At 33.2% G+C, this 114492-nt stretch overlaps 4 protein-coding genes and 1 pseudogene across 5 annotated transcripts; 4 read left to right on the plus strand and 1 right to left on the minus strand.

Moving 5' to 3' along the window:
- The first annotated feature begins 5380 nt into the window (after positions 1-5380).
- Positions 5381-58797, plus strand: LOC149484890 (very long chain fatty acid elongase 7-like). 2 transcript variants are annotated; one of them, XM_089701218.1, is made up of 7 exons: positions 5381-5538; positions 29416-29481; positions 53790-53980; positions 55283-55363; positions 56939-57101; positions 57694-57830; positions 58431-58797. In XM_089701218.1, exons 1-7 carry the CDS (start codon positions 5532-5534, stop codon positions 58740-58742), a joined length of 957 nt encoding a protein of 318 aa, XP_089557344.1. In that variant the 5' UTR covers positions 5381-5531; the 3' UTR covers positions 58743-58797. The 2 variants fall into 2 exon arrangements, with proteins under 2 accessions (XP_089557344.1, XP_089557345.1); XM_089701219.1 differs by lacking the exon at positions 5381-5538 and adding an exon at positions 28509-28603.
- Positions 35121-35667, plus strand: LOC149484891 (uncharacterized; annotated as a pseudogene).
- A 4572-nt stretch (positions 58798-63369) lies between the features above and the next one.
- On the minus strand, positions 63370-70992 carry LOC149484892 (very long chain fatty acid elongase 7-like). Its single transcript, XM_089701224.1, has 6 exons — positions 70932-70992; positions 68677-68867; positions 66265-66402; positions 65689-65794; positions 64672-64808; positions 63370-63835 (listed from the first exon to the last, which is right to left on the minus strand). Exons 1-6 carry the CDS (start codon positions 70990-70992, stop codon positions 63584-63586), a joined length of 885 nt encoding a protein of 294 aa, XP_089557350.1. The 3' UTR covers positions 63370-63583.
- A 9878-nt stretch (positions 70993-80870) lies between these two features.
- On the plus strand, positions 80871-90381 carry LOC149484893 (very long chain fatty acid elongase AAEL008004-like). Its single transcript, XM_089700419.1, has 6 exons — positions 80871-81014; positions 86414-86604; positions 87015-87095; positions 87530-87692; positions 88512-88648; positions 90130-90381. The coding sequence occupies exons 1-6, from the start codon at positions 80966-80968 to the stop codon at positions 90346-90348; spliced, it is 840 nt and encodes a 279-aa protein (XP_089556545.1). The 5' UTR covers positions 80871-80965; the 3' UTR covers positions 90349-90381.
- Positions 90382-96676: 6295 nt separating this feature from the next.
- Positions 96677-105550, plus strand: LOC149484894 (very long chain fatty acid elongase 7-like). Its single transcript, XM_089701221.1, has 7 exons — positions 96677-96766; positions 97026-97088; positions 98444-98634; positions 101056-101193; positions 102291-102396; positions 103226-103362; positions 105176-105550. Exons 2-7 carry the CDS (start codon positions 97028-97030, stop codon positions 105437-105439), a joined length of 897 nt encoding a protein of 298 aa, XP_089557347.1. The 5' UTR covers positions 96677-96766; positions 97026-97027; the 3' UTR covers positions 105440-105550.
- The last annotated feature ends 8942 nt before the right edge of the window (positions 105551-114492 follow it).

Genomic DNA, 114492 nt, shown 5'->3' on the forward strand with positions numbered 1-114492 from the left:
GCGCTCGGCACACACGCTCTTTATGTCGGCAAAAATCATCACCAGACATCGTCTGGTGTATTACCTGATGATATGCGGTATAACCGCTCATGAACAATTGCTGAGACATAAGGTCGTTTGCAGACCTTACCTACATCTCTACAATTGATTGCAGTAAAAGTATGGGATAAGGAAAAGATTCACGGGGGAATTAAAGGAAAAGACTGGGAAGGATACGAGCCTCCGCCTTCACCAATCATCGTACGAAACATTCTGTAGCTTACATGCTACCATTTCATACCGATCTTCTGTGTGAGTGAGGTAGGCACTGGTGTGTGTGCTCGACTCTCAAGGTTATGCTAGTTTGTTATAATGCGCGAATAGCCGAAGACCTGCAAAATACACCAAATTACTGAAATTAGAACATTAATTGTAGATTTTGAACGAGTCAACGAGTAGCTAATATTACTATGAATGATAATATTTCTTTCTTAAATGTTCAAAGATTTCGTCCAAGGATTGATTAATCTTGACTAGAAATAGCCTATTTCTGAATACCTACAATATGAGAGTAAGATGTTATTATTTAAGAACGCAATAAATTGATTGTATTAGCATTCAGTATTGACAAAATAATTTATTATTTTTATTATGTAATGCATAAGATTTGTTAATTTGCGTTTTAGAACGAAATTGTTAAGTGTTTTTTGCATATATATATATATATATATATTTAGGATATATATATATATATATATATATATATATATATATCTGTGGTATTTGGTACGTACCACTTAAGTGCAAAATGGTGATTTTTGGGTATGAGCGTTTGAAAGTTTTCACGGTTGCTACCCTGTTGCTACAGATCGGAATAAACACTTGAGTAAAACAAATTTATGATATTTAAATGTCTATTATGTTCAAGTTTTGAACACTTACAAAAAAAATAAAAAAAATGTTCTAGTTCAAGAGTAATTGTTACTTAACATGTTTGTACCAAAAGAAAAAATGTGAAAATGATGTGAAAATGTCTAAAACGTGTGTACTTAAGTGGATTAGAGCATATTTATTTGTACTCTTAATTAGTATTTATTCCTATTTTTACCTAAATGGAAAGGATTTTTCTTTTTTTTTTCGACGGAGACATAAACAGACATTAAAAAACAAATATTATGGGGAAACGTCTTCCATACAAATAGATTTAACCATATATAAAAACAAAAACGAATAGGAGTGTGATTTGCCACAAATAAGTACTCATAAAAAAGCCAGGAAATATTGTGATTTTCGTGCAATATGCAATTCTCTGATACTCTCTCTACAAAGTAAAGTGTGTGTGTGGTTCAGAAGTCACGGTAGTTCGCTTGCCTGCCGTGCTAGATGGTGCAGGATCGATCATCGATCCCATCAACCGACATGTACCAATGTGTCTTTTTCGGATGCATAAGTAGATTCTCTAATAACCAGAGATACATCTTCTATAACACGAAAACATCATCATTTCTAATAACAGGAAAACATCGTGATGGCAACCGGGATTTTGGTCTGAAATCACCAACCAGCAGTGAGCAAGCGTGGTGATTACTGCTCATGTCTTCTCCTTGTGAGAAGATGTCTTTACCCTGCAAATAGTTACGAGCTGGATCCAGTCAAATAAAATTTGTTTGTAAAACGTACCACTACAACATTCATTCATAGTCGTCATCACTGTCACTGAAAGTCATAAGATTGTTTCTAGTCGGACCATGAGACAATGATTTGAAATAATCATCATAAATTGGATCACTTATTGGCAGGAGATCTAATATATCTTTGAATTTCAGAGCATCGATATTGATAGGCTCATTAGAGGCCAATGGCAAAGCCACTTCGGAGAATTCTATCTTTTCTCAGTTCTCTTAAACCAGAAATACAGAAACTCTTCATTTTCACTCAAAGAGTGTTTAAAATCTACGTCATTAGACTTTTCATACATCAACCAGAAAATACAGTTCTAACCAAATGTAGTTTTGTCTGTTGCAGTATTTCTTTTGATAAAATGAGTAGTAGTCAATAGTTTCGAAAATGGAAAGAAGTCAGATTCATTAATTAATTTTACATCATGGCGATTGCTGGTCATTTTCATTTATCTCGGGGAACGGAGATGGTGCTGTTTCTTTTTTGAATGAATCTTTCAAGATATTATACCGTTTTTGACCTGGAAAACACTGAATATAAAATAAGCTACTCTACTTCTTCTGCCAAACAGTTAATAAAATGCCATAAGCATGATGCGATTTCATCCGCACCTCTTTGAGCTATTCCTTCATACATAACATAATGGAATGTTCGTCTAGTAGTAACTTTGCGGATTTTCAAATTAAAAGTCCAAAGTTTCTTTTATAAAAGGCTACAGATGCAGTTAAATTTGGAATCTGTAAACAAACAGCTTTTATCTTTTAGTTTCATAGTGAAATGTTGCCTTATGCTCCGATTTTTCTAAATCTATTCTAATCTGACATGAAAGAATGAATTTGAAGAGACAAAGAATCAAACCTTGTGCATGTAGGTATCGTTATTTGGCTTTTTAAACGTTTACCAATCTTTAAATTGATTTAAAGATTGGTAAACGTTTCTGAACACACTAAGTCTAAGAGATCTTGCATCACATGCATGTTTCTTTATAGATAATAGGCTTGAGACCTAATGTCTGAAGATTTAAATTATGTGCCAAATAACGTTATATTTAAGTAAGGGAGAACTCAGAGAAGACCTGTTAAGTTCACAAATAATTTTATTTGATTTGGTACAAATAAGTTAAGTGACGATAATTATTATTCAAGTTTGGTCTAATTATGTTAAGTGCTCTTACGTTGTAAATGGCCGTTCGTTGATTGAGTATTCGTTTTACAAGTCTATGTTAACTTATATTAATATATTTGTATCAAATAAAAATATTTTTTTTTGTACTTAAGTGGTTTTGATACAACCTATTTAAGGTATTTCTACTATCAATAGGCTTATGTGACATAGACCAAACGAAAGAGGACGTTTTTATCAGTATAGATGGCCAAAAAACAAAAAATGGCCATTTTTGCACTTACGAGGTATATACCAAACACCACAGATATATATCCTGCATTAAAACTGGCTCTAAGCTTCCTGTTTAAACAAGATATAAAATAAATTATTAATCTATACAAACCAGGAAAAATCTTAAATAATAGTTGCGACGTAAAAGAAAGACATACAAACTAATATACTTTCGCATTTATATTAATACTAGCTTACCGCCCACGGCTTCGCCCGCTTTGTCTCAAACCTAATAAATTATACACCAAAACCTTCCTATTGAATCACTCTATGTATTAAAAAAAAACCGCATCAAAATCTGTTCCGTAGTTTTAAAGACTTAAGCATACAAAGGGACATAGGGACAGAAAAAGCGACTTTGTTTTATACTATGTAGTGATTACTAGCTTTCCGCACACATACACAAGATATAGGGATATAGGGAGAGAGAAAGCGACTTTGTTTTAAAGTTTTAGGTTGTGGTGACTAGCTGTGCCGCGCGGTTTCACCTGCGGACGAACCCACAATATGATGTACTTTTAGTCATGACGTGTTATTCTAATGTATAGCCTACATTCCTTTAAAGTTTCATCTAATTCCGTCCAGTACTTTCGTGAAAGTGTAATAAACACACATACATCCATCCACAAAAATTGTTGCATATGTAATAAAATTTGTAGGATTAAAAAGGATAATACCCAAAAAAGCCGAGAGTCATATTTCTTTAATAGTAATATTATAAAAGTATTGATTGTCAAAGTTCACTGACCCGTTGGCTTTTATGAAATGTTTATTAACGACCGTGCACTTTATACCGAATTATAAGTTCAGAGGAATTTCCGTTTCCGTAATGAATCTTGAACTATATGAATTGATGTATAATTGAAATATCATCCTACTTCCTACAAGCTTACTAAGTATGTGAACTTTGTTGGCATCTTTGTCACTCGTTTACGCAAAAACCGCTGAAAATTCTTGAACGAAAATATTAATAAACATTGAATTTATGCTTCTGAAAAAATTTACATTATCATTTCAAAGCAAATAGCCCTTGGATTATGAACGATTATAAAAAATATTTAAGTGAATACACATTTTTACGGAAAGATGATTCTTTTTAGACAAGAAATCAAAAAGCAAAAGGCAATATGACTTTATTGTAAACTTATTCTATGCAATTGTGGTTTTATACAGATTAATAATTAATCTAAATGTAGTTTTATATATTATTGTACAAGTAAATGAGGAATTTAATATCTGTTTTCTTTTTTAATAACTGTCTTAATAGTAAAACCACAGACTAATAATAATATACTACCTATACAAGTAAAACTGTATTATTTTTAACGGATTCTCCTGGTACAAAGTACTCTTGTTCCTGCCTTCGACTCCTCTCCTGCAATAAAATAAGTATTACAGTCAATTTTATTAAATTTCATTAAAAGCATCTCAAAGTTAGTTGTTTTGAAATAACCATAGAGTTAGTGAGTTAGAAAATGCAGTTATCAATGCGTATTTGTGCATAGTGTTTTATATAGATAGAGAGATTGACCGCTGCTCTAAATTCGATCAGGACTCCACTATTTATTTTAAGGTAGTAAGTAGTAATTAATAGGAAATGACTTTTAGGAAAATTAAAGGACCACTTTAACAGTTAACTATTTTATTAATTGGTTACAAAATTATAAGTTTTCAAGTTATATTTTTGATTGATCTATTCGCTTTCTTAGAATTTTACGCCTTACGAATATTTGAACTCAGTGCGTATGTAAATGTCAATCTAGTTACCCTTTTTGCCATCTTGCCACCTTTCTCAAAGATCGAAAACACATCTTTAACACCCGTATCTTGGTGTGGTATATGTATATTACTAGCGGTCCCGGAAAACGTAGTTCTGCCGTACTCTTGTCACTTAGGTGTTTGAAAAATAGATGTTGCGTACTGATTGTGCATAGTTTGTATCGTGGATGCTTGCGTCTTCGTTCTCGAATATACTACACGACTCATACAGTTGACAAAAGTGCTAAAAATTTAATAAGTCCAGAAGAAGAGGTTTGCGAGGCGACAGCCTAAATAGCCGATTCTCAGATCTACACAATAGGCATACAAAATTTCATGAGAATCGGTGCAGCCATTTCGGAGGAGTATGTTAACTAACATTATGACACGAGGGTTTTATACATTTAGAAATAGGTCAGGTGTAAACTTTGCTAACTTTTGGATACGCTCTCCAAAAGTTAATTCAATTTTATTCTCCCGGAACAAAAGTACAGATTGGCTCCTCCCAAATCTTCACACAATCAATTGATTACACTATCGATTAACAATTACGACACGAGTGACGTATCCATGACATACGTATGAATTGTCAGCTTATTATTATACGTTCGTGCGCGCAGGTTGCATTAAGATATCGAGCGCGCGCGCAGCCCCACGGAGGCTCTTGTCGTTCTTACTTTGTGTCGCAGTGAAGTCAGTGTTTTCATTTGGATTATAAGATGAATGGTGAGTTGAGAGTATCCATAATGAATATAAAATCGAATGAGTTTAGGGATTCAAGAGATTTAAAAAGAAAATAAACGAAGTTACGTGTACATTGATAATAAATTTTATTACTATTTGCATAATAAAAAATGTACACAAGGAGTTACGAACGTGTTGTTTTTATCTAGTATGGAAACAATAAAAAGAACAAATCAAATCAATCAAAATAAAAAATCATTTATTGAACAATTTGTGGGTTAGGTACAAACATGTCACATTTGGACCCCAAACTAGGACAGCCTGTATTTTGGGGTCCTTCCTAAATGACACAATAATAACAGAACTATAGCATAATAATATTAACTTAAATAATGATTTAGGTAATTTACATAAGGAAAGGTTTAAGTTCTGAAATGCAAAGGATTTTTGCATTGCATTTTAGCTACTTTAACTTTAATAATTAAATTATTTATTAACTATGACGTACAATAAAGAAAAATACTATTTAGATTACAAAAAATATTTTCAAATAACTGGTAAAATTAAAAAAAAAAATTGCATTGAATCTAATGCCGTAATGATTGCGTTCTTTTTGTTAACCGATTGTTCCAAAAACGTTTTTTTTTTTAATTTTATTGACATTAAGCTATTATCATTGCATATAACCAATTATAATTTAACCCTTATTCAAACGCGAGCCTGTGGAGGAGCTAACAAAAAAGTAAGATACGTTCCTGGGTAATTTTGGGTCGTAGATTTCAAAAATACACACAAAAAAGGGGTTAGTGGGGGGGAAGTACCCTTTTTTCGGTGGGAAGTATATATCCCGTCATCTGTTCTCTCTTGTAAAAAGTTTGGAAAGGTGGGAACTATAGCTCCCAGTGTCCACTCCAGACATCAATATTTTAAAACACTAGTTAGTTGCCCTGACTCCACTTGTGAATTTAATGTTATCGTAAAAAATTATAAAGATCAAGTTTTTTAATAAAAGAGGTGAAAGTACTCTTCAATGCAAGTTTCTTTTACTGAGGGAAGAATTCGGGAATTGAAAAATGAATGACTTCAACATAAAAATGGCATTTTTCTAAAACAAAATTAAAACAATTGGTAAATACTAATGTATTGAGTTAAGATGTCTAATTATCTAATCAGGAAATAACGAATAACAATAAATAAGTTGCTTATACCAACTAAAAAAGATTTTTTAGACACACAGATTTTATATATAGAATTTCCGAATGTCCTGTGCAGTGACGAACACTGGGATGATATCTTCCCACTTAAAGACTTAATTTCAATCGACTCTACCAAGGTATAAACGAAAGATTCTGGGCATATTTTTACGTTTCACGCAACCGTAATATAGTCTAGTTTACATAGCTAGAACTCAAATCTACTTATCTAATTTTTTTTGAGCACTACACCAAAAACTAAAAAATAACGGTCGTTTTCGGCTGCAAAATCACGTCACCTGACTTTGACGTGTGTTTACCATGACATGTAATAATTCTCTGAAAAGTGTTTCCATGAAAAAAAGTTCTCTAAAATGTTAAGATTACGTAGATAAATATTACACTGCATTAGGTTTAAGCACATAAAAATAAAACACGATTTACTTCAATCTGAGACGTGGGAAGCATAGCTCCCAGCGTTTTAATAAGGGTTAAAAGTGTGTTGCATGTAATTATTTTTTTATTATTAGAAGGAGTTTAAATTATTGACCTTATCGAGAAAACTTTATTAAATTATTTTTCCTGCTGTTTTATTTATCACGGACTGACCTAATTATTATTTAAATAATGGTTTATAATATAATAAGTAAAAAATGCTACATTATGCATGAAATTAATCAAGAAAAATAATCTTATTTTAATTTTATGTTGACATCCAAGTACGAACTTAAAAGATGCACGATACTTTTTCTTATTTTTTTAATGTTGACTTATTTTAAGTTAATTCTCTATTTCATTTGATGTATTATTTATAGTTTTAGTAACTATATATTTACTTAAATGCTTATATCGAAAAAACCATGTAATATTTCCCTGTACATTTTACAATATTTATTTATTTTATTTATTTATTTATGTAAAATACAAGGAACACTCATAATATTATAGGTAATATTTCAGGGACTTCTATATTATTAAGATCCAGGGTAGATAATAATATTAAAAAATAATTGGTAGTTTTACGAAGTATCTTCTTTATTATACGGAACCTATAATATACACATTTATATTAAAAAAAAAAAAACATACATATGTGAGAGAAAAATTTAATAAAAGTTTTTTTATTGAATAAAATTCAGCTTGAACATTATGTCGGTTAATACAATTAAAGAAACTGCAAAAAATACAATAATTACTTAAAATGTACGGTTAATGTAAAATATAATAAAGATTAAACATGATTTTATGGAAAAATGTGTTTTATGGAAAAAACTAACAAAGATAATATTATGTTTCGGTTTCTTTAAATTTATCTTTTTGTTTACAATGCTTTTTTTCATCGTTTTTTTACGATGCACGTAAAAATCGTAAAAAATGGTTGCTATATCTATACCAATATTATAAAGCTGAAGAGTTTGTTTGTTTGTTTGAACGCGCTAATCTCAGGAACTAATGGTCCGATTTGAAAAATTCTTTCGGTGTTAGATAGCCCATTTATCGAGGAAGGTTATTATAGGCTATATATTATCATCACGCTAAGACCAACAGGACCGGAGCCACGCGGGTGAAACCGCGGAGCGCAGCTAGTTTATGATATAATTAAAAACCATCATAAAAACAATTATATCAAATACTCTAGTTTTTTTTTTGTAATTCTTAGAGGTGAATATGCTTCTGAATAAAAAATCGTAGCTTCATTCTTTTTTATTTCAATTTTGTTTATGCATATTCATTTAAAATATAAAGTTATAATAAAACGAACTTTGTTCATTGTAATGTGGAAAGATTTAATTATATGTAAGCGAATAAAACTTACTAAAAATACAAATTATGAAAACTGTCTTAATTTTAATAACTGACCGGTTGACTGACCGGTTGGCTTGGTTGGTAGTAGCCCTGCCTTCAAAGCCAGAGGTCGTGGGTTCGATTCCCACCCGGGGCAAATATTTGTGTGATGAACATAGATGTTTGCTCTATGTCTGGGTGTTAATTATCTATATAAGTATTTAATTAAAATTATATATAGGTATGTTTATCAGCCATCTGGTTACCATAACACAAGCGAAAGCTTAGTATAGGATCAGACCGTGCCGTGTGTGATAATTGTCCTGAAATATTTATTTATTTATTTATTAAACTAGCGGTCCGCCCCGGCTTCGCCCGTGGTACTTATTTATGTTTTCTCTACATCCTGGTACTTCAAGGAATATAATAAAAAAAGAATTATCGAAATCGGTCCACCCGTTCTCGAGTTATGCGCTTACCAACACATTTTGCGATTCATTTTTATATATAAGAAGATAAGCGATATTAGTCCTTGCTGTCTCGGGCTAGTTAATAATTACCAAAAAAGTATGGCAACTGTAAGTACTACGTAATAAGCAATGTGTACGTGTGTTTTAAGATTTTTATAACTTTTGTCATAATATTATATTAGATATTAAATGTAAATTTAAAACATAACATTTGTATTAAGCGACTATATTATAATGAGATAAAACTACACTGTCTGGTCATGATGTTAAAAATGGCTTGTTATTAAAAACTAAAGTAAGTATACAGTACATTAACACGAACGAATCCGTGAAAAGATTCAACATTATTAATAAAACTTATATACAATGCAGTTTTAAAGATTTAAAAAACATAGAGAGAGCGGGAAGAGACTTTGTCTTATACTATGTAATGATATTATAATCTATACATATAATAAATCTGTAGAAGGGTCAATTCTGTACATTGAAATATTGAAAAATAAATAGCAGGGGGTGTTACTGGATCGATACCAAACCCAAATATGTGATTAAAAAAATTTTTTTCTGTCTGTCTGTCTGTATGTTCAGGCATCACGTAAAAACTAACGGTACGATTTCGATGAAACTTGGTATAATTATACCTTATTATTATGGACATAAAATGGGATACTTTTTATCCTGGAAAAATACGAATAAAAAAAATAAATCTTAATTTTTCAGTTTTATAGACCGACATCCGCGAGGACGGAGTTGCGGGCGGAAGCTAGTATAATAATATTATGAAGGATGGCAGCTATCTATACTAATATTATAAAGCTGAAGAGTTTGTTTGTTTGAACGCGCTTATCTCAGTAGGTCTGGTCCGATTTGAAAAATCCTTTCGGAGTTAGATAGCCCATTTACCGAGGAGGCTAAAGGTATATAAATATATCATCACGCTAAGACCAACAGGAGCGGAGCAATGCGGGTAAAACCGCAGGGCATAGCTAGTATGTAATATTTATGACAATTTTAAGATATTTATAGATTCCTGTGCGTTAATTATTTGATGATTAATTGAAAGTATTTATGTTCATATAAATTAATATAAATTGGATAAACCGTTGCAGATCATTAATTTTCATTAGTACTTATTATTTCCTTGTATTTTAATGATTTGATATGAATAATTAAATGCATTAACATTATTAAATATAAATTCCTTAATAATTTATATTTAGAACTGTTCTCTTTCATATACCTACAATATTGTGTTTGTAATACATACATAGTAGGTAATGTAAAATGTTATCAAGCTAGGTTATAATGGATTTCTTCTTCAGAAACATTAAAATATTATATTTCATATAAAATTACCAGTCATTTAATACTTTTCTATCCTCACGTATTAATTTATTTCTTCCCAGAGATGCTACTACTGTTTTTTAATTATCTAGGTACAATTATCTAGATAAATATAAAAAAGTATAGCTACTTTCAAAAGTTACTTAATAAAATTAAGGTTAATAATAATAAACTCTTAAAAAAATGTGTGCGTGTACTAGTGTACACGTAAGAAGTGAAACTTCTTTATAACCTTATTTTTCAAAAAATAATTTACTTTAAGCAACTTTACAGAAAAACGTCGAATCACGCGTGGTAGGGATAAGAAAATGGCGCGTAACGGAAAAATGTCACGCGTAACGAAAAAATGTTACACTAAATTGTTTCCAACTCCGATAAAGAAGTTTCACTTCAAAAATCGTGTCCTATAAAGCGTATCGGTAAACATATCTTTAAGTAATTCAAGCCCTATCTCCGATTTCGGCTTAAGCCATAGTTCATACCGCTCGTTCAGACCGCCTCCTTGGTACAGTGGTTGACGCGTGAGCGTAGAACCGAGGGTCTTGGGTTCGATTCCCGGTGGAGACGAATAAAAAAAAATGTCTCGGTCTGGTAGGACATAGAAGGCTGGTCACCTACTTGTCCCTAAAGAAAATCGATCAGTGAAACAGATGTATGCATAATGCATCTGCCCCTTACCCCACTACAGGGATACGGGACTTCACACATAGTTCATAAGATTATTTACACTTTCCTTTACAATTCACATAAGTAAGACACGGTCAGTGTATTAGGGTTAGTTGAAGGTAATTCAGGGCTAGAGAACAGGTCAATGGATATAATGTACTGGATAGAGCACATGCGATTGTGTGTCGGGTTGAGCGAAAACAATAGGTACACTTAAATTGTCGCAGTTCTTTCTGACTTTATAAGGTTTTAATATGGATGTTTAAAAAGATTTAAATATATAATATAATAATGTATAATATATACGATGTTAAAATATATAACATGCAGACGGCGATTAATAATTGATAAATTATAATTTCATATTTTATTCTATGTTGAAATCTTATTTATCTTCAGTCTAATTTACTATCTCACCTAGATGATTACTTGCATTATAACTAAACAAAACAATAAAAAACTAAAAAAAACGTTATTAATATGAAATCCAACTAAATCCAATAATAATCAAATTATCGTAGAGCATGACACGATTTATTTAATAAAAATATTTTACTTGCTCCTTCTAGTTCATTTCGTGATCTTTGACGATCAGCTGTCGTTAGGACAACTGACAAGTAGGTAAGTAGGCTTTCATGCTTCATAACCATTGTACCTTTACTGGAAACGATAGAAAAGGAATATCTGTTAGAAAGGCTTTCGCTTGTTATGCTTATTTGTATGAATTACTTACCTATACAATTTACTAGCTTTCCGCCCGCGGCTTCGCCCGCGTTTGCAAAGGAAAACCCGCATAGTTCCCGTTCCCGTGGGATTTCCGGGATAAAACCTAGCCTATGTTACTCGTGGATAATGTAGCTTTCGAATGGTGAAAGAATTTTTAAAATCGGTCCAGTAGTTTATGAGCCTATTCATTACAATCAAACAAACAAACAAAGTTTTCCTCTTTATAATATTAGTGTAGATGTAGATACATAATATACAGGGTGACTGGTAATTCGACGTGATCCTTCAAAGGGGTTATACTAGAGGTCATTTGCAACAAATTAAGTCCAGCTAACCAGGGGTCAAAAGTGGATGGTTATTGAGCTATGATCCTTTCCTTTTTGAGGTGATGCGAGTTTTGGGCAAGTTTTTTTTTAAAACTAATCGCTCATTCTTCGGCTTTCAAAAAAACATCAATTCAATGTTAACAGTGTAGTAGTTTTTTTATTATAATTAATTGTTTTTGGTAAAAAGGCAGAAAATTTTCATATCAAATTCCGTCATAGCTCAATAACCATCCATTTTTGAGCCCTGGCTAACTGGACTTAATTTGTTGCAAATGAACTCTAGTATAACCCCTTTGAAGGATCACGTCGAATTACCAGTCACCCTGTATAATAAATTCTCGTGTCACAACGATATTTACCATACTCCTCCGAAACTACTGGATAGATAGATTCTCATGAAATTTTGTCTGTCTATTGGGTAGATTTGAGAATCGGCCAACATCTATTTTTTCATTTCTCATAAAATGTAATGTTAGGAAAATTAATTTTAACGAAATTATTTGTAGTTTAAAGTAATATTATCCTTATTTAACTGAATACCTAAAAGTGGTCAATTACGTGATTGTTTTTATTCTGTTACTTTACATTACTTTGTATGTGTGTGAGAGATTGTATGTATGTGTAGCTATACGCCTGGATGAATGTTGTTGCAATATTGTAATTAAATATAATATTATAATGTAGGTAAGTATCACGTACACTAACATGGGTAATATGCAAGGAATTTTTATCACAAATTGTGTGCAAATAAATTTAAGTATTTCCATTTGAAAACTTAAAAATCACCCAGTTGTATAAAAATTCTTTATTTTTTTAACAAAAAAAATGTTGTGTGGTTTTATGAAACCACGGTAAAAGTGAAACTGTTCGAACGGTTCCGAACACTGCTTTGTGTAGCGCATGTCGCGTGTCGGTCGGCTGCCGAGTAGGTATACCTACTCGGCAGCCGCGATACACGCGACATGCGCTACACAGACCAAAAAGTTTGAGACGATGTAATAAAAGTTTCACTTTAAAAACTAAATACCACCCTCAAATTGTCAAAACTTAACCAATTTTAAATATGAATAGGTCAGGTCAGGCTTTCAAATAAAAAAAGAATCATCAAAATCGATTCACCCAGTCAAAAGTGCTGAGGTAACAGAGCAACAAAAACATAAAAAGCGCGTGTGTGACGAACACACGTGTACAAGTGAAACTTCTTTTGCAAGATTCAAGGATACCAAAAACGTCGCCTCACTCCATGACCTGACGGGATTGCCATGACGCGACCTTCATTCGACTGTTTTTTACTTTAGAAAAACAGTCGAATTAAGAACCTCCTCCTTTTTTTAAGTCGGTTAACAGTGATGTTTATAAACAAGGAAGAAAAATGTTAAAATATGCATATTATATACTACGCAGTGAATTATCTTTACTTGCAATAATACCGGTATTTATTATATCATAGTCATACGGAAGATGGTTTGACTATGTTTATATAATACGGTTGATCGGATGTGAAGAACCTTTATTTTTCCACTACCTATTATAATTGTCCTAGCTATGACGCATTTAAAATCTAGACTAGTATTATGTTGCTATTGTTTACATCTCGTTTGATTTTTCTTACAAATAGTAGGTACTAGCTTTCCGCCCGCGGCTTCGCCCGCGTTTTCAAAGAAAAACCCGTTCCCGTAGGATTTCCGGGATAAAACCTATCCTATGTCCTTTCTCGGGTATCAAAATATCTCTATACCAAATTTCATGCAAATTGGTTCAGTAGTTAAGGCGTGATTGAATAACAGACAGACAGACAGAGTTACTTTCGCATTTAAAATATTAGTATGGATAAATAATAAATATTTCAGGACAATTTTCACGCACACACCACGATCTGATCCCATACTAAGCTTTCGCTTGTCAATATAACATAATATGTAACTTATAACTACATAACATAAACCATTTCGCATCGATAAGGAAAAATCCTTTAAAAAAATCAAGTGTGTCCATAACAATACTCATATAAATATTGCATTCAATTAAAAGCACTGTATTCTATAAAATAAGAAAGAAGCCTTGAGATGTAGTGTTTCGTAAAAATATGACCTAGAACTTTGCCGATGAAATTGTCGTAAGTTTTTTAATAGTTATTCAGATATATGCGTGATTCATATTGCGTAAAGTCTCATCTGCTGACTATTGCTTGTATATTTACTACTATAATATATAGCTGTACCTCGCGGTTTTACCCGCATTGCTCCGCTCCTATTTGTCTTAGTTTGATGATATATTATAGCCTATAGCCTCACCGAAATAATTTTTCAAATCGGATCAGTAGTTCCTGAGATTAGCGCGTTCAAACAAACAAACTCTTCAGCTTTTTATTATTAGTATAGATGTACCTAGGTGTTTTTTTACATGCTTTTATTAGCTATACTTACCTGTATGTTTGTGTATAACCGACTCTCCTAGACTCGATTTTGACCTTTTTAAATAGACAGATTTAATTCAAACTTTGTACAATTATTATCAACTAGATTTCCGCCCGCGGCTTCGCCCGCGTTTGCAAAGGAAAACCCGCATAGTTCCCGTTCCCGTGGGATTTCCGGGATAAAAACTATCCTATGTGTTAATCCAAGTTACCCTCTATATGTGTGCTAAATTTCATTGTAATCGGTTCAGTAGTTTTTACGTGAAAGAGTAACAAACATCCATACATCCATACATCCATACATCCTTACAAACTTTCGCCTTTATAATAGTATTAAGAAGATTAAGATATTAAGATTAAGATTAAGATGATCTGTGACAATACAATAATTTCGTAAATTGGTTCGCTTAAACCAGTTGCAAAAAAAAGAACAAGCAGGTTTTTTTAGCCTAAGTATCTATATAATATTTTAGTACCTTTCATCTTATTCGTCCATTTATTTAAAACTGAAAGTGATATGCAAATTTATTCACACCGGTTTAAAAAAAATCTGTAGATATTAATCATCTGCTATTTTATTAGGAAGTAGATACAAAAAATGCAAGTTAATTTATTGAGGTATTAAGTATAGATGAAAGGATAATTGTTTAATTTAATAAATCATTGCTTTTGTGGTTTGTTACTTATTGAATTAAATACGCTAAAGTATGATAATTTTTATTGATTTTTTATTTAGATTATTATTTGATGATTTTATTTGTTTTTTGGGATTTTATTCTTCTCGTGGACAATTTATCAAGTTTAAGATGTCGGAATGCTTACACTAAATACACATAATTATACAGGAACATAAATAACTTAAACTTAAAAATAACAACAAATAATTTTGCATGACTTCACCTTTAGTCATATAGGTACGGCATTTCATTCATTTCATCATTTACTTGAATATAAACAAAAACATACGATAATGAAAAAAAAAACAAGAAATGTTTCATTTCGCTCAAAATGCCCAAACTCTTTAAATGTTAAATGGTACCAAGGACTATTGATAAGTGGACCAAGGTGTTCACCACTTGGTTTCGTAAAAATTAAATTGCGTAAATATTTACATGAAGTTATTAAAATAAACACAGATAGCAAATAATTAAAGTTTTATCCATAACTAGCTGTGCTCCGCGGTTTTACCCGCATTGCTCTGTTTTTGTAGCGTGATGATATATTGCCTATAGCCACACTATACTCGATAAATGGGCTATCTAACACCGAAAGAAGTTTCAAATCGGACAAGTAGTTCCTGAGATTAGCGCGTTCAAACAAACAAACAAACTCTTCAGCTTTATAATATTAAGTATAGATGTTTTGCGTAAGTTACATAGCCTCTATGAGCCTGCGTATTTTATACGCGTGAGACTTTGAAAACTATATTTTTTTTGGTAATGTTATCTTTTGGTATTTGGTACGTTTTGTTCTTTTTAATTTGAGACTGAGATATTATCATTAATTATTTAAAGCTAGTTTAAAAAATTTCAAGACAATGAAATTTTTTGTGTTGATATCATTCTCATGATGAGATAAGATATTATTTTCTAGCATTGTTGGAAGCTACAGCTAATATTAATCTATACTAATATTATAAAGAGGAAAGGTTTGTTATTATGTATGTATGATTTTCACGCATAAACTACTGGACCGATTTCAAAAATTCTTTCACCATTAGAAAGCTGCATCTTCACTGAGCAACATAGGCTATATTGCATTTAAAAAAAAATTAGAGATCCTTACCAAAAATGAAACAATGAAACCCAAGGTGTAAAAAATTCCTTATTAAAAATTCTGTTATCGCGTGCGCTGCGGAATCTATTCCTTGAAGTACGAGGATGGTTCTTATGAAAAAAAAGTAAACATGTAGGTACCACGGGCGAAGCCGGGGCGGATCGCTAGTATAATATAATATACAGGTTATAGCTAATAACCAACGTATGTAATTTGTATCTAGGATTGAGATAGTTCTAACTTCTATCGAGGCTTAAATAATTATGTACAAATCTGTTCAGTTATTTAGAAGTTCTCGATCTATACTTGGTTATATTTATCATATAAGTTTATAGTATGATATTAAATTTTTATGGAACGTTTTACAACGTTGGTCACGTTCCTTTAAAGTGTAGAGCCATCATGTACATACGTTTAAGTATGTTTCAGTAAATGGATTGAAATCTATTTCATGGAAGGATTGTCTTTTCGGAAAAGCCCATGCCTTACTAATTGATATATCTATACTAATACATATTATAAAGCTGAAGAGTTTGTTTGTTTTTTGAACGCGCTAATCTCGGGAACTACTGGTCCGATTTGAATAATTCTTTCGGTATTAGATAGCTCATTTATCGAGGAAGGCTATAGGCTATATATCATCACGCTACGACCTACAGGAGTGGAGCCACGGGGGTGAAACCGCGCGAAGCAGCTAGTAAATAATAATTGATGAATTAGTTTCCAATGGAAAAGTCCGGTGTTTCATCTTAAAGTGTGTGGGAATTTTTACTCATTACGTCTTAATTTTTACCGCCTTACCCATCTTAAACCGTGGGAAATTTATATTTACCCGTACTTATAAGTCGTAATTGATTCTCGGTTAGTAATTATAGTATGACATTCCTTATAAACTGGTACATTATTTACCCTACAACTGATAAATTTAATTTGACCATCACTACATAGTACCTATAAAAAAGTCGCTTTTGGTATCTATCCGTCAATATGTGCCTATGCTTAAATCTTATAACTACACAAAGGACTTTGATGCTACTTTTTTTTTAATAAGTAGAATGATTCTGGAGGAACATTTAAACATATAATTTATTAGGTTTTACACAAAACGGGTGAAGTCGCGGGCGGATAGCTAGTACATACAATAAAATACATAGTTACTACGGAAAATTTTAAAATATAATGAATGAAACTTCTTTAAGGTCTTATAAGATGTTAATCCGTTAAAAACGTTTGGTTTCAAAATCCATACGTATGAAGAAACGTATAAATTTTTCATTAACTGCGTAAGAAAAATGTACTCTACTTTAATGAGGCAATCGCCCATTGTTTTATTATTTTCTCACTGTTCCGAATTACAACATGGCGTGATTGATATGTATACAAGGCGATATAAGATAATATATGCATCTATGGCTTCATATTGAATAATAATATAATTAACTAGCTGTTGCCCGCAGCTTCGCCTGCATGGAAAAGATAAAATGGTACAAACTTCCATCACCTATTTTATTCCCTTGGGGGTAGAATTCATCAAAATTCTTTGTAAGCGGATGCCTACGTCCTAACATCTACCTGCATGCCTAGCCCGTGCGTCCATGCGTCCAGTTGTTTGGGATGTGCGTAGATAGATCACTATGTCAGTCATTCACCTTTGAGTTATATATTTAGACTAGCGGTCCGCCCCGGCTTCGCCCGTGGTACATATGAAAAATAGATGTTGGCCGATTCTCAGACTTATCCGATATGCACAGAAAATTTCATGAGAATCGGTCCACCCGTTTCGGAGGAGTATGCAGACTAACACTGTGACACGAGAATTTTATATATAAGATTTAAAATACGATTTTATATTGATTATCACCCGTATCTGACTAAATTGTAAGAATGAAGTTGATAACATACTGAACTTGTATTGTGATTGTACTAAGTACTTCTAATACAAAGAATACTGAGTTTTGAACAATGAAAATTCGATAAGTGATAACGATTTTTGATATCAAACAAAATAAAATGTGAGTTGATACCACGAGAAATTAAGTTCAAACGAAGGTTCAAAGGTTACTACTTACTATCCAGAAAGTCATATATAAAAATAAATAAATAAATATTTTAGGACATTTTTCACACACGGCACGATCTGATCCCATACTAAGGTTTTGCTTGTGTTAAAGAAACCAGATGGCTGAGAAACATACTTATATAATTTGAAATAAATACTTATTCTATATAATCTATAATATTAACACCCAGACACAGAGCAAACATCTATGTTCATCACACTAATATAAATTTGCCCTGGGTGGGAATCGAACCCACGACCTCTGGCTTGGAAGCCTGGAAGGAAGGATCACTACCAACCAAGCCTACCGGCCGGCAATTAGTATCCTTATAATGCATGTAAATAAGCAAACATAGATATTATCACTACATAGTATAAAACAAAGTCACTTTCTCTGTCCCTATGTCCCTTTGTATGCTTAAATCTTTCAAACTACGCAACGGATTTTGGTGCGGTTTTTTTTAATAGATAGAATGATTCAAGAGGAAGGTTTTAGTATATAATTTATTAGGTTTAAGTCAAAGCGGGCGAAGCCGCGGGCGGTAAGCTAGTAATTAATAAAGGATAGAGTTATTACAAAAGCTCGCGTCTGTCGCATCTCTTTAGTTATTTAGATGAAGTAGGTCACTTGCGAACTCTATAATATGACTCCAATAATCTTCTTATATATAAAAATGAATCGCAAAATGTGTTGGTAAGCGCATAACTCGAGAACGGCTGAACCGATTTCGATAATTCTTTTTTTATTATATTCCTTTAAGTACGAGGATGGTTTTTATGTAGAGAAAACGTAAATATGTACCACGGGCGAAGCCGGGGCGGACCGCTAGTAATTGAATAAATTGAAATTATTGAATAAGTAAAAGTATTATTATTATAAATTAATTATTAAAGTAAGTATATAAATTACTGGAATATTGTTCTAACTGATCACATCACACACGGAAGCTCTTACAATCGTTCACTATCGTAACAATACAAATTTTCCATAAAAAATGTTTAATTATTCGCAAGGGTAATTTCTCAATCCATAGAAAGGTTTAAAGTAAACACGATTTACGTAATGTTAACCTTGGGAGTGTTATGATGCACTCTGACGGTGAAAGCAGGCGTGCGTAAATCGGTGTCAGGTTTACTGTTAAGGCGCTACCCGGCAATTTCGACTATGTTCAACCTCTATAAAGTCTGGTACAACATAAAGCACAATACCGAAAAAAATATATAAAATAGGATGGTCTTTGATCTTTAATTGCTCGCGAGGACTTTTTTCCAAAGTTAATAGATTTCTAGAAAAAAAATGTGCCGTGGTCATCGATTTTTCCGCAAATACTCTATAAACTTCGTAACCTGCTGACTTAGAGCTCTGAAAATTTTATGTTTAATAAATTATCAGTTACACAACAGTCCCTGACGAGGATTTTTTGTTTCACTGATTAGTATCTTTTTAAATACAAAATGCGAGGAAAAAAGAAGGTGCAGCGGGAGAGGTTTGAGATCCGTCAAGTATGGTCAAGGTTATTAGCGCATGTATAAGCCTTAAGTTTTAATGGCATGTGTATTCTTAATTAGTTGCTGAGGTTCGTAACTTGTTTATTAAAAGTGTGTTGTCGATCTGATCAAAAAAATTTTTTTAATTCATTTGTTACCTATACCTATGCATTATTATTTTTTTTAATTTGCGCTGTTTCTCTATATGTCTTGCTGCGTAGCTTGCCGAATTTTATACTCCCCCCTAAGAGTTATTTTCGTAAGAAGGGGTAGGTACAAAGTTTTTGGATATCGAATTTTGTAACGGACGAGCCTCTAGCCTGAGGTAAAGAGGTCTTTAACATCTCTATTTTCCTGTATCAATAACCTAGACCTAGACCGATTTAAAATACATTTTACGTATTCAGAAATTATATATTACCGTAGCATGTGTTTGCAACCTAATGTGTCATTATCATACACTAGCTGCTCCGCGCGGTTTCACCCCCGTGGCTCCACTCCTGTTGCCCGTAGCGTGATGAAATATAGCCTATAACCTTCCTCGATAAATGGGCTATCTAACACCGAAAGAATTTTTCAAATCGGACCAGTAGTTCCCGAAATTAGTGCGTTCAAACAAACAAACAAACAAACAAACAAACTCTTCAGCTTTATAATATTAGTATACATTACATTTCAGTTTTTATACTCTAACATAGAAAAAAAACAAAGGTGTTTTGCTGATTAAATATCGTGCAATAGGCCCAATAAACAATGGACCATTAACTCTGAGGCCAGTGGCTCATGCATAATATTTTATCAGAGAATATTTTGTTTAAATGCTTCGTGTCGCAATATGCAAGGTCAGTATACCGTCGATGACCATTTGGGTGTTTTGATTACTTTGATACGATTTGAAGTGAAACTTCTTTATCGGGTTAGTGTAACATTTTTTCGTTACGTGTGACATTTTTCCGTTACGCGCCATCTTTTTCTTATCCCTACCACGCGTGATTCGACACGGATTTCTGTAAAGTTGCATATAGTAAATTATTTTTTGAAAAATAAGGTCATAAAGAAGTTTCACTTCTTACGTGTGTACACTAGTACACACACACATTTTTTTATTAACTTCACCTGCATGTAACCGACTCCTTTAGACTCGATTTTGAACTATAAACGGAGAGATTTAATTCAAACTTTGGACACTTGTCAAGAATCGGTGACAATACAATAATTTTATGAGATTATGCGTTTATAGTAATTTTTAACAATATCAATTACTATTTTGTGAGCCACTTCAACTAGCCAAGAAATAATTGTATTGTGAAATTTTTAAATAGAAAAGGAATAGATGGAATTAGTTACTTTTCATAATAATTTTAATGCACAATTTGTTCTTATTTTATTATTCATAATGCCTTGTAGTTTTTATCGGCATGCCTTGAATTAAAACGTCTTTTTTATTCGTCTATACCATTTCTAATTTGAAGTTTTACAAAAAGTTTAAGAACGTTATAGTTCTCTTAATCCTATAGATATAATAATATTACCTATATCTATTCTATGCGTTACTTAATTCAAGAATCAACAATGCATAATTATTACGGTTCGTCAATGAGGAATTTTAGACACTTTTACCAAAAGGCAAAGGCTATAAAAATAGATGTACATTGACCTCCAATGCAAATCTGCAAGTCATTATATCTTTGCATCATTATCATAGTATTTCGATACACAACATTTAATTTTGAATTTCTGTATTTTGACAATTGCCCAGTTGTTTTATGGATAACTCGTACATTGACCTACATTTTTCACATTTCTTTTGCAATTCAAAGTTAGATCTTGCTTAAACACTGAGGTAACTGTAGTATTTAAGTGTAATTTAACTTTGCATGCTGATTTAATAAACTTACGTTGAAGAAAAATAATAGTGGGTCTTAACTCTTAATGTACTTATTAACCATATCTGTAAGGCGCATTTTGCTACAGAAGCATTTTGCTCACTGTTGCACCCACAAATCCTACTATCTTACTAATATTATAAAAGCGAAAGTTTTTGAGGATGGATGGATAGATGGATGTTTGTTATTCTTTCACGAAAATACCACTGAACCGATTACAATTAAAATTGGTATGTAGATAGGTGAAGACCCGGAATAATACATAGGCTTCTTTTAATCCCGAAAATCCTACAGAAACGGGAACTATGCGGGCGAAGCTGCGGGCGATAATCTAGTGTATAATATTACAATTAAATATATTTGTTAATACATATTGACTAAGCATATATCGAAAATATTCAAGGGTAATGACATTGACTGTACGATTGAGTTAAGTAACTAGGCCTTGTGATATTACGTTAGTTTCGAGTCCCCAGTAGGTGCGAAATCCGAAAGACCGTGACATGCAGAAAACAAAGTAAATAATGTGGGAACGATTAGAATCTTTGGCATTCTGAGTAGTTACACTATGAATGTATTTGATTATAGTAAATATTGGATTATCTTTTCGCGAACTGGCAAACGGGCGCAGTTATAAGTTGAGACTTTTTCGAATTTTCCCTGTAATTGCCTGTTTCTTTTTTCTATAAGAATCTTTCAGAGATTAATATGGAAAATAGGAAAAATATAAATAAAATAATAATTTTGTTCGTTGATAATTGGCCTACCACAGGAACTAGGAATTTCTTTTTATAGGTAAGTAAAAAAGAAGCATGGACTATTTAATAGCTCGTCTGGTATTTATTTTAACTCACACTTTTTATTATTTATTCTGATATTGTTAATTTGCATAAAAATAACAATTTTATTTATTTTCGTTAATTACTTGTAACATTGTAAGAATTTAGGGTGTTTCACTTAAAGTGAGATAAAAAAAACAATAATAAAATCCTATATTAGGTATAAAGAATGTAGAAAAATTAAAATAAATTATCAGAACTCGTTACACAAGACTATTAAATAATCAATTAATAGTTAGCGCTTTATGAATGATCTCGAAATACATGTGTGTGGAAATATTTACATAAATAATACGTGTTTGTAAACAATGACGGTATAATTGTTTCTTATGGTTTGATATGTGAATTACTCTTCTCAAGGTTGCTTGAAAGATCATTGTATATTTTGCATTTTTATTAGAACAAACATTTACAATCGACTCAAAAAACATTTTTTTTTTACTTTTTGGGTTTGTTATCTCAGAACCAATGAACCAATTTTGATGATTCTTTATTATTTGAAAGTTGTGCCTTCCGGTTGGTTCAATTTAACTTTTGTCCTGTTACACAATCGAAGCGGTTAAGTTTTTTGTGCAAATAATAGTTATTACTTAATAAATAATAATACGATACTAATCATAATTTAAAAAGCTTGCTGCATGATATTGTATTTATGTACTCATTATTAATAGGTACCATATTATTTTTGTATAACAACCTCCTATGCGACTTACCATAAAGCTTTACAATATTCGGTCGGATTATACACGGTTTGTAAATAATCTTTCCATATTCGTCGGATTATAATAATAAATGCATTTGTTAAAAGCAGCTGCAGTCTTTGTTGTATAATTGCAAGGTTTTGTTGATAAATTTTGTTTTAGACACATGTGAGAGGCAACCTGTGTTAATGAAATCTCAAAGGCAATGCTATGTTGTAATTTTAAAAACCATTCTGTTAGTTATTATTTAATCATATTAGGTTTTTTATGGCATGTATGATGCTTATTTTTTTAAATAATATTTCCCCTTTTTATTTCCTGCAATATTATCGGTATCAGTTTCATCAGTTATTTAGTTCATATTTACTCGATAATTTTATAATCTAAATAAAATAACAATACCTACTAGAATAATTCTTATTCATCCTCATTTACCTTGAGATTTACTTATAAAGGCAATTAATTAATGGTAACAATACGGTCACTAACCTTTTATAGGTAAGGGAATGTAGACTATGATATAATACTAATCAATAGTATTGATAATGATTCGTAGTGATATCGATGATCTTCTGGAATATTCTGAAAAACATTGCATATTTAAAGATTCTGTTTATGTTATCAATTGTTTTTAAACATTTTTCAAATCACAACGAAACTGGCATGTTCTTAATTAAAAGTTCGACGACATGTGACAATCCGACTTGGACAGCGTGGTGGATTATGGCCTGTAGGCTGTACCCTCATAGGAGGCCCGGGGCAGTGGGAACAAATATGAGTTGACTATGTTCAAGATCGTGCATTTGTTTTTTATTTATCTTTTACAAGTTAGATAGGTTAGGCATATTTAGTGCTATGACATATGCATAACATAAACAAATAATTCTTTTTATTTTAGAGCTAGGGATGTCTTGTAAATAAGTAAAAGAACTATTATGATTCACACATGCATCTCAATCTACGATCTTACTCATTGTTAATAATACTGAGTGAACAATAGGCTCGTTGTATGTATTTATGTCATAGGTAATGCAAGCCTGTACTGAGTAGGATCCAAGTGATACTTAACTTTGAAGTGGAATTCCTGATTGTGCCTTCATGATGCAATAATTGTATATTTTGCAAGGAACAGCTGTATACAAAGGACATTAAAATTTTGGATTTAAACGATAGCCATTTCTGGCTCTTATACACTTTGCAATGATTATTATCTTTAATAAATAGGTTTCGAAATATATTTCCCTAAAATCGTTTGATGGCTCGTAATAAAGTCAGGCCTAGTAGGGCCGATTTTTCAATGCTTGGATAAAACTTATCCGTCCAATAAACACACGATAATATTAAAATATCACGTAAACTGTCAAATACGGGCAATTAGAATACGTTTATAAAATGGTAGTTTTATACATTATTCGACGAATAAGTTTTGAAAAATCAGCACTTTATGCGATTAGGCCGCCAAATTGTACATTTATTTTAACTTTTAAGTTACCTATCGTTTCTGTAAATGTTGTTTTGTGTGCATAAAGTGTTTTCTATTCTATTCTAAAGTTTAAAAAAAATAAGGTAATTATGAAAAAATATTGAGAACTTTACGGGTCATCGATCCCTTAGGTCATGCACCTAATCTAATTCGACCAGATTTTCGGGTAACTACTTTTTTATTTTTAATGCCAAAATCCTGACTAAAAATAGTTTCATGTTTATTTTTGTATCAAACCGGTGTAATATTATAAATGAGAATCTTATAAAGCGGGATAAATTAAACCTGTATCGATGCCGATATCTATAAAAAAAAACAAAAGCGTTTGAAATGTTAGGTCACAAAAAATTCAGTGTTTCATTAATAAATTAAATAGGTCCTTTTTATGGATTTTAGACGCACGCGATGACAGAATTTTTTTTAAGGAATTTTTGGCATCTTAGGTTATATTGTTGCATTTTTGGTAAGGTTCTCAAATTTTTTTGAAAATGCAATATAGCCTATGTTGCTCAGTGAAGATGCAGCTTTCTAATGGTGAAATAATTTTTGAAATCGGTCCAGTAGTTTATGCGTGAAAAGTTAAAACCATACATACATACATACATACATAATTTGATTTTTAATTATTATAGATTATAGAATTATAGACTTATTTGAAACGCGTACTTACCTGTTGTATTGAGTAAGAACTCTTTACTTTACGCATTTATATTCTTGTAGGTGTTTTTAATAGCTCCATATATTTTGTTTCAAATTATCAAGCCTTCGACACATTGTGTGTTTTCATAATACCACTTAGAATAATATACATAAGAAATTTCGTAAAACGTACTTGTTAAAACTAAAATACACATAACATTATATAATTTGTAGAAGTACTTCATGACGAATAATATTATTACAGTATTTATTAAAAATGGTTGTTTATTAGCAAAAGGCATGCAATTCGTTTTAATCATTATCAAACACTAGCTGTGCCGCGCGGTTTCACCCGCGTGGCCCCACTCCTGTTGGTCTTAGCGTGATGATATATTATAGCACAAACTAATAATAATATACTACGTATACAAATTATAGCCTATAGCCTTCGTCGATAAATGGACTATCTAACACCGAAAGAATTTTTCAAATCGGTCCAGTAGTTCCCGAGATTAGCGCGTTCAAACAAACATACAACCTCTTCAGCTTTATAATATTAAGTATAGATAATTAATTGACCACGTGGATTCATTCAAGCTGCATGATCTATTTATGTATATTATTTGTTATTTATAGAATCACGAATCTCAAATACATTTTAATTTGTAGTTCAACCACACATTAAGTTACTACTCCACTATCCTTTACAGAGTAAAAAAAAAAAGTGAAAAATCAGTAAATACTTTAATTAAAGAATAAAAACAACGGTATACTCATAATCCACTACTGCATAATTAATCTATAAAACATTAAAAAGTTGTTCTTGCATCACGACACGACTCCGACACGACTTTCTGTTTTCGGACTTCCGAACGACCTTGCTTGCGTGGTGCGGACTAGGCGTGGGTCCATCGAATCTCATTTTGGTATGCGATAATTACCGGATCGACTTTGACACGTATAATATGTGGGTTATTTGGCCGGTTTGTTTTTGGTTCAATGTATTGTATCGTAATATTATCGTATTATATGATGTTGTATATCGTTATTAAGAATAACTTTTCAATCTTATAATCTAAAGACTCACGGGAACCTTAATAACAGTTCTAATACAGATACAGTTTTACGCTTTCTTGTTGTTGAATTATACTAGCTGTGCTCCGCGGTGTCACCCGCAATGCTCCGCTCCTGTTGGTCTTAGCTAGATGACATAGGTAATATAGCATATAGCCTTCCTCGATAAATGGGCTATCTAACACCGAAATAATTTTTCAAATGTTCCTGAGATTAACGCGTTCAAACAAACAAACTCTTCAGCTTTATAATATTAGTACAAATTATCTTTGATTAATATTTATTAAATGCCTGAAAATTACTATGTGGATATATAATCAAGCAATATACCTATAACATTTTTCGGCTTTTAGAGATGGAATACAGTATAATAATATAAATACGTATACATATATTATGTTATTTCAATAATATAATATTTCACTAATCATATTTCAAAGCTACATTAAGGGCCGATTTTTCAATGCTTGGATATAACTTATCCGTCCAATAAAGTATTCCACGATAATATTAAAATGTCATGGTCCGGGAGCCAGCAGCAGATTTTATGACCAAGTTCCTCTCAAGCGGTAATTAGTAAAATGCATTAAAGTATAGTATTATGAAGCCTCGTGAACGTCAGCTGGAGCTCGGTTGGGGGGAACAGCGGTTGTAGCCTCCCGTATCAGCTGACGGTTTTTCCACCAAGATACAGCCAGCTGACATATATATTTATCCACAGTTACATATAAGCTATCATCAGGTAAATTTTTGTTTGAGAGGAAATAACGGAAAATAAATTTTCCTTTAAATTTAACTTTCATGTTCGAGACACCAGCTGACGTATAATACACCATGTTGTAACCAGCTGACTATTTTTTTTCGTTGAGATATTGGGTTAGCTACAATTTGACAAATTTTTAGCTGAGAGGAAATGAATGAATGAATGTATTTTTTTTCCTATGTGCGTGGGAGGCTACAACCGCTCACCCCCCCAACCGAGCGCCAGCTGACGTTCACGAGGCTTTATAATACTATACTCTCATGCGTCTGACGAATTATCTCTTGAGAGGAAATAGTTAACCAAATTTGCACCTGGCTCCCTAACCATCACGTAAACCGTCAAATACGGGCAATTAGAATACGTTTTTAAAATGGTAGTTTTATACACTATTCGACGAATAAGTTTTATTCAAGCATTGAAAAATCGGCCCTTAATAAGGTTAAAATATAGTATAAGCTTTATCAACTGTGGCTTGATATTTAATTTTGCAATCCTAATTGACAGGTACTTTGGTATTGACAGCTTTAAATAATAGTCCTTAATAATTATAAAGCCTTATTCAATCTGGACTTGATCTGTATTATACGATATAATTTTATTAGTTACTTAATTTTGAACATTTAGCGTTTTTTTTAAGCGAGTAAAACTCTATTTCGAAATATGCAACAAAAAAAAAACAGTCAAAAAAAGTTTATAATAAATAAATAAATAAATCGTTGCAACTGTAATAATATAAATCATTTACTTATTTTACAAATTTTATTTACTTATTTTATTCTCATAAATAAAGATAACAATAATTAGATAAACGGTTGTTTTGTTTATTTCAAAAAACATATTTTATTTTCAGAAAATAAATAACGCACTGTGAGAATTATACTATTTTTTAAAATGTTTGTTTTAATTATATTTAACAATACAATCTGATTAAGATTTACATTTAAAAATAAAACTCAGTTTTAATCTCATGAATTATAATTCCAAAAATGTAATAACTTAATAAGAAATTACTGTATAAATCATAAAATATATCAAAACTCATATTTTTATATCCTAGTCATTTAATCTCTCTTTACTCACCTCAATCTAGTAGGTATCTAATCTGTGTCTCAATATTTAAAACAATAATCATCTCCATTCGTATATATTTTTATAGTTTTATAATTATAGCCTCTACGTAAAACCGCAAGAAATTAATTACTCAATAATAATTAGACTCATCAAATAAACGACATAATATTCAAAGAATGTGAAACAGTGCAAAAGGAACCGTCTCTTGAAGGCTAATTATTTCACAATAACACCAAATTACTTGTGCGTTTAAAATATTTTTGAACGTCAGTTTTCGACAACGCGACGGTGGCGCGCGGCGCGTTCTTTTTTTTCTGACGTCCGAAAAAGCGCGCGAAAGTTTTTGATTGGTTCGTGTTTTTTTTAATTATTCGAGGCTTAAGTGTTATTGTTATTGCATCGGTATGTCATAATTAATTATTTAATATAATATATCACTAAATATTAATTACACAAATAAAATATGATTTATTTAATTTAATTCAGGATTATATTATTTGTAAGTAATTCATCTAACATTTTGAATATTATGTTATTGAAAAAACGTGATCACTGACCTCTAGGAGTGAAAGTTATGTAAGATTTTGGGTTTGGTTTGAATGCATGTTGTTTGTCAATAGGATTAACAAAGCTCACGTTGTGTTGGCACGTTTATTTCCGAACGAATAAGTTCTGCAATCTGCAGACGAAAATAATTATAATAGCGGGATACTATACGAATAGTTTCTGAATAATTAGTATAAATTAATTAAATATTGTTTATTGTGAATAATATTGACGCAATTATACAAATACGAATTTAGTGTTTTTATGTAATTAGTTTGATTTTATAATATGTATAGAGTTTATTTTAACTTGCAGTACTAATGACTACCTATTATTGGGTATATAGTATTTTTCAAGGGATTTAATAAAATCATTTTAATATTTATATTTGTGAAAGTATTGAAATATGTATTAAGAATGATACCTGCTGTGAAAGTGCCCTCCGTTAAAATTTATTTTACTAGCGGTCCGCCCCGGCTTCGCCCGTGATACATATGAAAAATAGATGTTGGTGGATTCTCAGACTTACCCGATATGCACAGAAAATTTCATGAGAATTGGTCTAGCCGTTTTGGAGGAGTATGATATAGACTAACATTGTGACACGGAAATTTTATACCTTTTTATGACGGTGAATTAACATTACATATAAATTTTGTTTGTTTCAGGCGCGAGTGCGAACACCAACATGTCGATCGTAGATTCTTACCGAAGATTCATGGAGAGGAACAGTGGTAAGTTATATTCTATTCATAACAAATCAGAATAATGAAATCTTCTTCATCATTTTTAACTTAAGACACAGGTTTAATATTTAGACGTATGTCTGGTCTTAATTATATACTTCGGTTTATTCAATCGTTATGGTTTGGATGGAAGATAATTATAGTATACAAGTTGTTGTGTTTTGAGTTATTTCAATAAAGAATATAACATGATCATAAAACAATATTCTTTTACGTATATTTTATAAGCCATAGGTCGAGTTGCGTAAAGCTCGTTCCGAAGCTTGATGCAATAATTCTTTAGAGTATTTTTAGTTGAAAATTTTTCAACTCAGGTATTACCTACTTGGTTTATCGCATGTATAATTATACTTATATAGTTTTTGGAGTGGCCCGTTTTAGTGTTGGTACACCATTCATTCGTTTGGTACTTTAAAACTAATCAATACAAGACAAGGCCTTAGAATGTAAATTAAAACAATCCCAAATAATTGAAATAATGATAGAGTATAATAGAAAATAATGATTCACGAAGCGAAGTCACGAGGCTTGCAACATAGTTGTTATGACTGATTGAAATACGAATTTAATCTAGTAACCTAACCTAACCTTACAAATTATATACTAAAACCTTCCTCGATAAACACTTTATCTATTAAAAAAAACCTCATCAAATTATATTGCGTAGTTTTAAAGATTTAAGCATACATAGAAAAGACAGTGACAGTGACTTAGTTTTATACCACCTATTTGGTGACTAGCTACGCCACGCGGTTTCACCCGCGGACGAACCTGCGGACAAAATTAAGTATGAGTTATACTGTGTTATTCTGATGTACATATAAATCATATAAAATCTGTTCTAACCCAAAATTACAAATCGTTGTTATTTACTATTGAGTCTGTAGGCTATAATCTTATATATAAAATTCTCGTGTCACAATGTTAGTCTGCATACTCCTCCGAAACGGGTGGACCGATTCTCATGAAATTTTCTGTGCATATCGGGTAAGTCTGAGAATCGGCCAACATCTATTTTTCATATGTACCACGGGCGAAGCCGGGGCGGACCGCTAGTATTTTATAATAAACTAGGTTACCGCCCGCGGCTTTGCCCGCTTTGTCTCAAACCCAATAAATTATACACTAAAACCTACCTATTTATTAAAAAAAACCGTTCCGTAGTTTTAAAGATTTAAGCATACAAAGGGACATAGGGATATAGGGACAGAAAAAGCGACTTTGTTTTATACTATGTAGTGATAATGATTTTGAAAGGTAATAACATCTGTTAGTGTTACAACATTTTAACTCTAAACGTCCGGATTGATTTTATGGCAATTATTTATGGATTTATCGAGTACTAGAATTACTACTAAATTATCGGTTGGAACACTTTACTGGACATTCCTAGAATCCAACTCGGTTATAGGTTTATCTAAAAGTACCTGTGAAGAACTATAAAAAACTTCTTTAAAATTATATAATAAACGGCTTTTAATTCGCCCCCATTCTAAAAATATGAAGCTAACCTCTTTATACAAGTTATTTATTACACTTGAACAGCTGAACTAGGTTTGTTAATTTCAAAGGATCTTATGAAAGAAAAAAAAAAAGAAAGTCGAGTGCTAGTATAAGGTAAATGAAAACTAAGTCAGCGGAGAAGATGTCTTTATTTTTCAATTTATTAAAGGCTAGTCACCTACCTGCTGCAGGGGCAATATTATTCTAAATAATAATATTATCGGTTGCACGGCAGTTGGAGCAATTTCAGCTGTTCTCTAAATTGCCCCTACTTGCCTCCACACATCACAATTAAGGAGCCAATTAAGGGTGTAATTCCAATATTGCCCCTGCTGCAGGTACCTTAGGGCTTAGTGTGTAGCCGGCTTTAGGGAGTACCTATTAGGACACAATTAAAAACAACAAAAAAATTCAACCATCATTTTTACCATGAGTAAAAAATTATAATCGGTTGCAGCATCTTTCTTAAACAAATAGTATATGAGATGTAAATATTTCTCCATAGTTTAACTTGTTTTCACGAAGCGACACTTCAAATATTTACTAAACACTTATTCATGGTGTTTCAATTATATTTACACTATACTCAAATTCCTCTTAAACATTATGTCAGATTTTACTTGATTTCTGTAGGGGAAATATCGGATATCAAATTCAATAAAATTATTACAAAGCCCTTGCAAATTGACAAGCTTGAAATCACAAAAAATAATGTAAAATCATAATACCTTGACTAAAAAAATATTTTGTGTACAGTTTTTAGCAGAGATCTGCGGATTTTTTTAATTTATGTATCCTTACCTTTTGTTTTTGAGTGATTTTAATTAGTGAGTCATAATTTCATAGCAAATAATATAGGTACATAACATGAAGCATAATATAGGCAAAAATAATTTAATATTTCTATTTTATTAGGATATACTAAGACAAAATTGTACAAAAAATATTATAAAAGTTGTGGTCATCTGCGATTAAAGTAATTATTAATCTAACATGCGACGCTCGTACATTTACATAGATACTTATGTTATTTATAGTATAGAGGAAAACAGAAATTTAATTTTAAACATTGTATTTAGCACCAATTAGTTATTTATTACTCTTAATAATACTATATTAAATAATATTCGCTCGACTCACCTTATCTGAATATGATATTTCTCGACTGTATGAATAATTTATAATTACAAAGTAATTATTATAATAACATCTTCTTTTTGTTTGTTATTTTTGGATACGCACATATTGTTTATCCGATCTGCAAAAAAGACGGAGGTATTGTACCAAAACGGATTTTTTGTTTTAATATGAGAGAGCTATTTTTTATGTTTAAATTATAATAACATGAATAAACCATTTTTTTTTCATTCATAATAAACATTGCCCTTGAAATATATTATATACTAGCGGTCCGCCCCGGCTTCGCCCGTGGTACCTACATGTTTAAACTATCCTATCTCTCAAGTTGGATCGAACTGCACATGGTGTGCGAATTTTATTACAATCGGTTAAGTGGTTTAGGAGTCCATTGAGGACAAACATTGTGACACGAGATTTATACAGGGTGTCCCAAAAAGTAGTGATGAACGAAAGCTGGGAGGTAGAGGACCAAGAGGGCTATCCGAATCACCCCCATGTGTGTTATGCGATTTTTCGTATTTTCGGAGTTATTACATTTTTTTCAATTTTTCATCTTTCGCCGAGTACGATGAGATTTTTATTTATGGTGACGTGAATTATTGCGCTAGATGCTTGATTTTTTTTGTGTGCTAAGCTGAAAGATAGGCCAATTCAGTATGGTAACATTTACTATCGTTAGATCTTCGAATGGAATAAAAAAAAGAATTAAATGCCAAGAAAGATAAAATTACCCAGTATGTTCATAACTTCAAGGGCCCATAAAAAAATAAAATCACATAAAAAAGATTTTCCATTTGGCTTTTAAAAACTTGCTCTATCGATCAGGTAGCTACCCTAAAAATTTAATTTTATTATTCTGAAGGCTTCAATCGAAAAATTGAAATCTAAATGTGGTAAGTGGAAAATTTGTATTAACATGATGATCATTAAAACCAGTAAATAGGTGTTAAATTACCAGAATTTTTTTAAAATAGCCCCGCTGTTGCTCAATGCAAGTGCGACATCACTGTAAAAAGTTGTCTTTTTAATGTCTGAATGCTCTTTTATCATTTTTAATAGTTTCTTCTGCAACTATGAATTTCCGGGTTATTTCGTCCAAATTGTGGCATTCTCTCAAGTGGCCGAGGTCTTATTAGTATCCCCATTAAAACAAATCAATGGGGTTTAGGTCGAGGGACCGTGGAGGCCAGGCTTTAAAGCAGGCATCACCGGCGCATGCGCAGGCTGCAACGACCAATCTATCTTTCAGAGTATTTTTGCCCTTTAGCCTGGCCTCCACGGTCTCCGGACATAAACCCTATTGAATTTTTTCCGTGGGATATGACGTGGAAATACTACAAAGACGAGAGACTGCCACAATTTGGACGAAATACCCGGAAATTCATAGTTGCAGAAGAAACCATTAAAAATGATAAAAGAGCATTCAGACATTAAACAGACAACTTTTGTACGGTGATGTCGCACTTGCATTCAGCAACAGCGGGGCTATTTTAAAAAAATTCTGGTAATTTAACACCTATTTATTGGTTTTAATGATCATCATGTTAATGCAAATTTTCCACTTACCACATTTAGATTTCAATTTTTCGATTGAAGCCTTCAGAATAATTAAATTAAATTTTTAGGGTAGCTACCTGATCGATAGAGCAAGTTTTTAAAAGCCAAATGGAAAACCTTTTTCATGTGATTTTATTTTTTTATGGGCCCTTGAAGTTATGAACATACTGGGTAATTTTATCTTTCTTGGCATTTAATTCTTTTTTTTTATTCCATTCGAAGATCTAACGATAGTAAATGTTACCATGCTGAATTGGCCTATCTTTCAGCTTAGCACACAAAAAAAATCAAGCATCTAGCGCAATAATTCACGTCACCATAAATAAAAATCTCATCGTACTCGGCGATAGATGAAAAATTGAAAAAAATGTAATTACTCCGAAAATACGAAAATTCGCATAACATACATGGGGGTGATTCGGATAGCCCTCTAAGTCCTCTACCTACCAGCTTCAGTATATCACTACTTTTTGGGACAGCCTGTATATATTAAGATTTTTTAAAACTGTTTACAAATACGTTTAAGTTAGCTAATTACTAGTTATTAGCTAATTTTAATCTGTACTAGCTTACCGCCCGGGGCTTCGACAGCTTTGTCTAAAACCTAATAAATTATACACTAAAACCTATTCCTCTTGAATTACTCTATCTATTAAAAAAAATTGGTTGTCTGTAAAGTCGGTTTACTGCCGATAGTTGAACGTGACAACGTCCGATTGTGCTTCTTTGTCGCTCGTTCCGCGCTCTCGCTTGCACTTCAAGCCTACATGGAACGCCTCAGAGCGAGGTAACGCCGTATGAGTCATGTTTTTTCGTGCGTGCAGCCGGCTCTATCGAATTATAAGACGTTGTCACGTCAAAAAACGCATCAAAATCCTAAAAAGTTTTAAAGATTTCAGCATACAAAGGGACAAAGAGACAGAGAAAGCGACTTTGTTTTACCTATACTATGTTATAGAGAAGTAGTTGCCCCGGCAGTCGGTTTTCTGACCTATTGCCCCCTTTTCATGCCCCCTATCCGCAACTTCGTACCTATCGCACATATTTCACAATAAAAGGTTACCTATGTTCTTTCTCAGGGTCTAAAGATTATCTGTGCCGAATTTCATCAAAATCGGTCCAGTAGTTTATGCGTGAAAACCATACATACAAACCTTTCCTCTTTATAATATTAGTATAGATTAATATTTACTTATTTACCTAATACATAAAGGTTGAAATTTGCCAATAACTTTTTACTTGCCAATAATTATACAATCGAGAAGACCCACGCCCAAAAATAGTTGTTTATTATTTTTTAAAGCTAATGTAATATTATGTTTATGTATCTTGAATCATAACCTGTTTTACTAAAAGACCCGCTTTTCAAAGTCACCCGCTTAACACTGTCGACCATTTTAAATACCTAGGCTTTGTTATATCTAACAAGTAACAACGGTACCATTGATGCAGACGTGACCAACCGCATCAACACTGGCTGGATGAAGTGGAGGGAACTGTCCGGCGTACTCTGTGACAACAGGATGTCGGTGCGTGTGAAAGGGAAGGCATACAAAACAGCGATCCGCCCAGCTCTCATTTACGGTAGTGAATGCTGGCCTAAAACAGGCATAAAACAGGCCCATGCGACAAAAATACACGCAGCGGAAATGAGGATGCTCAGATGGGCTGGAGGTGTTACCCTTGCCGACAAAGTGAGAAACACTCATATCCGTGGTAGCTTCAAGATAAGACCAATAGAAGAGAAGCTGTCGGAAAGACGTCTCCAATGGTATGGCCACGTGATGAGAAGACCTGAAGAGCACATGACCAAGCGAGTCTTGGCCATAGATTCTGGACCGAAAAAGCGAGGTAGACCCCTACAAACTTGGATGTCTGTTATCACCAAAGACCTGAAGAAAGCTCAAGTAAATGATTCGACGACCCGGAATCGATGTCTGGCGAAGAATGACGAGGAGAGCCGACCCCAAGTGAACTGGGATAAGGCTAGGCACAGTAGTAGTAGTAGTATAACCTGTTTTACTAAAATAACATTTTTGTTAGTATAATAACTGACATATGCAATTTTCCGTTTTCCTTATTGTGTTTGAAATGAAAAACACATTAAAAGACAATGACCTTTGCATAAAAAGTATATAATGAGTTTAAATGTCGGCTAATTGATAACTATTGATTCGATAATTAATACTAGTTGTGCCCCGCGGTTTTACCCGCAGTGCTCCGCTCCTGTTGGTCTTAGCGTGATGATATATAGCTTCTTCTTCTTCTGATATATAGTCTTCCTCGATAAATGGGCTATCTAACACCGAAAGAATTTTTCAAATTTTATTTTTATTTTATTTACAAAAAAGGACCAATAGTTGCCGAGATTAGCGCGTTCAACAAACAAATAAACTCTTCAGTTTTATAATATTAGTATAGATTATTTCCTATTTATGCTTCATTTTTAGTGGAATATTTTAAAGTTAAAATCCGTATAGAATAATTTGTTGAAATTAAGAATTCATAGGCATTAAATGAATAATAATAGTTTTTGTTAACGACAGGAATTTTTTTTGGTCTACTAAAATTATGTGGATGTTTTCTCGTAAAATTATTAACGGATTTGCCTGAAATTTTGAATGCAGATAGATTATGAAATAACTAAATCTTTTGTTAGTAACATATAACTATAGTATTTATATCAAATGATTCTTAATAGGTTTTCAAAATATCTTGGAAAAACAAAAATGTTTTCAGGAAGTTCAGATTTATACGATTCGAATTCGTACCGTGGTATTTGCCCATCTTTTATGTACCAGTTACCACCAAATACTAAACTATTTGCTGTAGTTTAACATCTATATATACGTCACTGAAAACACTGAGTAGATTTCAGACAGGACTAAAAGGCCGGGTAACTCCCGAAGGCCCCATTTCTGAGATGATTGGAAACCCACTGTATTTCAACTTGACAAAATATCATGTAATATACGTTAATTAAACAAACTTATAGATTTTCACACTACACTAATGTTTTCTTAATCGATTATCAGTTAACTTATTCGTAAAGATCCGGAGTCAATAAACCTACACAAAATATTTATAAATACTAGCTTTCCGACCGCGGCTTCGCCCGCGTTTTCAAAGAAAAACCCGCATAGTTCCCGTTCCCGTGGGATTTTCGGGATAAAACCTATCCTATAATTATGTCAATCCAAGTAACCCTCTATATGTGTGCTTAATTTCATTGTAATCAGTTCAGTAGTATTTGCGTGAAAGAGTAACAAACACACACATACACATCCTCACAAACATTCGCATTTATAATATTAGTAGGATTATAAAACGAGTTGACACATAACTTTAGCAACGGGATGATATAACACATAACCTTTTAACATAAAATATAATAAACTAGAGGTCCGCCCCGGCTTCGCCCGTGGCGGACCGAAATAAAAGGTAGCCTATGTCCTTTCTCGGGTATCAAAATATCTCCATACCAAATTTCATGCAAATTGGTTCAGTAGTTTAGGCGTAATTGAGTAACAGACAGACAGACAGAGTTACTTTCGCATTTATAATATTAGTATGGATTTAATCGTTTGTCTTTTTTTAACTGAGATCGAATTTTCTAGCCGAATAGGTTCCGTGTACAAAAGTTCCATTCTATTGTGTTTTAAAAACAAGTTTGGAAATTTACAACTTTAAAACAGAATTAAATGATGTTATATGTATCGTTTATTTGGCGTTAGTTAAATAAGAAGTATGTAGGACTATAAATAAAAAAGTATTCATTTTGAAGTGATTATTTTTCTTTGATTTCTTTCCATTTAATTATTTTCATGTTAAGGTAATTTTTAAGTTTTAAATGTATTCTCATTTAAAAGTTAAACTTAAAATTCTTTAAACCTATGTGAATAATTTTCCTGTACATTTCCTTTACATCTAATTATCTGTATCGTAATATCAAGTTAATACTGTTTTTCTTCGTGTACAACAGATTATCATATACATGCTAAGATATCCCCATATAAAACACATTTTAACATGAAGGTTAGTTCCAAGGTTTTTGAAATTATGGGATTTGGTAACCGATGTTGCAATTTGTAAATACATATATATCGATTTATATTTATACTAGATTTCCGCCCGCGGCTTCGCCCGCGTTTTCAAAGGAAAACCCGCATAGTTCCCGTTCCCGTGGGATTTCCGGGATAAAACCTATCCCATGTGTTAATCCAAGTTACCCTCTATATGTGTGCTAAATTTCATTGTAATCGGTTCTGTAGTTTTTTCGTGAAAGAGTAACAAACATCCATACATCCATACATCCATACATCCATACAAACTTTCGCTTTTATAATATATATATTTATATTGCTTATAAATTATAATTTTAATAGTTATTGCGATGTTTATATCTATAAATTTTTAATATCTTTGGATTTATGTAGTTGTGCATTTATCGTTTTTTGTTTAGTTTTAAAAATGTATTTTTTATTTAAGTGCCTATGAAATGTGGCATGAATGTATTTTTTATACCCAAAGTATAATAATATTATGTATGTATGCTGTAAACAGACATAGAATCGTTAATTAACCTCATAAATAGTGTTTTTAACCCAAGAATTGCTATAAAAGCTAAGATTTTTTTCTGTATTTATGAAGGCAAAAAATTTGTTTTGATCCATGTTAAATAATTTAATTTGGAGCATTCACTTCACGATAGAGAAGAATTTGTAGAAAGCCATTATATTGCTATGATAATGTCGTTAAAATTGAATTAATTGAGAAGTGTCTCAATAATAACCAAGTAATTAGCAGGACGATTAATTTATAGTGTGAATTTTGTTTACACATATAAGTATACAAATTTTAATTGATAATTTAAAAAGACAAATATACGTATACAAAAAAATCAAAACATAATATTCTGAATTGAGTATAGTTTCAAGTTAATATTATAAATTAGGAGATTATGCATTCACATATCCTTCATCCTTTTAATAAATGTAGGTATTAAACTTGTAATTAATACATATTTATTTTTCACGATTACATGAGAACAAATCTAAGAAACCTACCTACCTACCTACTAAGACTCTACCTGCTAAGAATCAAATATTTAATGACATCAAAGTTGACTGATCTGAGGTGAGAATAAACACGTGTGGCTTTACCTTTGAAAAACACAGGTACATACATTTTGTATACTACTAAAAATATTGTTGAAAATACACTCCGTTGAAAATTAATATCCTATACGACTAGACCACGCATACACTTGCATGGTATACCTACTAAACATACACTGTACACTATACACAAGTATTCTATTAATTCAAACAAATTTTGTGTGAAATTGAAGTTTGTGAATTTAAATTGAATGAAAGAATACTATTTTATGTGAAGGACTTACAAAATTTTCGCGTGGTATAATATAGTTAAACGTAAGATATTTGATTATACAGGGTGTCCCACTGTTGGTATACTAAGCTCAAAGGAGGTTATAGTTTTGCATACGCTGAGTACGTAAAAAATACTTATAAAATTCCAGACGTATTTTTTTCAAATAGATGAAGTCTTAAAACTCTTGGTGTACAGTGTACACCCCTAACAAGCGACCCGCCCAGCTTTGCCACCAGCACGTGAACTATCGTTTAAGATTATGTTTTCACAGACAAAATGCTCACATTAGCGAAGCGATATGCCGGCTGCGCGAAGCCAGAGAAGAAAACATGGTTTTTCAGGAAAAATTTAGCAAAAAATTTTTGACGTAATTTTGTTGTTTAAGTATTTTTTTCATGATCAGTGTATGCAAAACTACAAGTCCCTTCGCGCTTAGTAGGTATACCAATAGTGGGACACCCTGTATAGTAAGATATGTTTATCGACAATGTATAGATACTATAATATAATTTGTAAGAAGTAAAACTTGTTACACTTACATTTGTTTCTATTATGGATTTTCTTGATAACACGTAATACGATATGAGGAAATACCTCAGATAAATATACATACCAATGTAATCTTTGCATTATACTAAGATTATACCATTATTAATAGCTAGCAATAGAGTAATATATTGAAATAATTCATGATGTTTCATTTTTCCCTTTTAATTTTATCTCTTTTGTTGTAATCTAGCCTGCTGAACTTACTTACTTACTTACTTCATCGGCGCAACAACCCAAAGAGGATCTTGGCCTCCGACACCAAAAGTTTCCAGGTTTCACGCCTTAGCGCCCTGGTGTTGAGGTCTTCTACTTGAAAGATGTCCAGCCCCCCTATGCAAGTGGCTTTCTGTTAGCGTAGCGTTCAATAGAATAGACTACGAATGTATGAGATTGACGTAAGCTGTAGATACGCGTCAATCTCATACATTCGTAGTCTATTCTATTGAACGCTACGCTAACAGACAGCAACTTGCATAGGGGGGCAGATCTTTTTGGACTTCGTCTTTCCAACAGTGACGAGGTCGGCCGACGGGTCGCCTACCGATCGGCTTGCTCATGTACACCCTCTTCGCAGCGCGATCGTTTGGCATCCTGAACTACAATAATAATTATAAAAAGCATAGCAAAGCTGTATATAAGAGATGTCTCAATATAGTTTTATGTATAAAGCATTGTTTGAATTCATTATTTAATGTCATTGACAATTAATTTAATATTTTAATTAGTTTATCTATTCCTTTCTTGACATTTATTTTAATCTGCAGGAAATAAATTTTGTTTGTGTCGTCGTGTGACGTCGTAGTCTTTTTTAGGGTTCCGAACCTCAAAAGGAAAAAAACGGAACCCTTAAATGATCACTTTGTTGTCCATCTGTCTGACAGGCAACACCCTTTTTCCGAGTAACGCGTGGAGGTAGAAAGCTGAAATTGAAATCGAATTATTCTGTCTACATAGTCCCTTGATGTTGTGAACAAATCAAACTTATAAGCCAACGCAATCAAACGATTTAGCTGCCGTTTATGCTGCAAATTATCGCAAATTTCGACATTCGCAAGGGAATCAAAACCTACATTGTACTTCCCGTGAACACAGAATCTCAAATTTGGTAAGCACAGATGGAGAAAAATTATTAAAACATATATTTTAGAGTTATAACATAATAAAAAGTATGTTTTGTTCGGAGCCCTCGGTGCGCGAGACTGACTCGCACTTTGCCGGTTTTATTTTTTTTTATTTAAAATGCTGAATCAATCGTAATAGGTAATATTATGTAAATTAACTATTGTGCATGATGTAACCTTTTATTTATTTTTTATTACGCATAAATAGATTCAATATTGATTCGATGGTCTTTGAAATAAGTTAAATTTAAGGAAAATTTGTCTCTGCTTATCCCATAAATTCTTGAGCTACTTATATAATTGAAAAATGTTTCCAATGCACTTTCCTCTGTTCTACAATTTACAAAAAAGTTTTCATAAAACACGCTATTTTTACATAGATAAGTATTGTATTATTACATACTTACATATAAATACTTCGCACAAAATTCAGGTTCGGCCTATTGTAAGTCTTGGCTTAAATTTTCCATAGAATTTGCGTTTTAAATCCCTTAATTTATAAAACTTACATAATGATAGAAAAATAATTGTGTTAACCGGTTTTATTACCGGTTTGGTGATGTTTCTGGACTATTCTATTATTGTTTCTACAGATTATAAATAATTAAAATATATAATGATAATACCAGTTTTGAAATATTTTTACAAAATACTATAGTAATAAACAACTTTGACTTACAAAATCGCAGGTCATAAATTTTAACGGCTCGATGCATATTCAAAAATAATTAACTTCGATTCGATTATGAATGCAAAAAATTGAAGTCAAAATAAATTTTGTTAAGAAAAATATATTCATAAGCAAGGAAATAACCGGAAGGAAGTTAGCGCGGAAAGTTTATTTTTTTTAATTATTAATGGTAACGCCAATATAATTAAAATAGTAAATGTAGAAATTAAACGTTTATTATTTGTGTGGTGTGTTCCTTCATCCTTCCCTACATACGAGCACAACCAATCATCGCGTGGTCACTAACCACGTGACACGTCCAATAAGACGTGAACGCGACGTTCGTGTCGCTGGAGTCAGTCGGGTTCGCTCCGTTCCTTCGCGAGGTTCGGGACTCGGCCACCGCCGGAGAGCTTCCACGAGGCTCTCTAGATCATCAGGCATTGTGCCCTTGTAACACCACCGGGGTATCCCGTGCCCCGGCCCTTGGTCGCGCTCACCGCCGCGTGTGTGTTTGTGTGGAGTGTGGGACTGGACGCCGTTCTTGCCCGCCGCGAGCTGGAGGACCCTGACCGCGTGGCGGCGCGTGTGTTCTGGACGCTACTCCCTCCGACGAGGTACGTGCCGTGTGTATCCTGTCTATCCCTCTTTGCTAACACCACGTAGATCTAAATACAGTCCACTTTCATATCGAAGAATATATTTACGTATATTTTTATATTGGCGCGACCATTGAGTGGTCACTTCGAGCCGGATAATACCTGATGATTCCACCGCCCTTATTAGGATACTCATTGTGTAGGACCTAATAAGCGATTAGTAGTATCTTCAATGCGAAATACTATTTAATATACCGCATATAATAGAACGACAATGCGTCTTCTACTATTCATATAAAATATATTTTAAACCCGCCCTTATTAGGATACTCATTGTAGGCCCTAATAAGCGATTTAATAGTACATTCATTGTGAAATAACTATAATATACCGCATAGATCGACATTGCGTCATCTATTATTTTTTGCTTAAAATATATTTTATTCCGCCCGTAACATTAAGTTACGCGTATATTATTATTAAAATAGTTAATTAAAACTATATTCATATCGTTTATCCGCAGTTATAACGCTAAAATCATTATAAATCGAACATATTTCATCATATTTATTTACCCGCTACCCGCACTCGAAATTTATAACGTTATCTAGGTCATTCCGCGATCCGCTGTTATAATCCGACCATATTGAAAATTCATACTCGGTTCATATTACGCTTGCGTCGCTGACCTACTTTATTTAGTCGTATTACTTGTTATTGTAACTTGTATTGTAACATTCTCTGTTTGAATATATACTTTTGTTATTAAAAATGCCGCCTAAGAAAATGACTAAGTTACCTGATAGTGACGCTTCGGATGTTAATGATTCGGAAGATATAAATGATTCGCAGTTATCCATGTTATTAGCTAAACGCGAAATTATATTCGAAATGGTGCAAAGAATTTATGATTTGTCTTTGAACATTCAAAACAACGCTGCGCTTATGGAAAGTTTCCTTGACGAGTCCGCGCAGGTAGAATCATTACGCGATGATTATAAACAGTGTTTAGACGAATACAATACTCGCTTATTATTATTAACACCTACCGCGAAACCTGATTATAAAAGCCTCGTTGCATTCGAGTCTTTATATAGCAGGATTAAAAGAATTAAATCGCAATATTCGCAACCAAGTCCGTCACACGGAGATATTAATAATTTGCATAAAAATAGGCCTAAATTACCGCCTATCGAATTAGTACCATTTTCGGGTGATATTCGCTCATTTCCGCTGTTTCTTTCGAATTTTGAATCAGTTGTTCATAACAATCCCGGCCTTACAGATGCCGAGCGTTTATATTATTTACTAGGTAAATTAACGGGGAAGGCCACAACTGTTATAGCTGGTATAACCCCCTCCGCTGAAAATTATAATTTAATATTACAAACTTTAAAAGATAAATATGATGATAAACGTATGTTGGTTTCCGCGTATTTAAATCAAATGTTTGATTTTAAACCTTTGCATTCTCCGTCCGCAACAAACTTTGATTTATTTACAGATAACTTTGTTAGCGCAGTGCGCGCCTTACAAAATATAAAGTTAGATAATATTACAGATTTAATGATTGTTCATATCGCGTTGAAGAAGTTAGATTCAGATACTGTTCGCGCTTTCGAGACAAAGTTTGGTAGTGAAATGCCTACTTTTGATAATTTAGTTCAATTTATTCAAACTCGTGCGAAGGTATTAGAACGCATTCATCCTTCCACAAATTCGGGAATAAATAAACCGCCTCGAAAGTATAATAATTATAACCGCAGTTCAAATAATATCTCGTCTGCTCCTCCTAAGTATCAGTCTTACGTAACAACCGCTGATTCCGCATATAGTTGTCTTTGTACAAATATTACGCATCAAAATTTATATAAATGTTCGAGTTTTCATAAAATGAGTCCGCAGGAACGTTTGAAATGCGTAAAGGATAGAAACGCGTGTATAAATTGTCTCAGTATAAAACATCGAGTTTCTAGTTGTTCGTCGTATTCTGGCTGTCGCGTTTGTAAATTAAAACATCATACGATGTTACATTTGAAACGCGAATCGTCCATTCCCGCGCCTGCGTCTCACCCCCCGCCGCGCAGCACACCGCCGTTGCCTGCGCCGTCCGCGTCGGGCGAGTGCGTCCGCTCCGACATTGCGCTATGTACCGCTAGCTATACAGCTGATACTGATAACGCATTTCAATGCAACGCGCCCGCGAATAAACAATGTACTATTTTATTATCAACCGCTGAAGTCGTATCTTATAATTGTAAAGGCGAACGGCTTGTTATTCGCGCGCTTTTAGATTCCGCTTCGCAAAGTCACTTCATTACGAATGAATGTTGTGAACGTTTAGGTATTAAACCGCAGAAAACCGAACGTACTATTATTAAGGGGTTCGGTGGTTCAGAAAAAATTATAAATAGTAATTCCGTAAATATAAAATTTTATTCGCGTCTTGACAACAACATATCTTTTAATATTTCACCGCTAGTTGTTGATCATGTTACGGATTTATTACCTACCGCTGTTATAGACACTTCTGTCTTATCGAATATTTCGCATTTACCGCTCGCAGATGAGAGTTTTGGTACGCCAAATAAAATCGATTTATTAATCGGTGCTTCTCTGTTCCCTCATCTGCTTCTCCCCGACGTAGTTCATGAATCTCGTGACTCGTCGGCGCCCGCTGCATTGCGCACGGTGTTAGGCTATGTAATAATGGGTTCAGTACCCACCATACCTAACATACATAAACCGCCCTTGACGTGTTGTCACGTTCAAGAGACCGCCGCTATTGACTCATTAGTCAGGCGTTTCTGGGAGCTCGAGGAGCTTCCTACCGCACCGCCCGTTCAACATCCCGATGATGTTGAATGTAAAGAATATTATAAATTAACTACAACCCGCGACCCCGTGAGTGGTAGATATATTGTTTCGCTTCCATTTAAGGATGATTTCTACACTCTCGGTGACTCATTTAATATTGCCCGCAAAACGTTTCATGTGCCTCGAAAGAAAGCTTCAAGCTTCACCTAAATTAAGGTTGGCATATGATGACGTCATAAAAGATTATCTAACGAAAAAATTATATTTCACCCGCGCCTCCGTATGATCCGCGTGACCCTACACCTATTTATATTATACCGCATCACGCTGTTCTGCGAGAGGATAAATCGTCGACTAAGCTGCGCATGGTTTTAGATGCTAGCATGCCAACTTCTGAAAGCCAGCGTTCATTGAATGACCTTCTGCATGTTGGATCGAATTTACAAGGCAATTTGTTTACAATAATTTTAGGTTTTCGTCTCCACGCGATTGCCATGACCGCCGATTGCCGCCAACAATTCCTGCAGATATTCGTGCGTGAGTTTGATCGTCGTTTTCAATGTTTTTTATATCGTTTCAGCCCGCAGGATCCGCTGCTTCTTTATCAATTTAATCGAGTTTGTTTCGGCATCAAGTCTAGTCCTTATCATGCACTGCGCACGGTAAGACGGCTCATAGAAGATGACGGCGCGAAATATCTGCTCGCGAGTAGCATTGCGTCTTCCTCGTTGTATATGGATGATATCGCCTTCTCTATTCCCACGGAATGTGAAGCAGTTTCCGCGTCGCAGCAGCTCATCGATTTGTTTAAGGGAGCTCAGTGGGATCTAGTTAAATGGAATAGTAGTAGTAAAAATGTGTTAGATAATCTTCCCGCTTCGCACAAACTTTTACCCTCCGCGGTGGAGTTTGATAAGACCGTGCAACATAAATTACTTGGTCTGCATTGGTCTACTGTTCATAATTGTTTTTTATTTTAAAATTACCGCTCCCGCCGATGTGATGTGCACTAAGCACTCCATCTTGTCAATTACCGCCCGTCTGTGGGACATGATGGGCTTCGCTGCTCCCACAGTCGTGTATAACATCCCATCAGATAATTTCTACCATGTTTCTGGTATTGAAAATCCCGCTGACGTTCTTTCGCGTGGCATTATGCCACAAAATCTCGTACCGCACCCTCTGTGGTTCCACGGACCCCAGTGGGCTCGTTCGGACCCATCTGAATGGCCTCTTAGGAGTCTCGATGGTGAGTCTATTGCAGACATTCCCGAACGAAAATTATTAGCACACACTGTGTGCCCGCCTATAAAGCATTGCGCTTTATACGATACCGCCCTACGATAGGTTCCTTATATTATTAACCCGCCGCGGTGTTATGATGACCGTAGAGGAACCTAATTTCGCTGAGAATAAAATTATTCCCGCCCTGCAAAATAAATATTTTGCAGAGGAGTATTATAATATACTCTTTTATAAATTTTATTCGCAGGCTCTCAACCGCTTGAGGCCTTTTATTCGCAACAGACTTATCCTCATCGGACGTCTAAGCGATTCCGCCCTGGAATATGCACATAAGCATCCAGTGATATTACCGCGCAATGATCACAAAATTATCATGATCATTGACTATTATCATATTAAATATATGAATACCATAACGCATTTGTTTCGTGTTATTTTAATTACCGCGCTTTTACTAGCATTACCCGCGCCTCAAGTCAAATCTGATCACGTCAGTTTGCTTGATAGGCATTCGCTACTGGACAAGTTAGTTCAGTCGTTTTGGAAACGTTGGAGATTGGAATACTTACACGGTTTGCAGGTTAGGCAGAAATGGAATACGCCTTCCACACCTATTACTCCTGGAACGGTCGTGGTTGTGATAAATTATAATACACCGCCCCTAACCTGGCGTTTAGCCGTCGTAGAGAAAGTACATCCTTCAAAGGACGACGTCGCGCGCGTTTGTACAGTTAGAACCGCTAAGGGAACTTACCTTCGCCCGGTCGTTCGTTTATGTCCGCTTCCAAGACAATAGTTATATCGCATTAAGTATATTACCGCAGTTAGTTAAGTTTAATTTTAAGTTTTGCACCGCTTTCGTTTATAATTTCTTAGTTATAATACCGCCGTGACTTTAGGAATTTTTTTATACCCCGCTCGCTTTACGCGATCCTAGAGTCATAGAATTTGTTAGTTGTAATACCGCCGTGACTTTAGGAATTTATATACCCCGCTCGCATTACGCGATCCTAGAGTCATAGAATTTGTTAGTTATATTTCCGCCGTGACTTTTAGGATTTTTTATTATCCCGCTCGCATTTTGCGCTCCTAGAGCCATAGAACTTGTTATTTATATTACCGCCGTGGCTCTTAGGACTTTTATCAACCCGCGCGCATTATGCGATCCTAGAGTCATAGTTTTTCGCTGTACCTTATGATTGGTTTTAAATGGTGACCCATTTAGGGCGGGTGGATATGGTAACGCCAATATAATTAAAATAGTAAATGTAGAAATTAAACGTTTATTATTTGTGTGGTGTGTTCCTTCATCCTTCCCTACATACGAGCACAACCAATCATCGCGTGGTCACTAACCACGTGACACGTCCAATAAGACGTGAACGCGACGTTCGTGTCGCTGGAGTCAGTCGGGTTCGCTCCGTTCCTTCGCGAGGTTCGGGACTCGGCCACCGCCGGAGAGCTTCCACGAGGCTCTCTAGATCATCAGGCATTGTGCCCTTGTAACACCACCGGGGTATCCCGTGCCCCGGCCCTTGGTCGCGCTCACCGCCGCGTGTGTGTTTGTGTGGAGTGTGGGACTGGACGCCGTTCTTGCCCGCCGCGAGCTGGAGGACCCTGACCGCGTGGCGGCGCGTGTGTTCTGGACGCTACTCCCTCCGACGAGGTACGTGCCGTGTGTATCCTGTCTATCCCTCTTTGCTAACACCACGTAGATCTAAATACAGTCCACTTTCATATCGAAGAATATATTTACGTATATTTTTATATTGGCGCGACCAATTAATATCTCAAAAAATTGCTCCTTAAATGCTCCATCAGAATCTGTAATTGCTCCACTTCTATAATTATTAGTTTATTTATAATTAATTTAAAAAAAAATCCAAATACTGAAAACTTGATTTCCCTATAGAATGAAAAATATTCACTTTTCATAGAAAATTTTTTTGCAAAAAAATTGCTCCCGATTTGCTCTATCAATTACAAAAAAAAAATTATTTAATTTTGATAATTTTTACAATAATTAACTGAAAAACTATGTTTGCATAGTAAACTACTGCGCTGTGACATCAACAATTAAATTAAATTTATTTATTTTCTCATCACAAATGCACAATCAACACATACATTGTTAATCTATATATCTTATTGTCGTTGCGACGCATAACTCATAAGGGTCATAGGTATTTACACGTATCAGCACTGCAGCGATATCTATTAAGACCTTAATGTTTATGTTTTCTTATTTATATTATTTACTAGATTTCCGCCCGCGGCTTCGCCCGCGCAGTCAAAGAAAAGCCCTCATAGTTCCCGTTCCCGTGAGATTTCCGGGATTGCGTCATTTTCTCGAGATAGCCTATGTCCTTTCTCGGGTATCAAAATATCTCCATACCAAATTTCATGAAAATTGGTTCAGTAGTTTAGGCGTGATTGAGTAACAGACAGACAGACAGAGTTACTTTCGCATTTATAATATTAGTGTGGATAGTGATTGAGTCAACAATTGAATAACAAGTGTAAGTACTATTTTATTCAATAATAATGAACAATTAATAAATATTTCTACTGTCAATCATCATCAAAGTATTGAATTGGTATTAATAATTGAATTTGAATTTCTGTTTACTATAAGAAAAATTAATATGCACTTTTTATTTCAGGGTGTGAAGGGATTCAGTAAAGGAGTTTTAAATTATTGAAGAGTGGTAATTATTTAGAAGTAGGGTTCGCGAAAAAAATTGAGCCCTACTTTTATATAATCACCTGAAAATTTTTCACTAGAGTATAATTAATAATTCTTTATAATTATATAAAGAATTATTTTTGACAATAAGTTTTACATAAAAATTTTACTTATTACATAAATTAATTATTGAGTTTCATCTAGCAAAAGTTGAAAGAAACAGATATTATTATGTATTTAAAATTATTCTTATCATAGGTATGTTTATAAACATTTCCCTACCCATCCCTAAACTCGCATATTACGTTTATTCGTATTATTAAAACTTCAAGTAATTTTTAATTAATTTGTGTTTCAGTCGCTTGTTTCATCTTTCGGTGTCAAGTTGCTATCGTTTGCGGGAACTATGCGGGTTTTCCTTTGAAAACGCGGGCGAAGCGGCGGGCAGAAATCTAGTAAATAATATAAATAAGAAAACATAAACATTAAGGTCTACAGATGTCGCTGCAGTGCTGATACATGTAAATATGGCCCTTATGCGTCGCAACAGCAATAATTGATGACGTCACAGCGCAGTAGTTTACTATGTAAACATAGTTTTTCAGTCAACTATTGTAAAAATTATCAAAATTAAATAATTTTTTTTTGTAATTGATAGAGCAAATCGGGAGCAATTTTTTTGCAAAAAAATTTTTTATGTAAAGTGAATATTTTTCATTCTATAGGGAAATCAAGTTTTCAGTATGTTCATTTTTTTAAAAATTAATTATAAATAAACTAATAATTATAGAAGTGGAGCAATTACAGATTCTGATGGAGCATTTAAGGAGCAATTTTTTGAGATATTAATAATTAAAAAAAATAAACTTTCCGCGCTAACTTCCTTTCGGTAAGGAAATACCATTGAAAAATGACTACGACGTAAAAAAGCGTTTGAAAAGGGTCCTGATTTGCATATTCAAAAATAGACTTTAATAGATAGTAGGAAAATCCAATTTAGTATAACAGAACGAGATAGAAATAATATTATTGTAGTTCATAGTTAATTGGTCGTTACGTATTCTACGATACAATGCACTTTAGTATCTTCGTGTATCGAATGTAAATTATTTATATTGTAATGGTAACACCGTTGTATAGCTTTGATTTTTATTTTATGATAAAGGAAATAAGCTGTAAATATCGCACATCTCACAAAATGATTAACATACTGTTGTATATTTTATTAATATCAAAAAAAAAGTATGAACTCCCATGTGTGGTAAGGGGCAGATGCATTATACATACATCTGTTTCACTGATCGATTTTCTTTAGGGACAAGTAGGTGATCAGCCTTCTGTGTCCTGTCAGACCGAGACATTTTTTTTCTTCGTTTCCACCGGGAATCGAACCCAGGACCCCTTGGTTCTACGTTCTTGCGTCAACCACTGAACCAAGGAGATGGCTAAATTTATTAATTATTATTATTCATATCATAAGGTAGGTATATATTAAACATCAAGTTTCAGGTCTTGGGAAATTCTCAATTGGGATGGTAAGATTATATAATATACTAGCTGTTGCCCGCAGCTTCGCTTGCGTGGAAAAGATTTATTTTCATGGTATAAGTTTTCATCCCCTATTTTATCCCCTTAGGGGATGAATTTTCTAAAATCCTTTCTTAGGGGACACCTACGTTTCAGCCCGATACGTCCAGAGGTTTGGGCTGTGCGTTGATAGATCACTATATCAGTCACCTTTGAGTTTTATATATATAGTTATATACCTATTTAATGTAATTTGTTATGTATATGGTTTGACCGTCTAACTTCGTAGTAGTACCACAGTATTACAATATTATAGGAAATATTGTAATACTGTGGTAGTACCTAATGTAACTCAGAAATGCCACTTGGATCCGTGAAGTGATAAATCTATGTAGTATGTACCTATTTTGATAAAATTGGACTATGTTACCGAAGGCAAAACATTTTTTATCAAGCTCTCAAATAGGGAATAATGTTTATTGACGATTAAAATAAACGATAAAGCTAGATTTATTGTTTTTTATTAAGTATAATATTAATTATTAATATGAAACATAATCATCACATGGTAATTGTAAAACGTCAAGTATCGAGAAAAATCATTTAAGTATTATAGCCCTTGATTTGTATAATAAATTCAGCGCTAGAGTGTGAGCCGATGGTTCATTAATAAATAACTACCTGTGCCCCGCGGTTCTACCCGCATTGCTCCGCTCCTGTTGGTCTTAGCGTGATGATATAATATTATAGCCTATAGCCTTCCTCGTTAGTTTTACTATCGATCAGTGAAATAATTTTTCAAATCAGATCCGTGGTTCCCGTAATAAGTTCAAGCAAACATATAAACTCAATGACTCTATTATAAGTCTGTGGCCAACGTATAAAAATGGCAATTGTAACAGACGCCTATAGAATCGGAAAGATCTAGAATATGGGTTATTAATCAATTATCTCACACGTCAATTTCATTGTTTCAAAGAATCTGAAAACAAATAAACAAATTAACTTGCATTATTATAATTGCGACTCAACATTTACAAGACGTAGAATAATATATATTGTACACTAGCGGTCCGCCCCGGCTTCGCCCGTGGTACATAATATTTACGTTTTCTCTACATAAAAACCATCCTCGTACTTCAAGGAATATAATAAAAAAAGAATGATCGAAATCAGTTCAGCCGTTCTCGAGTTATGCGCTTACCAACACATTTTGCGATTCATTTTTATATATAAGACTAGCGGTCCGCCCCGGCTTCGCCCGTGGTACATGTTTACGTTTTCTCTACATAAAAACCATCCTCGTAATTCAAGGAATATAATAAAAAAAGAATTATCGAAATCGGTTCAGCCGTTCTCGAGTTATGCGCTTACCAACACATTTTGCGATTCATTTTTATATATAAGACTAGCGGTCCGCCCCGGCTTCGCCTGTGGTACATATTTATGTTTTCTCTATATAAGAACCATCCTGGTACTTCAAGGAATATAATAAAAAAAGAATTATCGAAATCGGCCCACCCGTTCTCGAGTTATGCGCTTACCAACACATTTTGCGATTCATTTTTATATATAAGACTAGCGGTCCGCCCCGGCTTCGCCCGTGGTACATGTTTACGTTTTCTCTACATAAAAACCATCCTCGTACTTCAAGGAATATAATAAAAAAAGAATGATCGAAATCGGTTCAGCCGTTCTCGAGTTATGCGCTTACCAACACATTTTGCGATTCATTTTTATATATAAGATTATGTAGGTATATAGCTATTACCTAAATACATTAGGATTAGTCTACGAATGTTTGTAGTGGTTGAACGAAAAATAACAATTGTGGTAACGATTTCCATTTAAACTATATTATAAAATATATTTATAATATAAATATTATGACCATTGCACATTGGCATCAATTTTTATTTGAAATTCGCGGGTATGCTGTGCATTCCTTCATAAAGTAAAAATATGTTGGGATCTCAAAAATGAATTTATTCGTATTGTCTTTACTTTGTTACAATATACATACATAATTAAATAAACGACCAGTGACTAGCGAGTACAACAAACTCCAAGCATGTTTTATATACAATATTTTTCTACGCCATTATTTTTAACATTCCAACAAGATTTTAAATTAAATTAAATTAGTTCTGTAAGCATATCTCACAATACATAATATAAAATATTTATCTACCATATTGCATCGTAATAATTTTTCATTAAACATTATTTATTCAAGTATGAATAAAACCATAAATCCCACAATGTACTAATTTATGTACATTGACACAGTGAGAGATGAAGTAAGCGTTAATCTATAGAATAACACGTGGATAACCAACATTGTAGTATAATATTTGTGGCAAATAGGTTTTTTACGACATGTGTGATATCCTTATGAGAGACATGACTTTGTTGGCCAAAACGTACACAAGGTAAAAAAGACATGTGGCACTCGGGGACTGCCGCGGTAATTCTATTGCATAGCATGCCTTCAAGCCACACCTCAGAGCCCATCGGAGTGGGGAGCGTGAGGTTTTTTTGTTACGGAATTTCTCGATTCGGTCCCCGCGCTCAAGGCCCGCGATAGAAGCTATGCAATAGCTTAAAAAAAAGACGTGTGGCACTCGGGGACTGCCGCGGTAAAGCTATTGCATAGCATGCCTTCAAGCTACACCTCCGAGCCCGTCGGAGTGGGGAGCATGAGGTTTTCTCGTTACGGAATTTCTCGATTCGGTCCCCGCGCTCAAGGCCCGCGATAGAAGCTATGCAATAGCTTAAAAGGATTCGAAAAGGTAAAGGTACATGTATTTACATTGTACTCACACATCTTTGAGAGACGAAGTACCTCATGTACGATAATAATTTTAAAACTACATATATTGTATTTGTATAAAATTTAAAAAGGCATGAATTATCACATAGCTACTTTAGTTTTTATTTTAAAATGCATTTGATATGTTGTACAAAAAAACATAAAAGACGCTTAAGATTATAGTTGATACATATAACCTAGTAAAACTTAAAAAAAAAGCGATCCTACTCTAGCCATGACATTTAACACGCCTAGCCATTAAATCGTTTGTGTCGATAATAAATGTAATAATTATTGTGATCTAACCTTTTCGGTGGACAATACTGTTTTTATTCTATTATTTATGAACTTTGCCCCGAAACTAATTTAACGATTTGTAAAATTCAACAGAAGGTTACGTCATATTATTCTTCAGTGACTTAGGCTATATTTTATATTGTTAGTATCCCGGTTCAATCCAGACAGAGGCCGTCGTTATAAACAGATTTACATCGAATGTATAATCATCATGATTTTAAGAGAGCAATTACGGAATTTCTTGCCGGTTCTTCTCCGTAAAAACTGCTTTCCGAATCGGTGGTTAATGGTACAACTATGTTAGGACGATGCAAAAGTGCTTCTAGAAGAAGTCTCATTTATAAATGTTTGAATTTGAGTATAACTGAATGTTTTGTTTCAGATCCTCGCACAGAAAACTGGTGGTTAATGTCGGGACCAGGGCCTCTCATCACGTTGCTAGCGACATACTTGTACTTCTGTACGTCCGTGGGCCCTCGGTACATGCGAGATAGGAAACCTTATTCATTGAAGAACACGATTGTTGTGTATAATGTGTCGCAGATTCTGATGAGCATCTTCTTGGTTTACGAGGTAAGGACTATTTGTTAATAGCTTTGAAGGTGCAGTAGACCATATTGTATTCAATTGTAAGCTATGTAAAATAATAAAGACTGTATCGTTTGTTGGAAAATCATATAAATAAATAAATAGCTCTAATAGTAATAAGCATGGCTGTGGTGTATTTGTAGGTCTATGTGTTTAATGGTTCTAGATATTGTAGTATTGTTGTGACTGTAGGAAGAAAGCAAAGAGCGTTTCTTGTATGAAACTAGCAAAAACTGAAATGATTCACAATTTTCTTTGCTAATTAGAGTTTGGATCAGAAAAGAACCGAAAAGTTGGGTATTTTGATTGGATTTGTCTTAATATTTTCATGCTTTTTTCGATGCGTGAACTTTTTTGTTTAACTTTAAATAATGTACGAATGTATATTGTAGGTTTAATTTACACGCGTAAGAACGTAGTTATGTTCATTATGATAAAAGTATTTTTTTGTGTTACATATAATAATGTTTATTATATCCGTATGTAAAGAACAAGTTAAATAATTATCATATTTTCCTGGATATGCACGTGTAAACATATTTTTAATTATTTTTGTTAAGTGGGGTTTATGAAAAAAATATTTGACAAAAAGTTGTTATATAAAAAGGCTTAAGTATGTGTAAAAAAGGTTATTATGCTTATTTAATTTATTTAATTAATAAATAATGAGTTTAAAATTATAGGATCAATTTAATTATTTATAGAGCCATAAATTATACGAAATAAAAGTAGATTATTTTGAAATATTATGATAAATTTTCAAAACAACGAATTAAGATGAAACAGTTATTATAAATAAAATGGTTACCTAATATAGGTAATTTATAAAACTAAAAAACACGCTTAAACTCATGAAATTATTGTATTGTCCCTGATCCTTGATAAGTGTAAAAATATTGAATTAAATATCTCAGTTAGTGGGCCAAAATCGAGTCTAAAAGAGTTGGTTACATACAAACATACAGCTGAAGCTAATAAAAGCTAATAAGCGACATATTATGGAAATTTACTAAAGTACAAGCAAAATTTCCGCATTATAAAACAAATGGCGCATTGACCGAAATCTGTGTCCTTTGACATTTGGTTTTTTTAACAGTCATAAAAATAACATTTAATAGTTACAATGGAATATGAACTTTAAAATAAAGACATAAAGCTGTTATTACAATGCACTAGCCAATCCTGACATTCACATAGCATAATATTGTTCCGTCCGTGATTTACAGATTCGGTTTCCTTTTTTATTGTTTTATGTGTTATTAAGAAAAAACTTATTTTCTTTTACAGGGTTTAGTATCGGGTTGGTGGAATGACTATAATTTCTCATGTCAGCCCGTCGATTATTCAGACAGCCCGAAAGCAAGAAGGGTAAGTTTATTTTTCCATAATAAATTAAAAAATATTGTTTTTTAAGAAAATATAGAGCATTAGAAATTAAACATAATAGTGGACAGTGAGTGAAAGTATTAAATATTTTATCATGTAACTCAAAAAAAAATTTAGGTATTTTTATCATAATTATCCAGTACCTATTATTAGTTTTGGGTATGAACAAAGGGGACCTTGCTTGGCTTGTTACCTTTTGCCCTGGTTGCCTGGAAGAGATCACTTCTAAGTGATAAGGCCTTCTAATAAACTATACTGTTTTTTTTTGTTTTGTATATTAGCAATAAGTTTTCTATGTATAGTTTTATTGAAGAGTAAAAAAAATAAAATAAAAAATAAAATAGAACGTTCATTTATCTGTTAAGTATTTACTGGTAAGTGGAAAAGACGCTGAAAAAACAATCATAATACATAAAAAACATGACTTTTTAAATTATAAACTTTAGCATAAGTAGAGTACTTAGAACTGTCACGTCAGTCAGCTTAAAACAAGAAAATGAGGGTAGTTAATTTCATCACCAAGGCAATATTTCACATTATCGATATGTGCTTGTGCTTATTAAAAACTTTGACAATTAAAAAATTATAAGGATAACTCTAATTTGTATTAAAACCGTTATTTAAATCGTGTTTTTTTACTGCTGTAAGTAATAATTGTATAATGAGTTATTTATTCGGCTATTAAACTGTAAACGAAGAAGAAACGCGAAGATAATATTTCGTTAATTCCTTGTTCATTTCTTGCTACACAAAACACATTAAGCCAAATGTTCACTGTAGCTAATCGAATCGAAAAAAATTACAATTTTATTTACATGATTTTAAATGTTTTAAATCCTACTAATATTATAAATGCGAAAGTTTGTGAGGATGTTTGTGTGTGTGTGTTTGTTACTATTTCACGCAAATACTATTGAACCGATTACAATGAAATTCAGCACACATATAGAGGGTAACTTGGATTAACACATAGGATAGGTTTTATCCCGGAAATCCCACGGGAACTATGCGGGTTTTCCTACGAAAACGCGGGCGAAGCTGCGGGCGGAAATCTAGTTTTATATATTTGTAGCTTTCCGCCCACAGCTTCACCCGCATTGTAAAAAGAAATCAAGCATATTTCCGTTCCCGTGGGATGTCCAGGATATTATATAGATTCCAAATATAACTATCCTATGTCCTTACTCGGGTCTTAAACTATATTAGTACAGTAATTTCATCCAAATCGGTTCAGTAGCTGATTCTTGAAGAAGACAAACAGACAGAGTTACTTTCCCATTTATAATTTTAGTTAGGATTGTGCTAAACGAGAAACCCAAAATCTAAACCTTATATAATAACTAGCGGCCCGCCCCGGCTTCGCCCGTGGTACATATGAAAAATAGATGTTGGCCGATTCTCAGACTTACCCGATATGCACAGAAAATTTCATGAGAATCGGTCCACCCGTTTCGGAGGAATATGCAGACTAACATTGTGACACGAGAATTTTATATATATAAGATAATAAAAAAAAACTGTTATAAACGTTTACATATATATGTTTTTTTCGAATAGATGGCAGCTGCAGTCTGGTGGTACTTCTTTGCGAAAATAATCGAATTACTGGACACAATATTCTTTGTTTTGAGGAAGAAAAATAGACAGATATCGTTCCTCCATCTTTACCATCACACTATGATGCCGATTTGCGCTTGGATTGGTACTAAATTCTTGGCAGGTTAGTTCCTCAATAATTTTATTTAAGACTTGAAATGTTAAAATATAAAATTCCCAATTGCGACTCTTTCTATTTAACAAAATAACCTTTTGTGATTTTCATGTTACAATAAAAAAGCAGAAAATTTGTAACTTAAAACCTCCTACTCAAAAAAAATATCCCTTAGTTTGCTGACCTTCATGATGCAGTAAAAAATAATAACGTTTATAACGTTATTTTTGTTACTTTGAAACCTTTTGTAAATCTTAATTCCAGACCAATACCATATTGTTTTCCTGTATTCATATGATTAAGAATTTGACCGCCTCCTAAGTACAGTGGTTGACGCGTGAGCGTAGAACCGTGGGGTACTGGGTTCGATTCCCGGTGGAGACGAAGAAAAACAAATGTCTCGGTCTGGCAGGACACACAAGGTTGATCACCTACTTGTCCCTAAAGAAAATCGATCAGTGAAACAGATGTATAATGCATTGCCCTTACCCTACTAGGTGACATGGGACTTCAATTATATGATTAAGAATGATTACGTTATTTCAATTAATATCATTTCAGCCTTTAATATTTTCTAAAAGTATGTGTTTATTAATTTCAGGTGGCCACGGAACGTTGCTGGGTGTGATAAACTCCTTTATCCACATCATCATGTACTCCTACTATCTGATCTCTGGTCTTGGCCCACAATACCAGAAATTCCTTTGGTGGAAGAGACATGTCACCACCTTGCAACTGGTAAGTTCTTTCTTTACCTTTTTTTATTAAACTTGTTTTAGCATCAACTATAATTGTTAATATTAAAGTTGCTCTATTAAATTCAGAGAAATTCAAAATTCAAATTCCTTTATTTCCCCAAAAAATACAAAATACCAGTTATAATACTGAAGTGGGAGACAGAAGCCCAAACTGAGTAAACCCTGTGCTATGGGTCCCTCGTTTAGAAATATGAATAACAATTAGAATTTTATCAATTCCAGCATCAACTATTATCATTATTAAGATTGTACCAAATGCTCTATTAAATTCAACGATAGAATTATGATTAACAATAATAATTTTGATAGTCAGTTTGAATTCATTAACACAAAACACAATGACACAATATTTGAATGTTAAAGTCTTATTACCTAATCAATCTAACCTTCTTAAGTTTAAGCAAAGCATTCGAAACGGTTGCTTTTCCGTGAATCCTAAAGTAATATTGAAAATATGTTTTACTTTGTCTTGAGTTGTACTAATTGATTTATTATTATATTCTAACAGATCCAATACATTGACTATAAGTGTAACTGTTTCTTTAATTAGATTTACTGATTTATTATTATCTTCTTCCAGATCCAATTCTGCATTATCTTCTACCACAACTTTAGTGTCATGTTCTGTGATTGCAACTACCCCAAATTCATCAACTTCTTACTGACTCTCAACGCTGGAATATTCCTATACATGTTTGGCAGGTTCTATTACAGAAATTACGTAAAATCTGACGAAAGAGACTTTAAACCTATTACAAATACAAATGGAGTGTCAAATGGTGTTTCAAATGGTCTTTCAAATGGTGTTGTTAATGGAGTGTCAAATGGTGTTTCTGGTCTTTCAAATGGTATTTCAAATGGTGTTGTTAATGGAAAATTGAAAGAGTCTTAGTTATAATTGCTCAATTACATTAAGAATATTGTTATGTGATTTAAGCGCGTCACACACGGTGAAGATACTATAATATTTTGTTACAAATGACCCGAAACACTGACACAAAATTTCGGGTCATTTGTAACAGGATGGCGGTTCTACAGGGGTCTTAGTACGCAATGACAAAAAAAAATGATGGTCAGAACGCTGATTTGTCATTGCGTACTAAGACCCCTGTAGAACCGCCATCCTGTTACAAATGACCCGAAATTTTGTATCAGTGTTTCGGGTCATTTGTATGTATGCAATGACAAAAAGAAAAATGATGGTCAGAACGCTGATACCGGATACCTTAAGATACTGTAATATAAAATATTACAGTATCTTAAGATAAAATATTATAGTATCTTCACCGTGTGTGACGCGCTTTAGTTTAATTATAAAATATAGATTTGAATGTAAGACTTAAAGCAATTGATACTGGCATTCATCGACATCACTTCATACTGTACCACCGTATTTTACAAGTAGTATCAGAGTTGCAAGTATGTCTAGTGTTTAAAATGATATAATTCATTAAATTACAGAAGAAGTAGAGTATTACTATTTTTATAATATGTATTATGAATTTAGAAGCATGACACAAAATAGTAACACCTACTTTTTATGTGAAAACATCAAGTACAAAGTATTGTGTCTTCATAGTTTATAGCCTTATAGCTAATCGTTGAAGAATATACAGACAGTGATTATATATCTAAACTTCTTTACTGGGAAACTATCTATTGGAAAATTTAAAGGTGTATTCTCAATAGTTTCACGATAGTATTGATGAGATTTTTTTTTAGAATAGAAAAAAATCGATCACGAGGCAGGATTCGAACCCTCGTCTTGCGCCTTTCCGGAGATACGCCTGACCTCGTACTGGCTTCACGTGATCCCGCCAGAACAATAAAATTAAATTTCTTCTACTCTTCCGATTTTATTTGTTTATGGGAAAACCCACAAAAGACGCAGATTCGAATCCCGCCATTTTTTTCGGTTCTTTAAAAAGATCTCATTTACAAAGCACTTGAATGCTATCAAACTAAATATCAAATAGTATTGATACTAGAATATACTAGAAATAGACTAGAAATTTACAACACGTGTAATCACTCCGATAAATAATAGTAATAAAAATCAATTACCTTTGTATGCGATCAAAGAGTGACTATACATAATTATTTAAGTTGGTTGATGACTTCAGAAATGCCTAGATGTTGTAATAATTGTAAGTAATATGCAAATTGATCATGGATGATGATAAAAGTAAATCCCCTGTTAAAATAATGTAAAGAATAACATCATAAAATGTTTGTACAAAGTACATTGGATTTTTTGTAACAACAATAATGAATGGTAATGAACATTGAATTAATTTTTACAATTAGGATAATTTATAAGTCTACTAAATAAGAATTATTACGATTGCGGTGATTTTAAATTGTTTTTTTTTTAAGATGTATTTTTTATGTAAGTACCAAAGTTGTAAGTAGATAATATTTTATATTTTATACTGTAATTGAGTGTATAGGGAAAAAAATTGGTTGTCTGTAAAGTCTGTTTACTGACGAAAGTTGAACGTGACAACGTCCGATTGTGCTTCTTTGTCGCTCGTTCCGCGCTCTCGCTCGCACTTCAAGCCTTACATGGAACGCCTCAGAGCGAGGTAACGCCGCATGAGTCATGTTTTTTCGTGCGTGCAGCCGGCTCTATCGAATTATAAGACGTTGTCACGTCAAAAATATAAAATAAGTACTAAAAAATCAACAGTTCAAGAACAGGTGCGTTTATATTATAATATATCATTTCACATGACGACTGTGATATTTATTTTATAGAATATCATGAAAATTTCATTTTTCTAACTTTGCATATTTTAATGAAATTTCTAATCTTATTGTAATAACATTATACTGTTTTTTTAAAGCATAATATGACTGTATTTGCACAAAATAAACAAATCCAGGACATACATATTATTAAGCTATTGCATAGCTTCTATCGCGGGCCTTGAGCGCGGGGACCGAATCGAGAAATTCCGTAACGAAAAACCTCACGCTCCCCACTCCGACGGGCGCGGAGGTGTGGCTTGAAGGCATGCTATGCAATAGCTTTACCGCGGCAGTCCCCGAGTGCCACACGTCTTTTTTTTTGGATTTTAGGGTGTTGTCAAAAGTTGTTGTTCCAATGCTTCTAACTTAGATTAAAATTTTGATAAATGGTTGTTGTAAAATTCATTTCTGAATTCTAATGGGCCCTCTACACACTGGGCAAAGTTGGCCCAACATGACCGTCGACCTTAATATTAAAGCATCTGCCCCTAGTGTGAGTTTGATCGAGTACGAAACGTTACTATCGCGTCTGCGTCACAGCCAAATTAGTATGGGAAATCGAACAGGGCCCCTAGTGGACGTATGGGGAAGCTTTGATTCCCCATACAAATTTCGCTGTGACGCAGACGCGATAGTAACGTTTCGTACTCGATCAAACTCACACTAGCCCCTCGGGAAAATAATGTTTGCTGCTATTACGGTGATTATGAATACATCTACAATAACGGCCGATAATATACATTGTGAAGAGGGCCCATAAGAGACCACAAATCTGTCTGTCATATTAATGAACACCATTTGATTATTCATTTTACTTACCTATGAGAATTTAGTTTAATAATATGAATATAGTCGAAACATTATATGCAAAAAAATTTTAATTTTTTTATCAATATTCATTTCAAAGAAATGTGAATTGAACAAACAAAATCATAATAAAAATGACAGTAAAATAGTAAAAAATTTTATACTGATATAGACTTTTTAATACACTACAAAAATACCATGTTATTGCCTACATTGTAAAATGGACTTTCTCCATTATTGTATATTTTTTCACGTCCTATATTAGAAAGATTTTAGATAATATTTAATGGATACTACTATTAAATTTTTATTGATTATTGGTAAGAAAAGGCATTAAAAACAGGAAAAGGGTTATTGTAATTATATCTTCTCATATAAAACTCTATAAGTGGTGAAAATAGTCAGAGTAAGTGCCGATTTTTCAATCCTTGGTTAAAATTTATCCGTCCAATAAAGTATTACACGAACATATTAAAATGTTACTGTAAACTGTCAAAAACGGACAATACATTTTTGAAATGGTAGTTTAATACGTTATTCGATGAATAAGTTTTAACCAAGGATTGAAAAATCAGCCCTAAATGTAAGCTCTATGAGATGCATTTTATATTTATTTTACACCCACATAAGACTTATTTTTTATAAGAATAAATGTAATAAGGTTTTATATAATGATGTTTGATTTATTAAACCCCATCCTATATACAGTGTGGAAATTTTCGATGGGCCCTGAAGGGAAAGTACATAAAATACTGAAGATAGCGAATTTTGCTGAAAGGAAACATTCCTTTATATTTAAAAAGAAATAGAACTGCATTCAAAGATTTTTGACAATTTACTTTTTTTTTTTTTTTTTTTTTTTTTTTTTTTTTTTTTTTATAGTGGGGAAATCTTCGAAAGATACCCACGGCCCCCGGGGATGGAGCCAAGGGTTATGTCGGATTCTTACCGACTAAAACCCCACTGTGTTCCGTCGAGCCGCGCAGTTAGCCGGGGCCGCGGGTACTCTTAGAAATCGTCCACGACCCTGGCAGCGGACGCCCGGTTACGGGCCCACCTCCGTTACCACCTACGGCTGCGCGCGTGCTTTGACAATTTACTTGCATCGACCTATATTGAAAGAAGATGTATATATACGAATAACTATTCCCATTTCTAATTAGAGATTTAAATAGTTTGGAAAATCCAAAAGTGCACGCCTCATAATTTTTTTTTAATAATTATTTATTAATTATTATTTTTGTTTATTTAATAACAATGAAACCACATCGAATCAGACCCTGAAAAATGAAAGGGTTCTATTCCTGAGCATACTCAAGCGTAAGAGAAAAAAAAAGTCGCTATCGTGTTAACAAGAAAATCCTCCGCACATACAGACACACGGACGTCCAAGACAGAACTTTTTTAAACTGTTTTTTAACTAGTTTAAATAACAAAAATGACATCAAAAATATCATGAATGTTAAAAATAGTGTTTTTTCTTAATATGTGTGTGTATGTATTATCTTACAAGTGCAATGTATGATACATAAAGACATTTTAAGTTTGAAAAATCAGATGTTTTGCGCGAAGTGACAGTAGTACCCACCTCAACGCTTCGCTTATGAGGCGTGCAATACAGCTTTGAAAATTCCATTTAAATAATCTAGATTCTAGACTAAATAATAAAATATTTTTTCTTATTAGTAGGATTTATATATGCACTACAGAGAATATTATGTTATATTGTTGTGCACTTAAAATAAAATAGTCAAAATAAATAAAAAAATACAATTGTAATAAATAAATTTAGACAAAAATACGCTTTAATAAGACTTAATTCATATAATAATTGTATTGTCACCTATCCTTGATGAGTATATAAAGTTCGAATTAAATCTGTCCGTTTAAAATTTGTCAAAATCGTGTCTCAATATTTATTTCGACAGCAAACTTTAAATTAAATATTTATATTGGAGCGATAAAATATTTTAATTAAACTTAAATTTGTAAACTAACACTAATCAACTAAATTGTAAACTATTCCGACAAGTTTAACAAAATTATAAAATTCCTGGTCTTCGTTCATTTTGCTCTCTATTTAAATTTAGTGAAATTAAATTACAAATTTCAATATAATTACTGCACTAAACAATAAAAATAATAAAATAAAGTATTTTAAAATCATAAATTTGTTTAAGTTTGTTCAAACCGTTGCCGCACTATCGTGTCTTCAAACAATTGCTTTTTGGTCTCACCGTTTTGAATTTGGACTTGTTCAACTTTTTCTTTTGGCTTTTTAATGTATGTTTTTATATAAAAATCGACGAATAATATCAACATGAAGAGGTTGTTGGGAAGAAATAAAAGGGCCGTCCATCGGGGGTAGCCACAATCTGGCTTGAAGATTAACGCAGCCATGTGAAGACAGCACCAGGTCAGTTGTATCTGTAAGAATTTATAGGAATTAGAGTATATTTTATCAACAACATAAGATTCCAAAAATATTTATGAGAGCTATTAATTATATCTTACGGCTTTCTTTTAATTAGTATTATAAATAGAAATATGCGTACCTACATTATCTCTTTCTTCAGGATTTTTTAAATGGGATCAAACACTAGGATAAAATATCTTCAAGACAGATAACAAATAAGCGTACCAGCTGGATACCGTGGAATTTCCCTTATACTGATTAAAAAAAAATGAAAAGTGATTTGATTCAGTTACAACAAATATGTGAATTTTTGTAATATAATCCCTAATCAATAAACCATCTAATTCAGCAATCACAATCACGTAAGTAGATAGTAAAGTTATAAATAAATATTTGACAAAGAAAATAAAATGAAGTATTGAGAAGAGTGAGAACAAAACAAAGTAGCTTTCACGTACTAATTTTTCTGTCCTCTCCTAAGGAATTTATAGCACATACGCCAGAAAAGCTTAAAAGCTTAGTCAGTTAAAACGCATTTCAGCGCATGTCACAGCGCCCCGTTAGGGTGCTTTTCCACCAACAATGTGCGACGATGATGGGCTATACTGTGGTATCGCTTCAAACGCTTCAAACTTCAAACGAAACGAAGCGTTATGATTGATTGGTTTTTACAAACACATTCATTCATACAACTACACACCTTCGCACATTATTGGTGGAAAAGCACCCTTTGACGCTTGGGCGTCATAGCGCGGCGTCAGGTTAACGCTCTGACGCAGTACGCGTCCTATTTAGCAAGCCAAAATCTAGTCCAAAGTCAAAGCCGTTTAATATCATGTGGACTTACAATTTGTAACTGTGTGATATGTTTCTTCCACCACAAGGAGTTCTTGACGCTCGGAATGGCGACGGTCAGTAAATAGTAGCTGTACATCACGACGTGGACGAAGGAGTTGATCACACCGACGAGTGTACCGTGGCCACCTGGAAAACAAAATATCGTATAAAGTATTTATTATTATGTAGGCGATTATGTGTCGGTATGTAAAAAAATTTAGCGTTTCGATGATACATAAAAACTAAGTTTAAAAATTTTTTTGCTCGCTCCTTCGTTCCGGTATAGGTCCAACCACTGATTTTTTTATTTAGTTGTATACATAATATGCAGCCTTAATGATAATTTTGTGTAAAATACAAGCAACCACTGCTCCAATAAATCTCACTTTGCTCGAACACAAGTTATATGGCTGTTATAATTAAGCATTTTTTTTATATTTAGTGGAGAGGCAGTTACATGATGAATGGTCGCGGAAGAATTCCAACTAATACCCGCGGCCCCATCATTAAAGCGGCTCGACCGAACACAGTGGGGTTTTAGTCGGTAAGAATCCGACTTACCCACGGCTCCTTCCCCAGGGGCCGTGGGTATCTTTGGAAGATTTCCCCACTTAAAATAAAAAAAAGTACGTGATGAATGGTAGCTTTTTTTAATTACCTACCTAATTAGTAAACTTGGTTCATGCATTTGTTATATGTAACATATCGAAAAGAACGGGTTATAGTTATATCCTGTCACGTATTATTATAGAACCTTCTTGTATAGAACATTCAATTAATATCCATAGAGGAATATGTACATTTTTGTAAGGTAATGCTCGATACTAGATAATATAAACGTCTGAATATCAGTACCTAGGTACTTTAGATTTAAAAAGTTGGAGTGTAAAAATTGAAAATAAAAATTCAGTATCTAATAAAAATTGTAGTCTTAGTCCTTCTAGTCTTAGTCTTAGTTCTTATTTTTTTGGTAGGTAGTCGGTATTCAACGTTTTTTTTTTCATATTTCATATTATTATTAAAATACCTGGTAAATAAGTAGTAGCTGCCCAAATCAAGATCACCATGCAGGTGTGATGGAACACATGAAGGAATGATATTTGATTTTCCTTTTTCCTCAACACGAAGAATATCTGAAACGAGTAAACAATAAATTAATATATAAAAAACACACCTATAGATCGAAGTGTTTTTGATTTGATCCAATTGTGAAAAGTGATTATCGCCATCTATGATCAAGTTGCATAACTAATGAACCTATGTATCAAATTACTGTACTACTTTTAATAACTCTATCTGCAATTTCTTTTACAACAATTATTATTGTAATCAAGTCCCATTTCTTTAGGGTATAGAAAACATAAATAGTCAATTTAATGGAGAATATTATAAACAAGAAAACTTTTTGTTTCTCACTTCCTTTTACATGAGGGTTAGCACGCCACTGCATCATATTCAACAATTATCCATACCTACTAGTTAATGTAATAAACGTGAAAAATGTTTATCGTAGTACACAGTTACCTACTTATGAAAATAATGTAAAAAAAATAAAAATAACTTCCCAACCACGTACTATTCTACATTTGTATAAAAAACTAACCGTATCAATCAAATCCAAATACTTCAACATATAATAGTGATGCACTAAGCCAGCTACGATCATAGCATGTGGATTGTCAGTGTAGTCTATCGGCTCACAGAACCACCTGTAGTTCCAACCCCATGCATATACTATCGCCTGGAAATAAAAAAAAATATCTTCATCATAGTCCTTTAGGCCCTCTGGCCTCTACACTATCGTGATTGTCTCTACTCGCCCAACGCTGCCCATTGTGTAGAAGGCCCAGTATAAGCAATAAAAAGACGTGTGGCACTCGGGGACTGCCGCGGTAAAGCTATTGCATAGCATGCCTTCAAGCCACACCTCCGAGCAAGTCGGAGTGGGGAGCGTGAGGTTTTTTCGTTACGGAATTTCTCGATTTGGTCCCCGCGCTCAAGGCCCGCGATAGAAGCTATGCAATAGCTTAAAAGGTGAAGATAGGTAAACAACCCAACATTCGATCTTCAAAAACGGCACAATAACGCACACAGGATCAGACGGTATAGTAAGATCATAAGAAAAAAGACAACTGAAGCAAAAAATACCATAGTTACATCTTTTAACTTATAATATTATCATTGCAATATTGTTTGGTGCAAATTTTAATACAAAATTTGTCATTTTTAAGCCTCCAACAGGCAACATATTATGGCTCGCAACAGGTGACGTGCAACATATATAAAAAGACGTGTGGCACTCGGGGACTGCCGCGGTAAAGCTATTGCATAGCATGCCTTCAAGCCACACCTCCGAGCTCGTCGGAGTGGGGAGCGTGAGGTTTTTTCGTTGCGGAATTTCTCGATTCGGTCCCCGCGCTCAAGGCCCGCGATAAAAGCTATGCAATAGCTTAAAAACAAATTTCAAATCATTTATTTAATAAACGTTGCACAACAGCGCACGACGGACGTTGCCAGTTGGCGCGCAACATGACGCGCGATTTGGTGTCTGTTTAGAGAGCATTATTATCGAAGACTGACATAATGTGTATAATAGTAGAGCGTAGACGGACAACATTGTGACATCATGTTGTATAACTGCATGTTGTCTAGAGGAAAAGCGGGTTAACTCATAGATAAGCTTAGCTCAGACTTTCTAGGTTAGGGACTTGTTTCGGAACCGTAGTAAGTAAACCGTAAAAAGCAATGATATACGTAGATTTGACGTAATAAAACAATAATGAAACTAAAAGTTTCCGTGTTTATATTTGTTCAGGAAGGGAATAAATAACAGTTAAAATATGCGCATTAATTAAAAAAGAATAGCATCAAATGATAATCAGAATATAAAGTTCAATTGTTATTCAATTACACGAGTCTAAAGGACATTATCTTCTGATATACTTCGTACCTTCGCTCTATTTCAATTTACATAACGGACATGAAAAGCAGTAATTGCACGCCTCATAAGCGAAGCGTTGAGGTGGGTACTACTGTCACTTCGCGCAAAACATCTGATTTTTCAAACTTAAAATGTCTTTATGTATCATACATTGCACTTGTAAGATAATACATACACACACATATTAAGAAAAAACACTATTTTTAACGTTCATGATATTTTTGATGTCATTTTTGTTATTTAAACTAGTTAAAAAACAGTTTAAAAAAGTTCTGTCTTGGACGTCCGTGTGTCTGTATGTGCGGATCCTTTTTCTTGTTAACACGATAGCGACCGAAATACTTTACTAATCGAGTCTTTTTTTTTTCTCTTACGCTTGAGTATGCTCAGGAATAGAACCCTTTCATTTTTCAGGGTCTGATTCGATGTGGTTTAATTGTTATTAAATAAACAAAAATAATAATTAATAAATATTTATTAAAAAAAATTATGAGGCGTGCACTTTTGGATTTTCCAAATTATTTTTTATTTTATTTTGATGTAATATTACGTATTCTACTATATTTTGTTTGGTAAGATTATATCTCTAATAACTTGAAGAATTCTACCTTTATTATATATTATCTAGTGCACAAATCAATAACCTTCTTTTTAAAACATTTAAGTCAGTATTTATGTTAAATTGTAACGGCTGTATACTTACAGACCTTATAGGGAATTGTACTTATAATTAATGGTGTAACGAAATGAAAAGCCTTTTTTTTGAGCATACACATCAACAAAGTCTAGGGATATTTGATAGGTCGCGGAAGAATTCTAACAAATACCTGCGGCCCCATCAACAGTGGGGTTTTAGTCGGTAAGAATCCGACATAACCCACGGCTCCTTCCCCAGGGGCCGTGGGTATCTTTGGAAGATTTCCCCACTATAAAAAAAAGGGATATTTGATAGGGACATTGTAAATGGAAAAACTTTGTTGACGTTTGTAACAAAAACATCCGACATTAATTCAATCGTAATTGTAAGTACCTAATGAAATAAGACAATTTGTAAAATGGAGAAGAAGAACTTACCTCTATAAATAAGTAACCACTAGCCAAAATTTGTACTAAATTAACTATGATCATCAATTTATCAACATTGTATGGTGGTCTATTCTTCATCCAGTTTGGTCCGATTTTCAAGACAAAAAGTAAATATAGTCCAAGTATACATAATCCCTGGTAAGGCTTCGCAACTAAGAACCAGGTTTTCGTTCGTGGATCTGAAATATATGATAAATGAGATTACCTATATTAGATTATATATATTAGATATATTAGAAGATCGCTTTGATTTATTCATTGTTATTATCAACATTAACAATACTATACTCTTAACACAGTAAAGCCTCTAGCAGTAAAGAAAGGTGGTATGGCAAACATTTGTTGAGCAACAGTTGATCAACATTGTTGATTATGGCTGTAAAAAAAATACTGCTGTTCAGAATTATATATTGCAGACTGATTTATAAATATTTACTGAACACAAGTTGCCGTCCAACTATCAATTTTAGCTTACCAATCTGGGGGCACGGTAGTGCCCCCGCCAAGACGAGCCAAGCGAGGCGCACGGGCACTACCTACCTTTTCTCGAAGCGCTTCGACGTTTTTTTGAACCCTCATAACTTGGGTTTGGATTATGCTAGATCAACAAAATTTTCGGGATATATTGTCAATAGCGGACTTATTGAACGTATTAAGTTTTAATTACATTAGCTTTTATACTTCAGATTTTATTTATATCTAAAAAACGCTAATTTCGTCACTGACTCACTGATGATCATCAAAATTCTTAAGGTATTTCCTAATGTCCTAGAAAGCTGAAATTTTGTATGTAAGCTAGTATTAGCACATAAACAACAAAAAAATTATAAAACTTGTAACTTTCATCCCCCAACCCCTTAGCCAAGCCAAGCCACATATTTTGACTAAGGTGTAGAGTTTGTGAAGTTAGGCCTTGTAGAGTTAGGGCGTGTAGTGTTAGAAGCTTGGCTCTACATGAGATCTGATAACTTTTTGACAGTGCGAATCATATGGGCTCGTCTTGGCAACATTTTACATGAAAATGTTTTTGGTGGGATTACATATTTCTTCTCACAAATATGTCTATACTTTGCTAATCGTTTAAATAACACCCATATTGTAATACGGTGCCCAGGCTCCATCCACGAATGTAGATGTTCCGTATTGTGATATTTTTGAACAGTACTGTAGATTGACATATTAGGTATATCTAATATTTCCCTACTAAAATATGAACGTTAATATTATGTCTGTTACATCAAAACCACTGAACCACAGTATTACAATATTATTTCCTACAGTAAGGAATCGCCTTTGATGTCGCGCGATGCCGCCGCCAGCGTAGGTACTTACGCTGCCACACGAAAATACGCTAGGGTTGCAACAAATGGGAAATAAAACAATTTTGATTATTAATATTATGATGAAATCATTTATTCATATGTACATTCAAAATAATTGCGATTATTAAATCTGATGTAATTATTTGTTCATAAATATATAATTACAGATATTGCACTGCTAAATATTATTTACGTGGACACTTTATTTTTGGATGTTCTTAATTGTATATTATACCATTTAACTAAGTAATGCATTCGCATTGGGATGTACAATCTGATTAGAAAATAATGAGGACAACATATACATAGCTTTGATTTTAATTCAACAGATACAATTAATACAATCTTTCTGAAATATTGTTTCCTTCTGGGATTTCAATGTAGATTTACATCCGTAAACGGAACAGTTTTTGCGCGTCATAATAGAATATGTAAGTACCTATGTATAGTAAAATTATTACACAAAAAATACGACTGCGTCGTCCTTTCGCGATAGTTAATGCAAACTCAGCGTGATTGCATTAAGCGGCCCGCGTCGCCCGACCCCCCGCCAGTTCCCCTCCGTTTCTCTGCACAAGTACATTCGTCGCCATACTGTAGGATGGTAATACTGTGAGTGTGACTGAACCGTGAGGAAGGACGAAGGCTACTTTAAAAAAAAAAAACGACGAATGACGTAAAACGACGGAATCGCGGACGAAGTCGCGGGCAATAGCTAGTTCGGCATAAAGCATAAGAAGAGCATATTTGATTATACTAAACTATCTTTTCGTCATAAAAAGGCCGTTTTTTTCGACTAGCCAAATGCTAAGAGGATACATTATATTTAGTCACATTAAGTTAGTAAGTTTAGTCGTTATTCATAAACACCAATGTTTTCTCTATATTCTATTAGTATTATACCTACATTTTGATTATTACCTGTTAGTTCGTCGAAAACGAAGCCGTATCCACTCCATATCATTTTCAGGAGAGTGGCCATTTCTGTAATATCATCGTTATTTATATATTTATTTTATTTATGGAACACACAACAAAAAATACACATTACATTACATATCAGGAGACATTATCTAATTAATAATTGTATCTAATGTTTTTATCAATTATAGGTGTACACAACATTCGCATTACTAACACTTATAGAATTAAACATAAACGAAAGAAAAAAATAATAATATTGTTATTTTATAAAGTTACATAATTTTGCGCCAAAACTGACTTTCAAAAATTGTTATGAGAAAAATATAAGAGTAGTTATACTATTCAAACAAATAAAATTTTTATTATACAGGATAAGAAAATGTCACCGGAAGGAAGTTAGCGCGGAAAGTTTTTTTTTTAAATTATTAATATCTCAAAAAATTGCTCCTTAAATGCTCCATCAGAATCTGTAATTGCTCCACTTCTATAATTATTAGTTTATTTATAATTAATTTAAAAAAAAAATCCAAATACTGAAAACTTGATTTCCCTATAGAATGAAAAATATTCACTTTTCATAAAAAATCATTTCATCGCTGCAGTGCTGATACATGTAAATATATGGCCCTTAATGCGTCGCAACGACAATTGATGACGTCACAGCGCAGTAGTTACTATGCAAACATAGTTTTTCAGTTAATTATTGTAAAAATTATCGAAATTAAATTTGTTTTGTAATTGATAGAGCAAATCGGGAGCAATTTTTTTGTAAAAATTTTTTTTATGAAAAGTGAATATTTTTTTTTATACTAAAACCGGCAAAGGAGCGGGCGGTGTACTGATGAAGGTGATCACCGCCGCCCATAGCAATTGCAACGTTAGGTAACCTTGCGATTGGATATTATTCATTCTATAGGGAAATCAAGTTTTCAGTATTTGGATTTTTTTAAATATTAATTATAAATAAACTAATAATTATTATAGAAGTGGAGCAATTACCTACAGATTCTGATGGAGCATTTAAGGAGCATTTTTTTGAGATATTAATAATTTAAAAAAAAACATTCCACAGTAAAAAATCAAACACACAACAGATAATTATTGGGATCTATTTAATACTTACTTTTTTTTGTTCAAAAACTTTTTAATGTAAAATGTTAACCACTTTTTGTTAAAATAAACCAACTGCAGTCATCCGCGAACGAAGTACGCGACAAATGTATTTAAAATAATCCGTTGACATAATATTTGAATAACGAAAATCGAAAACTTCCGCTTTGCATTGCAAATTAGAAACATCGTTAACACTTTCCTGCTGTTGGTAATTCTTGGAAGTACCCTCATAGGACACTTGGAAGTACCCTCATAGGACACTTGGAAGTACCCATACCTGTATGATGTGTCCCTGCAGTGGGCATTTTGATGATGATAATGTCGATTTTTTCATTTTTAATTTACAAAAAAAATAGATTTTTTTGTTTATAAAAATATAATTAAGTGACATATAGATAAATGTGCATGCTGTTAAATGGCGGCTAAACATGTTGTAATAATAAATTATGTATAATTGCAAATAAACGATTTATTTATTTATTTTGTCTTTAAATTTGTGTCCCATCAATATATATGTAAGGAAGCAACACACATTATTATCCTAACTTAATAATATTATAAATGCGAATGTCTGTCTCTTCTCCCCACCTCAACCACTAAAACGATTTGGATGAAATTTAGGACACAAATACTCTGAGACCCGAAAAACGACAAACGATAGTTTTTATCCCGGAAATACCGCAGGAAAAGGAACAATGCGGGTCTTCTATTCGCTGAAATTGGTAGGGATATAGATTAGAACCAGAAGGCGTATATATAGGATACTTTTTATCCCGTTCGACCACTTTGGCATGTCAACGCAGGCGGAGACAGGGCAATCATGTTTGTTTTTATTCGTCAATAAAGGGTTAACAAAAAAAAAAAGAAGAAAATAAATATATATTCCACTTCTAAACTCTACATTTTTATTAAAATAATATCATAATATGATGGAAAAATAAACTTACCCTTCTTGCTTTCGGGCTATCTGAATAATCGACGGGTTGACATGAGAAATTATAGTCATTCCACCAACCCGATATTAAACCCTGCAAAAGAAAATAAGTTTTTTGTTAATAACACATAAAACAATAAAAAAGAATACCGAATCTGTAAATCACTATGTGAATGCCAGGCTTTGCTACTGCATTGCAATAACTGCTTTATGCGTTTAGTTTAAAGTTCATATTCCATTGTAACCGTTAAATGTTATTTATTATGACTGTTAAAAAAAAAGCAAATGTCAAAGGACACAGATTTCGGACAATGCGCTATTTGTTTTATAATGTGGAAATTTTGCCAGTACTTTAGTAAATTTCCATAATATGTCGCTTATTAGCTTTTATTAGCTTCAGCTGTATGTTTGTATGTAACCGACTCCTTTAGACTCGATTTTGACCAACTTTAAACGGAGAGATTTAATTCATACTTTTTACACTTACCAAGGATTGACAAAACAATAATGTCATAAATTATATTAGGTAACTATTTTATTTATAATAACTGTTTCATCTTAATTCGTTGTTGTGTAAATAAATATGCGAATTTGTAAATAGCTATTTATCATATTTCAAAATAATCTACTTTGATTTCGTATAGGTAGGTAATTCATGACTAAAAATAATTAAATCGATCCTGTAATTTTAAAGTAATTGATTATTATTTAATTAAATTAAACTCAAACTCAAACAATTAAACTTCTTCGAGAAGCACTTTTGAAACGTCTATTTTTACATATTTTTGACGTGACAACGTCTTATAATTCGATAGAGCCAGCTGCACGCATGAAAAAACATGACTCATGCGGCGTTACCTCGCTCTGAGGCGTTCCATGTAAGGCTTGAAGTGCAAGCGAGAGCGCGGAACGAGTGACAAAGAAGCACAATGGGACGTTGTCACGTTCAACTATCGTCAGTAAACCGACTTTACAGACAACCAATTTTTTAACATTTACCACCGATTCGGAAAGCAGTATATATGGAGAAGAACCGGCAAGAAGCTCCATAGTTTCTCTTTTTAATAATGTCAGTATTACAATTTAATTAGGTACAAAATATGTAGGTAACTGTATATTATCATAATATGCCAAAGAACTGTCCTGTGGTTTTTACCCTCCATGGGTTTTTATCTTCCATAATATATTCCTTAATGCTGTAATAGGCTCTCAGAACTAAAACGTTTTTTACATAATTTTTAAATTTAGCACTACTAAACTCTTTAATACTATGAGGAATTCTGTTGTAAAAAACACCTTGGCCCATAAATGAATTTTTAACTTTAGCTAACCTGTAAAATGGCATTTCAATTTTATTTCTGTAAAATTAGCATATTAAACTTTTTTACATAATATAAGCATTTTTTCAAACCACTTTTTTGTCAAATACTTTTTCATAAACCATACTTAACAAAAATAATTAAAAAAAATGTTTACACGAGCATATCCAGAAAAATATTATAATTATTTAACTCGTTCTTTACATACGGATATAATAAACATTATTATAATATGTAACACAAAAAAATGTTACGCGTGTAATTTAAACCTACAATATACATTCGTACATTATTTAAAGTTAATTTTTCCATTCCTTCTACTCTCTTATTATTTGTTTCTGATCCAAACTCTAACAAACAAAGAAAATTTTGAATTAATTTCAGTTTTCACTAACCTTATACAAGAAACGCTCTTTACTTTTTTGCTTGAAGTCTAACAGTTACAACATTACTACGCTTATGTTTCTTCCTTCAAATCACAATATTACTACAAATAGGTACACCATAACCATACTTATTAGAACTATATAATATCACATATAAACCTTACCTCATAAACCAAGAAGATGCTCATCAGAATCTGCGACACATTGTAAACTACAATCGTGTTCTTCAATGAATAAGGCTTTTTTACACGCTTTATATTAGCTTCACCTGTAAGTTTGTTTGTTTGTAACCGACTTCTTTGGGCGCGATTTTGACCCACTTTACGGCCAGATTTCGTTCAAACTTTGTAGATTTATTGAGGACCGATGACAGTACACTAATTTGATAAAATTTTCTATTTTTTAGTTCGGTTTTCTATAAAAAGCGTGTTTTTTAGTTTTTTTAAACTATTATTATTAAAGTGAAACTTTTATTACATCGTCTCAAACTTTTTGGTCTGTGTAGCGCATGTCGCGTGTATCGCGGCTGCCGAGTAGGTATACCTACTCGGCAGCCGACCGTCACGCGACATGCGCTACACAAAGCAGTGTTCGGAACCGTTCGAACAGTTTCACTTTTGCCGTGGTTTCATAAAACCACACAACATTTTTTTTTTACAGTACAATAGGGGAGCGCTTGGCCACGATCTCGCCTGATGGTAAGCTGAGATGTGGCCTAAGATGGAGCGCGTTGCCCTAGAATGTACCTGTTCACTCTCCTCTTGAAGACCTCCATATTGTACTCCCCGGGGAACACAGATTCAGGAAGCATGTTACAGTCCCTAGCGGTTCGAATAATGAAAAAAAGGTTTCTTATCTCGCATGTACGGCAGGCCTATGGACGTACAAAAGTACAAGTAAGTCGCTAGCAACGTGATGAGAGGCCCTGGTCCCGACATTAACCACCAGTTTTCTGTGCGAGGATCTGAAACAAAACATTAAGTTATACTCAAATTCAAACATTTATAAATGAGACTTCTTCTAGAAGCAGTTTTGCATCGTCATAACATAGTTGTACCATTTACCACCGATTCGGAAAGCAGTTTTTACGGAGAAGAACCGGCAAGAAAATCCGTAATTGCTCTTTTAAAATCATGATGATTATACATTCGATGTAAATCTGTTTATAACGACGGCCTCTGTCTGGATTGAACCGGGATACTAACAATATAAAATATAGCCTAAGTCACTGAAGAATAATGTAACCTTCTGTTGAATTTTACAAATCGTTAAAGTAGTTTCGGGGCAAACACACAGTGTAATCTTTCTTCTTTAAAAAAATTAGCTTAGGCTTAGACAGACAGAGACACTTATTTATGCACTAGCTGCTCCGGCAGATTGTTCTGCCAATTACCCCTTTTTCATATTGTATCTCTTCCTGCCTTAACATAAACCTTATTAAAAAAATTTAGCCAAATTGGTTATGCCGATCTCGAGTATTTCACTTAGCAACATTTGGTGATTCATTTTTTATTATAATATTGATTAGAGGTGATACATTATACATTATACACACAAACAAAAGTTCATAAATAATACTATACTATACCGACTTCAAACCTATTTAGTACCTAAATAGGACAACTAAATAATATTATGTAGTAATTAATAATATCAAATCTTTTTTATTTTTTACTTTTCTGTTTTTGGAGTCGGTTCTTTTTAACGTAGTTATTTTTATTTAAAACTTTTTAGTGTATTTTTCAACACGAATCAAACGAGCCCAAACTCGATAAAGTTGAGTCATTTAATTACTGAGTTCCTATGGCTACCTTCCGATTCCATCATCAAATCACCTCTATGTCATGATAATAATTTTTCATCGCTATCCAATTTACATACGTATACAAAATTTCAGCTCAATCGGTAAATGTAAGCTCTGAGATGCATTTGATATTTATTTTACACCTACATAAGACTTATTTTTAATAAGAATAAATGTAATAAGGTTTTATATTATGATGTTTGATTTATTAAACCCTCCCTATCCTGTATTTTTTATTTTTATTCCATATACTTGTTTTTTTTTTCTTTTATAAAATTTATTTTGTATGAATGAAGTTTTATATACAAAAATATACAAAAAACGACTCCCAGTTCTATTAAAGATTTAATTATAGCTTTGAAAATTCACGTATTGCTTTAAAAAGTTTTAATAGATAAATATTTACTGTATAACTAGCGGTCCGCCCCGGCTTCGCCCGTGGTACCTACATGTTTAAACTATCCTATCTCTCAAGTTGGATCGAACTGCACATGGTGTGCGAATTTTATTATAATCGGTTAAGTGGTTTAGGAGTCCATTGAGGACAAACATTGTGACACGAGATTTATATATATTAAGATTTTTATACCTAATAACCTTGTATACCTAAATTCACATTTTTATGAAAAATAAAATATTAAGTTTCTGTGCAAATTAATTAAAACAAACAAAATATCAAGTAAAACATTATTTACTTTTTATTTTAATATTTATGACTGGTGTTGATAAACATCAAACAACACAATTAAGAAAACCAAATTATACACTTGCAAGTGTTTTAATAATTTTTTTAATTAATAATATTGTTATTATGATTGTTCTGCAGTGTTCTATGAAAATAATATTGTTGTTGTATACTTGACTAATCAAATTTAATATATTTAATATACCTAGATTAAATGAACATTGGCAAAATGTGTGAACATAAAGATAAAATTGAATCGATCGTTTAACAAGTTTTCGAAGATTTAAAATGTCTAATAATAATCGTCATAATAATATTTAACCTTTAATCTGATAATTCTGTTGAAACAGTCCTACTAGCTTTCGTTATCTTGCGACCATAATAATTATAATCTACATTGAAAATTATAAATTAAAAAAAGTGAAACAAAATAAAATTTCATTCGCAAAAATTTTCTTTTCTGTAGAGCCTTCCTTGGTATTCCATGGCATCTTCAATAATTCACTGAAGTCCTTTTACAAGCAAGCAAAATTTCATAGTTATTAATTTCGATAGTACTGTATAATGTACATATTAATTAATTATCTGTGGTACTATCATTCCAAAACATATTTCCAGCTCAAAAGAAAAAAATAAGTTTCCTTACATTTTTAATACAAGCAAGACATTATTTCGTATTCCTTCAACATTGCTAATCATTTATCACAGGAGTAACAAAATTGAGTAATAAATTGTAACGCACTTAATAAATCCATATAAATTTACTTGATTTAAATGTTGATGTTTAAGATTAATAATAAAGTCTTTAATATCGCAAAGCGAATACAAATAATTGGTTGCTATTCGCAAATATTGACTTTACGCATAAGTTCCTAATAATAAATTATTTCTTTTTCTTTTTGGGATCTCTCTCTATGTACATACCTACATAATTTACAAAATAAGAATGTATCGTATGGTTAAAAAATCGAAAAGAAGTTTGCAAGAGTAAGACTATACCTAATGTATATTATTTACTAATTTGGTTAAAAAAACTAAACGCAAACACAAAAACTACAGAGATCGCTCACCGTGTACCCATTTTATATTAAATTTTTATCCTTTATTTTATTTATTTATTTACCTTGGACAGCCTGGAAGAGATCGCTGATAAGCGATAAGGTTGCCTTATGTGCTATGAATGTTTCCTTTTCTTTTAACATTATGATATGATTGTAAAATTTGTAATGGTACATAAAACTGTTAAATAAATAAATAAATAAAATACAATTTAAAAGGACTCCCCAATACAAATTTTTAATTAATTCTATTATTTAATCAAAAGTCTATAAATATTTAAAGGTTACTTAATTCATTTGAACCTTTAAAGTGACAATGTAATAAAATACATCATTGTGAAAAGAATTCGCAATTATTATGAATACGTAATGTACCATTTATATAACAAAGAAAAAACGAATTTAATATATAAAAGTTTTTTTATCTAAGTTACCTGTCATGTAGGTATGTCATTTTGGTGATCCATAGAGCAATAAATAAATATACATATAAGGAAGAACAATTTTCTAGTTTGATTAATTTAATTTCTAAATAATATTATAAGGAGGAAATAAATTTAATTTTTAGTGACAAATTATTTATTTATTTATTCTTTACTGTACATATTATACCAATCAGAAATAAGCTTATAATTAGATAGAATCAAATCACACGGCATGTACGTACGTACTAAAAGGCGGCCTTATTGCTCAAAAGCAATCTCTTCCAGGCAAACCTGATTGGAAAGGAATGTATGCTAGTACGCGAAGGCGCAAATTCAATAAGTAAAATGATAGATTACAATATAAAAACAATAAGTTACTTAGTTATTTGTTTCCAAATTGTTTTTTTTTATTTCGATGTTTCTTTATATTTTCATTTATTTCCTTACTAGATTTCCGCCCGCGGCTTCGCCCGCGTTTTCAAAGGAAAACCCGCATAGTTCCCGTTCCCGTGGGATTTCCGGGATAAAACCTATCCTATGTGTTAATCCAAGTTACCCTCTATATGTGTGCTAAATTTCATTGTAATCGGTTCAGTAGTTTTTACGTGAAAGAGTAACAAACATCCATACATCCATACATCCATACATCCATACATCCATACATCCATACATCCATACATCCATACATCCTTACAAACTTTCGCCTTTATAATAGTATTAAGATTAAGATATAGATTGAAATTAAACTTTATTTAATCGTTACGGCGGGTCCACACAGAGCGAGCAGCCTCGCGAGGTAATTGCTATGCGAAACAAACTCGGTCAGTGTGGACGTGACTTGACCGGGGAAATAGCGATAAAGATTACGTTTATTTAAATTTCCCCAGCCGAGATATCTCTGTGTGAATTGGATCTAATGCTACGGCCACACTACCTTACCGTCTACCGGGCTGTTACCGCAATAATTATGGCATTAAATTTCCGTCTAAATTACTGCATGAACTGGTGTGGTTACACTACAGTTTACCTAGATATGTCGGTAATTATTGGCATTTACCGCAGCAAAAAAAATATTAGTTAATAATTAATATATAATATGGTTTCTGTAATAATTCATCAAGGATTCTTTCTTTTTAAAAAGGATTTTTTGATTTTCAAATCATCTATTGTACTTGGAAATGATAAATTTTGTTTGATCCGACGCCACGCATCATTGTGTACACTGCGATGTTTATAGTTCTTCTGTTGGGTATCCCCAAGATCCCAAAGAGAAGAATTCCAAGAATTCCAAAAATTTGCGCCAATGAGCGCTTTTTCATTTGACCACTCCATGTCGGTCGATACGTGCATCGCCGGTGAGCTCATATTGCACACTGGACAAACGGTAGTGTGGCCGCATACGCAAAATTAAGGCGGTAATCTTCTTTGATGTGCGAAAGAATACCGCCGCCGGAGCTATTGCCTACCGCCATTTGTCATATTGATTGGCATTGTAGAATTATGGCCATATGTCGTGGTTACACCTAGGTGTTGTTAAAGTTGTGGCAATAATTATTGGCATATCACGGTAGTGTGGCCGTAGTATAAAGAACAATTTAATAAAGATACTAGTGTCCAAGCAAACGTTGTTCTATCTTACTCTTATCATTTAGGAGTATGAAGTAGATGTTCCGATACTCAGACCTACCTGATATGCACACAAAATTTCATGAGAATCGGTCAAGCTGTTTCGGAGGTGTTTAACTTCTAACACCGTGACACGATCTTTTTTATAAAGATATGTTACAGTGTAGCATACAAAACAATAAAGCATTTCTTTTGGGAATATGATACGATAGAATTTTGAATTAAAGAAAAATTAATGGGATTGCTCCTTCAAAATTGGATACTTGTGAAAGCGTGATTTTAAATGCATATTACACACTAGCTGTGCTCCACGGTTATACCCGCAGTGTTCCGCTCCTGTTGGTCTTAGTGTGATGATATAATATAGCCTATAGCCTCCCTCGATAATTGGGCTATCTAACACCGAAAGAATTTTTCAAATCGGACCAGTACTATAGATAAAATAACATTTATAAAATCCTTCTTTACGCAATTGGTTAATTCTACGAAGTTAGTAGTGGAGCGCGTGGTTTTAAAATAAATTATGCATGGAATGGTAAATTATTTTAATTTGTTAAAGTGATTTAATTACTTTTGTTATTGGTCACATTATTTGGTCATTGTCGTGGGTGAAGGAGGGATGAAAGTTTAAAATTGTATTTATTTAATTTTTATTTTTTATTGTATTTGTTTTACGGCACAATGGATTCCATTATAAATGCGTATAAATATATAAATGAAGACTTGGCAAGTAAGTATTGTTTTAATTTTATTCACTACTAGCGGTCCGCCCCGGCTTCGCCCGTGGTACATATTTACGTTTTCTCTACATAAGAACCATCCTCGTACTTCAAGGAATATAATAAAAAAAGAATTATCGAAATCGGTCCACCCGTTAACGCGTGATGCCGTGACCAAGGAAAACGGGTTTCATTTTTATATATTACTAGCGGACCGCCCCGGCTTCGCCCGTGGTACATTTTTACGTTTTCTCTACATAAGAACCATCCTCTTACTTCAAGGAATATAATAAAAAATTAATTAACGAAATCGGTTCAGCCTTTCTCAAGTTATGCGCTTACCAACACATTTTGGGATTCATTTTTATATTATAGATATAGATTATCTTATATATAAAATTCTCGTGTCACAATGTTAGTCTGCATACTCCTCCGAAACGGGTGGACCGATTCTCATGAAATTTTCTGTGCATATCGGGTAAGTCTGAGAATCGGCCAACATCTATTTTTCATATGTACCACGGGCGAAGCCGGGGCGGACCGCTAGTTTTATTTATAGAAATGATAAATACTAATTCGTTATAAACACAAAAGGTTGCATTTTAATTTACTACTTAATACATTTTGAATGCATGTTTTAATAAAATGTCATTTCGATTTAAAGAAGTACCTAATGATTCTCTAACATTTAGTTTTAAATATCCATAATATATTAATTACTAGCTTTCCGCCCGCGGCTTCGCCCGCTTTGTCTAAAACATAATAAATTATATATAATTTATTATGTTTTAGTATATATACTAAAACCTTCCTCTTGAATCACTCTATCTATTAAAAAAACCGCATCAAAATCCGTTGCGTAGTTTTAAAGATTTAAGCGTACATAGGGACATAAGGACAGAGAAAGCGACTTTGTTTTATACTATGTAGTGATTAAGTATGTATTGGAAAAATCACAAATTATGTATGTATAAGATACTATAAGTTCGTTCATCCGCTACTTATGATGCGGAAAATTGTGTTTAATTCTATGTATTATAGGTACATAATATTATGTTTTGTTTTTCGACTACTCTACAACGAAGCGTGTGACATTTGAACTACGATCTTAGACCTTAATATTTAGTTTATTAACCCGAAATTAATATCCACACAGGTATTCAAAATCTAGATAAGACTGGTTTGCTTTAGTTTCTTATATCATTGTTAGTTACATTTATAGAACCTATAGAGTAAACGACTGCTCTAAATTGCAAGCATGCATCGCACGTGATATTATTTAAAAATATTTCAGGACAATTTTCACACACGGCATGATCTGTTCCCATACTGAGATTTCGCTTGTGTTATGGAAACCAGATGGCTGATAAACATACAAATATAATTTTAAATAAATACTTATATAGATAATTAACACCCAGACACAGAGCCAACATCTATGTTCATCACACAAATATTTTCCCCGGGTAGGAATCGAACCCACAACCTCTGGTTTGGAAGGCAGAGCCACTACCAACCAAGCCAACCGGTCAATCAATTTCTTTATTGTATTTCTGCAGAATTCACCAGTATTAACTAAAACTAAAACCAAGTCGATTAACTTCTTTAACTTATAAGTGCATCCTATTATTCTCCCATACGTTCAAGTCTTTATTTGTCTAATTGTCTGTCTGTCTAAAAACATGATTGATAGATAAGAACTCATAATGCATGCCAGGCCAGAAATACGGGATAATATTGTAACAAAAATTGCTAATTTGCATAATGCAGACCTTTTGCAGAAACAGTTTTAAATAATTCACTTGAAATTAATATCCCCTATAAAATTGATATAGGTACATATTATTTATTTATACTTTGTACAATCATGGTCTGTTAAGTGCCACAATTATGCATATTAATTGACCCATTATTTAATAGTGCATGCGTAATGTGTATGCAAACATTAACCTATCATTATCATAATTCGAAAGAATTAACACTATTTAAAAAGTCGAATAGAGTGAGACAAAATTGTTGTTGATCTCAGCAAAATTTATGAGCCCCTTACATATTATTATACTCTCTCCGCCCGCGGCTTCACCCGCGTTTTCAAAGAAAAACCCGCATACTCCCGTTCCCGTGGGATTTCCGGGATAAAACCTATCCTATGTGTTAATCCAGGTTACCCTGTATATTTGTGCTAAATTTCATTGTAATCGGTACAGAAGTATTTGCGTGAAATAGTAACAAACACACACACACATCCTCACAAACTTTCGCATTTATAATATTATTACTAGTAGGATTCAACAAGGCCACACTCCTAATGTCATTTCTAAAATACATTGAAGAATTAATTAAAATATTTCAAAAAGTAATGTATTCAATAAAACTGACTTGTCTTTATTCATTAAAAATAATTGACGTTATAGTACTTTAACCTTAACACAATATTGATTTATTTTCATTAATATAAATCCTACTAATAAATATTAATAAATGCGAAAGTTTGTGAGGATGTGTGTGTGTGTGTGTGTGTGTGTGTGTGTGTGTTGTTGTGTTTGTTACTCTTTCACGCAAATACTACGGAACCGATTACAATGAAATTTAGCACACATATAGAGGGTAACTTGGATTAACACATAGGGTAAGTTTTATCCCGAAAATCCCACGGGAACGGGAACTGTGCGGGTTTTTCTTTGAAAACGCGGGCGAAGCCGCGGGCGGAAGGCTTGTTAGTTATACCTTCAAGAAGGCCTCTTCGAAAAAAATATAATTAAAATTGTCAATTGTAAATTCAAATTTCTAACAATTCTCTATGAAAAATCGAGTTTTATTATAATATGTTTATTAAATTATAGACGTTTAGTTGCTACAATTAGATGAAAAGATAAAATAAATATTTTGGATTTATTGTATAGTTACCCATCATTCTTCAAATTCGTATAAAAACTTCTAAAATATAAATCAATGATTTAAATTTGGGTCAACAAATACTTCGAGAAATTGAGCATCTCACATAAATTATAAAACTGACCTTTTAACATCGTTTTGTAAAAAAATAGGTTAATATATTCAAAAAGTAATTACGAAAACTGGCAATGGACACAATAAGATGATCTTTTTTCGTCATGGAAATTAATTTGCGGAAACCTTCATGAATTTTAATTACTTTCAAATTCAATTAAAAATATTTTTATAGAAAAATATGTAGGCAGTATAGACTATCAAGAAAATTTTGCGACAACATTTTTTTTAATATAGTAAGGTTTAGATGTCCATACAATTTAAATTATTATGTTATAATTACTTACTTTCTATTTTTATTACTCACTAGCTGTGCCCCGCGGATTTACCCGCAGTGCTCTGCTCCTGTTGGTCTCAGCGTGATGATATATTTTAGCCTATAGCCTTCCTTGATAAATGGGCTACCGGCTATCTAATACCGAAATAATTTTTCAAATCTCAGTAGTTCCTGAGATTAGCGCGTTCAAACAAACAGCTTTATAATATTAAGTACAGATTCCTCTTACTTACTTACTACTCTAATTATTATTAGCAGATATCATCGGATGTTGCATAATCTCCAAACGTCCATCGAAAGATTTGTTTTTGGCTCATAAAAAATACCTCTTTTAAATTTTGGTGGATTAAAATGCATGAATGGTAATTTCTCTAGCCTACTTCAAGTGACCTATTTAGTTACAATAATGTCTTTAGAAAATTGTAGAGTCGTGCTTGTTATTTCTTTTTCTAAATTTTATAGATTTAATGAAGAAAATGATTAAATACAATTCCATGATACATTTGATACATAAACAAAGTTTCTCACGATTAAAAAATGTATGTGAAGAGGTTGATAACCTTGTCCTCAAAAAGTCGAAAGTACAATAAAATTTCATATAGTTACAGGAGAAACAGTAGATATATATTTATATATATATTTATTTCTATATTCAGTGTACAAAATAATTAATTCTCTAAAACAACGGAAGAAACCACGTGCTTTTACATAATCGAGTCTTGTTTATAGTTGTTGAACTGTAGTCCGTGTAATCTATTTCATTCAATACTTGTGACTTTTGCTTGGTCAAGATAGTAGTTATGACCAATATTCGTAACCGTACCTAACTTATTTTTATTAAAAGGAAATTAATCATATAGATTTTACTTTTCTCGAATTATCTAGAACACTAAATAGTCAATAATTTATATCAAAATTAAAAGACTAGCTGCGCTCCGCGGTTTCACCTGCATTGCTCAGCTCCTGTTGGTCTTAGCGTGATGATAATATAATATAGCCATCCTCGATGAATTAGCTATCTAACACCGAAAGAATTTTTCAAATCAGACCAGTAGTTCCTGAGATTAGCGCGTTGAAACAAACAAACTCTTCAGCTTTATAATATTAGCATAGATTTAACTCAAGCTTAAACAATAAGTAAAGTAAAGAAAATTATCGATTAAAATAAAAAAAAGACAATGATTTAGCACAAAGCAACGCAAATTTGCACTCGTGTTTATATTTTGTTGTCATAATGACTGGATTATTTAAATCAGCGATTAACAAATGAATACTGAAGCGGTATGTTAAGTTACTTGATTTGAAATTACGAAGCATATTTAAGTTTATTGGAACGAAGTTCCTTTTCGCGCGTTGTGAAAGGGGGCTAGACGGAAAAAAATCTTACGAAAAGTTGTCACGACACTTTTTGCTAGAGTTTTAAGCCGTGCGGCGTGCGCGTGGTTCTCTGTCTGTCTCTCTTTAACTTAACACTTCGTTCCATCCGGATGTCCCTTGACATCGCTCAAGTTTTTTTCTATGTATATCGTGGCTTTTAATCGTTAAAATTAATAGTTTTAGTATAAATTTGAATACGACTTTGAATACTTACAAATATAAACAAGCCAAATAATATGATATGAAACCATCTTGTCATTAAAATATAATGGTTACCAATAGACTTGTGTGCTTCTTGTTTCATCACTAATTTTATTAGTGTGTTTGTTCGTGTTTCTTTCACATCGCAACGGAGCTCTCGCTTGCACTTCAAGCCTTACATGGAACGCCTCAGAGCGAAGTAACGCCGCATGAGTCATGTTTTTTCGTGCGTGCAGCCAGCTCTATCGAATTATAAGCCGTGGTCACGTCAAAAAAATGACATATTCCTTTATAAAACGTTAACTATCAGTTATGAAGCATTCACTTTAATTATTCAATTTTTTTTTTCAATTTGACTGGCTTTCTTAACACAGGCTATGTGGTACGGGAGCTATTAACGTTTAAAAAAAAGTCATTTTAGTATAGTTGGGTTTTTGATATACTGTTTCTCTTGAGCGAGAGAGACAGACATAAAAAGTCGTTGTCACGTAAAACTTTCGCCCGTATACCGACTTTACAGGCAACCAATTTTTTTTTTAATTTCAGGTCCAGTAACAAAAGATTGGTTTCTAGTATCAACACCATGGCCAGTTTTAGGAATCGTTGTGTGCTATTTATTCTTTTGCACGAAACTCGGCCCTTATTTCATGAGCAACAAAGAGCCATATGAATTGAAGACGGCTATAAAATTATACAATATATTCCAAGTGCTAATAAGCTCGTTTTTAGTTTATGAGGTAAGTTGTATTATAATGGTGATTATATGTATATATTTATATGATATTTATAATTTACAATCCTTGTCAATTTCCTATAGTAGAGATCTTGTAGAGATATATTAAGTTATTTTTATTTTTGCATAAGTCCTAACAGGTTAACCAGAAACTAATACAATTAATAAGTCCTTTTCATTACAATATATTAATTAATTTGAATGCAATTTTTGATTAAAATGTAATTATAAGTGTAATTATAAATAAGTGTAAGTAATAGGTTATGTATAAATATACAAAATTCGAATACACAACAAATAGTAGAGATTGTGTAAAATGTAACAAAAAAATATTTTTTTTATAATTTATTTCTGTAAAACACACTTAAAATGAAGTATGTTTAATATATTTATATGTATTTGTTTTCTTTCCAGGGTTTCATCTATGTATCTCACCAGGATTATGACTTCAAATGCCAGGCACCTGATGATGTCGCCTCTCCTAGAAGTCATAGGGTAAATTAATTTCTTAGTATAAGTACCTCTTATCGATTCTACATTTTTTTCAGACCTGTTGTGTGTCCAAATTTTTGTTTCGTATAGTTCATTTCCTTTGCAAACGCGGGCGAAGCCGCGGGCGGAAATCTAGTACTAAATAATAAGAAGTGTCGGAGCTATCAAAAAGATTTTACCACTGTAATAAAACTTCATTTTTTTATTCGATTTAGTAGTTCTTGTGCTTGGCTACAACACAATAAAACGAACTCTCCAACTCTTATTTGCTTTATTATAATAATATAATATGTAGTATTATAATAAAGTGGAGAAACATAATATTATTTTGTGTAAGAAACTATATTTTGTATAAGTATCTAATACCAATTTACAGGGCAAATATAATAAACTAAAGAATACCATAATTATTACAAGTGATAACCGTTCATTTTCAGATAGCAAGAAACATCTACATATACTTCGCGTTGAAACTAATCGAGCTTCTAGATACAATATTCTTCGTGCTCCGAAAATCGTACAGACAAGTTTCTTCACTGCATTTACATCACCACAGTTTGATGCCCATGGCTTCGTGGATCGCTATAAAGTATATTCCAGGTAATTTTTCGTTTTATTTTGACGTGACAAAGTCTTATAATTCGATAGAGCCGGCTGCACGCACGAAAAAACATGACTCATGCGGCGTTACCTCGCTCTGAGGCGTTCCAAGTAAGGCTTGAAGTGCAAGCGAGAGCGCGGAATGAGTGACAAAGAAGCGCAATCGGACGTTGTCACGTTCAACTATCGTCAGTAAACTTACTTTACAGACAACCAATTTTTTTGTGAATTATATTGAGACGAGTCAACGTCTAGAGATTTTATGTAATATGTAGAGATTAAACTAAATAACTTACTAAATTTACTCTTCAAAGTGAGTTATTTCAATTCTAAAAATTAACAACAGAAAAAGTACGCATGATTTGTAGCTAATTAGGCGCACTTGTGTTATTGCAAAATTTTCGAAATCCCACACTATTTTTTGTTATCCATTAAATGTAGCAATATTAAATTCGTAGAAATAATTAATGACAGATCAAATATAGATAAAAAAATGTTGTGTGGTTTTATGAAACCAAGGTAAAAGTGAAACTGTTCGAATGGTTCCAAACACTGCTTTGTGTAGCGCATGTCGCGTGACGGTCGGCTGCCGAGTAGGTATACCTACTCGGCAGCCGCGATACACGCGACATGCGCTACACAGACCAAAAAGTTTGAGACGATGTAATAAAAGTTTCACTTTAAAAAAATACTCATAACAAATATCACAGCTATTAGCCAACAGTCCTCATCATGACGTCTTTCTTCAAAAAAGAAAAAATACTAAAGTAACAAAAATTTTTCTTTTACTTTATCTTGTCTTTATCAAAAATGTTTCAGGTGGTCAATGTGTACTAGTGGGATGGGTCAACAGTTTCGTCCACGTGATAATGTACGGCTACTATCTAATATCTGGATTGGGGCCGCAATACAAAAAGTACTTGTGGTGGAAGAAATATGTCACCGTATTGCAACTGGTAAGATTTTTCATTAAATAATCTTAATATAATTATATAATCTCGTGTCACAATGTTTGTCCTCAATGGACTCCTAAACCACTTAACCGATTATAATAAAATTCGCACACCATGTGCAGTTCGATCCAACTTGAGAGATAGGATAGTTTAAACATGTAGGTACCACGGGCGAAGCCGGGGCGGACCGCTAGTTTTTATATACAATATTTAATAACTCTAACTAAAACAAAAAAGAAAACTTCATGGCTCAAAAATGACAGGATATAATAATTAGTATACTTACTGAATATTGCTAAAAATAAACTGGCAGGCTGTACTATGGTGAACCGAATGAATGAAATATACCTTATTTTTAAGTGGGGAAATCTTGCATAGATGCCCACGACCCCCGGGGAAGGAGCCGTGGGTTATGTCGGATTCTTACCGACTAAAACCCAACTGTGTTCCGTCGAGCCGCTTTAATGGGTCCGCGGGAATTGTGTCGAAGTCTTCCGCGACATGAATGAAGTATACGTAAAGAGTTATAAACGTAACTACTAATAATAATTAATTTGTGCCTTGAAGGGTTCTACACAAAACTTAAATACATGTTCAACTTTCAGAGTGTTTTATAAAAGTTAAGAAGGGACGTGTACTAGCCACTGTTTTGCTCATGTGTAAAGATAACTCTCTAAAATAACATTCATTTTAATGTCAATTGAGTTGTTTTTGAGTTGGGTCGTTATAGCAAACAAATAAACAAGATATATAAGTCCTTACCCAGTTTCTATATCTTGACCTACAAGTGGAATCAAAAGGTTCTAACTGTCAAGTCATTGCTAAGATGTTAGGTGCATTAGCCTGTTTTGATGTACAACTTCGATATTTAATTACGCTATTCATTTCGATGGTTACATTTCTATCGTCAGCAAATCTATTCGTATGAACTGTTTGCATTATAAATAGTAAACCAATGTATTTCATATGTTTTTTCAAGTTATCTTGAGAAATCCGAATTTTGAGGAGGTTTGATAACAAATGCACCGCAAGCAGATAAAGTCCCAAAAAAATAGTAACATTAAAAAATCTGATCTTGCTTTCCTGGAAAAGAATGCACTCGTTTATTATTCAGATCGGAATGCGGATTCGAAGGGCTATAGGTCTAGGTGATCAGCATTTCTTTCGTATTCTTATATAAAAATGTTTAAAAATCCATACTAATAGATATTATCAATGCGAAAGTAACTCTGTCTGTCTGTCTGTTACTCAATCACGCCTTAACTACTGAACCAATTTGCATGAAATTTGGTATAGAGATATTTTGATACCCGAGAAAGGACATAGGATAGGTTTTATCCCGGAAATCCTACGGGAACGGGTTTTTCTTTGAAAACGCGGGCGAAGCCGCGGGCGGAAAGCTAGTATTTTTATATAATAAGAAACGTGCACCAGAACATCTATTACATACTTCAATCGACAAACTAATTCAATTTCTTTTACAGATGCAGTTCGCGTTCATCTTCTGCCACAGTATTAGAAGCCTGTTCTACCCATGTGGTTACCCGACTGTGATAAAATATCTAACAGTAATGTACTCCATAGTATTCATGAACATGTTTGGTCAATTCTACTACCAAAGCTACGTGAAACCCAAGAAACAGGCCAAGAAAAGCGAAAAGAACGGAGTGAAAAACGGTGTCATGAAATCACGGGTAGACTAGGCTGGTTAAATTATAAATAAATTATTAAAATGTGGTGATGTTTTATTTGTTGAGATATATGATTATTAGAAACATAATATTTTATACGAGCTCCATATTGTTGTTTCACTCTGAGATTAGCTACTATTAAGTATTTTTTTTAATGGCACCCGCCATCACAGGGTGTTCGACCTCTGGAATATTGTCCAGAGACATTATTTACATTTTTTTTATTTATTTACATAAACACAATTTACAGCCACATAATAAATTAAAATACAAAATTAAACATATCAAATAAAATGTTATACAAACGTTAAAATACCGGGTAAAATAGATACAATAAAATAAAATAAATACAATAAACGGCACAAAAATTCAAACTATCCCTAATATCACAGAATCACTGAGCTAAATCTACGAGCAAATTTTAGAATTATAGAAACACTAGCTTTCCGCCCGCGGCTTCGCCCGCGTTTTCAAAGAAAAACCCGTTCTAGGATTTCCGGGATAAAACCTATCCTATGTCCTTTCTCGGGTATCAAAATATCTCTATACCAAATTTCATGCAAATTGGTTCAGTAGTTAAGAAGTGATTGAGTAACAGACAGACAGACAGAGTTACTTTCGCATTTATTATAATATTATAGTATGGATTAGAAACTAGCTGTGTCCCCTGTGTCGTCTGTGGACAAAACATCGAAAGCATTCATCCTCTATTTAATTCAAATGGTTGCTATAGTAATATCCGTAAAAGCGTATCAGGCAGGATTTAAGGAAAAATATGCCTGTTACTCTTACGTTATAGGTATGATTGAATAAATTAATGCTTTATTGTATGAATATTAGTTATCCTAAAGGAAAATATGGAATATATTGCGAACAATAAGAGCATTTTATCATGAAAACTAAATTCCGATTGACTGCAACAAGCTCAGATGAAATAAACATACCATTCTGTACCATAATTAGTATCTGATAGTTACACTAGCTGCGCCCCGCGGTTTTATCCGCGTGGCTCCGCTCCTGTTGGTCTATAATAGAGTCAAGCAATAGAATATACTCACTTTATATTTATTACTAGCTTACCGCCCGCGGCTTCGCCCGCTTTGTTTAAACTTAATAAATTATTTACTAAAACCTTTCTCTTGAATCACTCTATCTATAAAAAAACCGCATCAAAATCCGTTGCGTAGTTTTAAAGATTTAAGCATATAAAGGGACATAGGGACAGAGAAAGCGACTTTGTTTTATACTTTGTAGTGATTATTAAGCATGTATGCGCGATCTGTGGATGTAAGTACCCAAATTAATATATCCCTTACCATAATCTCAAATTACCCATGTTAGCTTCCTATATAAAATAATTAAGAAATCATAACTTCATTGCTTTGCACTAAAACATCTGAAAGAAAAAAAGACGTGTGGCACTCGGGGACTGCCACGGTAAAGCTATTTCATGCTATGCCTTCAAGCCACACCTCCGTGCCCGTCCCTGTGGGGAGCGTGAGGTTTTTTTCGTTACGGAATTTCTGGATTCGGTCCCCGCGCTCAAGGCCCGCGATAGAAGCTATGCAATAGCTTAGAAATCAAACACAACTAAGGACGTCCTATAGGATTGTATCACACAAGCCCTAACTTAACTAACACTATCAATTAATATTATGTGACTAATCTGAGGTTTGCAAAGCGGCCAAGCCACGTATTTTTTTAACTAAGGTTTGCTATCCATTTAGTTAGTATCTATCGATAATGGATCCTTTTCTTTGTCGTTTCTGCCATTTGTCTAGAGGCACAGGAACTTTCAGGATATAACTATTATTTATGTAAGTAATTTATTTTATTTCAACAACAACTATTCAATCGTACTTACACATAGAATCAAATCATCGAAAAAAAAAATAAAGCCAAGCAGTTAACCTTCACTTTCAGACTATTCTTTAAAAATATATATTTATTAAGCATTTGAATGCAAAAATCTAAATATCACAAATATAATTTTCTTAAAGGTATACATTTATAGAGGTCAGTTATTTTTGGCCACAATAAGTCTAATCTAGTCTAATAATAAAATCATCAGTTGTGATATAAAAGTTGCGAATCAACCCAATACGGTACATTCCCAAATTGATCATCCAAGATGAAACTGGTTCGTAATAAATTCAATAAACATAATATTATTGTATCCGAATTGTTTATCAAAGAATTAGAGATAGAGTGAGTGTGTATTTCTCGTTGCAGCTTATTGTTTTGTGCATCGCGGTTGCAGCCGTGTCTGAGGCAGCGGTGCCGTCAAACGATGTGCAGGTTCTGCGATACGACAATGACAACATTGTTGTATGATGAAAATAAAAGGAAAAATAAATAACGGTCAATCCGAGTTCGGGAAGTGGGAGGGGGGAGCTTTTAAGAGAAAAAAATGGTTTCTCTCGATTTCCGACAAAACTACAAGTCCTACAGAAAAAAGTTCAATGGAAAAGTTGTAGGTAATTAAAAGTTCTACAACTTTTGTATTTACAATTTTTTCACATAACCTCAAAATTTAGGTGAAAAATTCAAAAAAACAAGTTTTTGGTCTTTTATTTTTATCTACTTCAAAATTTATTGTTTTTCTACGAAATTTGGTGAAAACTTACTTTATTATGTCCCAAATACACTGTAATTTATTTGATTGAAAATATTAATTTTGAATTAATACCAAAAAAAAACAACCTAATTTTCAATCGAAAAGTCACCCGTCAAAATATCAGCTTTTTTAAAAAACTGGGGGTGCCTTTTATTCATTGAAATCTCTACTTTCATATGGTGTAAAAAAATAAACACCACTATAGTAAATGATCTCAGGAAATGCATACAAACAGTGTGATAATGAGCTTTTACTCAATCAGGCACACTTCTCGAACTCTATAATATCTTCTCTTGTATCGGCTTTTCGGTAATATTTCAAAAGAAAAATAATTACCTGTTCTAAGTTTAATATTTTACAGCATATTCAAAAGCAAATTGATGTCGATAAAAACATTTCAGGTAGTTCGAGAAGTTTGCCTACTCGGCAGCCGCGATAGAAAAAATAGATACGTAACATTATTAATATATTTAATATTCACATTAAATATTATTATCGCTCCCGGAGTGACACGACTAAATGTGGCTTGGCACTAATTACATCATTTGTCTCTTTTTGACGTCTCATCACATCATATTATCGTGTTTGCGTTAGTGTCCCGTTTTTGAAGATCGAATGATGTGGTAACCTATCTACACCGCTTTGCAATATCACTGATTGTACCATGTTTTGGCACATAAATTCCCTTTATTCCATATAAATTAACCCGCATTGACGTCATCATGACGTGGCACATTCCTCACAGATCTACACAATAATGTTTGTCACTCCAACTTGCGCTACTTTAACCTTACGAATAAATTTCAATACATTTGTACCGACAAAGTTACGCATGTGAATTGATTTTCTCGATATCAACAGTTGTTTGGCGTTCAATAATTGTTTTAGAATCAAATGGTAAATGGTTTTTTATGTCAGAGCAAGCAAAGGAGCAGGTGGGCCACCTGATGTTAAGTGGTCACCACCGCCCATAAACACTTGTAACACTAGAAGTGTTACAAGTGCCGGCCTTTTATAGACAAATAAGCTCTTTTCTTGAAGGCCCCTATGTCGTAGTTGTTCGGGAACACCGCAGGTGGCAAATCGTTCCACAGTTTCACCGTACGCGGAAGGAAGTTGCGGGTGAAGCGGACAGTAGTGGAGCGCCAAATGGTACTGTTCATTTCTGCAGTTACTTGGAAAAAATATCATATAAGTGATGAGTGATCCTATCTTTAATTCCTTAGTAGAGCAAAGAATCGAAATATTTCTGGAAGTTTTCTCTCTTTTTTAATATTATTAATATTATATACACACTTATATAACAAAGACGAAATATTTGATTGTTTCTAAGTTAGCAAGTTGAGCGGTTTGAAATCACCTCTGAATCACATTTTAAAACTCCTTTACATTAGAAAGTGCAGAGTAATAATAAAGTTTTTGTTATCGGCATCAATAGTTTTTTCTTTTTACCCGAGCACTAAAATGACCGCCCCCTGGGTACAGTGGTTGACGCGTGAGCGTAGAATCTAGGGGCCTTGGGTTCGATTCCCGGTGGAGACGAAGAAAAAAAAATGTCTCGGTCTGGCAGGACGCACAAGGCTGATCACCTAATTGTCTCTAAAGAAAATCGATCAGTGAAACAGATGTATGCATAATGCATCTGCTCCTTACCCCATTTGGGGACACGGGGCTTCACTTTTAGCAATAAAATCATCCAGATCTAACAATAAAATAGAAATTACTTTTTCTTTTAAAAACACAGGCTATTGCCACTCTATATTTTATTTTCTTCTCCTTTTATATAAATAAAATAATATACTCCATACAGAACCCGCTTATAAATTTCAAGTCACGCTTGGTCAGTTTTTCAACCTTATCAAAGAAAAACGCTAATTTCATAAAATCATCACCCAGTACATTGTATCATTTATATTGATTTTAAGTATTGAATTATTCATTGAATATATTATTTATAATTACGTAGCTTTTTTCTTTGTATTGAACTAATGGTAAACGAAAAATCAATAATGCTCATCGTAAAAAATATATAATATAGAACATAAAAACTTAATATTCCTTAAAAATAGCTGCACAACCTGGGTCCTATTTTCAGCGACTATCATGAATCTACACTAATATTGTATAGAGGAAAACTTTGTTTGTTTGATTGTAATGAATAGGCTCAGTGAAGTAAAATACTTGATTCCATGCAAAAAATGTTTCTTAGAACAATCTGACAAAAAGAGTTGACAAAAAGGAAGGCGTTTTAGTTATTTGTATCGATCATCGATACAAATAACTAAAGCGATCATTGTTGAGAGCCGAAATGTTCTTTTAATAAATATGTATAAAAAAATATTATGACATAGCTTGGTAGGTAACCAGTTATTTCTTATTGTTTTTATATATTTAGAATTTTCTTGAAATCCGTGAAGATTTCTGGTGCCTACCTACACTAGCCGATGAACAGATAGACTTTGTCTGAAGGCATAAGCTCTACGCATAGATTAAATATGTTAAACGAAAAATAACCTTCGGACGATAAAATACTACCTAAATCACACATAAACCTAACTAAATCGGGGTTATTTAAGTTTTGAGGTTATTTCACATTTTTCTCAATATCTTGAAAACCCCTGTTTTTATCACAAAAAAATCAATTGGTAAAAATCTTTTGAATATCGAAGAACCCTCCAAAACCACTCTGGCATTGACGCAACACTACTGTGGTCCATACTTTCATGGGCATTCTCCTTTACGTACATCCATATTATAGTATTGAAAAAAATTCTATAAGATATACTAATTTGATTTAATGAGTGGCTTAAATATTTCATGAATTGTAACATATTATGTAAGTTTATTTTAAAATATGTTCGTTACTTTATTTAAAAGAGTGAGTTGTATAACATTAAATAAAATGATAAATGTCTGTTCAATTGTTCATATATCTTTAATAATGTGACTTGTTAACCCTTCATTGAGCGAATTAAACAAACACTATATGGTTGCCCTGTCTCCGCCTGCGTTGACATGCCAAAGTGGTCGAACGGGATAAAAAAGTATCCTATATAATATACGCCTTCTGATTCTATATCCCTTCCTATTTCAGCTAAAAGAAGATCCGCATAGTTCCTTTTCCTGCGGCATTTCCGGGATAAAATAGTTTTTATCTATCTACTATCCTTTGTCGTTTTTCAGGTCACAGAGTATCTGTGTCCTAAATTACATCCAAATCGTTTCAGTGGTTGAGGTGCGACGAAGAGACAGAGTGTCTTTTGCATTTATAATATGATTAAGTTAGGATATTAATGTGTGCTGCTTTCACTGCAATGCATTTAAGTCACACAAATTTAAAAACAAAATAAATAAATAAATCGTTTATTTGCAATTAAACATAATTTATTATTACAACATGTTTAGCCGCCATTTATTAACAGCATGCAAATTTATCTATATGTTGTCACTGAATTATATTTTTTATAAATAAACGAAAAAATCTTTTTTTTTGTTAAATAAAATAAGAAAAAATCGACATCATCGTAACCAAAATGCCCACTGCAGGGACACATCATACAGGTACTTCCAATTAGTGTCCTATGTATATTATGTCCTACTTCCAAGAATTACCAACAGCAGCAAAGTGTTAATGATATTTCTAATTTGCAATGCAAAGCGAAAGTTTTCGATTTTCATTATTCAAATATGATGTCAACGGATTATTTTAAATACATTTGTCGCGTACTTCGTTCGCGGATGACCGCAGTTGGTTTATTTTAGCAAAAAGTGGTTAACATATTTTTTTATTAAAAATTTTTTTGAACGAAAAAAGTAAGTAGTAGATAGATACAAATAATTATCTGTTGTGTCTTTGATTTTTTACTGTGGATTTTTTTTAATAAGACCTGTGGTAGTTTTGGATTTGAAGACTCACTCAAAATAATTTTTCTTTTAACGACTACTTCTTATCCCGTATAATATAAATTTTATTTGTTTGAATAGTGTAACTATTCTTATTTTCTCAAACATTTTTGAAAGTTAGTTTTGGCGCAAAATGATGTAAGTTTATAAAATAACGATGATATTGCAGAAATGGCCACTCTCCTGAAAATGATATGGAGTGGATACGGCTTCGTTTTCGACGAATTAGCAGGTAATAATCAATATCATCATCATCATCATCATCATCAGCCCATGTACGTTCCCAATGCTGGGACACGGGCCTCCTATGAGGGTACAGGCCATAATCCACCACGCTGGCCAAGTGCGGGTTGGCGGATGACACATGTCGTCGAACTTTTGATTCTTCGACATGTCGGTTTCCTCACGATGTTTTCCTTCACCGTTCGAGCAGTGGTGATGTTACAACATGCGCAGATAAATTGAAAAATCAATTTATTTCCTGCGCGCTCGCCTGGTCTCGAACCCCGGACTTATCGATTCGAAGTCCGAGGTCTCACCACTGAGCCACCACTGCTCTATAATAATCAATATGTAGGTATAATGTTAATAGGATATAGAGAAAACATTGGTGTTTATGAATAACGACTAAACATACAATAACTGGCTAGTCGAAATAAACTTTTATGACGAAAAGGTAGTTTATTACAATCAATTATGCTTTATGGCGAATATTGTAAACAGTGTCAGTTCTATTTGCGCCATAAAAAGCTAAGATTGACAGCAAAGAAAGAGTACTGGGAGTGCTGGGGAGAGTTACTGCCCTGCCTTTTCCTGAATGTTACCCCGTGACAAACACACATATACTTTTAAGTTGTAACGTGTTCATATGTTTGTCTATTTGCATATTGTAAACACATTACACGAGTAATATTTTCAGCTCACGCAGTTGAAAAGTTATCTCCAACTTTTTTTTTCAGTCGTTTTCTTCATTTTTATAAGTTATATATTTGTGTTTTTATTAATTTATATTTCCTTGTATAACCTTTAAGTGTGTAATTTGTGTGTGTGTTGTAAGCCTTATATTCACTGTAACCAAAGTTTGCAAATTAGCAACACAGTTGCATCATTCTGCTGGCAACATGTTGCTGGGAATACTAAATGTTGCAAAGTTGTTAACGGTATGCTAAAAAGTTCTCACCCACAACAAAGTTTCCCGCAACATTCTAACCCATAATCAATAATGTTGATCAACTGTTGCACAACAAATGTTTGCCATGCCACCTTTCTTTACTGCTACGGCTTTACTGTATTAAGAGTATAGTATTGTTAATGTTAATAATAACAATTAACAAATCAAAGCGATCTTCTAATCCATACTTAATATTATAAATGCGAAAGTAACTCTGTCTGTCTGTCTGTTACTCAATCACGCCTTAACTACTGAACCAATTTGCATGAAATTTGGTATAGAGATATTTTGATACCCGAGAAAGGACATAGGATAGGTTTTATCCCGGAAATCCTACGGGAACGGGATTTTCTTTGAAAACGCGGGCGAAGCCGCGGGCGGAAAGCTAGTCTAATATAATTTATAATATATTTCAGATCCACGAACGAAAACTTGGTTCTTAGTTGCGAAGCCTTACCAGGGATTATGTATACTTGGACTATATTTACTTTTCGTCTTGAAAATCGGACCAAACTGGATGAAGAATAGACCACCGTACAATATTGATAAATTGATGATCATACATAATTTAGTACAAGTTTTGGCATGTGGTTACGTCTTTATAGAGGTAAGTTCTTCTTCTCCATATTACAAATTGTCTTATTTCATTAGGTACTTATAATTACGATTGAATTAATGTCGGATGTAATTGTTACACACGTCAACAAAGTTTTTCCATTTACAATGTCCCTATCAAATATCCCTAGACTTTGTTGATGTGTGTATGTTCAAAACAATTCGTTAGACGTTAAGAACGTTGAATTTTACACAAATAGTTGCCTGTCTGTTATTCTCTAAACGATCTACGTATCAATTTCAATGAGATCAGTAATTTATAAAAAAAAAGCATCTATTCATGGTTTAGATTTTTAAACGCCTCCCAAAAAGGCTTTTCATTTCGTTACACCATTAATTATTATAAGTACAATTCTCTATAAGGTATGTTTACAGCCGTTACAATTTAACATAAATACTGACTTAAATGTTTAAAAAAGAAGGTTATTGTTTTCTGCAATAGATAATCTATACTAATCTATACTAATTACTAATAATATTATAAAGAGGAAAGGTTTGTATGTATGTATGTATGTATGGTTTTCACGCATAAACTACTGGACCGATTTTGATGAAATTTGGCACAGATAATCTTTAGACCCTGAGAAAGAACATAGGCTACCTTTTATTGCGAAATATGTGCCACGGGCGAAGCCGTTGCGGACCGCTAGTATATTATAAAGCTGAAGAGTTTGTTTGTTTGAACGCGCTAATCTCAGGAACTACTGGTCCTATTTGAAAAATTATTTCGGTGTTAGATAGCTCATTTACCAAGGAAGGCTATAATAAATATTATCATCACGCTAAGACCAACAGGAGCGGAGAAATGCGGATGAAACCGCGAGGCACAGCTAGTATGTTAGAGATATTATAATCTTATCAAACAAGATATTATAACACAATACGTAATATTACATCAAAATAAAATAAAATTACTGCTTTTCATGTCCGTTATGTAAATCGAAATAGAGCGAAGGTACGAAGTATATGTATCAGAAGTTAATGTCCTTTAGACTCGTATAATTGAATAACAATTGTTTATTGAACTTTATATTCTGATTATCATTGGATGCTATTATTTTTTAATTAATGCGCATATGTTATTTATTCCCTTCCTGAACAAATATTATAACCACGAAAACTTTTAGTTTCATTATTGTTTTATTACGTCAAATCTACGTATATCATTGCTTTTTACGGTTTACCTACTTACTACGGTTCCGAAACAAGTCCCTAACCTAGAAAGTCTTAGCTTAGCTTATCTATGAGTTAAACCGCGTTTCATTTAGACAACATGCAGCTATACAACATGATGTCCAACATTTTGAAACTTGTTGAACAATGTTGTCCGTCTACGCTCTAATAATTATGTCAGTCTTCGATAACAGTGCTCTCTAAACAGACAACAAATCGCGCGTCATGTTGCGCGCCAACTGGCCACGTCGTGCGCTGTTGTGCAACGTTTTCATACATGTTGCGCGTCACCTGTTGTGGGCAACATGTTGCCTGGTGGAAACGAGTTTTTAAAATACAAATTTTGTATTAATATTTGCGCCAAACATTGCTGATGTTAATATTATAAGTAAAAAGATGTAACTTTGTTATTTTTTGCTTCAGTTGTCTTTTTTCTTATGATCCTACTATACCGTCTGATCCTGTGTTGTGCCATTTTTGAAGATCGAGTGTTGTGTTGTTTACCTATCTACACCTTTTTTGCTTATAATGGCCCCTTTACACAATGGGCAGCGTTGGGCGAGTAGGGACAATAATTATTATTGTTTGTGTAGAGGGCCTAAATATTTATGATTGGCCGTCATTGTAGATGTTTATTCATAATCGCCTTAATGGCGGCAAACATCGACGATCATTGTTTGGGCCAACGCTGCTAAGAGTAGAGGGCCCATAATACTATCATTGCATTTTGTGGCATTTGCCTTTGTTAAAATGTTGTTATTGCACGCCTCATAAGCGAAGCGTTGAGGTGGGTACTACTGTCACTTCGCGCAAAACATCTGATTTTTCAAACTTAAAATGTCTTTATGTATCATACATTGCACTTGTAAGATAATACATACACACACATATTAAGAAAAAACACTATTTTTAACGTTCATGATATTTTTGATGTCATTTTTGTTATTTAAACTAGTTAAAAAACAGTTTAAAAAAGTTCTGTCTTGGACGTCCGTGTGTCTGTATGTGCGGATCCTTTTTCTTGTTAACACGATAGCGACCGAAATACTTTACTAATCGAGTCTTTTTTTTTCTCTTACGCTTGAGTATGCTCAGGAATAGAACCCTTTCATTTTTCAGGGTCTGATTCGATGTGGTTTAATTGTTATTAAATAAACAAAAATAATAATTAATAAATATTTATTAAAAAAAAATTATGAGGCGTGCACTTTTGGATTTTCCAAATTATTTTTATTTTCAGACGATCGTATATGCATGGGGTTGGAACTACAGGTGGTTCTGTGAGCCAATAGACTTCACTGACAATCCGCATGCTATGAACGTAGCTGGCTTCGTGTATCACTATTATATGTTGAAGTATTTGGATCTGATTGATACGGTTAGTTTTTTTATAGATACAAATGTAGAATGACTTGTACGTGGTTGGGAAGTTATATTTATTTTCTACATTATTTTTATAAGTATCTAACTGTGTACTACGATAAACATTTTTCACATACACATATATGATGTATGATGAAATATGATCGAATATGATGCAGTGGCGTGCTAGCCCTCATGTAAAAGGAAGTGAGAAACAAAAAGTTTTCTTGTTTATAATATAACTAATATTCTCCATTAAATTTTCTGTTTATGTTTTCTATACCCAAAAGAAATGGGACTTGATAACAATCATTGTTCTAAAACATATTAATTATGACAGAAATTGCAGAAAGAGTTATTAAAAGTACTACTTATGGTCCGGGAGCCAGCAGCAGATTTTATGACCAAGTTCCTCTCAAGCGGTAATTAGTAAAATGCATCAAAGTATAGTATTATGAAGCCTCGTGAACGTCAGCTGGAGCTCGGTTGGGGGGATGAGCGGCTGTAGCCTCCCACGCACGTAGGAAAAAAATATATTCATTCATTTCCTCTCAGCTAAAAATTTGTCAAATTGTAGCTAACCCAATATCTCAACGAAAAAAAATAATCAGCTGGTTACAACGTGGTGTATTATACGTCAGCTGGTGTCTCGAACATGAAAAAAAAACAATTATTTTCCGTGATTTCCTCTCAAACAAAAATTTACCTGATGATAGCTTATATGTAACTGTGGATAAATATATAAGTCAGCTGGCTGTATCTTGGTGGAAAAACCGTCAGCTGATAATTTGAAAGTTATTACATAGGAGTTAGACAGAAGCATCTATTGCCAATTTATATGCATCAGCTGACTAGGTTTTCCTCAACTCTTTTCTTTTCTATACTCTGATGCGTCTGACGAATTTTCTCTTGAGAGGAAATAATTAACCAAATTTGCGCCTGGCTCCCTAACCATTACAGTAATTTGGTACATAGGTTGATTAGTTACGCAACTTGATCATAGATGGCGATAATCACTTTTCACTATTGGATCCACATTGGATCAAATCAAAAACACTTCGATCTATAGGTTTTTTTATATATTTTAATTTATTATTTACCTACTCGTTTCAGATATTCTTCGTGTTGAGGAAAAAGGAAAATCAAATATCATTCCTTCATGTGTACCATCACACCGGCATGGTGGCTTTAATTTGGGGAGCTACTACTTATTTACCAGGTATTTTAATAATAATATGAAATATGAAAAAAAAAACTTTGAATACGTCGGTATTCAAAGATTTTTTTAACCTACCAAAAAATAAAATAAAAACTAAGAGACTGAGACTAAAATTTTTATTAGATACTGAAAAACTTTTACTATTATTACAGTCCAACTTTTTAAATCTATCTAAAGTAGGTACTGATATTCAGACAGATATTATCTAGTATCGAGCATTACCTCACAAAAATATCTATGGATATTAATTGAATGTTCTATAATAATACGTGACACAGTACAGAAACGTCTATAACCCATTCTTTTCGATATGTTACTTATAACAAATGCATGAACCAAGTTTACTAAGTAGGTAGGTAATTATAAAAAGCTACCATTCATCATGTAACTTTTTTTATTTTAAGTGGGGAAATCTTCCAAAGATACCCACGGCCCCCGTGGAAGGAGCCGTGGGTTATGTCGGAATCTTACCGACTAAAACCCCACTGTGTTCCGTCGAGCCGCTTTAATGATGGGGCCGCGGGTATATTGGTTGGAATTCTTCCGCAGCCATTCATCATGTAACTCCCTCTCCACTAAATATAAAAAGAAATGCTAAATTGTAACAGTCATATAACTTGTGTTCAAGCAAAGTGACATTTATTGGAGCAGTGGTTGCGTGTATTTTACACAAAATTATCATTAAGGCTGCATATTATGTATACAACTAAATAAAAAAAAATCAGTGGTTGGACCTTTACCGGAACGAAAGAGCGAGCAAAATCACTTTTCAACTTGTAGTTTTTATGTATCATCGAAACGCTAATTTTTTACATATTTTGTTTTCCAGGTGGCCATGGTACACTCATCGGTATGATCAACTCCTTCGTCCACGTCGTGATGTACAGCTACTATTTACTGACCGTCGCCATTCCGAGCGTCAAGAACTCCTTGTGGTGGAAGAAACATATCACACAGTTACAAATTGTAAGTCCACATGATTTTAAACGGCTTTGGCATAAATTGGACCAGATTTTGGCTTGCTAAAAGGACGCGTACTGCGTCGGAGCGTTAACCTGACGCCGCGCTATGACGCCTAAGCGTCAAAGGGTGCTTTTCCACCAATAATGTGCGAAGGTGTGTAGTTGTATAAATGAATGAGTTTGTAAAAACCAATCAATCATATCGCTTCATTTCGTTTGAAGTTTGAAGCGTTTAGCGTTTGAAGCGATACCACAGTGAAAGCTACTTTGTTTTATTCTCACTCTTCTCAATATGTAATAAAATAAATAAATAAAATAAGCCTTTATTACTGTTAAATTTTACAATAGTTACAACTTTAGTCTTACTTTAATCTTTTACAATAATATTTACAATTTTCTTTAACAATTACTTTTTTCTATCAATGGTTTCAATAGTTAACAGTTTGTCTTTCGACAAAGGCCTCCTCTAAAGACTTCCATCTCTCTCTATCTCTCGCAGTTCGCATCCACTCTGAGCCGGCCACTTTTTTCAAATCGTCTTCCCAACGTTTCATTTGACGTCCTTTACTTCTTTTCCCATTCCTGGGATACCACTCTGTTATCATTTTTGTCCATTTCTCATTTGTTTCCCTTAGCATATGCCCTGTCCAACGCCATTTTAAAATCTTACTTGCTTTTTTTACGTCTTTAAATTTAGTTATTCTTTTTATTTCTTCTAGTTTTATTTTATCCTTTCTCTTGACACCTATTACACTCCTTTCTATTCCGTTCTGACATACCATCACCTTATTCATAAGTTTGTCTGTCAGCGCCCATGTTTGACAACCATATGTTAAGCATGGTAGAATGCAAGTATTGTATACTTTCCTTTTCTCTTTGATTGGCATATCTTTATTTTTCATAATTTCGCTAAGAGACCAATATCTTCTCCATGTATTTGTTATCCTTCTTTCTATTTCATTGTGCATAGTATCTTTTACCGTTATAAGCTGACCTAGGTATACATACTCTTTTACATATTCTATCTTCTCTGTATTTACTGTTATGTTATAGGCCTGTGAAGCGTTAGTCATAATTTTTGTTTTCGCTATATTCATGGTGAGCCCTGCTTTCACGCTTTCGTCTGACAGTTGTTGTAACATGTTTTCGAGTCTCTTTGGACATTCAGAGAATAAGACTAGGTCGTCTGCAAAACGTAGATGGTTCAACATTTCACCATTAATTGAGAATCCTTCGTAGTCCCACTGCAGCTTTCTGAACACGATCTCCAGAGCCGCTGAAAACAGTTTTGGTGAAATAGGATCACCCTGCCGCACGCCTCTCTCTATCGGAAACATGTCTCCCATACTTTCAAGCCGGACTTGGGCGGTGCTTCTAGAGTAAATATTCTGAAGAATTCTTATGTATTTTCCATGAATGCCCTTCTCAATATGTACTTCATTTTAATTTCTTTGTCAAATATTTTTACTAACTTTACTATCTACTTACGTGATTGTAATTGCTGAATTAGATGGTTTATTGATGAGGGAATATATTACAAAAATTAACATATTTGTTGCAACTGAATCAAATCACTTTTCATTTTTTTTTAATCTACTTTTAAATCAGTATAAGGGAAATTCCACGGTATCCTGATAGGCTTATTTGTTATCTGTCTTGAAGATTTTTTATCCTAGTGTTTGATCCCATTTAAAGAATTCTGAAGAAAGAGAAATAATTAAAAGAGAGCCGTAAGATATAATTAATAGCTCTCATAAATATTTTTGGAATCTTATGTTGTTGATTAAATATACTCTAATTCCTATAAATTCTTACAGATACAACTGGCCTGGTGCTGTCTTCACATGGCTGCGTTACTCTTCAAGTCAGATTGTGGCTACCCCCGATGGGTGGTATTTGTATTTCTTCCCAACGACCTCTTCATGTTGATATTATTCGTCGATTTTTATATAAAAACATACATTAAAAAGCCAAAAGCAAAAGTTGAACAAGTCCAATTTCAAAACGGTGAGACCAAAAAGCAATTGTTTGAAGACACGATAGTGCGGCAACGGTTTGAACAAACTCAAACAAATTTATGATTTTAATATACTTTATATTATTATTATTTTTATTGTTTAATGTAGTGCAGTAATTATATTGAAATTTGTAATTTAATTTTACAAAATTTAAATAGAGAGCATAATGAACGAAGACCAATAATTTGTTAAATTAATTTTGTTAAATTAGTCGGAATAGTTTACAAATTAGTTGATGTTAGTTTAAAAATTTAAGTTTGATTAAAATATTTTATCGCTCCAATATAAATATTTAATTTAAAATTTGCGGTCAAAATTATTAAGACTCTACTTTGACAAATTTTAAACGGACAGATTTAATTCGAACTTTGTATACTCATCAAGGATAGGTGACAATACAATTATTATATGAATTAAGTCTTATTAAAGCGTATTTTTGTCTAAATTTATTTATTAAATATAACACTATATTCTTTGTTAAGGGCTGATTTTTCAATCGTTGTTTAAAACTTTTATTCGTATAAATGCGTATATAAATCCTACTAATATTATTTATGCGAATGTTTGTGAGAATCGTTGTATGTATGCTTGTTACTCTTTCACCAAAAAACTACAGGGCGGATTTGTAGAAACCATGACTTACTTGACTTAAGGTCCTATGGCCCCTATATGGGGCAGAGGGCGTCCACAGTGCGCCGCCATCGCGTTCGGTCTTGGGCTATGCTCTTCAGCTCCGGCCACGTCAAACCAATCGCCTTAGCCTCCGCTGCCACGGAACGACGCCAGGATTGTCTAGGTCGGCCACGCTTTCTTTTTCCTTGCGGAGTCCACTCCAGGGCTTGCCTGGGTAAAACCATTCAGTAATATAATTAAAGTAATGAGCAAGAGAAAATTAATTTTGAATCATCGCGCGACTAAGCAGCTAGTTATGTTTAAATGTCTATCATGATGATTTACTGGGCCCTCTTTACAATCAACAGCGGTGGCCCAACAAATGATTGTCGATGTTTGCCGCCATTACTGGGATTACGAATATACAACTACAATGACGGGCGATCATAGCCATTTAGGCCCTCTACAATACCCCGAACACAAAATTATCGTTTTGACAGTCACACTAGCATTATACATTTGTACAGAGTGCAAATGTGTGTGTTAACACTTTAGGGTTGGTATATTTGTGACTTGCGTGTCCAATGTCCATGTCACATTGCCCTGCACCAATTTTCCAACATAGGTACTAGTAGGTACATTCAATTTAAACAAAAACACAACATCACGACTTGCGAGTTTTCCACGCGATACAGTACATATATTATATTTAGTAACTACGTTTAGAACACTAAGTTTAGATACCCATAATATCACTAACACATTCATGACATAACAAATCTACTTAGTACATTTCATAAATTATTGCTTTTGTAAATATTATAATATGTTGTCAAGCGTAATTTTCGCTGCGTATTATCTTTGCGGTAAGTGCCAGCCATATTACTCATGATCGTGCGGGGTGACGTAAGTGTTTACTTTTGGCGGGAGACGGAGAGTGTCCGTTCTGTAGCGTAAGCTAAAGTATTCTGTGCCTCTACACTTTCGTGATTGCCCCTAATCGCCCAACGCTGCCCATTGTGAAGAGGGCCCATATAATTTTTAACCAATCTCTCCAAATAATTGAGGTTTTATTTGGAGATAATTTCATCAAGTCTCATTTATAGAAGTTTTCGAGTCATAAAAATAATATGTAGGTAGTAGGTATTTTAGTTATAAATTTACACACACTACACACACACACACATACAAACACATATACATTTTCCGTTTTATTTAAGTAAAAAAGTTAATATAGGTAGTCATTTTACTCATTGGTTACTTTCGATATCAGTTTAAAGTTTTGTGATGTCTGTAATAGTTACGAAATAATCGCCTGTGCACAATAATCGCCTGTGCAGTAACGATTACACCCGGTATCCTTTATTGCACACATATTATAAAGTTTTACAAAGCAGGACAAAATATGCAATTGGCGGCTTTATTACTTAAAAGCAATTTCTTCCTGTACCTACGCTACATGAAAACTTATTGGGTCACATTAAAATTCTTATCCTTATCAATATTATTACATCGAAAGTCTGTTTGTCTTTCTCTTACGTCGCAACTTCATATTATTATGATTTTTGCGTCTAATTAAGGTGGCCAAAGTGGGATTTTGGCTGCTTTTAAAGGAATATTTGAGCTCATTTTAATTTGGCTAAAATTATAATATAATGTTTTACTAGACATATCCTCAAGTTTTTCATTTCTAAACGTGTAGATAATATTCGCAGTACCTAAATATTATACTCTTTCACATATAAAATGTTGCAGGTTTTCTTAATACAGTAGCACCTCTATAAGTCGAATATCAAGGGAGACGCCAAAAAATTCGAGTTATAGAGTTTTCAACTTATGGAGGATTTCGACTTAGGCGGATTTTGATTCGACATAAAGAGTTTGAGGTTTATTCTTATAAATTTTGAGTTAGAGAGGTAAAATAAATTAAAATTCAACTTGCAGAGGTCACAAACATGTTTTTATTTATTATAAATCAACATTATTTCAAATCATTTTAAAATAAAAAATATGGCATTAAAAAGTCAGTATTTTTTTGCTTTAGATAATTTGGTTGTTCTCTAGCATTTTATAATCTATAAAGAGCAGAAAATTCTTCTTTTTCAAAGATACTGGTTTTTTTTTAAACTTTCGTAAGGTATCCAATGCGGTTCTTGCCTTTTTGATGGAAACCCATGGAGCGCATGTACTATTCACGTCTTCTATGTCATCTTAATCATTATTCATTAGTATCGGTTTTCTGAGCTATTGAATCGATAATTTCGTCATCAGATAGTTAACGCAAACACGTGTTTCGTGAGTCATAAATTAATTATCGTATACTCCTAAAATGTTTTCTAAGAAACAATAGTGTAACTACTTGCACTGTCGGCAAATTCTTAAAGTCGGTAACTTATTTTTGTTCGAACAATAGAAGTAATAAATTCCAAATCATCAAGTTATAAAGGTTGTAAAATAAAACGTTGCTATGTTCGAGATACAGAGGTCAAATTTGATTTTTCGAGTTATAGAGTGAAAATATGTACCAAAATGGCTTGGAGGGACTCGGTGATTATTTCGACTAACAGAGGGTCAAAATTTCAAGTAATAGAGGTTTTCGGGTTTGAAGGGAAGGGAACAAGACATTTTTTCGAGATTTGGAGGTTTTTTACTTATCGAGGTTCGACTTAACGAGGTGCTACTGTAATTGAGTGTTAAACTATACTAATATTATAAAGCTGAAGAGTTTGTTTGTTTGAACGCGCTAATCTCAGGAACTACTGGTCCGATTTGAAAAATTCATTTATCGAGGAAGGCTTATAAGGCTTATCATCACGCTAAGACCAACAGTACAGGAGCAATGCGGGTAAAACCGCGCGGCACAGCTAGTATAATATAACAGTTAATAATATACAGTTACTGTACTTAAATACAATTAATACCTAGTACCTATTTAATAATTTGAAAGAATTTGATGTCTACCGAAAATCTGATTGTGTAGATATATATTTAAAAATGTTTATGTGACAATAAATAAATTGTATGCCTAATTTCAAGTGGTTTTATTTTTTCTGGTAGCGTCCTTTAAGTGTGTTTATCCACCATTAATGAGCAAGGATGTGTAGCGAGGAATGTCCTTTTAAGGCTTATACATGCGCTAATAACCTTGAGGGTACTTGACGGATCTCAAACCTCTCCCCCTGCACCTTCTTTTTTCCTCGCATTTTGTATTTAAAAAGATACTAATCAGTGAAACAAAAAATCCTCGTCAGGGACTGTTGTGTAACTGATAATTTATTAAACATAAAATTTTCAGAGCTCTAAGTCAGCAGGTTACGAAGTTTATAGAGTATTTGCGGAAAAATCGATGACCACGGCACATTTTTTTTCTAGAAATCTATTAACTTTGGAAAAAAGTCCTCGCGAGCAATTAAAGATCAAAGACCATATATGTATTATATTTATATATTTTTTTCGGACTTTATAGAGGTTGAACATATGTAGTCGAAATTGCCGGGTAACGCCTTAAGAACCAATGTTAAAGCTTCATTTACCTCGCCTCGCTCAGCACAGCTCTAGTGCAAACTGCCCAGCGGTGCTAGGTTTTATTTGTATTTTATTATTTTTGTTTTTTTCCTTATTATATTATTATTCATTATTTAATGTCTTGCCACACGCAAGACATTAAAATAAAATATGAATTATCTTTCTTTCTATTTTCTTTGATATTGATGATGGGCTATTGTCACGCTCCATCTGCCTTTTATTGTGTAATATAACAATTAATTAATCTAAGATTCTCAGTATAATCGAGCACTTCGTTTTTACTGATTAAAACAATGAATAAAATTAAAAAAAGCTTTATTTAATTACGAGAACTATGCGGGGAAAGATTATTCATAGACATTATCCGATGAAAGGGGAAATTTTCTGTATAAATGGTGTATTGATTTCTGTAATTGTAGGATCGTAGCCGTTAGCGTCAGCGTTATAGGTCACTTTGTAGGTGATGCCATTAGGTCCCATCCATGAGAAGGAACCTGTGACAGCGAGTGCCTGATCTTCGCGACCTTCGTTGATGAGGCTACCTTGCTGTTCTTGTTTCGTTCCGTCCGACTGCTCGAAACTATAAGAAAAAAGTAATGCATGTAATTGAGTGAGTTGTGAACATTATTGCACACTGTACATTCTTCGAAATTCACTTTAAATTCGAGTTTCAGTATAGAACTATACATACAAACATGTTTTCATACCAATACTAGCGACCCGCCCCGGCTTCGCACGGGTGCAATGTTGATATATTATAAATACACTACAGAAAAACTGTGAACGTTGTTTAAACAAACATAGCGGCCCGCTCCGGCTTCGCACGGGTATAAAATAAATAGCTGGGCGGCGCGGCCGGCCGGTACCGCCGCGAACGCTACGTCCCGCAATTTTTAAATCTGTAATATCTTCGAAAATATTCACTTAAATCATACGGTGTAAAGGGCCATATAGATCTATATTAAATCAACAATGTATTCAAGGTATTTAATTGGTTAAGGATTAATGCTGTATTGGTTAAAATCGCTTCGAAAATTAACCATTATTTGTCGTAAAAAGTAAATGACAAAAAAAGTTATTGTGGGTTATCCATAAGAGATAGACATATACCATCACGGACTTTTCTGTAGACCTTTTCAATGTGTATAATACTTAGTACATTATTTTGATAAAACTCCTAGGGTTCAGCCTGCGTTTGCAATGTAAGCGGAAAAAATGTAATTATTTACGACATCACATTAGAAACCTCACAAATAACAGTACTTCTCTACTATTTAATGGATGTTATTATACATATAAACCTTCCTCTTGAATCACTCTATCTATTAAAATAAACCACATCAAAAGCCGTTGCGTAGTTTCAAAGATTTAAGCGTACAAAGGGACATAGGGACATAGGGACAGAGAAAGCGACTTTGTTTTATACTATGTAGTGATAAGAAATATTAAATATAAGTATATTATTATAAATGATGCACAAATATTGCAAATGTTTTTCAATTAAATAAAACCTAATGTTTAATGAAATTACACCACTTAAAGACATCCGTCACCTATCGCCCGAATTGTTTTCGATTGTGTATGACTCTGAATTGACTCCTATTTCTTTCAAACAAGGTGCAAGATGCAAGTGCATTGTTTAGGGCACTTACGATTCAATGATTCGGGGTGATTCGAGTGTTTCTGGAAATACGATAATTAGCGAAGATCTGCATGCGCATTATTAATTTTGGAGTACCTACAAATTGTTCGTAAACAAGCGTGTGTCATAACAATGCGATAGGTTACAATTGCAAAACATAAAAACAAAATAAAATACAATATGATAACAACAACATGTTATTGAATTGGAGTGATTTGATACAAAAATAATTGCATAAATTTTACGCTTATCGAAAAAAATAACATTGATTTGAAAGTTGATAAAAATGTATACGAATAAAATAATAATTACGCATAAGCTGTTGTTTGATTTCTCTCTGGGGAACGCGACATTGCAGTTGTCATGTTCTGTATAAATAGTTCATTTCTTAAGTCTTTTATTTATCCATCTTAATATACATATATTATAAATCTCGTGTCAGAATGTTTGTCCTCAATGGACTCCTAAACCACTTAACCGATTATTATAAAATTCGCATACCATGTGCAGTTCGATCCAACTTGAGAGATAGGATAGTTTAAACATGTAGGTACCACGGGCGAAGCCGGGGCGGAGTACTAGTTTATATATGAATATCGATGCTATTGCCGTTATGATACAATATAGGAGTATGATTATAATTTTTCCGTATGTATCAATTTTTCTTCCATTTGCGAAGTGGTGGCATGGTTAGCTCCAGTTTGAGCGATAATAATATTTTCCTCCTTACTGTGTGGTTTTCCCATGTTTTCATAGAAAATACAAACTTTGAAAGCGAATAATACAATATAGAATTAAAGATATTGTAAAACAATAAAGTAAAATCTAATTAACGTAATAATATTTATACACTATAATATTATGTTTACGATATAATTTTGCGGGATTGCGAAACGTAAGTTTATAGCTGTAAAGCTATGTTACACTAAACATAAATCTAATGCGATATTATGTTTTATAGAGATACATACAGCCGTACAAATAAACGAGTTATAACATTTTATGCAAAGAATAAACTAAGAATAAGGAAAAATCATACAAATAAACACGAAATAAATGTAACCTAGTATAACTTCGTAATAAGTATTCATACTAATGCTATTCCGTCCTTATTACGGCTACCACCCTAGTATAAGTCTGACATAACCGAGTTATAACATATCTTTTAGTACATTGTGCTGTGTTTTACAAGTTTTAGAAGCAATTTTCAATCTAAATTTGAGATAATAGCAATGAGAGTAATACGAGAAGTAGAAAAAGTTGAGCAAATTAATAATTTCATTACGTACCTATTGAAATGGAAAATTTTGTATGAAATGTCAAAATATACGAAATTATGAAAAACCCCTTTTGATATTTATAATGATTTATTTATTTACAACATGCGCCAAACCATACATACATAAAACTTATTTCTAAACTTATCACAATAATATACACTTTCGTTGAAAATATAAATCTTCTAAGCCTGTAGTTGTATGTTTTGAGTACCAGTTATTTGGCAACTCTCTATCTCAAGGTGGGTTTATCTTCGTATAGCGGATCGCGTTATCTATCATTTGCTTGCATATTTAATGATATATTTAAATTATTTCCAATAAATATTTAAAAAATAAATAAACAGAACATCGTATGATGAAACTTCACAACAAATTCGACGAAGTCAAACGAGCGTCAGCAAAATGACAGCACCAAGGCTTAACCGTAGACAATTTCAATGTTTTTCATAATTTAGTGAATGAATTGCGACGTTGCCGCTTCGCGCCTATTGCATAGCGTGAGCATAGATACATCGACGTTATTCCAAATTTATTTGTAAGAAATTATGACATCCTTATTCTTTATTTATTCTTATCATATCTATGCATTGCATAAGGTTTGAATAAGCAAGTTTTTATTTGTACGGCTGTATAGAGTATAAAATCATATAGCAACAACTATTATCGTATTTAGTAGATTACATACTTAAAATTATAATATATTAAAACGTACTGGGAGTTTAATGACACGACCGGAACGGGTTCTTCGACTTGAGATCGTGGGTTCAATTCCTGGTGAAACGGGAGGTTCAGGTGTATTTTTCGATTCAGTAATCTTTGATTTATTTTCGGCTAATACGTACGCTGGTTTGAGTCGGTCTATCGAGATTGCAGCTTGCCGATTTGGTAACTGCACGATGTAAACCTTGGACATCCTTTCCACTACGCGATAAGGACCGTCATGGGGTTTTAAAGGTTTACGCACTGAGTCATCCCGTACATAAACGAAATTTACTTTGGAAAGATCGGGATGAACAAAAAATGAACGAGAATTACTATGAGATTCGGGAACTGGTTGTAATGACATAATTTGACTGTATTTGTTTTATATATTCGAAAGGTTCTAATGATGTAGTATTTTTCGTGCTGCCATAAAAATCTCCGGGTAACCGTAGGGTACGCCCGAAGGTTAGTTGAGCAGCTGAAACTCCAGAATCGCTTCTATACGCGGCTCGTAAACCTAAAAGAACTGTGGGCAACTCCTGAACCCATGATTTACTTGATAAACGTGCCATAAGCGCTGCTTTGAGCGTCCTATGCCAACGTTCTACAGCGCCGTTTGCCTGAAGGTGATAACTAGTCGTACGAATCCTATTTATACCTAGTAAATTCATAAGTTCCTTAAGCAATGAACTGCCGCGACATACAATTTTCGTATTAAAATTTTGCTACTGTCTCGGCGGTAATATCACGAATAGGTAAAGCCTCTGGCCAACGTGTGTATCGATCAATGACATTTAAACGGTATCTATATCCATGTTCTGTTATGGGTAATGGACCTATTATGTCGATATGGATATGTTCGAACCGATCAGCATTTGGAAATTTACCAAGTCAGCATCAAATGTCTATCTATCTTGCAACGTTGACATTCCAGACTCGTTTTTGACCATAAATTAATGTCGGAATTCATTTTTGGCCAAAAACACTTTTCCGTAACTAATTTTCGAATAGCTCGGACCCCTGGATGGCTGATATTGTGTATGCTGCTAAAAGCTAAACGTCTAAATTTATCTGTTAAATAAGGTCGAGCAGTACCTGTCGAGAAATCACAAAAAAATCGCTTTATTACCAGTTATTCGTCAAGTAGTCGTCCGTTGATTGCGATTCTGCTAATTAATTGTAATCTAAAACGGTAGGAAAGTATATTGTTTCTATTCGTGACAAAGAAACGGCTACTATATTATTTTTGCCAGTAATATGTTGTATATCCGTTGTGAATTCGCTACCATAATTAATTAAGTGTCGTATTCTCTTCGGAGTTAAAGGTTTATGATCCGTAAAAACAGTAATGCGTC

Source organism: Colias philodice, chromosome 11 (assembly GCF_061535455.1).
Source record: "Colias philodice isolate Cphi_HAF_F1 chromosome 11, ilColPhil1 Martin Lab GWU primary, whole genome shotgun sequence".
Classification (NCBI taxonomy): domain Eukaryota; kingdom Metazoa; phylum Arthropoda; class Insecta; order Lepidoptera; family Pieridae; genus Colias; species Colias philodice.

Coding starts and splice junctions, on each gene's coding strand:
- LOC149484890 (XM_089701218.1), top strand. Junction 53,981..55,282: donor GCATCTTCTTGGTTTACGAG/GTAAGGACTATT, acceptor TTTCTTTTACAG/GGTTTAGTATCGGGTTGGTG. Junction 57,831..58,430: donor ATGTCACCACCTTGCAACTG/GTAAGTTCTTTC, acceptor ATCTTCTTCCAG/ATCCAATTCTGCATTATCTT.
- LOC149484892 (XM_089701224.1), bottom strand. CDS start 70,992: ATGGCCACTCTCCTGAAAATGATATGGAGTGGATACGGCTTCGTTTTC. Junction 64,809..65,688: donor AGCTACTACTTATTTACCAG/GTATTTTAATAA, acceptor TTTGTTTTCCAG/GTGGCCACGGTACACTCGTC. Junction 63,836..64,671: donor ATATCACACAGTTACAAATT/GTAAGTCCACAT, acceptor AAATTCTTACAG/ATACAACTGACCTGGTGCTG.
- LOC149484893 (XM_089700419.1), top strand. CDS start 80,966: ATGGATTCCATTATAAATGCGTATAAATATATAAATGAAGACTTGGCA. Junction 87,096..87,529: donor CCTCTCCTAGAAGTCATAGG/GTAAATTAATTT, acceptor GTTCATTTTCAG/ATAGCAAGAAACATCTACAT. Junction 87,693..88,511: donor CGCTATAAAGTATATTCCAG/GTAATTTTTCGT, acceptor AAAATGTTTCAG/GTGGTCAATGTGTACTAGTG.
- LOC149484894 (XM_089701221.1), top strand. CDS start 97,028: ATGGCCACTCTCCTGAAAATGATATGGAGTGGATACGGCTTCGTTTTC. Junction 97,089..98,443: donor CGTTTTCGACGAATTAGCAG/GTAATAATCAAT, acceptor AATATATTTCAG/ATCCACGAACGAAAACTTGG. Junction 98,635..101,055: donor GTGGTTACGTCTTTATAGAG/GTAAGTTCTTCT, acceptor TTTTATTTTCAG/ACGATCGTATATGCATGGGG.